Consider the following 144,179-nt stretch of genomic DNA (forward strand, 5'->3'; position numbering starts at 1 on the left):
TTGATTTCTTTTAACACCCATCTCCCGTATACCTTTCAGTACACGAGATACGGATGTCACATCACTTTTTAAAAAAAAATTCATTTGAAAACCCGTAAAATTTTTTTTTAACTTTAACAACCACAAAGTATGGTATTCATATAAGAAAAATACTAAAACTATCACTTTAAATACATTACAGAATATTTACTTTAGTTCCATTATATGCCAACTAAGTTTTCAAAATGAATAAGATTGTCCCAATGTTACAGACGAGTCAACCTTTAATTGATGAAAGTTGTTACTGCTGCACTTCTTACTCAGCAAAACCTTGATTGTTCCCTACGCGTGAAATCAACACAATTTATAAATAAGTATTTTATGACTATTGAATGACGAATTAAATTTCATAATCCATAAGGACCAAATAATCCTTTCTTAGTTAAACCATAATTCTTTCATACAATTATCGAAATTATTCTTAGTAGGCCCAGCATACCGATCCTTCTGTATATTTTCCCCATTATTCTTTATTTTCCCTATGTATATTAAATGGGAAAAATAATATACATGTATTGTACCAAAGTTCCAATTGATCATGTATCTTTTATAATCATCCTGGGTGGCATCTTAAATACTATTAATACACCTTTTTGTATTTTCATTTGGGCTATCCTTTCATGCCCATTATGCACTATTTACGTTTTCCTTTCTGACATCCATTCATACCAACTATGCATTGTGGTACATTTTATATATATGTCATCCTTTCATACCACTTATGCACCGTTTATATCAAAATGCATTATAAATCCTTTAATATTTTACCCAAAGGCATTTAGCCATTCATCTAACTTGCATGATTGACACCTTTCTGTCAAATGCATAGCTAGGCCATTAATCTTTTACTCAAAGGTATTTAATCTTTCATGTAACTAACATTATTGACATCTTTTTGCCAAATGCACAGCTAGGTCATTAGTCTTTTACTTAAAGGTATTTAACCTTTCATTTAACTGGCATTATTGACACCTTTCTGCCAAATGCACAGCTAGGCCATTAATCTTTTACTCAAAGGTATTTAACCTTTCATCTATTTGGTATTATTGACACCTTTCTTCCAAATGCACAACTAGGCCATTAATCTTTTACTCAAAGGTATTTAACCTTTCATGTAACTAGCATCATTGAAACATTTCTCCCAAATGCACAGCTAAGCCATTAATCTTTTACTCAAAGGTATTTAACCTTTCATCTAACTGGCATTATTGACACTTTTCTGCCAAATGAACAGCTAGGCCACTAATCTTTTACTCAAATGTATTTAACCTTTCATCTAACTGATATTATTAACACCTTTCTTAAGCTTACATATCACTTAATGTTACAAGAGCAACCCAAAATTTAAAGGAAGAACTAACTAATTGAAGCTTACCTTATACTATAGAAGAGAGTAGTACCCACGTGAAGAAGAAGAAGAACAAGAGTGGAAAATGGCTTACTTTCCTCTTTTCCCCTTTTAAAATCCCTAATAGGGAATATATTTAAAAATTTATTTTCCCGCTTAAAAGACCAAACTGCCCTCTTAATTTATCTATTGTTACAAATTAATCTAAACACTATTCCAAATCATTTCTTCATCTTTTACCACTTATTCAAATAAATATTAAATTTTTGAATCTTTTCATTAAAGTTCCTGACATGATATTTGGGGTATTATAATTCTCCCCCTTAAGAAAAATTCATCCTCGAATTTAAAGACTTTATGATTTTACCACCACAATTCAGCTAGAGGAATTGTTTGGTTACAAGGTTTCTAGATTTCTCGAATCCAGATCTGCATAAGACTTTTATCAACCAAATGTGATCTTAACAAATTATATTGTGTACCTTTCATCATATAATCAATTTCTTTCATTAACTTAGGGCCAACTAGATTTTGATTTAATAAAAACATTGGCTTCATCTTTGATTCAGCTTACAGTGCCCTTTTCATTCAATACTAATTGCATATACATAGCTCATAAAATTGCCAAAGGTTTCTAACCAAGTACCTTTGCAACAACCTTGGCCTTTCCTGGAAGATAATCAATGATCACATCCTAATCCTTTACCGTATTCAATATGTATAACCACTGGTGTCTCTATTATAATCATCTTTAGCATTTCAAAACTCTATTGACCTCTTTTCCATTCTACAAAAGACATATCTTTCTTTAATAACTTGGTTAGCAGCAAAACTAACATCAAAAAGTTTTTCACTAACCTTCGATAGTAACCAGTAAGTCCTCAAAGAAATCCAAACTTCAGGATCATTCTTTGGGAGTTTCCAATTACTACAGCATGAGTTTCCTTAGGATCTATTCTTATATCGTATGCTAAAATAACCTGGCTAAACAAAACCATCTCTGCTAACCATAATTTCACATTGGTATAGTTTGGCATACAAGTTCTTCTCTCGAATAGTCTTATTTAACTGCCAAAATCTATGCATAACAGCATAGGTGTATCTTTCTTTTCACTAATCACACAAATACTTACCAAGATGAAATACTTGGGCTGATAAAACTTTGATCAATTAACTCTTATAATTGAGCCCCTAATTCTCTTGACTCAATTAAATCATTTGATACTAAATCATAGAAATATGTTCAATACCTTAATAACCATCAACCTTGAATTAAACCTCTCGATCTGGAGATACTCAGTAAATTTACCTAAAAGACATCTATAAATTCCCAATTTTATGAAATTATCAAACAATTATACTTTAATTATTTGAGTATCTATCATATTAGCTATAAAAGCTATATATATCTTTCTAAACTAATCGTCTCTAGAGACAAACAACCTATACCCAATATGATATTAACTCATCAATTGGTAATTCCATCAGATTCACCAGAAACATAGCCCCTGGAATCTTTATTAAAATGCTTACTACCTGTCTAATCACAATTGTACCATGACCCACTAGGGTTTACCATTATCATTTCACTAAAGATTGGTTCTAAAGTTATTCATTAGCTCTAACCAACTTTGTACTAATGTATGAGTGTGTAGAACCAAAGTCAACTAATAAAATTACAGGCTCATCAAAAGATGAAAAGTACCTGTTATGATCTCCGGTTCATCCCTATATATTCTGGAGACTCCCCGAGTCTCTTGTAGCTGCATAGATTCAGCTTGTCCCCTTGATATTGCCCTTCATCTACTTCTATTAGAGGCTTCCTCAGATCTTTCAGTTTGCGCCAAATGGTCCCCAATTTTCTTTGAATAGTTTCGGGCAAAGTGATTAGTCTCACCACATTGGAAGCAAGCTCCACTGATAATTCTACACACTCCCCGGTGCACTCCACCACATGTCTGACATACATTTCATTCTCCCATTTCTCTACCCGAGCTAGCAATAACCGACTGGGACTGTTTTGTTTTCTGTGAAGCTACAACAGAACCCTCTCTGTCTGTATATCTAGAACTTGAGCCCTTGTCTCTCTTAACATAATGGGGAGTTGAAGGTGTTCCAACCTTTTTCCCCAACTACAAACTCTGTTTCGTTGCTAATGTCTCCGTTTGAGCTTTCTCGATAGTTTTTCCTTGGTTAATAAGTTCTGGTAAGTTAGGCAAACTCAAAACCAACATCATTTCTTTTAATTTTGGCCTCAATCTCTCAATAAATCAATCACTCTAGGTCTTATCATTTGGGACCACCTCCATAAAAAAATGGCTCAACTTATCATACTCAGCCTCGTACTCATGTATTGCTCGATCACCTTGTTTCAAATTTAGGAACTTTAACAGCATTGCCCGTTTGAACTGTTCACCCACATACTTGTTTTTAAATTCTTCCAGGAAGAATTGTCAGGTTACTTGCTCCGGTGGTGCATACATCGTACTATTTGACCACCAAACTCGAGCTAAACATCTATGTAAAGATACAACTCCATCCAACTTTTCCCGATCCAAACAGTGAAGACTTTTGAGCATTATTATAACATCATTTAACCATAAGTCGGTCTCCATAGAACTTTCACCCTCTTCTCCCCGAAACTCTAGAGCTCCCAAACTCTTCAGCTTTTTTGGGATCAACATTCTCGGTGCTGGAGGAGCAGGGGGAGGCGGAGGAGGTTAAAAACGGGTCAATATAGCATCGAGAGCTTGTATAAAAGCTCCAAACTCTAATACCAGCATCCCTTTATGTGCAAGCACACTAGCATTTTTAGATGGGAATGGATGTTCACTATTAGTCTCGTAACTTTCACTACCAGTCCCTTCTCTCATCTCTTATTCCCCCGCTCTAAGCGAGTTCAAGGATTCTAACATCTATTAGAACATGCATAGTAATAACATTACAGTCAGTAAGGAGTGTCATCAATTACACTCTAATGACACCATATTAGTAACCTTAACAATCTTAATAGCATGTAATCTCTTTTTCTCATTTCAATTGAACTCAGTTTCGACCATGAATCGACTAAACTTATAGCTCTGATACCAATAAATATAACACCCATCTCCCATAAATCTTTCTGTACACGAGATACGGATATCACGTCACTTTTTAAAACATTTTGTCATTTAAAACCCCATAAAATTTTGTTTTAACTTTAACAACCACAAAGTATGATATTCATAGAAGCAAAATACTAAAACAATCACTTTAAATACATTACAAAATATTTACTTTAGTTTTATTACATGCCAACTATGTTTTCAAAATGAATAAGATTGTCCCAATGTTACTGACGACTCAACCTTTAATTGATGAAAGTTGTTATTGTTGCACTCCTTACTCGGCAAAACCTTGATTGTTCCCTACGCGTGAAATCAACACATGTTAAGTATTTACTTAGTGAGACATAATACTATAAAGATATCATAATTTATACATATGTATTTTATGACTATTTAATGACGAATTAAATTCCATAATCCATAAGGACCAGATAAGCATTTCTCAGTTAAACCATAATTATTTCATACAATTATCAAAATTATTCCTAGTAGGCCCGACATATCCATCCTTCTGTATATTTTCCCCATTATTCTTTATTTGCCCTGTGTACATTAAATGGGAAAAATACTATACCTGTATTGCACCAAAGTGAAAATTTATCATATATCTTTTATAATCATCCTGGGTGGCACCTTAAATATTGTTAATACACCTTTTTGTATTTTCATTTGGGGCATCCTTTCATGACCATTATGCACTGTTTACGTTTTCCTTTCTGACATCTATTCATACCAATTATGCATTGTTGTACATTTTATATATATGTCATCCTTTCATACCACTTATGCACCATTTATATCAAAATGCATTATAAATCCTTTAATATTTTACCCAAAGGCATTTAGCCTTTCATCTAACTTGCATGATTGACACCTTTCTGCCAAATGCATAGCTAGGCCATTAATCTTTTACTCAAAGGTATTTAACCTTTCATCTAACTGGCATTATTGGCACCTTTCTGCCAAATGCATAGCTGGGACATTAATCTTTTCTTTGAAAGGTACTTAACATTTCATCTAACTGGCATTATTGACACCTTTTTGCCAAATGCACAGCTAGGCCATTAATCTTTTACTCAAAGGTATTTATCCTTTCACCTAACTGGCATTATTGACACGTTTCTAGCAAATACACATCTAGGCCATTAATCGTTTACTCAAAGGTATTTAACCTTTCATCTAATTTGCATTATTGACACCTTTCTGCCAAATGCACAGCTAGGACATTAATCTTTTACTCAAAGGTATTTAACCTTTCATCTAACTGGCACTATTGACACATTTTTGCCAAATGCACAACTAGGCCATTAATCTTTTACTCAAAGGTATTTAACTTTTCATCTAACTGGCATTATTGACACATTTTTGCCAAATGCATAACTAGGCCATTAATCTTTTACTCAAAGGTATTTAACTTTTCATCTAACTGGCATTATTGATACATTTCTACCAAATGCACAACTAGGGCATTAATCTTGTACTCAAAGGTAATTAACCTTTCATCTAACTGGCATTATTGACATATTTCTTAAACTTACATATCACTTAATGTTACAAGAGCAACCCAAAATTTAAAGAAAGAACTAACTAATTGAAGTTTACCTTATACTATAGAGGAGAGCACTACCCACATGAAGAAGAAGATGAAGACGAGTGGAAAATGGCTTACTTTCTTCTTTTCCTCCTTTTAAAATCCCTAATAGAGAATATATTAAAAATTCATTTTCCCTCTTAAAACACCAAAGTGTCCTCTTAATTTATCTATTGTTACAAATTAGTCTAAACATTGTTCCAAATCATTTAGTCATCTTTTACCACTTTTTCAAGTAAATCTTAAATTTTCAAATCTTTTCAATAAAGTCCCTGACCTGATATTTGGTGTATTACATTTCTCCTATCATTTCATGGTGAATTACTCCTTAAAGCGATTGATTTTAAAGAATTCAAAAAGTTTTGAGATATTAGTGGTAGAGAAAGAGAGTAAGCTTGTTCCCTACTGGGATTTTGGTAGTAAATATTATGAGTTATTGCTATAAGGTTGTTAAGCCTTTTTAACGGATGAGGTGGACACTAAAACTTTCATAGTTAAGTTGGAAGATATTCCAACTGTTCGAGGGTATCTAAATGTGTATTTACAAAAGTTACATGGATTACCTCTAGATTGAGATGTAGAATGTAAAATAAATATGCTTCTCGGTATTACCATTTTTTTATATAGTCGTATCGAATGGCTTCGATTAAGCTTAGAGAATTAAAGGCATAGTTAGTAAAATTGTTAAGACAGGGTATTTATAGGACTAAGCATGTCATCTGGGATGCACCAGCGTTATTATGAAAAATAAAGACAAGTTTATGCAATTATGCATGGATTATCGTCTGTTACATTAGGTAAAAAAGAAGAACAAGTATCCTGTTCCGATGATTGATAATATTTTGATCGGTTAAAAGGGTGCATTGTTATCTCCTAAGTTGGATCTTCCTAAGATAGTTTTTAGAATTCGATATGAACACTATGAGTTATGATAATGTAATTTGGTTTAACGAATATTCCTGCGACACTTATGGATTGGATAAACCAAGTATTTTAGTTATACTTGGATTAATTAGTTGTAGTATTCATTGATGTTATTTTTATATGTTGTATGTTGTAAGACTAGGGAAGAATACGATGTATGTTTTTTTATAGCTCTCCCAACTATTCGGGAGAAAAATTCCATGCTAAGTTGACCAAGTGTAAATGATGGTTGTCTTAGGTTGTATTCATTGTCCATGTGGAATCAACTAAGGGGATAAGAATAAATATCAAGGAAGCACGAGATATCATCGAATAATAAATTCCAAAGAATGTTTTGGAATTTCAAAGTTTCTTGGAATTTGTTGGTTACTATCAAAGGTTCATAAAGAACTTTTCTATGATTATATTCCCTTTTACCAAGTTATTAAGGAAAGACATGTTATTCATTTGGACTTTTAAGTGCCAAGAAAAATTCAAGATATTTAAAAGAATACTAACATAAGCTCAAAGATTGGTATAATTAGAATCTGAAAAAATATTATGTGAATTATAGTAAAGCGTCTCATAATGGTTTGGGATGTGTGTTCGTACAAGAGGAAAAGTTTTAGTTCATGCTTAAAAGCAACTATAGAATCATGAAATAAATTATCTGACTCATGATCTCGAGTTGGCAATAGTTGTGTTTACTTTGTTGATATAACATCACTATCTACATGGTGAGTGACACTATATATATACGAATCTCAAAAGTCAAAAGTATGTGTTGGCTTGAACGAGTGAAAAGAAAGGAAATGGATTGAATTCCTTACAGATTGACGACGTACATATCAACTGTAAATAGGAAAGGCTAATGTGGTGGCTGATACGATAAAGTATAAAGACATTTCTATTCTGAGAGTTTTGAATGCGTGATTGTCTTTAAAGAAAAATAGTGTTTTGATTGTATAATTAAATTTAAAGCCTATGTTTCTAGATCGAATAAAGGGTCATCAGAGAAAAGATGAAAATTGTCGTGCTTGTCAAAGATAGAACAAGCAGAAAAAGGTGAAACTAAAGAATTTAAGGTTAAGTCTGATGAATGTTTATATTATAGAGGAAAGAGTTTTGACGCATGTATGAAAAAAAGTTACCATCGAGCTTGTTTCTAAATGGCTGACATATCAGTGAGTTAAAGTAAAGCATCAAGTGCCTTCTGAATTATTGTAAATAATTTTTATCCCTTAGTGGGAATAGTAACGAGTTACAATGGACCTTGTAATGGGAAAATATCATTTAATATAATCTTAAGATAGTTATTGATCGACAAAAGTCTTGTGCAAACTTGAAAAGAAAAGAGATTGAATACCATGAAGGTGATAAAGAAGTATTTCTTAAATTATCACCTTGGAAAAAAAGTATTATAGTTTAGACGCAAAGGGAAGTTGAGACCGAGATTTATTGGACCTTATAATATAATTAAAAAAAAGAAAAGAAAGTTGGATCAATGACTTACTAGCTAAAATTTCCTTCGGTAATGGACAAGATCCATAATGTTTTTCATGTGTCGATGCTCAGGAAGCATCAATCAGATCATTGGCGTATTATCATCCCACAAGAAATAGAGATTCTGTAAGATTTGAATTATGAAAAAGAACCAGTACTTATTATAATTCGACAGAGAAATCAAAGGTCGAGAAAGCTAATAAAAAAAAGAATAGGGTAAGAAAAAGCAATATCCTTATTTATTTACATCAAGTACGTAATGAAAATTAGAGGATAAATTTTCTTAAGGGGGATATTGTAATATCCTAAAATTTTGGTTAGTGACCAAAATGTAAATTTTGAATGTTTGGTGGTCAAAGTAGACAATTAGTAAAATATTAAGGACCTAAGAGATAATTTTCCCAAAAAGAATTTTTATTCCATGAATGGATAGTTTACTCTTGAGAGTGGGGTTTTATTGAAATCAGATTCTTGATCTGAAAATTGTGTTATAAATTAGAAAATGATAAAGTACGGTAAAAATTCTGTAGATCGGATAGAATAGAAATTTTGAGAAATTTTAAAGGATGATAAATTAAGCTTAGAAATATTATTTCCACATTTTAAAATTATGAAAAATAATATGGATCATTTGATTTGAAGATTTATTTACATGTTTAATTTGAATCATTGGATCAAAGTTGCAAGATTGCAATTTTTGGAAAATTACTTGGTAAAATTGGAAAAGGATAAAACATTTTGTTCATATTTGACTTTGGAAAGATGATAAGGTTTTGTGGCTTGGTATTATTGTAAATATCAAGTTCCATTAATGGCAAAATGGACATTTCTCATTAAATGAATTTTTTATTAATTTAAGCTTAAATAAAGGTTAAATTAACATGAAATTCATTAGAAATTTCATGAAAACTTAGTCATTTTCAGCCAACATTTCGTGCTTCCCATTAACAAGGTAAGAGAATTTTTATTTTTCATTTTTGAGCAATTTCTTTTAGATTTTGGATCATGTCGTGAAATAAAAATTTGTTCTATTCAAAAAATGTTAACATTTGGTACCATTATTGTTTACTAATTTGGTTTGTGTTCAAATATTTCAAATTCTAGGGTTTATGGAATTGACGAAGGATTTTGATGTTATTGAGGTTGTAGAATCATTTCCAGGAATAATTGATGATTAAAATCACTTGTACATGATCATATGAACATATAAAGTTTCGGACAAAACCTAGCCTTAGCGAAATGATGTGTTTTGATGAAATTAAGTTAAGGCTTTGATTGTAGAGATTGTATAAGGTTGAATCGAAGTTGATTTCATGCTTGAATCGAATCAAAATCGAGCAAAATCATGAAAACCCTAGTGTTGGAACTTTGAAGTATTCGTCCTTGGCTTAAATGGAAGATAAAAATTTTGGAAAAATTATTCAAGGACTGAAAATGATGTAAGAAGTATTCTACAAGCCTTAGAAAATTTTAGGGACTATTTTGTAATTTTTTAAAAGTTGGGGGACCAAAATGACAATTTTAGAAAAGTTATGGATTGTTATGTAATTGTTCAATATTTGATGTACTATTCTGTAAATTAATGTTTGAATGTTGAAATTGAATTTAGGATGTGAAATTGGATTATCTTGGAAAACTTGTAAAAGTTTAGGTTTAAATCACAAATATGAAAAGGTTGGGAGCTTAAGTGAAAATGTTATGTGAAGTTGGGATAAAATTGAACTTGAATGGTCAATTGAAAGTATCAAGGTCAAAATTTATGTTGTGACAGGGAAATTATATCGAATAATAGTCGAACAAATTGTTAGGAATTTATTTTCCAAAGTAAGTCTATGTTTGTAAGATTCTAAGATTTGGTTTGAATTTGTATATTTTTTGTAATGATGCTTATTTAGATTTTGTGCTTGAAATCAAGATCAAGCAATATCAAAGCTAATGAAAATCTTAAGGATGGAATGTGAAATCCTAAGGGATGTTTGCAAGCTAAGGACACCAGGTGAGTGCATATTCAATTTGTACTTCTGTTATCGAACAATCATTGGCTTGCGATGAGCCAGTGACGGAGTTACTATGGTAATAAGTGACTCCTAAAATGTTATGTGATTTGTGACACATGCATATATGTTCATTTGGTGAGCTAATAGAATTAGTAAACAAGTTGAAAATGCAAATTGGGGAAACCTGCTTAGAATTTTTTTCTATATTGTAAGTTTAGAAAATTACCATAAATTCTAAAATATATTATTAGAGAATGATTTTTATACCTTTGGAGTAGCATACAAGTCTAATTTTGTTTAGAACAAACATAAATGGATTTCGAAGTGTATACCAAAATATATGAATTTTTAACCAATGATATGACAGAAAACGGGCCAACAAATTCTGCTCAAAACAGATTATGTCGGTCAACTTTGAAAATTTACCATAAATTGTACAAATCGAACTAGAAGGATTTCCTTATATGGATAGATTTGTATTTGAGTTATTTTATGTTGGTATAAACAAAATAATTTTTAGTGTGTATATTAATACAAAATAATATTTCTTTAAAGGTAGTACAAACTGCCAGAAATGATATTATGACAAATTTTTGGATTTAACCAAATTAAAAGAAAATGATCAAGTTAAAACTTAGTGAGGATTATATTTTGACTTTTCTATAATTTCAAAGTGAGTACAATTCATAAATAAAATTATACATGGATGTTTTATACATCATTGGGTATGACTTGCGATAAGTCTACCTTGTTTATATTGGCATGATGTTTATTTCATATCTCATATATTTGACATATTCTAAATATGTCAGAGGTTGAATATAAAATGCATTGATCACTGATCGTTACATATGATGTTTATCATGAACATATATGATATTTATCATGAATGATATTTCGAGTATGAACTTTGCCATGGGTGGAAAAAATAGACTATTGAGGGACAAGGTATAGTTGGCATGCCATAGAGTCTAGCAATAGTTGCATATCGATTAAGCACTTTGGTGCATATGTAGGGCACGACCTTATGTGTAATGCACTTCGGTCCATATGGTGAGCTCAACCTTATGTGTAATGCACTTTAGTGCATATGGTGGGTACGACCTTATGTGTAAGCACTACAGTGCATATATTTGACTCAAATACCTAGGGTTCTCAGGGTTTTAATTGGGCTATGGTTTATTGGTTAATAAATGATAAACATGCAAATAAGCTTACGAGGATAAATGGCAAGTATATTGATAAGAAAGTTTATATCCGGATATATGATGTTAAATTATGGTAACATGGTTAGAATGCAAGTAAAGTGATCACATTGCATTGAATATTATTACTCATTTATATTTATATGTTGCATTGCTTTGAATATTTATATGATTACCTCACTAAGTGTATACTTAACGTGTGATGATTTTCACGTGTAGGAAAAAGAAAGAAAAGGAGTAAGGAGTTGAGTTTGGCATCAATCACCAAGGAAATATTTATAGGTAACAATGATGACATCCTACTGCGTTCTAAAATTTCTAGGTGCCATGTATACGAGAATGAAATGTTTGTAATTTATTAATATAGTATGTATTAAATATAATTAGTAGTATGAATAAATATTATGATATTAAACTATGCTTAAAAAATTAATTTGGGTTTTAAATCAAACATGGTGGATAGTCGTATTTATTTTATGAAAGAGAACATAATTGTCTATCACTACTTGAAACAAGTTTTAAATTAGTAACCAGAAATATTATATTATGATTTTTCTCTAAATAATTATTTTATAATAATTGTTCAAGTTATGAAACTAGAGATGTTTGAATGAAACAAAATTTTACTCAGTTTAATTAAAGAAATGTTTTAAATTTCTGATGTGACATTTGTAACTTGTATTGGTTCAATGTGACATATGCAACTCGTATTGGTTCACGTATATGGGTTATGGGTGTTACATACCCGAGGGTAGGCTATTGGCCTACACTTCTCATGTTTGTACAAGTGTGTTCCTACTGGTGTTATAGTATTGTTTTAAAAATATGTCTAAAACCTTTTAAATTTATGATTTTTATTAAATATTCTGATTTCATAACATCTATTTTACCACATACTTTGATATATGATATTTGATTTACTGTATATTTCTAGCATGATCTCTGGTTATCGTATTCTACATCTAATTCTGAAAAATGTAATGTTTTCATGTTTTAAAGAATTAAACCACTATTTTCACTAAGATACATGCATGTTTACTATCATTGGGGGTATGATTGAAGGAAGTATTTCAATCTAAGTCTATGACTTGTAAGACCTTACCGTATGTTTATTTGTTTTCTTCACATGGTAAATCCTTACTGTAGGCCCTTATGCTATCAGTATAAGGTCCTTACCAGGTGTACATGTGGGTATATAGTTCATGTGAATCTACATGTTTTGGTGTTTGGATAGGGGTAATGTACATGTTTTCAAAACCTATTTTATATTTCATTTTTACCGAATATTTTATCTTTACGTTTTATACACCACAAGGAGCACACTGGGCTTTTTAGCTCATTCCTTCATTGTAATACCCCGAAATTTGAGTCAGTAGTTTGGGTCAACCCGAGATCTTTAAGTCAAGCCAATTAGACATCCCAAGGTAGTTGGACCAAGTTATATAGGTATTAGGCTTAAGTAAGGCCCAAGAGTTAAGCGTAAAGTGATGGTTTTAAGTATAGGTAAAAAGGAGAGGGACCAAAAATGTAGTTTGCCCATAATTGGTTTTAAGGGTTATAAACCCCATTATTTAGCTAGATTTCACAGGAACATTCCACCAAAAATATCTCTTATTTTTCCTATTCTATTCTCCTTTCTTTTTCATTCCCAATATAAAACAAAAAGATAGAAGTTTCTTGAATCCCAAACCTAGTTTGAAGAAACCAAGGTAAGAATCATATTCCTCATCCCATAAGCTTCATTTCAAGCCCTTAATCGTTCATTTTGCGTAAGCTTTTAGAAAATGAGTTTTTGGGAGTTGAGAAAAATCAAGTGTTTTAATCTTGTTTTTGGATAGATTTGAGTTGTAGGATTTGTATTTAAGCTTAATCTAACCTCTAGTTGAGTATTAATCTGTTTCTTTGCTTGGTTTAGTTAAAGAGGTGAAAAAGAGTCTCAAAGAAAATGATGAAGGTAAGGCAAATCCTAGTTGATTCAATAGGAGTTTTGCATCCAAAAAGGCCAGGTACACACTTATAGCTTTCTCATACCAAATATATATCATGTAAAGTTAAGTTTAAAGCATTTTTAGCAATTTCCATGGTAGATTGTTCTTTTGATGTTATAAGCATATTAATAAGCCTATATTATGACCCTTTTTGATCAAATAAAACTTTAAGCATATTTGGGGACCTTACTAAGGTCTTTGGGATTGAGAAATAGAGTTTTTCGTACTTGTTTTATGACTTCTGCAGGTAGAGTATCGATACTATAAGGATAATATCAATACTTTTTATTCGTTTTGGGCAAATTTGTGAGTTTCTGGGCAAGAGTATCGATACTCTTTCAAGAGTATTGAAACTTTGAGTCATAGTTTCGAAACTCTCAGAAACCTTCGAAACTGGGAAGAACATAATGTTTAAAAGTATTGGTACTTATATAAAGTATCAAAAAAATTTCAGAAGTATCGATACCCTTGGGCTAGTATCGATACTTTCAGTTTGTTTTGGGGAAAATGTTCCTTTTTTAGGGAATTAGACTCGAGGAACCCCAACACTTCCTTTTATCATCAAATAAGACTACAAGTGATAATGATAAGAAAGTTTAATTCAAACATAGAAATAGGAATAGAGTAAGATCAAATAATACTAGCCTTTTTTGAATGCTTGAAAAACGACCAGGACACCCGAGTTCGGATATATCCATAGGGAGTATGCAAGGCACTAAGCTAACTAGTTAGGGCGCAAGTTCCGACAGTGAATGAGTAGGCTAGTCGAGAGTCTAGTGTCTGATGCAGAGATTCCAGGGGCCACATTCTCGATAGGTAGAGGAGTGTATGAGCTCTGAGATGCATAACCCTCAACCACACCATGATGACTACCATAGATTAAAGAGTGAGTATACAAGTATACTTACTAAAGCAATACAGAAAAGACTAGCAGCCAGATAGCAGTAGACTTGATAGCTTGAGCATTTTAGTGATGAACTTTTAGTTGTTAGTGTGGTGTTGAGCTAGTTAGCTCAGCCTTCGGATGATTCCTGGGCATGTTAGTAGATCCAGCAGTTGAGAAGCTTTAGAGAGACCGGGTTCCAAATCCAGTGCAGAGCAGAGTACGTCACAAGTTTCTTAAATGGCATGTATATTCATGAATTCAGTTGTATTGAGTTGTAAAGTCAGTTAAGAGTTAGTATGTAGGTATCTATATATTTTAAGAGCTCTCCGTTATAACAAGTTTTTATTATATTATTTTATGGTGGGTTTTATTAAAATGGTTTCCTTAATGTAAGAGAAGTGGAACAGAATAAGTTGGTTAGCCACTTTGGTGGTTCTGTGTGGCATCCTACATCGGTCGACTGTGTGTCATATTAGTCTAGGGTGTTACATTTAATGGTATTAGAGTAGAGGTTTAGGCATTTCTAGGACCCGCGGGTTAGTGTCCATAAAGAGTTTATGAGTATACATGCCCTAAAGAGTTATGTTGTACTTCTGCATCTGTAATAGTATAGAGCCTGCCATAGTAGAGAGGGTAGACATGAGTTTAGAGTTTTCCTAGAAGATATTTTAGCGATGAGAGTTCCAAGAGTTTTGATGGGTTAAGCTTAGAAAGAAAGATAAGAATAAGATAGTAAAGTTTAATGAGAAGTCAAAAGTTTAATGTTTATATCGGCCATTAGGGCACAGAAGGTTTTCTCTAGTGTAGGTTTCATAGAGAAACAATAAGGTCGAGAAACCATTTGGTTAGTGTAGATGAGTATTAGATTAGAGTTGCGCAGCAGAAGCATAGAAGTTGATTTTAGTATAAGTTTTGGCAAGTGCCATCAGGTGTCAAAGTTCTCTTTTCCCAGTAGATAACGAGGTTAGTAAAGAAATTTTGGCGTTAACAGTGAGTTATGGAGTGTTTTAAGGACTCTTCTATCCGTTATGACCTAGTTCAAGAGAGAGAGTTTCAGTCGATGCTTTTAAAATAGGAGTTTAAGTGTTCAGCCCTCAGAGTTAGATGTTCTAGTGGTCAAGACCTATCATAGATGCCCAGTAGAGTTTCAAAGTAAAACGTTTCTCTAGGAAAATTTCGATGATGAAATTTCTTGTAGGAGGGGGAGTTGTAATACCCCAAAACCCAAGTCAGTAGTTTGGGTCAACCCGATACCTTTAATTCAAGCCAATTAGACTTCCCAAGGTAGTTGGACCAAGTTATATATGTATTGGGCTTAAGTAAGGCCCAAGAGTTAAGGGTAAGTTATGGTTTTAAGTAGAGGTAAAAAGGAGAGGGAACAAAAATGTAGTTTACCCATAATTGGTTTTAAAGGTTATAAACCCCATTATTTAGCTAGATTTCATGGGAACCTTCCACCAAAAATATCTCCCATCTTTCCTCTCCTCTTTTTCTTTCTTCTTCCATCCCAAGAGAAAACAAAAAGATATAAGTTTCTTGAATCCCAAACCTAGTTTGAAGAAACCAATGTAAGAATCATATTCCTCATCCCTTAAGCTTCCTTTCAAGCCCTTAATCTTTAGTTTTGGGTAAGATTTTAGAAAATGGATTTTTGGAAGTTGAGAGAAGTCAAGTGTTTTAAGCTTGTTTTTGGATAGATTTGAGTTGTAGGATTTTTATTTAAGCTTAATCTAGCCTCTAGTTGAGTACTAATCCATTTCCTTGCTTGGTTTAGTTAAAAATGTTAAAAAGATTTTCAAAGCAAATGATGAAGGTAAGGTAAATCCAAGTTGATTCAAGAGGAATTTAGCAACCAAGAAGGCCATGTAACACGCTCATAGCTTTCTCATACCAAGTGTATATCATGGAAAGTTAAGATATATTAGAAAGTTAAGTTTAAAGCATGTTTAGCAATTTCCATGGTAGATTGTTCTTTTGATGTTATAAGCATGTTAATAAGCTTCTATTATGACCATGTTGCTCAATTAAAAGTTTAAGCATGTTTGGTGACCTCACTAAGGTCTTTGGGATTGAGAAATAGAGTTTTTCATAATTGTTTTATGACTTCTGCAGGTAGAGTATCGAAACCATAAGGATAGTATTGATACTTGTTCTTTATTTTAGGCAAATTTACTAGTTTCTAGGCAAGAGTATCGAAACTTTGGGTCATAGTTTCGAAACTCCCATAAATTTTCGATATTGTGCAAAACAGAATGTTTGAAATATCGATACTTATATAAAGTATCAAAATATTTGTAGGAGTGTCAATACTATTGGGATAGTATCAATAATTTCAGTCTGTTTTGGGCAAAAAAGTCAGATTTTAAGAGAATTAGACTCGAGGTACCCCAACACTTCTTTTATCATCAAATAAGACTACAAGTGAGAAAGATAAGCAAGTTTAATTCAAATGTAGAAACAAGAATAGAGTAAGATCAAATAATACGATCTTTGTTTGAATGATTAGGAAACGGCCAAGACACCCGAGTTCCTTTAGAAAAGATAGCAGATTCGAAATTATATATTCAACTCGAATATATCCTTAGAGAGTACGCAAGGCATTTTAAGCTGACTAGTTTGGGAGCAAGGTCCAATACTCAAGGAATGGGCTAGTCGAGAGTGTGGTGTCCGATGCAGAGATTCTAGGGGCCATATTCTCGGTAGACTAGAGGGTTGTGCGAGCTCCAAGATGTAGAACCCTCTGTCGCACCATAATTCCTACCATAGATTAGATAGTGTATACAAGTATACTCAATAAAGCAGTACAAAACATACCAATAGACCATATAGCAGTAGACTTGATAGCTTGAACATTTCAGTGATAAACTTTTAGTATATTGTAGTTGTTAGTGAGGCGTTGAGCTAGTTAACTCAGCCTTCAGATGTTTTTGTGGGCAAATTAGTAGATCCAGTAGCTGATAAGCTTTAGAGAGACTGAGGTCCAAATCCATTGCAGAAAAAAGTACATCACAAGTTTCTAAAATGGCATATATATTCATAAATCCATTTGTATTGAGTTGTAAAGTCAGTTAAGAGTTAGTATGTAGGTATCTATATATTTTGAGAGTTTTTCGTTGTAACAAGTTTTTATTATATCATTTTATGGTTGGTTTTGTTAAAATAATTGCCTTAAAGTCATAGAAGTATAAGAGAATAAGTTGATTAACCACTTCGGTGGTTCCGTGTGGCATCCTACATCGATCGACTGTGTGTCCTACTGGTCTAGGGTGTTACATTAATTTTCAACTTTTCAGATATTATCCGACAGTAGACTAGCAGACTTGGCATCAAAAGGATCGATCATTCTCCATTTTTGTACTACTGTACATTTTCTTATGCCTATCTATGTTATATTTTGGTGACACGTGTTTTACTACTGCTTATGTATTTGTATTACCAATATTTTGTTCTGAACATTTTTCATACTAACCTCTGATTATATATATAGTTTCACCCTATGTATTTATGTATTTCATCGTTATTCGTATTTTATTCACTGAAATGAATTTTAAGTGTATTTTGAATACGGAAATGATTTTTGTATACGACATATGATCGTCTAGATTCGGTCAAAACTTCCAGGTCGGGTCTAGGGGTTACTATTTTCTTCTCTTCTATTTTGGTCACTAAACTCTAAAAATTTTAACTTTCGTAAATCCTGAAGACTTTAGGGACTAAGGTTGTAGTTAACCCATTTTATTTTAAGGGTAAACTACATAAATGATCACTTTTGTTTCGGAGATAAATTAGTAATCATAGATAAAATATCAATTTACCCTTTTTTCCATATGTTTTCTTCACCAAAACCTATATTCTCTGTCGCAGTGGTTCCACTACTTCTTATGCTTCATCTCTAAACCATTGCTTCAACAATTAATAGTTGATAGTTTCAAGTCAAGATTTTTCATCTCTAAACCATCGCCAATTGAGTCGTCACCGGTATCGATGAGATCCAAGTTAGTGTTATTGGCAACAGAGCATTGAAAATAACTAGAAATGTCGACATATATAGGAAATGAATCCTGTAAAATCTTCACAAGAGATAAGTAAAACACCCTTGGAACAATGTGAGCTTCACAATGGCTAATAATACACTTATGACCACGTGATCGAGAACTTGAGCACATTGGTTTCGGGTCGATTTCAAAATTGGTAACATTCCTAGAACATGATCCATTACCCCTTGAATCCAAAGTGATCAGATAATACAAAAGCCATAAAAACACCATTAGTTCGAATATGAAGTTCACCAATCCAGTTGCACCTGAAACGATGAGGATTAACATGAAAAACAATATATTTACATTGGCTGCCAACACCGTTAAACAACTTGAAAGAAGCCTCTTCGTTGAATCCAAGCTTTGAAGCATAAACTCTTTGATTTTGGCTAACAAATCGTTATTAACCATCAAAGACCTGAGTTTCCTATATATGCCATTGATGTCTCTATAAATGGATTTCCAGTCTCTTATTTTCACTTTTGATTGAATGCTATGAAGGGTCTCGTACACATGTCTTTTGCAATAGACTTTTTCATTATTAATGGCGGAAATTGTTAATGTAAGCACGAAATACATCTTGAAACCATCGACAATCTCTATCACGAGTGAGAAAATGCGACAGCGACTCTGTTGAAGTTAGCTTGCTACGGAGGCGAGAATGAGAGGAAAAAAGTTAGAGAAATGGGGTAAAATGGGTTAACTACGACTTTAGTCCCTGAAGTCTCTAAGATTTTCATTACTGAAGACTTTTAGAGTTTTATAATCAAAATAGAAGAGAAGAAAATAGTTGAGTGATGAATGGTGTAATTTACTAGGTTTATAATAGTTGGAATTATCGGAGCCATTGGTCATTGACGGAAACAGTTGGTCAAAAGATCACATTGGGTTCTTTTTTCAAGTTGGATAGTCACATTGATCCAAAAAATAAGATGAGGCCACATTGGCTTTTTTTGGAAAGTCCATTGACCTCATGTTCCTTTTTGCCATCTTTTTATTATATATATTTACACACACAAAATTATCTTGCATGATTACAAGATTGTATATGTTCAAAAAAATTTAGTCTATTAATTACATGCAAACACAACCATTCAAACTCAAATCAACAACATTTTTTTATCATTAAAATCACTCAATAACTTCTATACTATACAAATTTGGATGAATTAATATTCTACTTTTAGAAAAATATATATTCAATCCAAAGGAAATCTTTTTATACCATCCTTTAAATGATTTGACATATTTTTAATTAAAAATTATATTAAATCTGCTAAATTGGATCAATATTAAAATTTTAAATTAAATATTGATAAAATCAAATTTTATTAAGATTGTATGAAGCTTAATCCGCTTTTATCTTCGGGGACTAACACATAGTTTTAAGTGAATTTTTTATCATTAAAATACTCAATAACTTATATAGTATACAAATTTTGATGACTTAATATTCTACTTTTATAAAATTATATTTTCAATCCAAAGGAAATCTTTTTATATTATCCTTTAAATGATTTGACATATTTTTAATTAAAAATTATATTAAATCTGATATATTAGATCAATATTAAAATTTTATTAAGATTGTATGAAGTTTAATCCACTTTTATCTTTAGGGACAAACACATAGTTTTATATTAAGGGATAAATTTCTAAATTTTGAAAAGGTGACGAAGTTATAAAATTCTAGAAGAACGAAAATATATTGTCAATAAAAAATATAAAATTTATGATAATTTAAACTTTTCCAAAAGACCACTATCCTCAACTATCTCCCTTCTATCCATCTCTACTTATCTCCTTGGATATAAGGGTCTATTTTTTTTTTGTATAACCACTGGTATCCGATCTATTAATCGACTAATCTGGATCGGATATTATAGAGGCAATGGTAACCCTCACAACTCAGTTTGTTCTATTTGGTATGGCCAAAATTCGAACCCCTAATTTTGCTTAACGGATCTAGGGTCTCGTCCCATAAAACCAACTAGTTGTTGGTATATAATGGTCTATTTAATAAGGGTAAAAAAAACTTAAGAATTTGATTTTTTATTTTTCCGTGTTTAATAAGTGTAAAATATGTGAGTCAACGTACTTTGTTTTTAAGTCAAACTTTTGCCTTAATATACTTGGTAGTTACCATCTCATTTTTGGTAAACATTAATTTTATCATCTTCTTCAGTCCTAAACTGCTCCAGTTTCTTCAACTTTGAGCTGTCAATCTTTCTGATATCGCTTATGACATTAATATAGACGTCTTCCAATGTGAGCATATTATCTGTTTATTTTTTTGTAACAATTTTTCTTCTTTTCTAGTTCACTCATACTCTGCAAAGTTTTAAAATTTATTTTGTTTTCTTACATTTTCGTACTCTCCGATTGAAAATTTTTGTATAAGGAAAATGAAAAAATAATAATAAAAAACTGGAATGCCTACTTACCAAGATGTGGCTTGAAATCAACAAATGTACACGAAAGGAATGGTGTCTACAGAAACACACGGGCGCAGGTAGGCCTGGGCCTACCTAGGCCTTGGTCTATGCTCAATAGAATTTATTTTATATTTTTATTATATTTAATTTTAAATTTTAATTTTATTAAATCAAAATTAAGTTAATAAGAGTCCTATTTTATTTCAAGTTTAACTAAAATTTTACCTCTTTAAAATCTTAAATAAAGAGTTGTTTGCTTCTAATTTATATGATATGATGCTATCTTTGTCTTATTTTTTTATTTTTAGTATGTACTTTTTAAATTTAAAGAATTCTTTTAAAATCACGAAAGTAGTCGAATATTTTTACTTGACATTTTGAGTTTTTTTATCTTATTCTACAGTTTTTTTTAATTTTTTTTGGTTTATTTATATTTTGTTCTTTAACTACTTATGAACTTGTGATTTTATTAGTTGTTTGTTTAACAATTTTTTAATATTAACTACAAGATTATAATAAAAATTTAAAAGATACTTCTAGTATCCTATTTTATTCAATTAAAATTATTTAGTATATTTTATCTCGGTCGTAAATGAAATATTATATTTTAAAATATGTATTTCTTACATAAATTTTAAAGTTTTTTTTAGAACTTTTAGTTATACTAGTTTTAATTATTATTAAAATTTTAAATTGAAAGATTAATATGTAATTGGCCCAGTCAATAATATTTTTTTGGATTTGTCACGTAAGATTCAGTTGAGAGAATTGATGATTCCATATTTAAGAAAATAAGCTTCGCTTGATACCCACCATGAATGGGAAGAAGCCGAAGAGGTATTTTTCAAAGGGGTTTCAGCTATGTCAAGCGAACTGGCCAACCTAACTAGATCGTCAGAAGAAAGAGTTTACTATATGATTTTAGAACAGACAAATTTGGTTAATCAACAAAAGGGGAAAAGAGCTTTGACTTTGGAGATGGAAAAACTGATTGATTCGCTAATTGAGATCTCTTGAACGAAGCTTACGATCGTTGTAATGATGTTTGTGCTGAGTATACTAAGAGTTTCTGTTTGCGTACTTTGCTTCCGCTTCTATTTTGCCCACTTTTTCCAGTTTCAACTTGGGATTTACTTGTTTTTGATTGTCAAGTTGATGATTACAATTTTATTATTATATAATTTTTATAAGTTCATACATATTTGACCCTTGTTTTATTTATTTAGTGATTCCCTTCTTCTTTTTGAAATATATATAAACCTTTGTTTTACCCCTAGGAATTTGATTGTTTGATTACCGAGAAAAGGGTGAGAGAACTGAAATGAAAATTCATATTTATCAACCTCTGTAACACCTTAGAAATAATTTTAATATGAAACAAGAGAGTTGGAGAGTCGTGCAGTTTTTCAGTATGTATGGTGGTTGGCTTTCCAAGTACATTACTTATTATCCTAAAGATACGAGACCAAAATACAAATGCTACGATTCGATGTAATTTCCATGTTGTTGTTATCCTAAAGAGATGCAGTTTTCAACGTTTGATCAAACAAAGAATAATCTTAAACAAAAAAGATAACTTTAAGTAGTAATTATCAAACACTCTGTAACACTCAACCTAAGATACGAGAACAAAATACAAATGCTACGATTCGATGTAATTTCCATGTTCATGTTATCCTAAAGAGATGCAGTTTTCAACGTTTGATCAAACAAAGAATAATCTTAAACAAAAACGATAACTTTAAGGTGTTTTTATATGTTGGTCGACTCATTGATTCGAGTCACCTGCATCGCTTCTGTCTTTCAAGTTCAACATTTAGAAAGATAGTGTAGTAACATTCAGGTGTTTTTATATGTCTAATCTGGTTGATACATGCAGCCACCCTCAAGTAAGCCCAGGGTCTAAGTCTTAGCTTTTGGACTTATCTTATTCTCTGACTGTAGCCTCATTTGCATTGAAAAGAAAACCATTTGTGTCCTATATTATTTTGTCTCTTCCTTGTTCTTCAAGCATTTTTGTCTGACACTCTTCAAACATTTGCATGAGTATATGACCCTCAAAGTACATGAAAAACACATGTTGGAGACATATAGTTAAATAATATTGTTGTTTAAGATCGTGTATTACTAGTTATATTTTAGTTTGTCGATCAAGTTTACACATTATAATATTATATTTAAATTTTATCTGATATAATTTTATAGCAATCAATTAACTTAAAAATTATAATAATAAAATAATAAAATTTAGTTTTATAAAAGATAGAATCTAAAAATTTATTTTCAAGAAAATTTATCAAATATTGAAAAAAATATTTACATAACATGATTCAAACATAGAAAAATAATTTTCAAATTTTATTTTTTAAAAATATGATTTACTTTTTATAATTCATTTTTTAAAAATATTTTCAACCTATCAAACATACACTAAGCGAAAGCGTAGCACTAAAAGACAAAGTAGAAATAGAGGTCTGCAACTTGGGAAAGAAGGAAAAATAAATAAAATAAAATAATAAGTATGGAATTAAGAAGGTGGGAAGAAATTAAATGAGGGCAAATCCTACATATTATGAATTCAGTGACAATGATGTTTTCTAGTCATATTCATGTTCCATCTCTTTTTTCCTAATCGTTTTATTGCTAAGGACGGCGGTGACTACTTGATGAATGTATTTGTATCATTAATTTCAAGACCATTTAATTTTAGAACTTTTATATTTGACGAAACGATTTGCCACATCTTATTAGAAAAGGGACTTGTAATATTAATGTATAAAGTAGGTTAGTTCATTATTCCACTCCAACCACAACTCACTGTTCAACTCATTAACTACTGTTAGTTTTGATCTTCTCTTACGTATTTGAAAATTAAGGGTTAACTATCTGATTGATCACTCAACTTTAAAGGTGTTAATGTTTTGGTCACCCAAAGTAAAATCCTTTCAACTTAGTCATTATCATTAAAAAAAATTATCATTTTAATCTCCCAAGCATTTCCAAAAAGATGTTAACATTTTGATCACCCAACTTTTGAACACTAACATTTTGTTCATTCAAATAAATGTTTTTGATATTTTAACTATTCAACTATAAAATATCTTAATAAACATTGACATGGCAGAAATCAAATTACTTTAGTGGATAAAGGAAATTTGTTATTCCTAAAGGTTCGAAACTACTTTACTGCAGAGTATTTAAAGTGTTCATTGTCAAATAATTGAAAGTTTTTAGAACAAATATTGTCACTTGTAAACACACTAGATTAATAAATTAAAAAAAAGACCGTCCGTTACTCATCATTATTACTTTATAACCCTCAAAAGACTAAAAGGGTTCAAGTTTTTTATACCCTCAACATTTGGGCCAGAATTGAGTTTGGAAAATATCTTGGTTTTCTTATGTATGCTCAACAATTGTATGAAATATTCATATTTTCATTGTATTATTGACAAGGCAAAGACTAAACTTAGAGGATGAAAGGCTTCACTCCTCTCGTCTTCAGGTAGTATAGCCCTTATCCACTCTACCATGGCCTCATTTCCAAATTACCATATACAATATCGGCTTCTACCTGTAGGCACAAAGAACAACTCACCTTTATCAACGAGCTCTAAGTTTATGGAAGGAAAGGGGAACTAACACCTTTTTCTTTGTGCTACCATATGAATAATTTGATAGTTTTTGCAGTATTCCCTTTAAAATAATATTGCCAATATCATTATCAAACTTGATGCGTTTGTTGTTATCAGCCTTTTTTTAATTAAAAAATGAGCCAAAGTGATTACATTAGGCATGTCCCAGACAGAAATATGGGAACTCGCATAAGAAGAGCAGCAACAGATGGAGTTACGGAGTCCTGCATAGTCAGCAAGTCAGAGCTATAGCCTTCGACCTTCGCCAAAGAATCTGCTATTATCTCACGAACAAGGGAGAGATGGGAAGATTCTTTATATACCCTTCCTAAGGGATGTTCCCTCTGAGAGTGGGATTCAATGCCCTTATCTCGTCTTCACTCCCATTCACGACTGCATGACTGTCCTAGAACGATTAACCCACTACAAGATTCAGCAAAGATTAGGGAAGACAATTCGATGTGTGCATGCTCTGGCGGAGTGATTTAGTTTATCCTTTTGATATGGATACTACAATTTTTGTAATATTCTTGTTAAATGTAACCATCATTCGAGCTGATGCTGATGGAGAAATTCTGCATCGCAACACTTACGATGGTTGATGCTTACTTTTTCTCTTTTGTTGATAAAAATAGAGAAATGCATTAAATGTAAAAAAAAGATAGAATTACGTTAGAGGTCACTAAACCACGTTTAAATGATAATTTTGGTCATTGAATTTAATACATTGTTATAAAATAAAGATTAAATTCAACAAATTATTATAAAGTATTATTAAATTAATCAATTTTTTTACAAAATGATCATTAAATTTATTAATTTTTTACAACAATTATAAAGTTATAATGATTATTTTATTATAATTGAATACGTTTAATAATTAATTTATAAATTTTAAAAGTTTGGTGATAAAACAATTATTTGAATATATTACATTGAGTGTATTTTTCTTTAAAATATTACTTGGGTAAATTACATGTTTAGTACTTAAATTATTAGTTTGGTCTGTTTTAGTACCTAATCTTTTAATTTTCTCAAAAACATACCAAAAGTTTAGTTTTTGTTTCATTTTAGTATATGCTGTAAAAAACTTTAGTTTTTGTTTCATTTTAGTACCCCTATCAAAATTTAATGTTAAGTTTTGAAAAATTGAAAGTTAAGGTACTAAAATAAGTTAAAATTGATAGTTTAGGTGCTAAACGCGTTAAATTTTTAACAGATGGTACTAAAATGAAATGAAAACTAAATGTTAGGCATGATTTTTAAAAAAAATTAAAATTTAGATACTAAAATGAATCAAAATTTATAATTAGATATTGAATGCGTAGTTCACCCAAATTACTTTTATGGTTGGTCAAAGTAGGTCGACTGGGAGTGCGAGGCAAGAAATACGATGCTGTCAACCTACACATTCACTCACATGAAACGACGATCAACGAGGCTGACGACTATAGGAAAGGTCATCTGCCCGCCATGGACTGTGACGGAAGCCATGACACAAACATAATAATCATTCATTGGTAGCATTCCTCTAGTGTTAAAGGGATGCGTCACCTACAAAATGACAACCTCACCTGCTTAGGGTCGGATACACACGACATCCCCGCGTGCCATTTCTCCTATAAAACCTCTGCTCTTACTTCTCTACCAACACAATGTTAAAAGTAACTTTCAAAGTTTGGCAACCAACTTTGAAAAATGTTTTTCAAAGTTTGGTAAATGTTTCTTTGAAAAATGTTTTTCAAAGTTTGGTAGATGTTTGTTGAAAATAGGAATGGGTAAATTCATTTTAGTCATTGCACTTTAGGTTATTTTCAAAGATTAGTCCCTAAGTTCAACTATAAATACCCTAGCTCATTTAGCTTCAAAATCATCCCAAAAATCATTTCTTTCTCCCAATACTAGAGAGTTTTCTTGTGACTAGTGAGTGTTTTGTAAACACCTGTAAATTTTCTCTCTTAGTAAAAGATCTGCAGCAGTCCGGAGACGTAAGCAAATTGGCTAAACTCCGTTATCAATTTCGGGTATTATTTTTCCGCTTTTATTTCGCATTCTCACTAATCTGGTTATAGGGAAATTACTCGTACTCTGTTTAATTCCCAACAACTGGTAATCAAAACTTTTGGTGGTGAATTTTGTCAATTTTTACGAGGTTACTATTCATTACTATTCATGTGAATAGTGAATTTCGTGAATAGTGAATTTCGTGAATAGTAAAAATTTTGTCGGCGATACGAGTTTATCGACGGAGGTGTTATAATACACAGTGGTTCGCACAAATTGTCAGAAACGATCTGAAGAAGCCAGATTCGAGTGGGAGCGATGGCTGCAAACGAAGGGAATGTGAAAATTGAAAAGTTCGATGGTGCAGACTTTGGCTTTTGAAAGATGCAGATTGAAGATTTTATGTACCAGAAAAATCTATATCAACCTCTCTTAGGAAAACAACCAGAGGGCTTGAAGAATGAAGACTGGGCTCTTCTCGACAGACAAGCCCTCGGAGTTATCCGACTGACGTTGTCCCGAAATGTTGCTTTCAACATAGAAAAGGAAAAGACCACGACGGGTCTTATGGCGGCTCTCTCCAGTATGTATGAGAAGCCATTGACCTCAAACAAAGTTCATTTGATGAGGCGATTATTCAATTTGCGGATGGCGGAAAGGGCATCAGTGGCTCAACACCTAAATGAACTCAACACAATCACAACGCAGTTGAGTTCAGTGGAAATTGAATTTGATGATGAAGTTCGAGCTTTAATTCTCTTATCATCTCTACCAGATAGTTGGAATGTCACTGTTACAGCAATCAGCAACTCGTCGGGAAACAGTAAATTAAAATTCGATGATGTTATAGATCTGGTATTGAGTGAAGAAATTCGACGGAGAGAATCGGGTGAAGCATCAAGCTCCTCAGCCTCGCACACGGAGTCTAGAGGGAGAACTTCATAAAGGAATCCAAATCATGGTAGATCTAAATCCAGAAGGGGAAAATCAAGAATAGGAAATAAAGATTTTACCTGTTATAATTGCGGCAAGAAGAGTCACTTCAAAAGAGATTGCCGAGCACCGAAGAAAAATATCGGCGCACAGGAATCTACCAACATGACGGAGGAGACATGCCATGATTCTAAGCGTCAACAGTCCGATTGAATCATGGATCTTGGATTCAGGGGCATATTTCCACTCCACCCCATGCCAAGAAATCATGGAGAACTATGTCAGTGGTGATTTAGGGAAGATTCATCTAGCTGATGATGAAACCTTGAAGATCTTCGGAAGAGGAGACATCCGACTAAAGCTGCCAAACCAGACCACCTGAACGCTGAAGGGAGTAAGACATATTCCTGGCCTCAAAAGAAATTTGATTTCTGTAGGACAACTTGATGGAGAAGGATATAGCACAACCTTTTCAGGCTATAAATGGAAGATTACCAAAAGAGTACTCGTCATTGCTCGTGGTAAGAAGATGGGTACTCTCTATGTAACATCAAATTTAGAGAATATCATTGCTACAGCAGATGCTGATGGAAAATCAAACCTATGGCACCAAAGGCTTGGTCATATGAGCGAGAAAGGGATGAAGACACTTTTTTCAAAAGGGAAGTTGTCGGATCTAAAGACTGTAGATGTCGGACTATACGAGGATTACATCTTTGGAAAACAAAAGAAAGTCAGTTTAGCAAAGATTGACAAGACACCCAAGGCAGAAAAGTTAGAGTTGGTCCATACTGATATATGGGGACCATCTCTAGTTCCATCTCTTGCAGGCTCACTATATTATGTCACCTTCATCGATGATTTTACAAGTAAGGTGTGGGTTTTTTTCTGAAGAAGAAATCATAAGTCTTTGATACCTTTAGAAAATGGAAGGCCGTGGTGGAAAATGAGACTGGTTTGAAAGTCAAGTGGCTAAGGTCTGACAATGGAGGAGAGTACAGAAACAACAAATTTAGAGAATTTTATGCAAGCAATGGGATCAAGATGAAGACAACAGTTCCCATGACACCACAACAAAATGGTTTAGCAGAGCGCATGAATAGAACTCTGAATAACGTGCCAGAAGCATGAGGATACATGTCGGATTGCCCAAATTTATATGGGCTGAAGCTATCAACACTGCAACTTACCTGATCAACCGTGGGCCTTCAGTTCCTTTGGTTGGAAGAGTACCAGAGGAAGTTTGGAGCAAGAAAGAAATAAACTTTTCACACTTAAGAGTGTTTGGTTATGTTTCTTATGTACACATATATTCTGCTGAAAGAAGTAAACTTGATACCAAGTCCAACAAATGTGCCTTTGTTGGTTATGGCAGTGATGAGTTCGGTTACCGGTTTTGGGACTATGAAAATCGGAAGATCATCAGAAGCATAGACGTCATTTTCAATGAGAATGTGATGTACAAAGACAGGTCAACCATAGAATCAAGTAGCTCCAATACCGAAGCTGAAACAAAGGAATTTGCTGATTTCAAGGAGATTTCTGGAAATGATGTTCAGATCAATCCTGAAGCAGTTCAAGAAGAACCACATACACCATAACTGAGATGCTCCTCCAGAATTCCTAAACCAACCCAACGGTATTCGCCTTCTTTGCACTACTTGTTGCTGACTGACAATGGTGAACAAGAGTGATATGATGAAGCAATGCAGGTGGAGGATTCAGTCAAGTGGGAGTCTTCAATGAAATATGAGATGGACTCACTTATATCAAATCAGACATAGGAATTAGCTGAATTACCACCAGGCAAGAGACCGCTCCATAACAAGTGGATTTACAGGATCAAAGAAGAGCACGATGGGAGCAAACGCTATAAAGCAAGATTGGTTGTCAAAAGTTTTCAACAAAAAGAAGGTATTGACTACAATGAAATTTTCTCTCTAGTCGTGAAGCTGTCTATAATCAGACTGTTATTAAAAATTGTAGTTGCAGAGAATTTACATCTTGAGCAGTTAGATGTAAAGACAAGAAAAACCTGGCATGCATGTTGAAGAAGAGCTTGTATGGTTTAAAACAAGCTCCTAGACAATGGTACAAGAAGTTCGATAGCTTCATGGGTAGCAGTGGTTTTACCAGATACCAAGCAGATCATTGTTGCTACATCAAGAGGTTCGACAATAGCTTCATTATTTTATTGTTGTACGTTGATGACATGCTCGTTTCAGGCTCAAACATGCAAGAGATTATACACTTGAAGAAAAAATTGTCGAAGCAGTTTGCTATGAAGGATCTGGGCACTGCAAAGCAGATTCTTGGGATGAGGATCAAGAGAGACAAAAAGTCGGGGACTTTGATGTTATCACATGCTGAGTACATCAACAAAGTACTTTCCAGGTTCAACATGCAAGATGTTAAACCAGTAAGTACACCTTTAGGTGTTCATTTTAGACTCTCCAAAGAACATTGACCAAAGACGGAGGAAGAATGTGCACACATGGTGAAGGTGTCGTATGCCTCAATAATTGGAAGTCTAATGTATGCCATGGTTTGTACCAGACCATATATTGCTCAAGCAGTGGGAGCTATTAGCAGGTACATGAATAATCCGGGCAAGGTACACTGGGAAGCAGTCAAATGGATCCTCAGATATCTGCGGGGTACTACAAACAAAGCACTTTGTTTCAAAGGTGGAGATACGATACTGACAGGCTATGTAGATGCTGACTTAGCCGGAAATATTGACATCAGAAGGAGCACTACAGGGTATGTCTATACTCTAGGAGGAACTGTAGTGAGTTGGGTTTCTCAACTACAGAAGATAGTTGCTCTCTCCACAACTAAAGCAGAATATGTCACTGTACAGAAGCCAACAAGGAGATGGTTTGGCTCCAAAGTTTCTTGGAAGAGTTAGGCAAGAAACAAGAAAACAATGTCTTGTATTACGACAGTCAAAGTGCTATCCATCTAGCAAAGAATCCGTCTTTTCATTCCAGGACGAAGCACATACAATTGAGATATCATTTTATCCGATCTCTTCTGAAAGATGGGATTTTGAAACTTGAAAATATTAGTGGAGCTCAAAATCCGGCAGACATGTTGACAAAGACGGTGACTACGAACAAACTGAAGTTGTGTTCAGCTTCAGTTGGCATGCTAGAATAACAAGACCAAAAATATTGCTGCATTAATCGAGGTGTGAAGACAGATTAAAATCAGTCTTCAAGTGGGAGATTGTTAAAAGTTAGTTTCAAAGTTTGGCAACCAACTTTGAAAAATGTTTTTCAAAGTTTGGTAGATGTTTGTTGAAAATAGGAATGGGTAAATTCACTTTAGTAATTGCACTTTAGGGTATTTTCAAAGATTAGTCCCTAAGTTTCAACAATAAATACCCTAGCTCATTTAGCTTCAAAATCATCCCAAAAATCATTTCTTTCTCCTAATACTAGAGAGTTTTCTTGTGAGTAGTGAGTGTTTCGTAAACACCTGTAAATTTTCTCTCTTAGTAAAAGATTTGCAACAGTCCGGAGACGTAAGCAAATTGGTTGAACTTCGTTATCAATTTCGGGTATTATTTTTCTGCTTTTATTTCTCATTCTCACTAATCTAGTTATAGGGAAATTACTCATACTCTGTTTAATTCCCAACACACAACGCACCCAAAGTCCCATATACTATCAGTTAAGTTAGGGTTAGAGAATGAATAGAGAATTTGAGTTGCCCCTGGGTTTCAGGTTCCATCCCACGGATGACGAGCTGGTCAACCACTATTTGTGTAGGAAATGTTCATCTTTGCCTATTTTTGTGCCTGTCATTGCCGAGATTGATCTCTACAGATTCGATCCATGGCAGCTTCCAGGTTAGTGTATGTGTTTGATTCCCATTTTATTCCAATTTTCATGGAATGTGATTAATTAATTTGATATCTATTTGGTGTAGATATGGCGTTGTACGGTGAAAAAGAGTGGTATTTCTTTTCTCCAAGGGACCGAAAATACCCCAATGGATGTCGACTGAAAAGGGCGATGGGAAGCGGGTATTGGAAGGCGACTGGAGCTGATAAGCCCATCGGAAAACCCAGGGCGGTCGGCATAAAAAAGAACTCGTTTTCTACGTCAGTAAAGCTCCACGCGGTGTCAAAACCAATTGGATCATGCACGAATATCAGCTGGCCAATGTTGATAGGTCGGCCGGCAAGAACAACAACAACTTGAGGGAAAGTCCATATCTTATTACTTTTTTCAAAATTGTCAACTTTGACATCTTCTAATTGGTGGGTCTATGTGTTTTTTTCTCACAGCTTGATGATTGGGTGCTATGTCAAATATACAACAAAAAGGGGAGCATATAGAAGCATTTGGCGTCCAGTTACCCAGAGATGGAAGATGAGAAACCGGACATTAGAAACGTGGAACAACCACCTTGGTCGATGTCCGTGACGAATGATCTCATGGTGTTGCCTGAAATCAGGTGGAATGGGGTTGATTTTGAGTTGGATTTCATTCACGACGAGCCATTTGAGTATCAGATGACCCAGCTGTCACCGTTGCACGACTTGTATACGTACCTACCCAATTCTTTTTAGGATAAACTAGTATTTAATCACATAACTATCATTTTGGTTTCGTTTTGATCATTCAACTATTGTTTGTTTTTTCTAAATTAAACCTAATGTTACGTTTAGATCACCTATAATTAAAAATAAACAAAACTATTAACGTGATAATCTTTCATTTTTTAAATGATAACGTGATATTATCATATAATGACACATCAACATAACCATTCATTTTTTTAACGGTAGATAATCAAAACAAAATTAAAATATAATTTTAGGTATGATCTTTTAAAAAAATAATAGTTGGTGACCAAAACAAAATCAAAATGATAAGACTGACTAAATATGTAATTTACCCTTTCTTTAAGTCACGTACACCGAAAATCCTCTTATTAGGTTCACGCACATGCAAAATGACAACCTCTATGTCCTAGGAGATTCTTCTAAGATATTTGTAGAAGATATTTTTTAATTGGAATTGGGTTATCATCAACATTTAAAAACTCTCGAGGGTGATTCATTAGAATTGAACTGTTTCCAGCAAGAAGATACGTATACTTTCCATCGATACAGATATCAGACGGTCAATTAAATTGGATTAATATGAATTTTTAAAAAGTCTATTCATTTTACAATATGATCCTTCACATCTCAATACATTATAAAATAATAATTAAATTTAAAATTTATCAAAATAACAGATTATATAGAGAATAACAAAACATACTAATGCCATCTTTAATTGTGATACCATATTTAATTATCATCTCGCATGACATCTACTACTCTCTCATAAATGTAAACATGCAGAAGATGTTTTTAATTTCATGCCAACCTACCAACCGACACTATATATATAACATTCTCATTGAACGGATATGTCAACTACTATTTAACATCCGTACACATCATAATGTTTCAAGTTAACCAAATCCACATCAAATAACACTTTCAGATAAGAGAAAACACATTTGACATGTTGATCAAATTTTTCATATTTATTCTCTCATATTTTCTTAAGTCATTGGTTCTAGACCCATTAAAAGCTCTTCTCTTCCTTCTAGAATCTATATTCCCTCTCCTTTAAATATGTATAAGATTAAATATAAATTTTTTGAAAAAAATAAATAATAGTTTCAAACAATTATTAAAGGACTATTTGCAAACCCGGACATGATGACTAGAAAAATAACGTATAAAGCACACTAACTAAACTCTAAGGTATAGAATTAGAAAACGAGACTTGTAGAATCTTCACTCGTTCATCTTCCATTTCTCTTTAGAACTCCTTCCTTTGAACGCTTGTTTAAGAGCTTCAAAACAATAGTATAAACAAAAAATGAAAAATCATGAAGTATTAAGAGTTCACATTCAAGCTTTGCCAAACATAACTCTAACTAAAAAGATTAAAAGACTATTTTACCTTTCTTTTTAAATGTCTCTAGTTCACCCTTGGGCATGCAGGCTCAATAAAACTTGAAACAATAACAAATCTGGATTTTTCCTTTAATCTTCTTACTATTCCAATGAGGAACAAAAGCATAGAGAAGATTACAGATCTTATATAATTTTCTTTTTGGTGGAAGAGAATGTAGTTGATAACTGATACTTGGGCAACTTATTACCACTTGATTGGTACATAAATTGGTGTGTTTTGTAACATGACTGTTTTTATTTGTCACAAATCCAGCAGATACCAGTCTGGCAGTGATGGTTTCACTCATTTCTTATTATTAATATACAATTAAGGACTTTGACTGCTTCAAAATCCTAGCCTTGGCCCTTCCCATAAAATTATTGCTTCCTTAGAGGCGAATACTCAAGATTAAAAGAGTTCAAATACTGGTTCCACAATATAATTCTGGCATGATCCATGATATACTAGATAAATTTACAAAACTACTTCAAACTAAGCTGCACTCCTAGTGAGGATGGAATAGAAATGCCAAATAAATCATTTCACGTAAAAGTTTGCAACCTTACATTATTCCAAATTCTTTTGTGATAATTAGCCTCTAACCATACTAGCAATATCAAACAATTTTCATCTGTTGTACAAAAACACACAATTTTATTACCTGTCGATACTTATTTGATCAGAAAAGTAAACAATTTGAAAACTGCAACACAATCAAGTGACTGTTAAAATGTTGTAAAATTAAATTGATTCACTTTTAAATTTTAATAATTCAAACTCTTATGTACTTGAACCAAGATAATCCAACTCATTCCATCCATTCACTTCCCTAAATAATAAAATTATTTTCTAACGTATCTTTAAGAAAATTATTTGTGACAAAAATGTATTAGAGATCTCTATACTTTTTTTAAAAAAACTAATTTGGCCCTCATATTATTTTTTCTCAATGTGACCCTCCAACTTAGAAAATAAACTTAATGTGGCTCTTTGACCAACATTTTTCATCGCTGACCGTTATTGTGCTAATGTGGTAGCTCATTGTACTGATGTGGCGATCCACGATGGTTGATAACATGGCAGATGACATGAAAAATGGGATAAATTAGTAACTCAAACATGACAGATGGACTTCCACTTCACGACCATGGACCACCATGTCAACACTGTGAACTATCATGCCAGTATCGTAACGGTCAATGACAGAAAAACGTCACTCAAAAGGCCACATTGAGTTTATTTTATGAGTTGGAATGCCACACTGAGAGAAAATAATACGAAGGGTCACACTGATTTTTTTTCTTCAAAAATACAAGGACCTCTGATGCCTTTTTGTCATTATTTTCACTAAAGCGTATACAACACCATATGGTGCACTACATTAAGATTTTTTAGTGACCATTTAATTATGAAAATAAGGAATTTCGTCACAAAAAAACGTTATTTATGACAAAAATTATTTTTGTCACTTTTGAAAATTGTCACTTTTGAAAAGAGTAATTGCAATTTATTTTTATTTGGTCACTCTTTAGATAATAATTGTGACAACTTTAAAGTTCATCACAAGTAATTCGTCACTAATAATTTTTTATTGTGACCAAAGCAAGTTGTCATTTAACAATTAGTCACTAATAGAATGATCGAATTGACACAACCTTATTTTTTGATGGGAAAACTATAATAGTGACAATATATTACATAGTCACTATTATTATTCATAATTGTGACGAAAATATTTTGTCACTAGTCTTAGTTGGTGATTTGTGATGATAATTGTTTTTGTTACTAGTCTTATTTGGTGATTTGTGACGATAATTATTTGTCACCATTAAAGTGAATAGTTGTATCCTACTTCTATTTGATCACCAATAAATTTTTTGAATTGGCATCAACGTTTTAACAGGAACTGATATAGTGTTATAATATATTAAGTGGTCACTATTATTATTCATAATTGTGATAATAACATTTTTTCACTAGTAAGTTTACCATTTTATAATGATATACCTGTGACAGTCTTACATTACATCACAAGTATCACTACAAGAGTAAATATTTTTATTTGCAAATTGATAGTGACTATTAGTAATTTTGTCACAAATATTAAACTTTTGGTGTTAAAAATTTTGACATTATTAATAAAAAATAAATATGATGTATTTTTAATTTCGTCACTATTATATAATAACTATGATGAATATATTTTTTCTCACAATTAAATTCTCACTATAAGTATATAATTGTGACACAAATTTCATCATCACAAAAATGTTGACACAAATTTCATCATCACAAAAATTTTGACACTATGAAAATACGCAAATTGGTGCCAATTATTTCCGTGACGAGAAATGGTATTACAGTGACAACATGTAAGTGATCACCATTATTTGATATTTGTTACAATAAAGTTGTTTGTCACTTAAAATTTTACTTTTTTGTGATAAATATTGACATTAGTAATAATTAAAATATTTATTAAGATAAACTAGTTTGTCAAAAGGTAAAATTTTGTTATTAGTCTCTATATTTTGTACCAATTGTTGTTTTAGTTATTATGTTCATTTTAAATTTTCAATTTCAATAGCCATATAAATTGTCAACGATTATATGTCTAATAAATGACTAATAAAATTATCTTAACCTTTTAAATATATTGTTTTATATTATTATGAATTTTTATTTTTATTAACGAAATAAATGACTAACGATGCTATAAGTTTTGATAGTGCCATTTAATATTCAATTATGATTATTTTGAATAAAAAATGAGTAGTTTTATATATAATTTATTATCTTTATTGAGATATATACGAATTTTGTAAACACCAATTAATTATTAATACTTTATTTTTAAATTTAGGACTCACCACAAAGGGTTAATACATTGTCAACTTTTTTATTTTACTTTATTTTTTAAATGAGTAATGGGTATTATTTTATATTTAAATCTTAATATTTATATGATTATATTTTTAAAAATAAACCTAATTTTTTTATATTTATCATTCACGAACATATTTCATACGAGATATTATAAAAAAATTATTAAATAATAATAATAATAATAATAATAATAATAATAATAATTGAGATTATATATATTAAATCAAAATAAATAAAATTAATTCTAACAATAGTTTAACATAATAATTAATATTTTTTGTTAACAACAAATATTTCTTTCTTAGAATAGTGGTTAGGCGTTGCACTCTTTCTATGAAGATCCCAGGTTCGATCATTTTATAAACATGCATTGTATTAATTTATAAGAAAATAACATGTGAAACCAACAAACAGTTGGTCCAATTGGTCTAGCGGGATGAGACGTTAGATCTCTTAAGTAAATTAGGTTGGGAGGGTCGCCCTTTCCTACGTAGTACCTGGTCTGAATTAGCGATTAATAAATTGAATATTGATGGTTATACAAAAAATAAATATACGGAGATGTCGCAACATCTATTGTTAACAAATAACTAACTGATGATAATTGCAATGCAAGTTCCTAAAGAAAATGAATACAACTAAAAATATAATATCTACTATAATTGATTTCATAATGAATTTTTTAATTAATTAATTAATTTAGTTATGTAGTAGTGATAAAATATTTGTCACCAATAATGATAATATTAGTGTCTAGATTTTTGTCACTATTACTAATATTTCCGTGTAAAAAAGCGTAGTCACGAAAAGTACAAGTAATTGTGACAAAATTCATTAAAGTTGTCACTAATATAATAGTGACATAGTTATTGCTAATAGTATCGAACATTTGGTCACTAAAAAAAACACTTAGTGTGACAATATTGGTGGTCACAAAATATACTTTCAGTGTCCAACACATTTATTACAATTTCTATTGACAGTAATATTGAACATTTGGTCACTATAACAATACTTAGTGTGACAATATTTATGGCCACACAATATATTTTTAATGTCAAACAAATTCATCACAATTTACATTGATAATTGTGATAAATAAATGGTCACAAAAAATAATTGTGACAAATTTTAGAATAATTGGCATTGATATAATAGTGACAAAGTTATTAACAACAGAAGTGACAATTTAAAAATGTTGTCACTATATGTATTTTATCTAAATTTAATGTCTTTAGAGATCATCTGTATCTATATATATATATGAAATGAGCCTAATATAGGTTAGGTTGGTGGGTGATTCATTGAAGAGTTAGTAAAATGTTGTGGAAAGCCCAGCATTTGTAACTGTAACACCAGGCCTGAACCTTAGTTCAGTACGTAGCTTAGCTACTGCAGAAATGGCGACGGAGAATGATATGTTGCGGTACAATTCAATCAACAAACCTTCTTAATCCAACTACTAAACGCCTAGAGCCAATCCAGTTTTATATTAAAGATTTGAACCTTTAAAAGTTTCAAGACATCGAGTTTGTAAAACTTTTAAAGTAGAAAACATATTATTAATAAAAATATTTAACTATTAATTATTTTAGATTAAGTTTTATAAAAATTCATTATGAAGATGATCTTTTTAATTCAGTTTGTTGAACTATATTTTATAATATTTTGATATAACAAATTAAAGAAAAATGTTTTTGGACTTGATTGAATTTATTCAAAGTTTACAAAAATAATTTAAAGTCCAATAAACTAGAATTTGAGCAAAAATAGTTTTTCACTACGTAGTACCAATATTGTTCTTATAGTATCGATACTATATGAATAATACCGAAATTGTTCATGTGGTATCGATACCAAGGGTAAGAGAAATATCGAAACTCTATAGGTAGTATTGATACTACCAGTATTTTCCAAATAGCTCAAATTCCAGAATGCAAAATAGGTACAAATACCTAAATGGGTATTGGTATTACTTTACATAGTAGTATCGATACCATGGTCACAGTATCGATACCGTCAGGCCCAACGGTTAGTAACGACTAGTTTTATTTGAAATTAACAAAGGAAGTACTGATACCCATTAAAGGAGTGTCGATACTCCCTGTCCCGGGCAGTTTACTTTTGCAGAGAAAACATCTCCAAACGGCTATATATCATCCCCAACTGCTAGAAACAACCAAAAACACATTCCAACTTATAAATACAAGTTCAAGACACTTGAAGAAGATTGGAACACCTATCCAAGCAATCAAACACAAGAGAAAAGCTTTTTCACTCTTTATTTTCTTTCTTTTGTAAATAGTTGTGTTTTGTGAGATTTAATTTGTAAACACCTACCTTGTAGAGGTTTTATTGTTTACTTCTTTTATCCTTTTGAAAAGGGGTATTGGTTCTAGTTTAGTCAAGTGAAAAAGATAGGGAGTGTAAAGGTTATCTCTTGATCATGTAAAAAGAAAGAACAAATTAGTGAATTTGTTGGAAAATCCTTAGTGAGAAGCTAAGGTAGTGGATGTAGACTTTGCTTGAGAAAGTCGAACCACTATAAATCCTTGTGCAACAATTTTCTATCCCTTTAAATCTCATTACTCCCTAAAATTATCAAAAACCCAATTCACCCCCTCTTGGCAATATTTTCGGATGTTCAATTAAGCTTCTTCTAAATCTTAACAATTGGTATCACAACTTGACTCATTAGAAGGTTTAACAACCTTAAGACAATCCTTGAAGAAGTTCAACCAATTCCCGACGCAACCGAGAAGATGGATTCAACCTCTGGCTCTTACTACATTGAGACTCTCAACCGGTCAACAAGCTACCTTATTTTAATGGAGAAAATTATGCCTATTGGAATAATAGGATGATGCTCTTCATTCAAGCTAATGATCTAGGAGCTTGGAACTCAATCATGAAGGGATACTTTATTCCACCCGGTGATATGGATGAGTGGAGTGATGGAGAGAAAAAGAAGTTCCAACTCAATTCAAAGGCTATGCATATTCTATTTTGTGCATTAGGCCCGGATGAATATGGAAGAGTCTCATTTTATTCTAATGCCAAGGAGATTTGGGACAAGCTCCAAGTCACTCATGAAGGAACCAGTAAAGTGAGAGAAACCAAAATCAGTCTTCTCAACTATAGCTATGAGAATTTCAAGATGAAACCGGATGAAGACATTAAAGCTATGACATATAGATTTTCCATGATCGTCAATGGTCTTAAGGGATTTGGAGAAGTGATCCCAAATGAGAAGCTTGTGAGGAAGACGATCTACTCTCTTCCAAAGTATTTGCAATAGAAGAAGACGATGATCATTGAAGCTAAGAACCTAAAGACTCTCACTATTGATAAGCTTATTGGTTGTATTCTCACTCATGAGTTGATGGTGAAGGAATAAGAATAAGATAAAGAAAAGAAAAACAAGAAAAAGGTGGTAGGCATTGCCTTCAAATCCACTAATGAGAGCAATCAAGACTTAAGTGAAGAGGTGGATGAAGATGATGATGAAGAATAAGAGATGGCCAAGCTCTTCAAAAGATTTAAGAGATTCATGGCTTCTAAGGAAGTGAAACATGAATCAAGCAAAAACAAGGGTCCCCCGGTATGCTTCGAATGTCAAAGAACATGACATGTCAAGTATGATTGTCCCCTACTAAAGAAGAAGGGATCAAGTAAGAAAAAGGCATTTTTGGCGGCTTGGAGTGATGAAGATGACTCCAATGATGAGGATGAAGTAGCCAACCTATGCCTCATGGCCATCGAAGAAGATTCAAAGGTATCTTCTAACTCAAATAAATTAAATTCATATTCTTTTGATGAGTTACAAGATGCTTATAATGAGTTGTATTTGGAATTTGAGACCATGAATTCCAAATATAAGAAATTAAATTCAAAATTTAAAGTTGAAAATGATTTGATTTTGAAAGCCAAAGTTGATTTTGAAAATCAAAATGAAACTTTGAAAAATGATTTAGAGATTTCAAAAATCAAAATCATTGATTTAGAAAAAAAATTGATTTGAAAGTTAAGCTTGAAAGTTTAACAAAAGAAAAATAATTAATTTCTAGTAACAACTCATTATGTTTAAAAATTGTAAAATGTTCACATTATCATTTTCATGGTCATTTGGAACATACTTGTTCTTTAAAGAAAGGAAAACGTTTTAAAATTAAACATGTATGAGTTCCAAAAGGAACAAGGGGCATTGAAACCAACGTTCAAGTATCCAAAGCAATTTGGATACCAAAATCTACTTAAATGTCTCTTATAGTTGTGTGGGAGTAATGGTGACGAGAGTGAAGATATTCAAATGCTCTAGCCACACTTGAAAAGGAATGGGTAACCTCTAAGAGTAATGCTTTTGTTTTGATTAATTGGTTGTCTATTTGTTTTAAGCATGCATGAGTTTTGATCTTAAGTGATTATACATTGTTTTTCATCTTATGTATGTTGAAAAGTGTATTATAATGGACATTTTAAAGCTTTAATAATTTTTCATAATTTTTAGTTCACCATAATGAAATTATGTTCAAAATTAATTTTAAATGTAAATGATATCTCTCTGACAATTGATATCAATTTTTTTAAATGCTTTGTTTTTACAAATTTTAAATATTTAACCTTAATTTAAATGATTATGCATGTGATTCATTGCAAATGATATCTCTCTAACAATTGATATCAACTTTTCAAATGCATAACATTTTTGGAAAACTTTATGCATATGCACTTAATTTCAACAATTAGTATTGCATAAAGTATGACTTAGATATATTGAATTTCATGTGCTACTAACATGTTTGTTCATCGTTGTTGAAATTCGTTTTTTTAATGTCAAGCTTTTAAAGTCAAATTTTTTGTTTGGAATGCATTTATTGAGGGGGAGCGTTTGATTTTTAAAATTATTTTATGATAAAATTTACCACTTACTCTCCATTGTTATTTTTTAACCTTAAAGTTGAATTATTTTTGATATAACAAAAGGGGGGAGAAATTAGGTTTGAAAAATTCAGTTTCAAGAATAAAAAGGGGGCAGTTTTAATGTTTTTCCAAAATATGTCTATTTTTCATTAAATGTTTTTATTAAGGGGGAGTTTTGCTAAAAACAATTTTCAAATGTTTTGTTATATCAAAAAAGGGGAAGATTGTTGAATCATGTTTTATAAAATTTTAATATAACAAATTAAGGTAAAATATTTTTGGACTTGATTAAATTTATTCAAAGTTTAAAAAAATAATTCAAAGTCTAATAAACTAGAATTTGAGCAAAAACAGTTCACGTATGTATATTGTTCTTACAGTATAGATACTATATGAACAATACTGATACTGTTCATGTGGTATCGATAGAAAGGGTAAGAGAAGTATCGATACTCTATATGTAGTATCGATACTACCGATATTATCCAAATAGCTCAAATTACATAATGCAAAATAAGTACCGATACCCAAAGGGGTATCAATACTACTTTACATAGTAGTATCAATATCATGGTCACAATATCGATACCGTCAGGCCCAACGGCTAGTTTTATGTAAAATTAATAAAGGAAGTATCGATACCCATTAAAGGAGTATTGATACTCCCTGTCCTAGGCAATTTACTTTTTGTTGAAAACACTTTGATATTTTGATATACCAAACAAAATTGTTAATTAAATTTTTTTACAAATTTTAAGATTATATTCGATTCAATCATTCGAATATATATAATTGTTCTTTAAAGTTAAAACGTCAATTTTTACTCTTCACTCTATTGAAAATTGAGTCCTATACTGGAAATATTTTTGAAATAATTTTTACTAAGGGTTTCGAACTTTATTCGAGTCAAAAGCAATTTTTAAGCATAGTAGTACTGATACCCTTGTGACAGTATCGATAACGACTCTATTCATTCACACAATAACTCAAACTGTTGGAATTGATTGAGGGAGTATATAAACAAGAATCCAAGTCATTTGTGAAGATAAGAGACCAAAGAGAAAGCCATAAACAACAAATTTGAGCCAAATCAAGTCAACATTCTTCAATATTCATTTTACTTTCAAAGAACACTTCTTGTACTAATTTGTATTCATTTCTCAAGTGTTCTTATTTGTTATTAAATTGCTCAAACACATTCGTTGTGAGGTTTTTTTAAGTTTGCAATTTGTAATTTTCTCTTTGAGATAATGTCAAGAATTTGGGGTATAATTATTGAGGGAGTTGTAAGGTTACACCTTATCCTCAAAGGTAGATACAAATTAGTGAATTTATGGAAAACCTTAGTATGAATATCTAAGGTAGTGGATGTAGACTTTGGTTGATAAAGTCGAACCACTCTAAATTCTTGTGTTTATTTGTTTAATTTTTCCTCTTAAGCTTCCACCAATTTTTTATTGCCAATTCACCCCTTTTTGGCTATTTCATCCTTTCGACTGACTCAACAATTGATATCAGATCTAGAATCATTGGAAGATTTAACCACCTCTTAAGAAGATCCTAAAGGAGTTCAAGCATCATCAAAGTCATCCATGGCATCTACATCAAATTTCGAGATTGTTTATGACTCTCAACCCTTCAACAAGCCTCCATACTTCAATGGAGCCAACTATGCCTATTAGAAGAATATGATGAAACTCTTTATTCAAGCAAGTGATTTGGTAGCATAGAGCATCATGATGAAAGCTTACTCTACTCCAGTTAGAGATATAGAGATGTGGAGTGAAAAAGAGAAGAGATTGTTCCAGCTTAACGCAAAGGCAATGCACATTTTATTTTTTGCACTTGGGCCCAATGAATATGGGAGAGTATCATCTTGTTCTAATACCAAGGAGATATAGGATAAACTTGAAGTTACTCATGAAGGAACAAATGAGGTAAGATAAACTAAAATTAGTCTTCTCAATCATAACTACGAAAACTTCAAGATGAGACAAGATGAAGACATAAAATCCATGACCGATCGATTTTCGATTATTATCAATGGTCTCAAAGGCTTTGGAGAAGATATTCCAAGTGAGAAGCTAGTTAGAAAGATGATATATAGCCTTCCCAAGTCATGGCAATTCAAGAAGACCGCTATAGTTGAAGCAAAGAATCTAAAGACTCTTACCTTGGATGAGTTCATTGGATCCTTGCTTACTCATGAAATTATGGTAAAGAAAGAAGAATATCAAGAAAAGAAAGATGAAGAAAAAAAGGAAATGGATAAGAAGAAAAAGATTGATGTTGCTCTCAAATCCACCAAAGATAAGAGTGACTCAAATGGTAAAGATGATGATGAAAAAATGGCAATGTTTGCCAAAATATTCAAAAGATTCATGAATTCCAGCAAAGGAAGAAGATTCCAAAGTAAATAAGGCTTTAAGAATGAATCCAAGGAGAATGACCCCATAATTTGCTATGAGTGCAAAAAGTCGGGGCATGTTAAATTTGGTTGCCCATAATTAAAGAAGAAGTAATCCTCCAAGAAGAAGCACAAGGTAAATGTAGCTACATGGAGTGATGATAAGTCATCCAATGAAGAGGAGAAAGATGTAGCAAACTTATGTCTCATGGCCACCGAGGGAGAATCTAAGGTAACCTCTAACTCATCTACATTAAATTAATATTCTTTTGATGAGTTACAAGAGGCTTATGGTGAGTTGGCCTCGGAATTTGATATCATGATTTCAAAATATAATAAGAAAAATATTTCAAAATTGAAAAAAAATGAAAATGATCTCTTATCCAAGACGAATAATGAACTTGAAAGTAAGGTCAAGGATATGCAAGGAAAACTAGAGAAGTTTGAAAAGAAAAATCATGACTTGCACAACCTACTTTCAAAGGTTCATAATGATCATAAAAAAAAACTTGATGATCTTAAAGTTTCTTTTAACAAAGTTGGAACAAATCGTTTTATAAAAGGACAAAATTCTAAATCTATGTTAGAAATAGCTTTAGACCATACAATCATAGAGGTCCCCAAAGAACATCAAATGGGAAAGTTGTTAGAAATATATGGGTCCCTAAAGGACTCATTACTACTGAAGACAAGGATATCCTAGAAAAATATATACCTATGGGGAATAGATTATTGGGAACTAATGCCTATGGACCCAAAAGAATTTGGGCACCAAAAATCAAAATTTAATCTTTGTTTGTAGGTGGATGAGAATTGCTACAAGGCACAAAACAAAAGCTCAAACTCATGGTACCTTGATAGTGGATGCTCCAGACACATGACCAGTGATAAAAGCCGGTTCTTGGAGCTTAATGCTAAAAGTGGAGGAGTAGTAACCTTTGGTGACAACTCAAAAGGTCACATTGAAGGAATAGTTAATTATGTGACAATGGATACAATGTCTTATTCGAGTCTAATGGTTGCAAAATTATTGACATTGCATCTAATATGATTATGCTTGTTGTTCATAGAATAGGAAATATTTACATGATGCATCTAGATAATATTGACATGTCTATTGTATGTTTAGTTTCTAAAGATGAGCATGATTATTGGTCGTGGCGTAGGAAACTTGGACATACTAGCATGAGTGTTTTACTAAAACTTGTTCAAAGCAATCTTGCAAGAGGCTTGACAAAGTTAAAATTTAATTTTGATAAAATTTGTGATATATGTGCTAAAGGTAAACACAAAAAAACTTCCTTTAAACCTATTAATGATGTATCATCTTGTAGAGCATTAAAATTGATCCATATAGATCTTTTTGGGCATATTAGAACTACTAGCTTGGGTGGGAAACAATATGCATTTGTATTGGTTGATGATTACTATAGATTTACTTGGGTTCTTTTCTTAAATACAAAAGATGAAGCTCTAGAAAATTTCATCTCTTTCTCTAAAATAATCAAACATGAAAACGGTTACTCTATTTCAAGTGTTAGGAGTGACCATTGAACCGAATTTGAAAATCTTGGGTTTGGGTATTTTTGTAATTCAAATGGAATTAGCCATAATTTTTCAGCCCCTATAACCCCTCAACAAAATGGAGTTGTTGAGAGGAAAAATAGAACTTTATAAGAAATGGCTAGGACCATGCTTTGTGAAAATAATTTGTCAAAATATTTTTGGGCGGAAGCCACAAATACCGTTTGTTATGTGATTAATAGAGTAATGATTATGCCTATTTTAAAGAAAACTCCATATGAACTTTTCAAAAATAAAAAGCCTAACATTAATTATTTTCATCCTTTTGGATGCAAGTGTTTTGTTTTAAATAATAGAAAAGATAATCTTGGAAAATTTGATGCAAAAAGTGATGAAGAGATTTTTCTTGGTTACTCTTTAAAGTCTAAAGCTTATCGATTCTTTAATAAAAGAACTTTAGTGGTAGAAGAGTCAATACATGTTTTTTTTATGATAATCCCCTTTCGAGGAAGGATTCTTGTGTTGATGATGATGTATATGTATCTTAAATCTAAATAAATTTGGTGAATCATCATCGAAAGAAGTGAAGAATGAGGAAATTCAAGATTTTTTCAAGAATCTAACTCTAGAGGAAAGGGAAGTCACATACCCAATGGAGTACAACTATGCCAAGGATGGTGAGAGTTTGGGTGATCCATCCAAAAGGGTAACCACTAGATCTTCTCTTAAAAATATTTGTAATTATGCCGCATTTATCTCATGCATAGAGCCTAAGAATATCAAAGAAGCATTAAATGATGAACATTAGATTATGACTATGCAAGATGAGTTAAATCAATTTGAGAGAAGTCAAGTATAGACATTAGTAATAAGTCTACTATAGGTACTAATTGGGTATTTAGGAATAAATTAGATGAAAGTGGTAATATAGTGAGAAACAAGGCTAGACTTGTTGCTCAAGCGTACACTCAAGAAGAGGGAATAAATTTTGATGAAACTTATGCTCTCGTAGCTAGGATGGAGGCTATTAGAATGTTATTAGGAATTGCATGTTATGATAGATATACTTTATTTTAGATGGATGTTAAACGTGCATTTTTAAATGGTTTTATAAAAGAAGAAGTTTATGTGGAATAACCTACTAGTTTTGAGGATTCAAAATTTCCTAATCATGTTTTTAAATTGACAAAAGCTTTGTATGGTTTAAAACAAGCTCCTAGAGCTTGGTATGAAATATTGTCAAATTTTCTTATTGAAAAAGGTTTTTCAAAAGGGAAGGTTGACACTACATTGTTTATAAAATGTAAAGGTAAAGATTTATCAGTAGTTCAAATTTATGCCAATGATATAAGTTTTGGTTCTACTAATTATTTTCTTTGCCAATAATTTGCTAAGCTAATGCAAAGTGAATTTGAGATGAGCATGATGGGGGAGCTTTCATTTTTCTTGGGACTCCAAATCAAGCAAAGAAAAGATGACATCTTCATCAATCAAGCAAAATACATCAAATATATGCTCAAGAAGTTTTGATTGGAAAATGTGAAACCACAAGCCACTCATATGAGCTCATATACAAATCTTGATAAAGATGAAGAAGATAAGTGTGTAGATGTTAAGTTTTATAGGTCTATGATTGGATCTTTGCTTTATAATACCACAAGTATACCAGACATTATGTTTAGTGTTTGCTTATGTGCTAGATTTTAATCATGTCCTACGAAGTCTCACTTACAAACCATTAAGAGAATATTTAAATACCTTAATGACACTCCTAACATAGGACTTTGGTATCCTAGAGACTCTAGCTTTAGCTTGCATGCCTTCTCAGATGCGAATTATGGAGGTTGTAAATTAGATAGGAAAAGCACCTCCGGTACTTGTCAATTCCTAGGAAATATGTTAATTTCTTGGTTTTCAAATAAGCAAAATAGTGTAGCACTATCTACCACCGAAGCGAAATATATTTCATATGGTAGTTGTTGTTCACTAGTTTTATGGATGAAAAAACAACTTTTAAACTATGAAATTGATGTAGATACCATTTCTATCAAGTGTGACAATACTAGTTCTATATGTCTCACTAAAAATTGCATCCAACATTCTATAACTAAGCACATAGAAATTAGACATCATTTCATCAGAGATCATGTCTCAAAAGAATATATAGTTCTAATATGTAGATACTTTGCATCAAGTAGCTGATATTTTTACAAAACCCTTAGACAAAGAAAGATTTTGGGCACTTAGGAGAGAATTAGGTCTAACTAACCTACCTTGATTTTGTGTTTAAAATAACTTTTGCACTTTTATGTTTAAAGAAAAATGCATTTAAAATGACCTCTTTAATGCATTCTATGCTATTAGTTAGGGGGCGTTTATGATTTTTCATGAAAATTAACAATATGTTTAAATTATGCTTAAGTGTACATTTGTTTTCTTGAACATACTTACTTTTCCCAATTAGAGTTGCCTAAACCACTATTTATGCTTTGAAATTTGCATCCTATTTATTTTTGTTGCAATTTTTGAACCATTCTGTGCACTTAATACTGGTACTGTTCATCAAGTACCGATATTGTTCTTGCTCAGTATCGATATTGTTCTTGCTTAGTATCGATATTGTTCATCCAGTACCGATACTGTTCTTGCAGCCTTGATAGGGTATAGATACTCGGTATCGATACCATCTAATTTTTGCTTTGAAGTATCGATACTCCCATTGGAGAACCAATACTACCCATCGGGGTCAACTTATAAAACCCTAAATTATCATATTTTTCTTCCACAATCTCTAAAACACTCAGTTACACCTCCCAAAACCCTTTCTTAAAATTGCCCCATTCTATCATTTTGGAGTCGGATTTACGTTGTTTTTCAACTTTCCAACCTGCTAGCGTCATCAAAATCATGAATTCATCATCAAGTTCCATCTTAATCCTAATATTTCAAGGTAATATTTTAGACCTTAATTTTTTCTTTTTGAGTTTAGGGCGAGTTTTAGTTAGTTTTTGCTTAAATTAGTGAATGGGCTTTACTTATGTTGTATTTCTATACTGGAATCTATAATTTTTAACACAAATTTTCAAATTTGAAATATCACAAAATAAAAAATAATAATTAATTTAGTTCTAGAATACCTTAAATTGTGGACTCATATTGAGTTTTGGGATTAATTGATTGCATACATATGTATTGTTTTTCTTTGCAGGTTTTATCTTTATTCTGATTCTCTTTAACATGTCTCACAAACATCCTAGATCATCTTCCTCTCGTGCAAATCTACATCCTAACCCTCCACCAAATCCTCCCAATCCAACTGAAATGACCATCGTGAATTCATGTTTTAGTGAACCGAATCATCGAAATCTCTATTCACGATATCTAAACCATTTTGAGTCTTATGCTATTAGGGGTGAGCGTCTTCCTTCTATTTCAGAAATAAATGAAATGAGTTTTAAATACCTACCCCTTCTCAAAGCTTGGAAATTTGACAACACATTCAAAGTCAAACTCGTTGCCTATCACTAACTAGTCCGCATTTTCTATTATAATGCGATTTGCATCCAAAAAGAAGCTCGTACTCAGACTGAAAGTATTCTTTCCTATCTCTTGGGTGAATATATTACCATTGATTCTGACTCTATTGCCCATTTTTTTGTCTCAAAAACATCGGGATTGATAATGAGTGAGACACCGTCCCTTTTTCCTTAAAAGTAGGAAAGAGCGCAAGTATCCTTGACTTTCATGAGAGGTTTCTTCACTTGATGATCTCTTGGTGGTTTCGACCATCTGGAGAAGTATTCCTCTTTCCGAAGTATCGAAATATGGTGGATCCAGTGTTTTCAAAACAATAAAAGAATTAATCTAGCTCAAATCATCTTCGGTGAACTAGTGGACACCGTGAACCGTATTTTTTCTAAGAGGGTTAAGTCTTTGGTTTATGGTTATCTTCTTAGTAATTTCTTTATAAAAGTCAGTCTTAAAGTCGAACTCGATGTTGTTATCCCCTTGGGTACCCCAATCGATCTTACCTCTATTCGCAAGTTATGATGGACTAAAGTTAGAACAAATTGGGAAAGGTCACATAAAAAGACCCCCAGTGCTAGTTCTTCTCAAGCAGCTCCGGCTCTGGCTCCTCCTCAGGCCGATGATGTTTTACAAGATGTTGATGATCCCGTAAATCGCGTACCTGACGAGCCTCCTAGCGCTAGTAGTGTGATGCCTCCCTATTTTCAATCCCTGGTGGAGACATTAGATCTGAGGTTTGAATCTATGGAGTCCCACATTACTCCATTGGGGACTCAAGTGTCCGAGTTGCAAGCAATTCATTTGGCTTTCCAACGTGACACCCTAACTCGATTTGACACCATAACGAATAGGCTCGATGCTCTTTCTCAAGACTTTTCCTCTTTTCGTACACCCTGTTTGGATCCTGATCCTCAATCGAATGCTTAATGATGATTTTGCTTTGCTAGTTGTTCTTCTGTTAGTGTTACAAAAGTCATACTTTGAACTTTCAATTTCCTTTGAATTTCTTCGCATTTGATATTTTGGATTTGGTAATCCTTTATGTTTTGTATGATCGGATTTATATTTATCATATTTTGCATATTTTTATTGCCATGTTACCTCTAATTATGTTTATGACCATACCCACTATTTTTTGGATATTATTTATGTTGACTGGCTTATTTTGGCACATTTGTCTTCACAACTATATTCTATATCTTATTTATTCTTTATTGAATCTTTTTTATTTAACAAAAAGGGGGAGAAATGTTAAAGTAAAGGGGAGTATTTAAATTTTTTTTAAAGTAAATCCTATTTTTTAAATGTTTTGTTATATCAAAAAGGGGATATTGTTGAAAACACTGTGATATTTTGATATACCAAACAAAATTGTTAATTAGTTTTTTTACAAATTTTAAGATTATATTTGATTCAACTATTCGGATATATATAATTATTCTTTAAAGTTAAAACGTCAATTTTTACACCTCACTCTATTGAAAATTTGACTCCTATACTAGAAATATTTTTGAAATAATTTTTACTAAGGGTTTCAAACTTTAATCGAGTCAAAAAAGAATTTTAAGCATAGTAGTACCGATACGAGTATAACAATACCGATAATGTTCAAGAAGTATCGATACAAATATCGATATTGAAACCCAAAACAATGAAATAATACCGATACTGCTTAGGTAGTACCGATACTATCAAAACATAATGCTAAAATCGTACCGATACCATATACGGTATCGATACTACTTAGTGTAGTAGTACTTATACTCTTAGTTATGGTATTGATACTACTCCTTTTGGTTTTGAGTCTGTGAAATTCTAGTATACTAAAATGGTACCGATACTATGTATAGTATTGATACTACTGAATATTGTAGTACCGATACCCTTATGACAATATCGATAACAACGTTTCCCAACGGTCGAAATTTTTGTATTTAATGCATGGAGTATCTATGCAAGCATTTATTGTGGGAATCTTCCCCCAACGACTCTATTCACTCCCATAACAACTCAAACGGCTGAAATTGATTGATGGCATATATAAACAAGATCCCAAGTTATTTATGAAGATAAGAGACAAAAGAGAAAGCCATAAACAACAAATTTGAGCCAAATCAAGTCAACATTCTTCAATATTCTTTTTTCTTTCAAAGAACACTTCTTGTACTAATTTGTATTCATTTCTCAAGTGTTCTTATTTGTTATTAAATTGCTCAAACACATTCGTTGTGAGGTTTTTATAAGTTTGCAATTTGTAATTTTCTCTTTGAGATAGTGTCAAGAATTTGGGGTATAATTATTGAGGGAGTTGTAAGGTTACACCTTATCCTCAAAGGTAGATACAAAATTAGTGAATTTATGGAAACCCTTAGTATGAATATCTAAGGTAGTGGATGTAGACTTTGGTTGATAAAGTCGAACCACTCTAAATTTGAATACCCTAAACATCGGGTCACTTACTATATTGAAAGGATTTAAAATTTAGAGGATTAAATTTAATAAAATGTAAAAATACAAGAAATGAATTGGGAAAATTGTGTTTAAGAACTATTAGTAAAATGGAAGAATGAAAGGGCATTTTGGTCCTTTAGGGGAAATGGATTTAAAATTTTATTTATTAGGGATATTTAATAAGAGAAAAATGGGAAAAGTTGAAAAAACTAAGTTATATTCTTTTTCTTTTTCTCTTTCTTCTCGTCCCATGCTCTCCCGCTTAGCCAAAGGTAAGATTTCTTCAAGTTGGTTTTTTCTTTAGTTTATAGGCTGGTTTTGAAACCTTAAGTGATATAGAGGCTTAAGGAAAGTTCAAGGATGAATAAAACTAAGTAAATTTAATTTAAGAAAATGGGTTTTTGAGTGGTATGATGAAATATGAATTTTTATTGAGGTTTTTGACTTGTCAAAAAAGTAAATGATAGATTAGAAGCCTTGGATGAGATTAAAAACATGTATGAAAAAGTATAGTGATTATTGGGTTGGAGTGTTCTTTGAAGATTCTAGATGTTATAGGAAGATTAATGAAGGAAAGTTAGTTGGGTTTGGTAAGTATGAGTTTAATGGTATTGTTGGAGGTAAAATTAAGAGAATGAAATGAAATTTGGGTAAAAATTGAAATGGAAAATGGAAAATCTGGGTAAGGGTATCGGTACTCGAAAAACAATACTGATATTATAGGTTTAAATTTGAGGAAATAGGATTAACAATATCGATTCTGATGCAATTAGTATAGATACTGCTGTGGGTATTGATACTAAGAGAAAAGTATTGATAGTATTGATTCCAGAATGCAGAAATGGTATTGATACTAAAGGGAGTATCAGTACCATAGTATAGAAGTATCGATACCATAGTAGGGTACCGATACTATTGAGCTTGGAATTTTTAGATAGGATGAAAAAATAATAGTACTTTTGAGTATTATTAAAAATATAAATGTTAGAAAGTATACTAACATTTGTATGGTATGTGTAAATAATGGATGCTTGTATAGATCGTAACCAAGCTCCATAATCAAACAAGAAAAAGGGCAGGATAAAGTTGTCGAATAGTCAGACATCATTTCGACATACGAGTGAGGCATATCAGGTGAGTGCATTTATTGTACTTATATTAAATGAGGGAGACTTACGACAATTCAATCTCAAATGTTTTAATAAAGCATGTTTTACAATACTTTGATATGTTTTCATAATATTTATGGAATGATATTATGAATAAGTTTTAGAGTATAAAATGCTCTAAAATGAATAGATGAACGTTGATGTTGTTAAATGGTTATCGATATTGCAGAAATAAATGTTTAAATATGTGAATTTGACTTAAAAGCCCATTGTATGTGCATTGAGAGTCATAGTTGCATTTCGACATACTTCGCGTATGATGGTATCGATCGATTTTGTTTAATACATAGCGGTGCATTTTCATATCAGTACTATGTGTACTTTTGACACTATATGTGAAATCATGATATTCATAATGAGTTTGTGAATTACCATTTCGATATACAATTATGTATATAAGTTATTGATCGATTTTGTTTAATGCATAACGGTGCATTTTTGGCACTAAATGTATAACTCATGGTATTCATAATGTGTTTATGAATGTCCATTTCAACATTTTGTGTGCAATCCAAGGAATTCATAATAAATTTGTGAATTTCCATTTCGGCACTTCAGTGCAATGCATGTACCTTGTATTCTCATTTAACATACATTGGGCAAAGTAAAGGATAATTGGAAAAATACTGATAGATAGGTATGATGGGAATACTAAAATGGTTTCAATGACTATGTGAAGGAAAACTTAGGTTACTAGAATAGTTTGTTTCATACAAATTATACGATTTAGTTTGGATTTTGATAGTCATGATGTGCTTGTGTATGAATTTCACTTCATTAATATTTTTATGCCTCACTAAGTAAATACTTAACATGTGTTGATTTCACATGTAAGTATTAGCATAGACTAGCAGAGTAAGGAGTGCAGTAGAGATCATTTATCCAAGGTTGACTCATAAGTAACAGTAGGACAATTATGTCTACTTTTGATGAATTAGATGGCATGTATTGGACTTATAAAAATGCTCTGGAATGTATTTTTCTTATGGTTATTGAAATATGATATAACCTTAAGATTATTTTATCTACTGAAAGTTAACAAGCTTTTATTTTTTTATTTACACTAAAATGTTTTATTAATGGAACAAAATTTTATGGGTTTACAAATAAAGAAATTTTTTAAAAGTCATGTGACACCTGTGACTTGTGTGTGGAAACGTATATGGGAAATGGGTGTTATATTTATTGGTATCATAGCTACATGTGTAACTGATTCTCGTCCGAAACCGAGTTTAGTTGACGTTAAAATGGGTTTACATGCCAATAAGATTTTCAAGGTTACTAATATTGTGTTATTAGAGTGTGCTTGATGTCACTCCTTGCTAACTTGAGTGTTATTATTATGTATGTCTTATTAGATGTCAGAATCTTGAAACTTGCTAAGAGCGGCTGAATAAGAAATTAGAGAAGGATCGACTAGCGAAAGCTATGAGGCTAATAGTGAACATCTGATCCCATTCGAGAACGCTAGCGCACCGATACAACAGGGTAAATGATGTTATGGTAATGCTTGAAAGTCTTCACTACTCGGATTCTAAAAAACTGGGTGGAGTTGTACCTTTACTTAGAGGATAACTCGAGTGTGGTGGTCAAATACTATGATTATGGACTACCGAAGCAAGTAACCTGGCAATTCTTTCAGGAGGAATTCAAGAACAAGTATATTGGTGAGTAGGTTAGGCAGAATGTAACCCCCTCAGATTGATGCAGATAGTCCGATCCGATCTGGGGCGTCACATTAGGGCCACCGGAGCGACCTACCGTAAAAATAGCGGAAAATTTAAAACTTTTCTTAAAACATGTAAACTCATAAAATCTTTTATGAGTACAAAATAAAAGTTATCAGTGTTCGAAATAAAACAGATTTTCAGACTCGTATATAAAACAAAATACAATTATATGCCCCCTTATTGTTGTCGATAGCTGTACCGGTACAATTCTTTTAACCTGCAATGGTGAGTAATAGAGTGAGCTTCAGAAAGCTCAGTAATATAGAACTATCAGATGATGCTGCAAGACATGCCGATAAATAGAAAGCCGTATAATTTCCTTATTGATTCAGACGTATACAAATTTTTAGTATAATCTGGGGTTTCATTGGTAGTTCATCGAATAGAAGCCATGAATATCTCAATTCATAGGAAGTATTCATAGTATCACGTTTTCAGGAGATCGAATAGAATTTCTAGTGTGTTCCAACAATACAATAAAATCATAATAGGTACACTAATCAAATGATAGTTCAGTCAATCTCATAAATAATACCGTAGTGGAGCTTTTTAAACTAGTAGTTTAAAACCATCATATAAAGAGTTAACCTAAGGGAACATATTAGGGCCTGAGAGCCTACCCAAGAAAGTTTCAGGGCCATGGGGCCTACCTAAGAATACATCTTAGGGCCGCAGGGCCTACCCGAGAATGATCTCAGGGCCGTAGAGCCTACCTAAGATTTACATTAGGTCTATAAATATTTTCCAGCTTGATCAGAGCTGTACTTTACAAATCAGTATCTCCAAGATACAATTCCATAAGCCATCACCATTAAGTTGATGCATCCATAAAACAATAACCATAGATTTTAGTATACCACATGTTAAAACAATAAAAACAATTTATTAATATATAGGGAACACACTAGAGAATCCAAGTATTTTTCAGAGGCATTTTATAGTTATCAGTATGGATAACATGAAACTTGTGCAATTTGATCGGATTCCAGGAACAAGGTCCTATTGAAGGGAGTCAATCACTAACCGATCAAATTAGACATTTAAGGTTGATACTTTAGAATTCCGCTATGATTCATGTGCATCAAGAAAGTGTTCAGGGACCTTTATACAGAATAATTATAGATTCAAATTTACTGAGAGTGATTTCATTACCCAAACAATCAGGGGTATTCAGGAATATACTTTGAATTCATAGGATTTCAGCCCAATTGATCCACATGGGATATGACCGAAGTGATTTGAGATGAAAATATATAATCGAAGATTCAAGACATTTACAATTTATGTTGATCGATCGGATTATCAAACAACTCGAGTTACACAACTCCCAGACTAATGCATGTCGACAAGTCCATTCAATGCTCTTCCAGGGTATTCGTTCTTTAATACTAATAATTCTTGTCCATCAATCACCTTTAGAATTATCACCGAATAGATCTTAAGGAGACGAACAGATATTTTATTGGTCTTTATTTCATTTCTATGTTTCAACTATATCAGGAAATATTGGTGTACTGAATTTATGGTTTATAACCCATAAGAATAATATATCATGTAAGTTCATTTGAGTTTCCAGACTTATCCCAATCTCTTACTTAATCCTTAGTCATTGAGGTTACTTAGTTGATTTAGTAATCAAGTATATACAGGTTATTTCAAGGTTTTCCAGAGTAATTTAGATGTTTCTGAATTTTATATACATATCATACTTCCTTTCAGTTCAATTTAATCATACAATAAAGTCATTCATGTATTCGTGGTAGATTTGTCTCACAAATATCCACTTCTTAGTACCGAAGGCGCTCTAAAGTTGAGCTGAGCCAAGTACTTCCAGAATTATCATCGATCCAAACTTGAGAAGAAAAACACGCATTCAAGTGATATTTATGCCATTCAGGTATCGACATAGCATTAGGGTTGATATACTCACTTAAATTATGTTCCATTACTTTTAAGGGTAGTACAACACCCATGTTTATTTGGATTCCTTAATTAATCCAATACATTTACTTAGTCTAGTCCATAAGGGCATTTTGGTGCATAATGTTTTTCATTCATTTCAAAGCTTGAGGATAACCATTTATTATTGGGCTTGGAGATATTCTTGAGTCATTTCCATTACAGGGGTAATTTGGTTATTTTACAGATCCATCATATTTTAATCATTTCCTTCCGTCTGAACTTATTATTTAATTCAAACTTATCATGTATTCCATTCCATTCGAACAATTCTGACAGAAGAGCACCCTCGATAAATTTATTCTTCAGTTATTTACTCATAACACAGTGATTTCAGGTTAAAAGTCCTTCCATATATTATTGACAATTATCAATAATTTTCCATACAAAGGTTGGATTCCAACAATTAAATCAGTAATTTATCGGTTTAAATACAAATTCTCAGGTTACTATCTCATTCAGCGTCAACTTGGACTATTTTTACCTCTCAAGGGCATTTTCATAATTTCATAACCAGATAATTTCGGTATTGTCTCTTAACGAAAATAATTATAATTTCGAGATCCTATGGTTAATTGCTTTCTCGAACATTCATTGATCTTGAAATGATTCCTTAACAGACTTCTAGTATCTTGCACAAACCCTCTTGGGGTTAAAAATCAGTTATTCAAATTTTCTAATCAAAACTAGCATTTTTATGCTCATATGTAGTTTCATCAGATCAATATGTATTTTTAGAGTTATTAATCAATTTTCAAGGACAATTCTTGTCATTTTACTACATAAGGGCATTTTCATAATTTTACCAAACCGAAGTATTCTCATAATTTCTCATCCAAGTACCTTTAACATTTAACCTTTGATGATATAAATTATAAGTCATATCTAGGGCTGATTCCTTTATCACTAATCATAGAAATTGTAATTTAATTCTAACAATCCCTCAATTTCTTATACTAGTCATCTGAGCCATATTTAGTTACCGAATTTTTACAACATTCATATCGATTGTATGAATCAATTAACTACCCAGATGAGACTAAACATGTTCATTCACGCATTTACCAATACCAATATGTTCCATAAAGCATAAAAAGGTAGTAATGTATTACCTCGATTTCCATGCCATATTGATCGACCATATAAATTCCATTTCAATGCCCTCGATCTTTAATTCAAGTTCCAATAATTCCTCAAATACATATCAATAGAAATTGCATAAAAAACGGAGCTTAATTTCGACAAAACGAATCGAAATGGGTGATTAATCAGTGAAAAATAGCTTATCGGGTTCGAATTTGGCGAAACGGACCTAAAAAATAGACTCAAGATGTTAAAAACCCCAAAATATGCCTTTATAAAAAATAGTCAACTATGCTACCATAAACTCCTTATTCTCTAATTCGAGCTTATTAACTTTGATTTCAAGCTTCCAGTCTTCTCATAAACTCGAACAATCTCTATTACGAAATCGAATCCAAATAATTTCCCTTGCCATAATAATAATTTATTAAAATCTAAATAATAATTTAGTGGCCCAATTTAATATTTAGCTACCAAGGTTAGGGACAAAATTAATCTTATTGAAACTATTAATACATAAACATAACTACATGAAAACTAGAAAACAAGGTTAAGTTCTTACCATTCCTTGAGGACTACCTTGATGATTTCCCCCTTTTTCCCATTTCATATTTTCTTCTCCAATAAATACTCGTTAATCTATTTGCAGGGGTTTAACTGTCAATAACTGGGTCGAGGCGCGATGAGGAGTAGATTTCAATTGCACCGGCGATGGAAGTCATGACTGTCCAGCTGGTGACGAATCGGTGAAAAAAATGAAAAAGACGGCTTGAATTCCGATGAACTTTTGAGACCTCTTCCACGGCTAAAGATAACACTTTATGATGAGAGTAAGGTTGGGTTTGGGTCGTGAAACGATGATGATCTCGCTGATAGAGACGGTACACGCCCCAACTGACCGGAGATGAACTTACCGGTGAAAAATGAGGGTGAAGTTCATGGCTTTTGGGTACTGTTTTTGTTCCCCTCATGGCTTTGTTTATAAAATAAATTTTAATAATATAGTCTTAAATAGTACCCAAGACTAGTTGACAAAGGCATGGCTCCATTATTGCAGGACACAGGTTCAATCCTACCATACACTTATTTTATTTTCATTATTATCACTAAAAGGAAGGGACAATCTCATGCTTGGGTCTTAGAAGTTTCAAGAATTTAAAAAATTACCAAAAAATTTTGAGAATCATACAATTTTCTCTCTAAACAAATATTTACCCAAACTTTAGGGTGTGTCATGGAAGGTGCTACTGAAGTTCCTTAATTTGAAACAAGGTGATCGAGCAGTACGTGAGTACAACAAGCTGGGCCGTTTTGCTACTATGGTAGTTCCCAATGACAAAGCTCGACGTGATTGGTTCATCGAGGGTTTGAGGCCAAATTTGAAAGAGATGATGTTGGCTTTAAACTTGCCTAGCCTGCAAGATGTTATAAACCAAGCTAAGGCTATTAAAAGAGCTCTAGAGGAGACTCTAGCAGCAGAGCAGAGTATGCAGACGTGAAAAAGAGTTAGAATGTCTTGAACTTCCTATTATGCTAAGAGAGGCAAGGGCTCGAGTTCCTGATATACTGATAGAGATGGTTCTGCTGCAGCTTCACAGAAAACAAAACAATCACAGACTTTTTTTGTTAGCTCAGGTAAATCATTTGAAGAGAAAACTACTCCATGTTAGACATGTGGAAAATTTCACCGTGGAGTATGTAGATTTCTCAGTGGAGCTTGTTTCCAGTGTGGTGAAACTGGTCACTATGCCCGAAATTGTCCTAAGAAATCTGGGATAATTCAGCACAATATGAGAGATCAGTGGCTGCTTATAATAGAAGTAGAGGAAGGGGTAGATCCAGAGGACAATCTGAGTCATTGCTGTGACAAGAGACTCGAGGAGTACCTAGAATTTACAATATTAAGACTAATGAAGATCAGGATGACCCGGAGATCTTAATAGGTACATTCCATCTTTTTGATGAACCTGTATTTGTTTTGGTTGACCCTGGTTCTACACACTCGTACACTAGTACAAAGTTCGTTAGAGCTAGAGGAATTCCTTTAGAACTAATTTTTAGTGAGCTGATAACGGTAAACCCTATGGGTCACAGTGCGAGAGTAACGCGTGTATGTAGAAAATGCCCGATAAAGATTCAAGGGGTTGTGTTCCCAGAAAACTTGATGGAGTTGCCTTTCGATGAGTTTGAAATCATTTTGGGAATGGATTGGTTATCTACATTTCATGGATGGGTTGCTTGTCGTAAGAAGTGATTATTTTTTAAGGATGCGGAAGGCTCAGAAATCATATTGATTGGCAAAATAGAGAAATTACCATCCAATGTGATATCAGTCATGAATGCAAAGAAAATGATGTCAAAAAGGTATATATATTTTTCATAGCTAAAATGGTAGACACTCGAATTTTAGAAGCGAGACTAGTTGATGTTCCAACAGTTAGGGAGTTTTCAGGTGTTTTTCCGAAAGAGTTACCAGGATTACCTCCAGATCGTGAGGTGGAATTCTAGATTGAGGCTTATATGGGTACCGAACCGTTTTTGTGACTCCATATCGAATGGCTCCAACGGAGTTAAGAGAATTAAAATCCCAATTGTAAGAGCTACTCGATAAGGGATTTGTTAGACCTAGTGTTTACCCTTGGGGAGAACATATGCTTTTTGTGAAAAAAAATGATGGGTCTATGTGATTATGCATCAACTACCGTCAATTAAATAAAGTAACGATAAAGAATAAGTATCCTCTTTCGAGGATTGATGATCTATTCGATAAATTGAAAGGTGCAACAGTGTTCTCTAAGTTAGACCTGAGGTCGGGATACCACCAATTAAAGATTAAAGAGGATAATATTTCAAAAACAACTTTTCAGACTCGGTATGGACATTACAAATTTATGGTAATGCCATTCGATTTGACTATTCTCCTGCATCATTTATGGACTTGATGAACCGAGTATTCCAACCTCACTTGGATCAATTCTTGGTGGTATTTATCGATGATATTTTGGTGTATTCCAAGTTAAGAAAGGAGCATAATGTTCATCTTCGTGTTGTTCTTCAGACACTTCGAGAGAAGAAGTTGTTTGCCAAATTATCCAAGTGTGAATTTTGGTTAGCTGAGATTACTTTCGTTGGCCATGTAGTCTCCGCATAAGGCATCAGAGTAGATCCAAAAAAAGATTCAAGTTATAGTGGATTGGCAACCCCAAAGAGTGTTCTTAAAGTTTGAAGTTTCTAGGGGCTTGTTGGTTATTATAGATGATTTGTGAAGAACTTCTCAATGTTAGCTTCACCGCTAACTAAGTTGTTACGAAAAGATGTGCCTTTTTATGGTTGGAGAAATGCCAAGAAAGTTTTGAAATACTAAAGAGGATTTTAATAGAGGCACTAGTGCTTGTACAACCTGTGTCGGGTAAAGACTATGTAGTCTTGGGTTGGAGTGTTCTTTGAAGATTTTATATGTTATAAGAAGATTAATGAAGGAAAGTTAGTTGGGTTTAGTAAGGACGAGTTTAATGGTATTATTGGAGGTAAAAGTAAGAGAATGAAATGAAATTTGGGTAAAAATCGAAATGAAAAATGAAAAATCTGGATAAGGGTATCTGTAGTTGAAGAACAGTACCGATACTATAGTTTTAAATTTGAGGAAATAGGATGAACAGTATCGATACTGATGCAAATAGTATCGATATTGTTGTGGGTATCGCTACTAAGTGGAAAGTATCGATACTATGGATTCCAGAATACAAAAATGGTATCGATACTGAAGGGAGTATTGGTACCATAATATGGAAGTATCAATACCATAGTAGATGCACCGATACTATTGAGCCTAGAATTTTAAGATAGGATGAATTTCAATCGAAATTGAAAATAATAGTACTTTTGAGTATTATTAAAAGTATAAATGTTAGAAAGTATACTAACATTCGTATGGTACGTGTAAATAATGGATGCTTGTGTAGATCGTAACCAAGCTCCAGAGTCAAGCAAGAAAAAGGGCAAGGATAAAGTTGCCGAATAGTCAGACATCATTACAACATACGAGTCAGACATATCAGGTGAGTTCATTTATTGTACTTCTATGAAATGAGGGAGACTTGCGACGAGTCAACCTCAAATATTTTGATAAAGCATGTTTTACAACACTTTGATATGTTTTCATAATGTTTATGGGAATGATATTATGAATAAGTTTTATAGCATGAACTGCTCTAAAATGAATAGATGAACGTTGATGTTGTTCAATGGTTATCGATATTGCAGAAATAAATGTTTAAATATGTGAATTTGACTTAAAATCCCATTGTATGTGCATTGAGAGTCGTAGGTGCATTTTGACATACTTCGTGTATGATGGTATCAATCGATTTTGTTTAATGCATAACAATGCATTTTCGTATCAGTACTATGTGTACTTTTGGCAATACATGTGCAATCATGGTATTCATAATGAGTTTGTGAATTCCCATTTCGATATACAATTATGTATATAAGTTATCTATCGATTTTGTTTAAAGCATAACGGTGCATTTTCGACACTAAAAGTGCAACTCATGGTATTCATAATGTGTTTATGAATGACCATTTCGGTATTATGTGTGCAATCCATGGAATTCATAATAAGTTTGTGAATTTCCATTTCGACACTACGGTGTAATGCATGTACCTTGTGTATGAATTTCACTTCATTAATATTTTTATGCCTTACTAAGTAAATACATAGTGTGTTTTGATTTCACGCGTAGGTATTAGCAAAGAATAGCTAAGTAAGGAGTGCAGTAGAGATCATCAATCCAAGGTTGACTCATCAGTAATAGTAGGACAATTATGTCTACTTTTGATGAATTAGATGGCATGTATTGGACTTATAAAAATGCTCTGGAATGTATTTGTCTTACGGTTATTGTAATATGTTATAACCTTAAGATTATTTTATCTACTGAAAGTTAACAAGCTTTTTTTTACACTAAAATGTTTTACTAATGGGACAAAATTTTATGGTTTACAAATAAAAAAATGTTTTAAAAGTCATGTGACACCTGTGACTTGTGTACGACAACGTATACGGGAAATGGGTGTTACAAAATTCTTGTGTTCATTTTTTTAATTTTTCCTCTTAAGCTTCCACCAATTTTTTATTGCCAATTCACCCCCTCTTGGTTATTTCATCTTTTCGATTGACTCAACACAATTACGGAGAAAACATCCCCAAACGGCTAGAAATCATCCTCAACTTCTAAAAACGACCACAAACACATTCCAACTTATAAATACAAGTTCAAGACACTTGAAGAAGGTTGGAACACCTATCCAAACAATCAAACATAAGAGAAATTTTTTTCCACTCTTTATTTTATTTCTCTTGTAAATAGTTGTGTTTTGTGAGCATTAATTTGTAAACACTATACTCTGTAGAGGTTTTATTATTTACTTCTTTTATCCTTTTGAAAATGGGTTTTGGTTCTAGTTCAGCCAAGTGAAAAGCTAGGTAATGTAAATGTTATCTCTTGATCATGTAAAAAGAAAGAACAAATTAGTGAATTTGTTAAAAAATTCTTAGCGAGTAGCTAAGGTAGTGGATGTAGACTTTGGTTGAGAAAGTCGAACTACTATAAATCCTTATGCAACAATTTTCTATCCCTTTAAATCTCCTTTACTCCCTAAAATTCTCAAAAAGCCCATTCAGCCCCTCTTGACAATATTTTTGGTTGTTCAATTAAGCTTCTTCTAAATGTTTACTAGCAAATATTAGAATTTAAATTCCTATTTTCATTCTACTTAAATCAAATTGTTAGTAAATAACATTATTACAAAATTAATAAAAAATAATGTCAAAACAAAATTAAAATATATATATTTTAAAAAACTTAACCAAAGGGGACATCAAGAGTTGTTAGTCAAAGTATCCGAACCGGATCATGCTGTTGTTTAAGTTAAAGACTTCAAAATAAAGAATATAATGAAGGAATTGATCCCCCTATTTATCACATATGAATTGCAAATCTCAAAAAGAAAAAGAAAACAAAAGCAAAGCAAAGCAAAACAAAGATGCTCCCTCTCCCACTAAAGTTGGTACGACAAGCCCTTACCCATCACCCATTCCTCCTCTCCCAAAACACCCACCACCGTTGCCGTCGCCTCTATCGCCATCATCACCATTACAACGGCCATGATATCGAAGATGAAGAGGACGAAGACGAAAATGATTATCATGAAGACGATGTCTGCAATTCAAAATCCAGCTTTTACAATTTTCATTGCCATTCCTCAAAGCCGCCGAAACCCAAATCCGAAACCAAAACCAAAACCCCATTGCTTCTTTTTCTCCCTACGAGAGAAATCATCGGCGACACATACAGTTTAGCCAACATAGCCAGAGAAATGGGCATGGATTTGCACCCTACGCCTTCCCTTTCTCACATCATTTTCTCTTTCTCTTCTTCATCTCCCTCTCCTTCTTCCTCTTCCTCTTCCTCTGCTTCTTCCTCCGCCTTGTCTCTCTCTTCTTCCTTCTCCATGCCTTTACCCACCGGTGCAGTTTTGATTTCCTTCCCTACACTCTCTTCCTCTTCCCTCTCCCATCTTCGATCCTTCGTTTCCCTCTCTAAAGGCCTTTTCAAGCTGGTATTTCTCACTACCGATGACTCGGATTGCGATGCGAAACTCGATGATGCGCGTAACTGGGATTACTAGTCCGTTTCTCTGTTTTCGAAGCGGACAGGCGATCGGATCGATTCCATTCAGTCGTTTCAAGGGCTTTAGCTGGAATGGGATGGACCCTTTTCAGTACGAGGAAAAACCCATCTCTGGATTCTCTTAGCACCGCTTCCAAATCTGTTTAATTGTTCAGGAAAGTGGATTCGGGTCGGGTTCGTGGAGGGAGAGGCAATGGGGAACGCATGATAAGAGAGCTGAGATTGCCTTCGTTGGATTTCAGGAATGCTCCTTTGAAGATCCATCTCTGGATTCTCTTAGCACCGCTTCCAAATCTGTTTACTTGTTCAGGAAAGTGGATTCGGGTCGGGTTCGTGGAGGGAGAGGCAATGGGGAACGCAGGATAAGAGAGCTGAGATTGCCTTCGTTGGATTTCAGGAATGCTCCTTTGAAACTTTTGCAGTATGTTGTTCTCCTTCCTTCCTTCCGTCCGTCCGTCCGTACGTACGTAGAATTTATTGTTACATGTTTGCAATGTGCTATTTAAATTGAATGACTTTTATAGGTAAAATTTATTTCTTGAGAAGTATTTCAATGAATGTTTTATTGAGGATACATTCTACGGAAAACTGATACTAAAGAGTGATGAAAATAGCTAAATTCTTGTGCTGAAATGTTGATGGGAAATTTTATCTTTTTGAACAGAAATATTGACTGGAATAGTTGGCATGCATACTACTTGTAAGATACACATAATAAGATGCCATTTACAGTTGTAAATGAAGCATATGCTTGAAAGTTTTTTAAAAAATAAGCAGTAATAACAGCTTTATTTTGAGATGAGCTTGTTTGCTTATAGCTTGTAACCTAGTTAGGCATAATTTAGAGACTGGTGTTTTTTGAAGTTTGTAGGTGAAGTTGTCCTTTACTGTCACTACAAACTTGCATGATAAATTTTAAGTGTGTGCTATATCTAATGCAGCAAATCGAATGATAAGCATGAAAAGGAATAACAGCCTATGGAGGAAAATTTTCATGAAATTGCTGTATATATGGAAACGGAAACACTTGATTACCCCTTAGTACATCAATGAGTTGAGAAATACTTGTGTGCTTGGAACTTTAGCAAGGCAAACCATGCAGATTTAGGCTGGAAATATCTTATTTGTATTCCTAAGCCGGTGTCTGCAGGTATAGTTCTTGCATCATGTGAGGAAATGCATATTAGTTTCCTTGTATATATATGGAAACGGAAACACTTAATTATCCCTTAGTACATCAATGAGTTGAGAGATACTTGTGTGCTTGGAACTTTAGCAAGGCAAACCATGCAGATTTAGGCTGGAAGTATCTTATTTATATGCCTAAGCCGGTGTCTGCTGGTATAGTTCTTGCATCATGCGAGGAAATGCCATATTAGTTTCCTTGTGGACTTGGGAGGAAATATTGGATTTATTTCTTTTTATAGGGACCCTTTCTTTCCTATGCCATATTAGTTTCCCTGTTCTTATTTCCACGAAGGGAGTACGAGTTTCCTATGCAGCTTTAGACTATCTTGTGATCGTGGCAGATCCACTAAGGCACGAGGGCGGACAAATGTCAACCTTCAAATTCAAATTTTCTCATAGTGAAACTCTATTTGTTTCTATCAGTACAAAAAATTTATGTGATTAATGTGTACTCATGTATGAAAATATTTCTCAATTCGCCATTGCCTGAAATAGAAATCATCGGATACAACACAAGTAATGCACTTGTTTGCTTGTTGTACGTATTACATTTTGTCTTTGCTGTAATACTTAATTCTCAATTTCCCTATCGACTCTACTTTAAGGTCATACTCTTGGTGATGCGTATCTATAAAGCCTTGGAACATTGATTTTCAGAAATGAAACCAGAAAGTATGAAGGTCAAAATGTCAAAACCGACCCCACAAAAAAATGCACATTCCCTTAAAGGGTCAATTATCGCAACATGATTGTACGCATAAATGTTACCCCCGTCAACATCTCATATCTCAAATATCAACACTATCAATTGGCTGCCATTTATGAAGTATTCAATAAAGCCCCCATATTTTTCCACTTCCACTACTATTATGTAGGACAAGCGGTAAAAAAAGAATACAGAAAATTTATATGTATGCATCACGCATCATATATCAACAAATCATGTTGTATGAGCACTATGCGTTCTTGAGGCCCATATACCAAACACAAGAAACCAGAACACAAACAAGATTGCCCAGTAGCGTGTGGGCCCATACTTGATCCTTGTCAGCACAATCTGCAATTACCACCAATTTCATACAAAACATAATCTCAACTGAAATTATATCATACTGAATCAAACAAACCATATGACTTAAATTCAGAATGCAACTGAAATACTTAACCCGAAATTGATATATTACTTTGGTTTACAATAGCCTGAAAGGATGAAAATTGTTTACTGAACAACATATATGGAACTATAGGTGCATAAAAAACATGGCATTCCCATTCTGAAGATATAGCAAGAGTACAGTAAAGTTTATCAAGATAGTTGTTATTAGTTTGTCAAGGAACAAAAACATAAACAAAATATCATATATCAACAAAATCCAAATATATTCAACATTTACTCAAATCAAATGCAGATGAGTTTAGAAAACAACGACTACAGATATGGGATCCAAGTTACTTACAAAGCGAAAGAAGACCACAACTGTTAAAGCACATATGCCTCCCAAGAGAATATGAAGACCACTCCTAGCCGTTTTCTACAAAACAAAGAGTGGCACATAACCGTTATAATCCCTGATGACTAAATGCATCACAAGTTAACTGCAACTGAATAAACCTAATAAATACGTAACATATATATTTAACTAGATAATGTCTTCTTGAAGTTTTTATGGACAAAAATGCATGATGCAGAAGCTATTACTATTATGTATTTTATTATTTCAGTCTTTTATTTATTAATTACTAGACACATAGATATAGAGCTACTGTTATAAGTTATCTCTAGGGTTCAAATCTAGGGATAGAATTTAAACTTTATTAGTAACCCTAGTATAAATAAGTTGGAAAATATATTTACAACCTACTTCACTATATAACTAGGATTATAAGTTTTCTCTAGTGTTGAACTATGAAAGTTAGAACTTATTGGTAACCCTAGTATTAAAAAGTTGTAAACTAGATTTACAACCAACTTCATTATATTCTCTTCATTACTAGAGTTTAGAAACCAAAGGTCTTTATAACATATCGTTTTCCTAGAATACCAACTTCTTACTCTTTTTTCAGCCTAGTTCTCTCTATTTGCTGCTGTTTTCTCTCTAATCCACAACAATACGTGACCACCAGGAGAATAATGATGCTGCACAAATGCACATGTAATTGAGAAAAATTATTGTTCCATTCAATCAATGGATAAGGAAAGGATGATTAAAATAAAATTGTTTTCCTCATTCAAGATTTTGGTCACCAAGAAAACATATGGGTCTCTACATACAATTAGGTTGATCCCGAAAATTCCTCTCATGAACTCAAAAACTCACAATTCACAACACTTTCAGACTCGAGTCAAGTTGAAAAAGGATAACTGACTTACTGCTAACCAACACCCAAAAGTTTCAAGGTCCAACAGTTAATGGCTCCTTTTACAAAAAATGTGGCAAACTTTTTCAGATAATGTGATGAGGAATTTTTTTTCCATCTAGGGTCTCAATGGAATTATTTTCTGATCTAGGATGGTTGCTACAGTACCCGCTGTAAGATGCCCGGACCACACAATATCTTCAGGAAGACGCCCAGACGATAGGGCATCTTTGGCAAGGCTGTAGCATTACAAACTTTCAAGTACGCATGCAGTTAGGGTGAAGACACCGTGTCATCAATATTTATTGGGAGGGGGAGGATCATAGATAAACATTTTTTTTGAAACCATGTTTAATAGGCCAAATTCTTACCTAAGGATGAGCAAAACTCGACTCGACTCAAAAACCCGATGTTTTCGACTCAACTCGAATTGACTTAGAGTTGTAATGTCATAAACTCGACCAAACACGAAAATTTTTTAAGTTCAAATCAAGTTATAAATACAACTTGAATAACTCGAAATTTTTAGTAATTAGCAAGTTTGAGTTGAATCTCTCGACGCTACATGATATATGTATATCATATATGAAAAAAATATGAATAAATATATATGTATTGTATGTGGTTATAGAAAACCGTTTAAATTGAAATCAAATAGTATTATAATATTATAAATATTTAAGATTAAATTTAAATAGAAACTCAAATAAATTGACTCGAATCGAATTTTATAAACTCGATTTGATTCAAAAAAAATTAAGTCAAATTCGAGTTATAAAATAGGATTCGTCAACTAGAATAACTCGAAATTTTTTGACTCGACTCAACTTGATCGAACTTTCACCACTATTCTTACCTGGTTCACATGGTTTTACTTGAAGAAAATGAGATAAAGAACCAATGAATACCACAATTAATATTTCCAGATTGCAACCTATGCATTCAGCCTAATTCGAATAAAAAAATAAATTTTTCTAAGAAATCTGATTAGTTGCAAATTACTTTTGAAGATATAAAGGAGCTTAATGATGTGTATCAGACCCAACACTCTCATTGTGGCAGATATGATTCTCACTAGAACAGGGGGATAATACAGAAAACATAATACAGACAACAATATGCAGTGCGACAGAAAGATACAGTAGGCATACATGTATGGAAAATGTTCATAAAGAACTCAGTATGGGAAGAGATTGATTAATTATTCGATAGAGATCTTTCCTCTATTACAGGAAAGAACTTTTTCATTCTAATTAGGCATTTTCCATCAATTAATTAGTATGATCATCTTTTCTCACAATTGGAAAAATATTTAAGTTTCTGTAAATCTTCATGCACAAGCATATGATTAAAAGTTTTCATTTATTAAATTTCTTTGTTGGCAGGAAAAACAAAACGAACTCCTTAGCTTGTTAGATGAGCATTTATCAGAAAATACCTTTCCAACGCGAGGAGCAATGAGCCATGCAAGCGTAACAGTAAGTAGACCTGTAGCAAGCAGAATTCCGGTACCTTCCACAGCCCACTGGGTTGCAGGATTTTCAGTGGGAGCTACTTCAGTGACAATATTTGAGGGCTGTTCAGACACAACCTGTGAAAGTGCAGAAGAACTATTGTTGTTGTTATTACTATGCGGACTGAACCACAACGAAATCTCACTTTGTCGTTGCCTCCGAATAGCAGCAACAGCATCAGGGTCTACACCTGAATTTGTGTGAATTTGGGCAGGATTAGGATCTCCACTAGAAGTCCTTTCTCTCAACGCTTCATAATCTTTCAAAGAAACCACAATTTTCTTAAAATCAGAAGTCCTGATATTTTTTGCAGGATTTCCACAGATCTCACAAACAGTAGATCCATGACTAACAAACCATTTGAGAGCACAAGCATAATGCACTAGAGCAAGATCATTTTTACAAGAACAACCAAGTTCAATTAATGCATCTTGATGATGACATGAGCCTATTTCTAAATCAGTGCTACATATGAAAACCTCTCCTTCAGGGCTTATGAACTCAACAAACCCGGATTCTCTCCTATGACTCTTAGCATGAGACTCATCACCTTCAACATCCTTTTGAACTCCTTCAATAACTGGCTTATCTTCACCCTTGGTTTTAACTGCTACTGCTAAGGGAGGAGAGATCCCAAAAATGCCAAAGCAGCATCCCCTCTTTTGTCAGATTCTGAACACTGGAAAACGCGACAAGAAGGCAAACCAGCCTCTTTGTCTAGACAATATCGCGAGTAGGCTCCTGAATCATCAATGTCAGCATTTAAGCAGCTATCATTGCTGACACCTCCATTAGCTGCTAGTGGCAAGTTTTCTTTACCCATCATGAATCCAATATAATTAAATAAGATCAGTTCAACTAAAGCAGAATATTATTTCTTAGATGCAGAATCTTAATATTCCAAGAAGCCAATCACCCCATTGCAAATTGCTAACGAGCTGAAATGCAGCAACACTATCTTTACACAAATGGACAGCTCACATCCACTTCCACTCCTTTGAAAAAAGGTGTTTTATTGTTTCAGCACGATCCAGGGCCTTAATGAACGATAGAAACAAAAGAACAATTGCTGCAATCAGGAAAGTTGATAAAATCACCTATAAAACACAAGATTTTGTTTCAAAAATAGTAAAACATCGTACCTTTTTTAACAAATATAAAAACATAAAAGGGCACACAAGAGAGAAGGAACCCTAAAAAGTAAAAAACATATCCCTGGCCAAACATGAGAAATACATAAGAACAATTGTAACTAAGAATGGGAGGCAGTAAATAGATTATCTTCTTCACCATCTGAAAGGATTTAAAACAATCAATATAATAACATAAATTTTCAAATAAAATCAATTAAAAACACATGATTTCCACACAACTTGAATAAACACTCAAATGGTCGAATCTTAATTATTTTTAAAATATTGAGTGGGTAGTAAGAAAGAAGAAAAATATATAAATAGTTAAAGGCATAGGAAAGGAACACCAATAATTAAAAATGTGGGAAGTCAATAGAGTCAAACTCAAAACTGCAATTCAACTAATTAATATGCAGCTATTAAAAAAATGAAAAGAATCAAAAGCAAAGCAATAGAATCACAAACTTAACAGGCAGCTCAAACTCTGTAGAGAAAACTGGTTAGTAATAAATGAAATAACAAACAGACGAACCAAAGAAAACCCATAAATCCTACATAAAAAAAATAGAGAAAACAAGAGAAGTATTAAAAAAAACCCAAACCTATTGGAAATTGGGATGGATCGGGGAAATTGTTCGCAAGAACGAAAAAGGGGGAGGGGATAGTAGATATACGGTGGTAATGTGGGGCTGCCGGCTCGGCTCCGATGGTTCTTTAGTTGTATTACTCCGATGTTTCGTAGGTTTCACATTTGATCTACTTTTTTGGTTTTGGACTGTAACTTTGCTTGCAGAGAGTCGACTCCTTGGAGGATTTCGAGTGTCTTCCTCTCCGTTTACTTTGGAATTATTTTGAGTTGTATGTGACATCAGTTTGTTTCGAATAACTTCAACTATAAAAATGTTATTTTTTTTATTAATATAAGATGTTTATAAATAATAGTATTTCTCTAAAAAAAAATTTAACCATTTGATAATTAATTTTTAAATAATTTATACAAATTTTTATGTTCAAATCTAAAATCTTTAAAAATAGTAATTATTGCTTTATTTTTTTGGATAATTAAAAATTATTGAAATATTGAGTTTGAAAGGATATATCATTACTTTAATCATGCCACGTAATTTAGTTCATACGTTTTTTCCTTTTTAAATATCGAGATTTCAAAAAATATATTTTTCAAAAATTATGTAAGTTTTTATGAAATATATAGATATTTTTATGTTTAGTTACTTTAGCAATTTTTTTTCAATATCTATTGAATATAGTTTAATTATGAAAGTTTTTAAGAACTATAGATACTTGGATAAAATATACAAACGGACCATTATAAAATGTTTTATTATGTTTTATGATTTTTAAAAGTTATAAAATGATCACCTGACTATAAAATATTTAGACTTATGTTTTTTTTTCCTCAACTTTAACTGAAAATGACTTCTTATGAACATAGACAAGAAAATTGTTTCAACCAAGTAATAACAATTGAATTCAAGACTACACTCCCAAAGCCATGTGTTTTTTTTTATTAAATTATGGTGACTACAAAATAATATATGTTCTAAATACAAAACCTTTATAAATAAGATCCATTCCTTTAACTACTTAAGTAATTTGGTTCATGCACTCCAAAAGCCGTGTTTTACTAGAATAATCATACGATTTGCCTTATTACCACTCATTGTTAACCACTCTAATTTTAACATATACTTACAATGCAAGGTGTAAAGCTCCTCCTATGGTTGGAGTTTTGGTTAAAATATTTTTTACACCTCTCATGGCTGGAGTCCTGATGCTATGTAAATGCTATAACAAAGTGCAAGCATACACTATCGTATAAAATAATAAAATGATAATAATAAAGTTACCAGTGTTGATTCCCAACAGGAGCAACACTTGTTAAAAAAGAGTCTATATGCGAGGAAGAGATTGATTTGACGATTAACAAACAAATAGCAAAATAAAAATATCAAGATGATGAAAGTATGGGAATACTGCAACAAACAATGAAGAAATAAAACCAATGAACCTAAGATGATGTCATCTTGAGCTGCTAACCAAATGATAATGCTGCAGTAATATATTCATAAGTTATACAAAAATTAATTTACAACCTATTAAATTTATAATTCTCATTAAAAATTTGATAAGTTCATAATCGAGCATAACATAGGCATCCTATATCTCTATATTGATATGTTACTCTCGTAATTACCTATGCTGTAACAAAACTAGCATGACATCTTAATTAATTTCATCTCTAAACATAATTAAAAATTACATGCTTAAGATGCCATTATCTCTAATCAACATCATATTAAAACCATAACTCATAAATATAGTTCAAGCAACAAAAACCATCATATAAGAATTTAATCGAACACTTAATGTTCGATACCCAAAAATAGTAATAAACATTCAACATTCACAATAAAGTTTTTCCTCTCTCAAGTTCGAAAGATGAAAGTAAAGCTAAACCCCAATCGGTCACAGTTGCTGTTGCACTCCCCGACGAGTGGATTAGGATACCATCGTGGCTAAAAGTTGTGGAGAAAGATGTAGGAGATGAAGAAATTGGTTATTAAATGATGATGGGATTACTCCTATTTATAGGTTGAGGGAATGGACCTTCAACCAATGGTTTTTCGCCATAATTCAGGTGATTCTAGAGCCTTGACAACTACCCTCTTTTAATTGTACCTTCTAGAAGGTTCTCCATTATTCACTTGATTAGTCATCATATGCTACAAAATCGCTCAGCAATCCAACACAATATCACCTACAGCTTCAAATAATGCCTCCAGTATCAGCGTACCCAATTCCAACATAAAACATAAAAATTAAACCAACAATGACCAACTTTTTCATTACGCAAATGATAGAAAATATATAAAAAAATGATGCCAAAAATGTTCCTAACAATACTTAAGTTCAATCTCAACCTAGGTAAAAGATACTAAAAAGATAACTCTTTTGGAGAGTTATCACACCCCAAACCTAAGTGTTTGCTTGTCCTCAAGAAACTATTACACTACAACTAAAAGCAATGCTACAGGAAAATATCAGGAAACCTTTCAGAAAATTTCTCTCATTTTATTTTTTAGCCATCAGATAAGGCTACAACAAAGCATGCTGCATATATGTTTTTAAAATATCGAAGAATACAATTTCAACTTAGTAGTCTCAAAAATCATAGTGTGTAATTTAGGTGTATTCAATCAGTTCTTAGCTAAGTTAGAAAAGCTTGCACCTACTTAGTTAATAGTTTTCAATGCTAAAAAAATTTGCCTTTGTCTATATTGGAGCTATTACCAGCATTTCCAACTTATTTCCTAGGACTAAGTTGAAGCTATTACCAGTATCTCTAACTTATTTCCTAATTTTTATAAGCAAGATTAAATGTAGCATCTAATAAAATATATGAGATTTATAGTTTAAAATTTTCTAACTTCTGTAAGTATTGAGAGCATACACTTATAGTGTTTAAAAGTTCTATGAATCCTAATTCCACTAATTCTCTACAACATTCTTCTACCATTTCACAGCATTAAGATTTTCATCATCAGACATCATTAAAAATTTCCTAAAAGAATATCTTTCATTGGTTTCCTAACACTAATTCTAAAGCATTATTAATCTCATTCCTATATGTTGTAACAATTTATGCAAGAAAAACATGCAAACAAAACTAACATGTAATCCTAAACACAACACATACAAAATTTAAAATCAACAATCTAAATAACACACCCCTAAACTTAAAGGTTGCATTGTCTTTAATGTATGCTAAAAAGAAAAGTAAAAAGTACAATGATATAGGGAGAACAAAACACCCCTAAGTTGGCTTGTGTGGACTCTTCCTCGGGCTGACATTGTTGGGATAGACTCTTTTGGCAGTAACTTTGGCTTTTGAAGAATTATTCCTCTTTTGGCTCTTCGATATTGTCGTGGCCTTGGCTGAAGTAACATAAAGAATGTGAGTAGTAGTTGTTGTTGTAGCATCATTCAGTTTAGGAGCAGGGGCTTTAATTTGAGGGTCCTTATAATTCTTGGCGTCACTAACGAGATTAGTGGACGAGCTCTTTGGCAGATTGGCTTCAACTAGGGCTACGACTTAAGTAATAACTTTCCTAAGTATTTGAGTGACATCATGGTCTTGCTGCTTTGGTGTTGTGGCATCTTTCACTATCACTTCAGCATTTAGGTCCAACAATTCTTGAGTGGCTTCACCTTCCTCACTTGTCTTATCTTGGTGGCTAATTTCCTCATCGCCAATTTTCTCCTCATTGACGTCCTCAAAGTCGGCAGTAATGATATCGGTAGATGCCATCGAATCAAGCATGCTTTCTACCTCTTTCCCTTTCTTCTCGTCGGAATCACTATCTTCTTCCTCGTCCTTCGTTTCTACATCTTTATCATCAACATGGTCTTTATTCTCATTCTCAGAGTTTGCAGAGCAGGCTACAACATCTGACATTGGTGATGGAGCTATGTCATTTAGCACAAGCATTGGGACGACAGGAAACGATACATCTATCTTCTTGAATTGCTTGCTGATAATTTGTTAAATGACTGCATCGTAATCCTTGGTGTATTGCTAATATTTCACCTGGGCATTGTGCATTTGAGACTAGTTTTACAATGCATGACTCAGCATCGACTGGGTGTTTTCGTGTTTTACTGACATTGATACCATGGCTTGCTGTAGTTCCAACAAAACATGATTTGATGGGGGCTTTTCTTCCTTGGCAGCATCAACAACAGGTTCACTAAATGTCTCTTCTTCATGTTGCTTTCAATTTGGCCCTTAATCGAACTTGGTCGAATTGGAGATCGGTTGGCATAAACTTGGTCAGAAGTCAATAGTGGCACTTGTGCTTGTTTGCACAATGAGGTGATTAGGGAAGGAAAGAGCAAGTAACCAAAGGTTTTCTGGGTGCATCTAAAAATTTCAATGGAGATGATTTTACCAACATCTATATGTCCTCTAGCCAATATCGAATGAAGCAGTAGAATTCTATCTTTAATAATATAAGAGTAATGCATGGTAGGCATCAATCGGGTTCGGATAAAAGTAAACCATACCCTTGTTGCTTTGTTGAGATGCAACCACTTTATTGTGTCTACTTTCATGGGTGATATATCCCATGATTTTCCTGGAATACAGACATTAATGCCGACTTGGGTCAGCTGGGCAGTGGTCAAGGTTTCAACAATTGCTAAATGATCGCATGCATCATCATGTACACCCAGCAATGAGTTTATCGACTTAGCTCACCAATGAACCATCTTCTCTCAAGCATACACCAAAGGTTTCTCTTCATCCGTTAGGTTGCTATAAAACTCTCATATGCGCTCTTGAGCAATGTCTCCTGGATACTCACAAAACTTTTCCAATTGGAGAGTGGAAATGGTATCTATGATGTAATCCACTTGCTGTAAATTGAGGAAAGATCGAACCCTGTTCAAAATATAAATCTCGATCAGAGAGTTCTTCCTTATATCGGTGCTGATGTTTGGGTTCGAAAAATCTCATAGGACCCTCGTGGAAATCACCATCGGTTATGGCTTACGTGGTAGTACTGTAGGTGGCCGACGAGAACTCTTGGTCATGTTTTTCTTTTTCAGCGCCATGTAAGTAGCTTGAAAGAGTGAAGAGAAATACAAAAAAAAAAAAAATGAAGAATTAAAATGGGAGCTTCAAGGTTTTGGGAGAAAATGGCCAAGGAAAATTTTTAATTGGGGTAAAAATGCATAAAGGTTGCGTGTGAAAAGAGAGGTAATAAATGATAGAAGAAAAAAAATTAAATGGGAGGAAATGATAAGGATAATAGTTTTTGAATGTAGGGTTTTAATTAGATGTGATAGACGATTATGATTGAAGGGGTGACAAAGTGAGGTACAACTCACATATTTTTATTTCCCAAAATTTTACCCTAGCCAGTTGTTAGATGCTGCAACAATGTACAAACTAATTAACACCCTATATTGAACTGAATGTTGAGCAGCATACGCTAAAGAAAAACAGTGAAGTTGAATGTCAATCTACAACAAAGACTTGCGCATAAAACAAACAAAATAAAAAATTAATGAAAGGAAAAAAACTAACTAATATCAAAATTGACTTATTAAATGCTATAAGGAATTAAAGATTAGGAGGTTCTCTTAGTGTGATGGAAGAAATATGTAGGCTTTGTTGTTGGCAATAAGGCTTTAAACGCTTCCCATTAACTTTGAATGTACTTCCATCTGCTAAGTTCATAATTAGCATAGCAGTGTGAGGAAAAACTTCAACCACTTCAAATGGATTAGACTATCTCGATTTTAGCTTCCCAGGAAATATCTTTAGGTGAGAGTTGAATAACAAGACATGCTATCCAACATTGAATTACTTTGGAAAGATGTGTTTGTCATGCCTTCTTTTACTCTTGTCCTTGTAAATTCTTGCACTCTCATAAGCATTGTTTCCCAGTTCCTCTAACTCATTGATGTCCAACATCCATTTTTCACCAGTTCTATCCAAATTGAAATTTAATTGCTTCAGCGCCCATATGTCTTTATGCTCCAGCTCTACGGGTAAATGGTAAGCTTTGCCATACACCATACGATAAGGAGACATGCATAGTTGTGTTTTATATGTTGTCTTATAAACCCATAATGCATCCTCAAAATGTAGGGATCAATCCTTTTGAGAATGATTGACAACTTTTTGAGAACTTTCTTGATCTCACGGTTAGAGAATTCAGCTTGGCCATTAGTCTGTGAATGATATGCTGTAGCAATATTATGCTTTTCCCCATATCGATTCAATGCTCTAGCAACTTGATTACCAATGAAATTGGATCCTTCATCATTTATGAAAGCATGCAGTATTCCAAAAGTGAAAATGTTTTTGTGAAGAAACTTTAGAACCGCCTTAGCAATGCTGGTGGGCAATGCTACAGCTTCCACCCATTTAAAAACGTAGTCCACAACTACCAAGATAAAAAGGTTTCCATATGATGAAGGATATAGTCCCATGAAATCTAGCACCCATACATTAAATAACTCAATCTTTAAAATATGTTGCATTGGCATTCCGTTGTGACGAGAAATGCTATATGTTCACTGGCAGCGATCACATTGCTTAACATAGTCATTAACATCCTTGAACATAGAATGCCAAAAATAACCACATTACAAGACCTTTGTTGTAGTTCTCATGCCACCAAAATGACCTCTATAAGGAGCATTGTGACAATGGTGAAGAATATTGTTTTGTTCGCTTCGGGGTCACATCTTCTCAAAATTTGATCATTGCATTGCTTGAAAAGGTATGTTTCTTCCCAATGGTATGCTCTAACATCTCTCAAAAATTTCTTTCGACCTTGGTAATTGAGATCAAGTGAAATCATTCTGATCACCAAATAGTTGATAAAATCCACGTACCAAGGCAATGATGTGGCAACGAATAGTAGCTTATCGAGGAAAGTGTTCAAAATCACCAATACATTTCCATATTCACTACCATATTCCAATCTAGATAAATGATCAACCACTTGATTTTTAAACCCTTTCTTGTCTCGAATTTCTATATCAAACTCTTGAAGTATAAGCACCCATCGAATCAATCTTGGTTTAGTTTCATTTTTAGCAAATAAATGCTTACGAGCCGAGTGATAGGTGTAAATGATTACCTTGGTGCACACTAGGTAAGTAAAAAACTTATTAAAGGACAACAAGTAGTTCTTTTTTTTCATTGTGGTGTAATTTACATGGGCATCATTCAACGTCTTGCTGGCATAATGTATGCCATGAAACACTTTTTTTCTTTCGTTGGCCAGCAATGCTCTAGTAGCAAAGTCAATAGCAACACACATTAGTTCAAAGGGTAAGCTTCAATATGGTGCTACTATGATGGGCACACTAACTAACTTCAACTTATTTTTTTCAAAGGACTTCATTACTTTATCATCAACCATAATTTTTTGATTTTGCTCTAGCAATAAGCATAAAGGCCTACCGATTTTTGAAAAGTCCTTGATGAATCTTTGATAAAAACCAATATATCCTAAGAAACTCCTAACAACTTTCACATTGAAATGAGGTGGCATCTTCTCAATAACCTCTACTTTGGATTTGTCAACTTCAATGTTACAACTGAAGATGTGGTGCCCCATCACTATAACTTTAGTCATCATAAAGTGGCATTTTTTCCAATTTAAAACCAAATTGGTTTCTTTACATCATTTTAACATAAGAACCAAATGAGTGAGGCATTGATCAAAATCTTACCCAGAAATAGAAAAATAATCCATAAATACCTCCAAGTAGTCTTCAATCATGTCGGAGAATTACTCAAACAAAATGACATTCTTCAGAAAGAAAAAGTACCATAGGGCAGGTGAAAGCTGTAATACCCCAAACATCGGGTCAGTGACTAAAATGTAAGGATTTAAAAGTTGGTAGTTTAATTTGAATAAATTGAAAAGTACAAGGACTGATTTTGAAAATTGTGATTAAGACTTATTTTTAAGAATGAAAGAATGGAAGGGCATTATGGTCTTTTAGAAGGGCATTATGGTCTTTTAGCAGGAAATGAATTTAATATTCATTTTTTATAGATATTTATTAAGTGATGAATATGGGAAAAATAATGGAACTTTGGTTCTCTATTCTTCTTCTTCTTATTCTCTTCCTCGTAACTCCATTGCTAAGGTAAGATATGTTTCAAATTGGTTATTCTTTTCATTTTTGGGTTGGTGTTAAAGCCTTGAGTGATATAGAAGCTTAAGGATGAATAAAACTAAGAGATTAGTGAATTGTTAGTGAATTAGTAAAATGGGTTTTTAGTGAATTGATGAAATTTGGTCAGTAAATGGATTTTAAAAGCATATGTAACTTGTCAAATATGTAAATAAGAAATTTGGAGCCTTAGAAGTGATTGAAAACATGTTTGAATATTTGATGTGATTTCTAGTTTTAAGTGTTATTTGGAGAATTTGGATGTTATAAGGAGATTTATGAATGTAAGTTAGTTGGGATAAGTGATAATGAGTTTGATGGCATGCATGGTTGGAGATAAGAGTAAGAGATTTAGGCGAAATTTAGGTAAGAATTGAAGTGAAATGAGTAAAATATGGGTCAGGGTATCAGTACTGGAAGAACAGTACCGATACTATAAGGTTAAATTGAAGGAAAGAGTATGAATACGATTAACATTATCGATATTGATTGAAGTAGTATCGATATTGATGTGGAGGTATCGATACCAAGAGGAAGGTATCAATACTTTAATTTAAAATTGGATTTCCAGAATGCAAAAATGGTATCGATATTGAAGTGGGTATTGATACCACATGAGAGAATTATCGATATTGTAGGAGGGGTACCGATACTATTCAGTCTGAAATTTTAAGTGGATGGTTTATTTTGTTTATGTAAATGCGAATTTATTAATATTTGATGTATACTATTGGAAATTACTGGTTGAGGGCTGAAATTGAAGTTAGAATGTGAAATTAAGCCATTTTGGAATGTTGGTAAAGTTTAAGTACAAATGGTGAACATTTAGAAAGTTAATGGCTTAAGTGGTAATTTTGGTATTGTTGAGATTTTGGGCTGTAAGTTTAATGCAGGAAAATTTTTGGGCTTATGTGGGATATAATTTAAGAATTTATGACAAGGGCCCTTTATGAATAAAAAGGAAAAATTAGTATGAATTTGAAAAGAATTAGAAAATAATAGTACTTCTGAGTATTATTATTTTGTATAGATGTTAGAAAGTATACTAACATTGTATTTTATATTGTATGTGTAATTATGGTTGCTTGTCTATATCGTAATCAAATTCTTTAGACAAGCAAACAAAAAGGCAATAATAAAGTTACAGAATAGTCAGACTACATTAAGGCATAATATTGAGGCATACCAGGTGAGTGCATTTATTATGTACTTATATGATATGAGGATGACTTGCGATGAGTCAACCTTGAATGTTTTGATAAAAGTATGTTTTATCGTATTTTAAAATATTTTCATAAAGTTTATTAAAATTATTTTACAAATAATTCTAGAGTATGAACTACTCTAAAATAGGTAGATGACCTTTTATATTATTTTAACAACTAACGATGTTTTAGAATAAATGTTTCATCTGCAAATTTGATTTAAAGACATATTGTATGTGCATTGAGAGTCGTAGGTGCATTTCGACATACTTTGTGTATGATGGTTATCGATCGATTTTTTTAATGCATATTTTGTATTTTTGTATCAGTACTATGTGTACTTTTGACACTATGTGTGCATTCATGGTCTTCATAATGCGTTTGTGAATTATCATTTCATTACCTTAGTATAGTGTTCCTGACACTACAGAACATATGCTTTCGTTTAGCCCTTATGTGCAACTATTGTACCTTGCATTTTCATTTTCATTCAACATACATTGGGCAAATAAATGGATACTTTGGAAAAATACTGATTGATAGGTATGCTGGGCATACTAAATATTGTTTCGTAGGTTATGTGAAAGAAATTTGGTTTACCAAGTCAGTTTTATGCATTACTATATTTTATATGATTAAATTCGTATTTTAATATTTTATGATATGCTTATGTTTGGTTATGCTTCTTTTATATTATTATGCCTCACTAAGTGAATACTTAGCGTGTGATGGTTTCACGTGTAGGTAATAGCATATGAGCGGAGAAAGGAGTGCAGGTGATATCATAAATCAAAGGTTGCCTCATCAGTAACTGTATGACATTTATGTTTTCTTTTGATATTACTAGATGACATGTAATAGATTTATGATGATAATCTGTAATGTATTGGACTTATGATGTTGTAGTATTTAATATGTTAGAACTTTAAGATTTTTTTACATATTAATAGTTAATGAACGTTTTTATTATTACATTAAAATATTATATTTATAGAAACAAAATTTTAATGGTTTTCAAATATGGAAATGTTTTAAAAGTCATTTGACATCTGTGACATCGTGTATGAGAACATATACGAGAAATGAGTGTTACATTTATTAGTATCAGAGCTACAGGTTTAACTAATTCTTAGCCGAAACTAGGTGTATTTTACTTTAAAAAGGGTTTACATGCCACTAAGATGTCAAAGTTACTGATATGGTGTCGATAGGATATTATTGATGTCACTCCTTACTAACTTTAATTGTTATTATTATGTATGTCGTATAAGATATCGGAATCTGAAAATTCATGGAGAGAAACTGAACAAGAAGTTCAAGAAGGGTCGGGTAGTGAGAGCAATGAAGCTAATAGTGAGCATCCGATCCAGTCTGAAAACAGTAGCGCACCGATACATCAGGGTATGCCAATGCCAGAGTATGGAGCTTTTATGCAAGCTATCGATGAAATCTTAGCTCGATTTCAACCTCCTCTACCTCCCCTATTCCTCCAGCACTACAGATGTTAATCCCAAAAGAGCTGAAAAGTTTGGGAGCACTTGAGTACAGGGGAGAAGAGGATGAAGGTACTATAGATGCTGACTTATGGTTAAACAACATTAAGGTGATGCTTGAAAATCTTTAATGCTAAGATTCTGAGAAGCTGTATCTTTATTTCAAGGATCAACTCGAGTGTGGTGGACAAACACTACAATGTATGCACCACTTGGACAAGTGACCTGACAGTTTTATCAGAGTGAATTTTAGAACAATTACATCGATGAATCGTTTATGCGGGCAATGCTGCTGAAGTTTCTTAATCTGAAACAAGGTGATCGAGCAATACATGAGTATGAGGATGAGTATAACAAGCTATGTAACACCCATAACCCGTACAATTATATCTATACATATTATAGATGTCACCCGAATTTCTAAAAACATTTTCCAATTCAAAAGCGATTTAAAATTTATTTTCTTAAAATGGTGACTGATATTATTAAAATATCATATCATATGAATTATGTTTCGTTATAAAAAATTTAATTCAAAAGATTATTATTTTTTATGAATAGTACTGTGAACAGTGAACAATGAGGGTATCGATAAACTGTAGTAGGATATCGGTACCCCTGTAGCGTTCTGGAAATTTTTAACGTCAGTACTGTTCATCACTATTTACTGCTATAGTAACTTCAGCAAAATATATATATAAAAAACTCATAAAAACTTAACCTTTCATCACTATAAAATTTCCATTTTGTTTTCAAATTTGTTCAACAAAATAAATAAAACATTAATAAGTACATGCCACTAACAAAGTCAACATTACATCATAGGATGTCTTACTGATATTGAAATATACTTCCCGATGGTTGATGTCACATTGAAATCTTTATTCCACTACTGACTTTTTACCTACGCATTAAAATCATCACACGCTATGTATATACTTAGTGAAGCAATTTAAAACAATAAACAATGCAATACAATTAATGCATGAATATCAATGTCAAAATCAAATGACATAAAATCATGTTACCAACATATCCAATATTTTACCATGATGCAAATAATATAACTGAGTATAAAACTTTTTACCAATATACTTGCCATTTATTCCATAAGCTCGTAAGTTAATTTCATGCTTACCATTTATTAACCAATAATCTATAAACCATAGACAATAGCCCATTATAAAACCCTGAGGACCCTGGGTATTCGAGTAAAATACCTGCACCGTAGGGATAAACCTGCACCGTAGGGATAAACCTGCACTAAGCTTACGCCATAGTGCTAATTCGAATAATACACATAAGGTCGTGCCCACCACCTACACTAAGCTTGCGGAATAGTGCTAATCTGGACTTGATACATAAGGTCGCATCCACCTTTCCTGCACTTAGTGCCCTTACACACTATAGTGCTATTATAAACCTGCAACTGCTATACTCTATGGCATGCCAACTATACCCTGTCCCTCATTGACTTACTTGGCCATATAGTCTATTTTATTCAATCTATTCATGGAAAAGTATATTATTAATATTTAACATTCGGCAGTTCATACCCGAAATAACATTCATGGTAAAATATCACATTTCCCATAATCAATGCATTATAATTTCATACTGTGACGTACCAATGTCACGTCAATTTATAAAAATATGATATAATATCATGCTGATATAAACAAGGTCGACTTATCACAAGTCTTACTGATGATGTATAAAACATCCATGTATAATTTCATGCATGTATTGCACTCACCTTGACACTTTATTTCTTTCAAAATATATGTGCCTCACTATTGTCCACAATAAACCCTTTTCTATTTGACTTATTTCGATCACAAATCAATCACGAGCTGTATATATCACAAATTCATAACGATACATATGTTAGTATTGTACTAACATAAACTTATCCCCTAATAACTCCATAATATACTTGAAACTATTCACCACCAAATACTTTAACACTTATTATTTTTTTAATTTTAGCACCAAATTTTCCAACTTATATAAAATGGTCTTTCACCATTTTACCACTTAAAATTTCAATACAAAAATTCCCAAACAAAAATTTCCAGCATAGTACATCCATTATATAACACTTACACAATAACCTATCAATTTTCCAAAAATGCTAAATTGATCCCTAACTTTTCAAAATTTACAAAACGGTCCCCAAATTTTTCTAAGGCTTGTAAAATAATTCATTCATCATTTCCATCCCTTATATAATTTTTCCATAATTTTTCTCACTCAAACAATCCATGGTCAAAACTTAAAGAACAAGTTCTAGAAAGATTAAACATGTTCCAATCATCATACATGCTTGAATATGAATCAACTACCTCACTAATATCAATATCATCATTAATTTCATGATCCCTTATATGAACACAAACTTTAGAATTTGGGATCTTTGAACACTAACAAGATTATCATGCAATATTGATACCAAATGATAGCGTTTTTTACGTATAACAATTTTTTATTTACGGCATAATCAAAATCCAAAGGAAAATACTTAAAAATTGAATTGAAACTTTCTCTCACCTTTGGAGAAACCCACGGCAGCTTGGAGAAGAAGATAAGAAAGTTAGATGAAATGTTGGGTGCATTTCATATTAGTTTACATTTAATTATAGTACAAATGAATAAAATATTCATTTAATTGAGATAAGACCAAAACACCCTTAATGAATCTTCCTATTCACCATAAAACTAAACCACCTCATCCTTATCATCTTTCAAAGTCAAAGATGAATTAATTTGACTTTGATTTACGAAATTCCCCATGAATTTTCAAAAATTGTGTTTTAGTCACTAAATTCAACTATTTCGGTTAAATATGAAAAATTGCACATTTCCAAACCAAATTTCTCTGATCTAAATTATTAAAATAATATTTCCAACCATTTTATAAAAAGCCTTCAAATTTTTGTAAAATTCCAATTCAAGCTGAATTACCGATTTCTTACCGGACTTTAACCCTTTCTAATTTTTATTTACTAAAATTTCAAATCCAAAAATATGATTTCTATAAAACCCCATTCTCAAGAGTAAACTATCTATTTATGGAATAGAATTCTTTTTAAGAAATTTATCACTTAATTCCCTAAATTTTTCCAAGTTTATACTTTGACCATCAAACTTTCAAAAGTTACATTTTGGTCACTAACTAAAATTTGGGGTATTACAAGCTAAGTCGTTTTGCTACTGAAGTAGTTCCCAATGATATGGATCGACGTGATTGGTTCATCGAGGGATTGAGGCCTAAGTTGAAAGAGATGATGTTGGCTATAAACTTGCCTACCCTACAAGAAGTCATAAACCGAGCTAATGCCATCGAAAGAGCTCAAGAGAAGACTTTAGCAGCGGAGGAGGGTATGCAGACGGGAAAAAGAGTTGTAACATCTTCAACTTCTTATCATGCTAAGAGAGGCAAGGGTTCGAGATCCCGATACAATAATAGAGATGGTTCCGTTGCAGTTTCACAGAAGAATAAACAATCACAGTCTTTTGCTGCTAGCTTGGGTAGAGCATACGGAGAATAAACAACTCCATGTCAGACGTGTGGTAAATTTCACCGTGGAGCATGTAGATTGCTCAGTGGCACTTGTTTCCACTGTGGTCAGACTGGTCACTATGCTCGATATTATCCTAAGAGATATGGGGATAAATCAGTACAAACTGAGACATCAACAGCAACATATCATAGAGGTTTTAATATTAGTACAAAGCTGATTAGAGATATGGGGAGTACTCATAATTTATAATATTAAGACTAATGAAGATCAGGATAACCTAGATATTTTAACAGGTACATTCCATCTTTTTGATGAACTTGTATTTGTTTTACGCACTCTTATATTAGTACAAAGTTGATTAGAGCTAGAGGAATTCCATTAGAACCAATCTTTAGTGAGATGATAGCGGTAAACCCTATGGGTCATAGTGCAAGGGTAACTCGGATATGTAGAAAATGCCCGATAAAGATTCAAGGGGTTGTGTTCTCAACAAACTTGATGGAATTACCTTTCGACATGTTTAAAATTATTTTAGGCATGGGTCGGTTGTCTCCATATCATGGATGGGTTGATTATCACAAGAAGCTATTATTTTTAAAGGATGTGGAAGGCTCATAAATCATAGTAATCGGTGAAAATGCGAAAGCACCATCCAATATGATATCAGCAATGACTGCAAAGAAAATGATGTTGAAAAGTGTATAGCTTTTCTAGCTAATGTGATAGACACTCAAATAATGAAAGTGAGATTAGATGATATTCAAGTAGTTTGGAAGTTTCTAGATGTTTTTCTGAAAGAATTATCGGGTTTACCTCCAGACCGTGAGGTGAAATTCAAGATTGAAGTTTACCCGGGTATTGAATCTATTTCTATGTCCCCAGATCAAATGGCCCCAATTGAGTTAAGAGAATTAAAGGTCCAATTACAAGAATTATTCGATAGGGGATTCATCAGACCCAATGTTTCACCTTGGGGAGAACATGTACTTTTTGTGAAAAAGAATGACGGGTCTATGCGATTATGCATAGATTATAGATAATTAAATAAGGTAACAATAAAGAATAAATATCCTCTTCCGAGAATTTATGATATGTTTGATCAACTAAAAGGTGCAACAATGTTCTCTAAGATAGACCTTCAATCATGATACAACCAATTAAAGATTAAAGAGGAGGATATTCCAAAGACAACTTTTTAGACTCGGTATGGACATTATGAATTTTTGTTGACTCCCTTCAGTTTGACTAATGCTCCTGCAACATTTATGGATTTGATGAACAAAGAATTTCAACCATACCTAGATTAGTTTGTGGTGGTATTTATTGATGATATTTTGGTGTATTCAAAGTCAAGAGAGGAGCATGATGTTTTTCTTTGGATTGTTCTTCAAAATCTTCGAGAGAAGAAGTTGTATGCCAAACTGTCCAAATGTGAATTCTAGTTAGCAGAGGTTCCTTTTCTTTGCCATATAGTCTCCACAGAAGGCGTAAGAGTAGATCCCAAAAAGATTCAAGCTATATTGGATTGGAAACCCCCAAAGAATATTTCTGAGCTTCAGAGTTTTTTGGGACTTACTGGTTATTATCAAAGGTTTGTGAAGAACGTTTCGATATTAGCTTCACCGCTAACTAAATTGTTATGGAAAGATATGCCTTTTTTTTGGACAAAAAAAGGCCAAGAGAGTTTTGAAATGCTAAAGAGGATTTTAACAGAGGCACTAGTGCATGGACAACCTAAGTCGGGTAAAGACTATATGGTTTTTAGTGCTGCATCTCATAACAGATTGGGACGTGTGCTTATGTAAGAAGGGAAAGTTGTGGCCTATGCCTCGAGGCAGCTGAATACTCACGAGAAGAATTACCCGACCCATGACTTAGAATTGGCAGTAGTCATGTTTACTTTAAAGATTTGGAGTCATTATCTGTATAGTGAGCGGTGCTATATTTATACAAATCACAAAAGTCTAAAGTACTTGTTGACTAAAAAAGAACTGAACTTGAGGCAGAGAAGATGGATCGAGCATTTAAAAGATTATGATTTGATCATCGATTATCATCCAGGGAAGGCTAATGTGGTAGCTGATGCACTTAACCGAAAGACTTTTACAGCTTTACGAGCTTTGGATGAACGTTTATCATTAAAGAAAGATGGCTCCTTGATTGCTGAGATTAAGTTAAAGCTGATGCTATTGGATCGGATAAAAGAGCTGCAAGGAAAAGATGGAAAATGTTTGACAATAATTGCACTAGTAGAAAAAGACGGGACTAAAGATTTCGAAATCAGGACTGATGGATATTTATATTATCGTGGAATACTTTGCAATCCAGATAATTAAGAACTGAAGAATGATATTCTCTCTGAGGCACATTATAGTCCATTTACTATGCATCCAGGCAGGAATAATATGTATTAGGATATAAAGAGTCGTTATTGGTGGCCTGACATGAAAAGAGCTATTACAGAGTTTGTTGCAAAATGCCTAACATGTCAGCAAGTAAAAGCTGAGCATCAAGTGCCTTCTGAATTGTTAAAACCGATATATATTCCTGAGTGGAAGTGGGAATGAGTTACTATGGATTTTTTTACAGGGCTACCTTTGACACCCAGTAAAAGGACTCAATATGGGTAATTGTGGATAGATTGACCAATACAATTAACTTTATTCCAGTTCGGATATATTACTCGATGGATAAATATACAGAGTTGTATATAAAAGAGATAGTTCGGCTGCATGGAGTGTTTATTTTGATAGAATTTGACCGAGATCCAAGGTTTACTTCAATATTATTGAATTCTTTGCATGAGGCAAGATGACTCCATATGAAGCCTTGTATGGGAGGAAGTGTCAAACACCATTAAATTGGTTTGAGCTAAAAGATCGAGATCTAGTTGACCCTGATTTAATGAACGAAATGGAAGATAAAAAGAAAATTATCCTTGATAATCTTAAGATAGCTTCCGATCGAAAAAATTCTTATGCTGATCTAAAGAGAAAATAGATTAAATATTAAGTATGAGATAAGGTATTTATGAAAGCATCACTTTGGAAAAAAATATTGAGGTTTAGGCGCAAATAAAAGTTGAGTCCGAGATTTATTGGATCTTATGAGATTTTAAAAAGAGTCAGACCAATAGCTTATTAGTTAGCTTTGCTTCCCGAAATAGACAATATCCATAATGTGTAGATGCTCAGGAAGTGTCGATCAGATCCTTCGCATATTATCACACAAAAGGAAATAGAGATCCTACCATATTTGACTTACAAAGAAGAACTAGTACGAATCATGCCTTGAGAAATCAAAGAACAACATAGCAAGATGATTCCTCTAGTTAAAGTGCTTTGGCAAAATCATAAACTCGAGGACGCTACTTAGGAAAGAGATGAGGACATGAGGAAGTAATATCCACACCTCTTCACATCAGTTACATTTTAAAATTCGAGGATGAATTTTCTTAAGGGATAATTATAATACCCCAAATATCAAGTCAGTGACTAAAATTTAAGGATTTAAAAGTTGGTGGTTTAATTTGAATAAATTGAAAAGTACAAGGAATGATTTTGGAAATTGTGATTAAGACTTATTTTTAAGAATGAAATAATGGAGGGGCATTATGGTCTTTTAGCAGGAAATAAATTTAATATTCATTTTTAGAGATATTTATTAAGTGATGAATAGGAGAAAAAGAGAAGGCTGGAACTTTGGTTCTCTATTCTTCTTCTTCTTCTTCTTCTTCTTCTTCTTCTTCTTCTTCTTATCTTCCCCGTAACTCCATTGTTAAGGTAAGATATGTTTCAAGTTGGTTATTCCTTTCATTTTTGGGTTGGTTTTGAAGCCTTGAGTGATATAGAAGCTTAAGGAAAGGTTAAGGATGAATAAAACTAAGATATTAGTGAATTGTTAATGAATTAGTAAAATGGGGTTTTTAGTGAATTGGTGAAATTTGGTCAGTAATTGGATTTTAAAAGCATATTTGACTTGTCAAAGATGTAAATAAGAAATTTGGAGCCTTAGAAGTGATTGAAAACATGTTTGAATATTTGGTGTGATTTATAGTTTTAAGTGTTCTTTGGAGAATTTAGATGTTATAAGGAGATCTATGAATGTAAGTTAGCTAGGATAAGTGATAATGAGTTTGATGGCATGGTTGGAGATAAGAGTAAGAGATTTAGGTGAAATTTGGGTAAAAACCGAAGTGAAATAAGTAAAGTCTAGGTAAAGATACCAGTATTGGAAGAACAGTACCAATACTATAAGGTTAAATTGAAAGAAATATTATGAATACGATGAACAATATCGATACTGATTGAAGTAGTATCGATACTGATGTGGAGGTATCGATATCAAGAGGAAGGTATCGATACAGTAATTGAAAATTGGATTTCCATAATGTAAAAATGGTATCGATGCTGAAGTGGGTATCGATACGATAGGAGAGAAGTATCGATACTGTAGGAGGCGTACCGATACTATTCAGTCTGAAAGTTTAAGTGGATGGTTTATTTTTTTTATATAAATGCGAATTTATTAATATTTGATGTATACTACTAGAAATTAATGGCTGAGGGCTGAAATTGAAGTTAAAATGTGAAATTAAGCCATTTTGGAAAGTTGGTAAAGTTTAAGTACAAATGGTGAACATTTAGAAAGTTAATGGCTTAAGTGGTAATTTTGGTATTGCTGAGATTTTGGGTTGTAAGTTTAATGCTGGAAAATTTTTGGGCTTATGGGGGCTTTAATTTAAGAATTTATGACAATGGCCCTTTATGAATAAAAAGGAAAAATTAGGATGAATTTGAAAAGAATTTGAAAAGAATTTGAAAAGAATTTGAAAATAATAATACTTTTGAGTATTATTATTTTGTATAAATATTAGAAAGTGTACTAACATTGTATTTTATATTGTATGTGTGATTATGGATGCTTGTGTAGATCGTAATCAAATTCCTCAAACAAGCAAACAAAAAGGCAAGGATAAAGTTACATAATAGTCGGACTACATTAAAGTATAATATTGAGGTATACCAAGTGAGTGCATTTATTATGTACTTATATGATATGAGGATGCCTGCGATGAGTCAACCTCGAATGTTTTGATAAAAGTATGTTTTACTATATTTTAAAATATTTTTATAAAGTTTATGAAAATGATTTTACGAATAATTTTAGAGTATGAATTGTTCTAAAATAAATGGATGAACTTTTATATTATTTTAACAACTAACGATGTTTCAGAATAAATGTTTAATCTGCGAATTTAATTTAAAGGTCTATTGTATGTGCATTGAGAATCGTAGGTGCATTTCTACATACTTTGTGTATGATGGTTATCGATCGATTTTTTAATGCATATGTTGCATTTTTGTATCAGTACTATGTGTACTTTTGGCACTATGTGTGCATTTATGGTATTCATAATGAGTTTGTGAATTACCATTTCGTTACCTTAGTATAGTGTTGTTGTAACTATAGAACCTATGCTTTCGTTTATCACTTATGTGCAACTCATGTACCTTGCATTCTCATTCAACATATATTGGGCAAATAAATGGATACTTTGGAAGAATACTGATTGATAGGTATATTGGGCATACTAAATATTGTTTCGCAGGTTATGTGAAATAAATTTGGTTTAGCAAGTCAGTTTTATGTATTACTATTATTTTTTTGATTAAATTCATATTACTAGATGTCTCATCAGTAAGGAGTAAGAAGTGCAACTGACATTATAAATCAAAGGATGCCTCATCAGTAGCTGTATGACATTTATGTCTACTTTTGATATTACTAGATGTCATGTAATAGATTTACGATGTTGCTCTGGAATGTTTTGGACTTATGATGTTGTAGTATTAAATATGTTAGAACTTTAAGATTTTTTTACATAATAATAGTTAATAAATGTTTTTATTATTACATTAAAATATTTATTTATAGAAACAAAATTTTACTAGTTTTCAAATACGAAAATGTTTTAAAAGTCATGTGACTTCTGTGACTTGTGTACGGGAATGTATACGGGAAATGAGTGTTACATAAGAAATTTTCTCCTGTTCTTCATGTGCTATAGCAATTTGGTTGTATCCATTACACCAGTCTAGGAAAAAGTAGGAAGCTGTACCGACAAGACGATCCAATATTTGATCTATAAATGGTAATGAGATGTGATCATTACTTGTTACCTTGTTGAGCTTTCTATAATCCATGGAGATTCTTCAACCAGTAGTTGTCCTTGTCGGCACTAACTCATTCTTATCATTTTCCACCACAATAATTCTTTCTTTCTTTGGAACACACTTGATAGGGCTGACTCAATTTCTATTTGAAATAAGGTATATAATGCCAACATCCAACAATTTTATGATGTCCTTTCTAACCACTTTTTTCATGATTGGATTTAGCTTTTTTTTATGCTCAATCAAACTACTATTAGGGTCTTCTAGTAGAATTTTATGCATACAGAATGCTAGATTGACACCTTTAATATCGACAATACTCCAAGCAATGGCACTCTTGTGCTGCTTTAGAACAACAATCAACTTATCTTTATGTTTTGCTTAAAGTTGTGCTACCATAATGACTAATATAGCATCCTTATCTCCAAGGTAGGTATACTTCAAATGCTTAGGAAAAGTCTTCAAATCGAGCATGGATGACTCTTCAATGGATGGTTTAGGAGCTTGAATGGATCAGTCAGGGAATTCAAGAGACTTAAAGTTTTGCATGTAATTTCTATAACATTATACTTCCTCGTCTCTATTTAACTCCTCAATTGTTGCTATAGTGTTGGTAGAATCATGGATGTTGTGGCATTCATTCCAATGCTCCTGCGTAAATACATCAAAAAAATTAATAGAAAAAACATTCAACTATATTATCAATATATGAAACATTATTCAAAACATTAAAAGTAATGTATTCATTATTCAAAACATTAAAAGTAATGTATTCATCATTCAAGTGCATAGTAAGTTCCCCTTTTTTCCTTATCAATCAAAGCTCAACCTGTAGCAAGAAATGGGCAACCAAGTATGATACGAACATCTTTGTCGGCTTTGCAATCCAAAATGATGAAATCAATAGGAATGATGAACTTGTCTACTCGAACCAACATATTATTCATAATTGCACAAGGATGCACGGTGGAACGATCATCAAGTTGTAAAGTAACAGCGGTATGCCTTACTTCTCCACTTCTAAATTCCTAAAATTTGACAATGGCATTAGATTAACGTTAGCACCCAAATTACATAAATCTTTACCTACAAATTGATAACCAATAATACAAGGAATAGTGAAACCCCTTGGGTCTTTAAGTTTAGGTGGTAATCGACTTGTAGCCATAGTACTATATCCTTCGGTAAGAGCAACAATCTCGAACCCTCCAAGCTTTCTCTTCTTGGAAAGAACTTCCTTCATGAACTTGATGTAGTTGGGATTTGCACTAACGCCTCAATCAATGAAATGTTGATTTTTAGTTGTTGAAGAACATCAATAAAGGCTCTATATTATTCACCCTCTTTTGTCTTCTTGAAGTATTTAGAAAATGGTGGAGGCATCTTTGGTTGTGGTTGCTGTGGAATAGGGGCTGGAGAAACATCGAGTAGTGTAGGCATTGCTACCAACAATGGTTTAGGATTACTACACATTCCCACTTTTCTCACTATGGCATTCTCAATGGGCATCCCAGGATCAAAATCTGTGTTTTTTCCCTTATCATCCTTGCCCCCTTCATCACTCTTCTTTGGCTCTTCAACATGCTTCCCAATATGGATTCAATTTTGAGTGGTAATAGCCTTGCAATGCTCTTTCCTTTGCTTCTTGGTATTTTTCAGTATCACTAATAAGCGTCCCTTGCAATCGATTACTTAAAGCATTCACCATTTGGCCCACTTAACTCTCTAGAGCCCTCAATGAAGATGATAGGCTTGACATGTATTATTTCAGTAATGCTTTGAGTGATGATAGATTGGAAGGCTATGTTGAATATTTTCCTTTATAGTTTTGCCTTTGTTGATACTGTATAGTCAAGTAATGTACTTAAGGTTGTGGCATCCCTTGCTAGTTGTACTGATATGGTTGTTGGTAATGTTGTTGTTGAGGATTGACAACATTCTTGCTCATCCAAGACAAATTGGGATGGTTCCAAAAGTTGGCATTGTAAGTGTTGCCATAGGAATCATCATTCCTATTGTAATTTATCTCATAGAAGATGGGCTGGGGTTTTGAGGGCACTCTTCAAAATTGTGACTATCTCCACAATAAACTCAAGAAAGACTAGTTGTAGCTTTTACCTTATAAATTCCCCCTGGTTTTACCATATTCGTCAATGTTGAAATTTTAGAGTCCACAGAGTTGAACTCGTCAGTTTCCACTGCTGCAGCATTACGTCTGCTGAACATGTTTCTCGTATTTTGGTATTGGTAGTCATCGTTTGATATCCTCTACAGAATATCGTAGGATTCTTTATAGGTCTTTTCTAATAGAGCTCCATTTGCTAAATCATCCACCACCTTACGAGTGTGCATGTTTAACCCATTATAGAATATTTCCATTTGAGTATAATGTGGGAATCCGTGCTTTAGGCATTTTTGCATCAAGTCCTTAAATCTTTTCCACACCTCGTACAAGATTTCATCTTCTAGTTGCTTGAATGAAGTAAGGTCATTTTGGAGTTTGGCATTCATGTTCAGAGGATTGAATCGCAGGGGAAAAGTTTTTTCTCGCTCCTTCCAAGATGCTATAGCAACAGATGACAATGATGTCAACCATGCCTAGCTTTGTCGCGTAGTGAATAAGGGAACAACTTCAGCTTTAATACTTCTTCAGGAAGTACTTGTTGAAGAAATGAGTCACAAACTTACATGAATGCTCGAGGATCTTCAGTAAATGACTAATCATATTTCCCCATAGACTGTAACATCTAAAACGTCACCAGTTTCAACTCAAAATTGGTAGCATGAATTTTTGGTTGCACAATACCAAGATGTAATTCATCAAGCATGGGCACCACATGCTCCTTAATAGGCCGGTTGTGATCATCCATATTGTAGAATTATTGATGCCCATCTCTATTTCCAACTGAAAATTCATCATCACCTCCATGTTGTAGCGAAGGTAGAGTATCGTTACCCTCAACATTCTATTTCCTTGATGTATAGTAGATTATCTATGACTGTGGTGGAATGTTTTATTCTATCTCCATATGGAAATGCTCTAACTCATTATCACTTTGAGGCATATACTAAACAAACTGTTAAAGATAAGTACCTAAAAAGAAAAGAAACAAATAAGTAAATAGTAAAATAACTCTAATGTAAAATCGATGCTCACATGTAACAACGCCAAAAACTTGATTCTATGTAAATGCTATAGCAAATTGCAAGTATACATTATCATATCAAGTAATAAAATGGTAACAATAAAGTTACGAGTGTCGAATACCACAGGGAGCAAAACTTGTTACAAAAGTGTCTATATACAAGAAAGAGATTGATTTGGTGATTAACAAACAAATAACAAAATAAGAATATCAAGATTGTTAGGATTATGAAAAGACTCAATTGAGCAACCGAAAAAGTGCAAATTAATTGATATAATTGAATTTAGGGAGTAAGTAAAACAAAAAGATATGACAATTTGGCAAAAAGATTTAAAGTGGTTCAACTTATCAACCAAGTCTACATCCACTACCTTAGCTCATCACTAAGGATTTTCTAACTATTTCACTAATTTGTTCTTTATATTTCAAGGACAAAGAGATAATCTTTACAACTCCTTATCTTTTCAATTGGCTAAAATAGAACAAAAAACCCTTTACAAGGAAAAAGAATGTAAACAAGAAAAACCTCTAAAAGGAAGGTTGTTTACAAATTAAAAGCTTACAAGAACAAAATATTTACAAGAGAATTGGAATAAATAGTGAAAATCATTTCTCTTGTGTTGTATTACTTGGATAGGTGTTCTAACCCTTCTTCAAGTGTCCTCAACTTGTATTTATGTGTTGGAATGTTGTTGTGGCCATTTCTAGTCATTGGAGGTGGTTTGAAGCCGTTGGAGATCAATTTTCGTGCAAAATAAAGCTACCCAGACCAAGGGGTATTGGTACTCCTAAAGGGAGTATCAATACTAACTTTATTATATTTAAATCAACTAGCCATTACTAGCCGTTGGGGCCTGATGGTATCGATATGATGCCTATGGTATCGGTACTACTATATAAAGTAGTACCGGTACCCCTTTGGGTATCAGTACCATTTTTGCATTCTGGAATTTGAGTAAAGCTGGTAGTATCGGTACTACCTAGTGATAATGGATATTTCCCTTACCTTTGGTATTTATACCATATCAACATTATCGATATTATTCATGATGTATCGATACTGTAAGAATAGTATCGATACTACTTGTACAGAAAAATGTGTTGATTATGGGAACACCCAAAATTTCACCATCTTTGACATAGTTGTACTCCATTGGGCATGAGAACTCCCTTTGCACTAGATTTTGATTATTGAGGTCATCTTGAGTTTTCTCATCCTATACTTCTTTCAATGATGATTCACAAACTTCATTTGGATTTAATATACCTACATTATCATCAACACAATAATCCTTCCTCGGAAGGGGATTATCATCGAAAACAACATGTATGGACTCTTATACCACTAGAGTTCTTTTGTTAAAGACTCGTTAAGATTTAGAATTTGAAGAATAACCAAGAAAAATTCTTTCATCACTTTTTGCATTAAATTTGCCCAAATTATCTTTTCCATTATTTAAAACAAAACGCTTGCATCCAAAATGATGAAAATAAATAATGTTAGGCTTTTTATTTTTGAAAATTTATATAGAGTTTTCTTTAAAAACAAGCCTAATGATTACTCTATTAATCACATAACAAGTGATATTTATGGCTTTCACCCAAAAATACTTTAACAAATTGTTTTCACAAAGCATGGTCCTAGCAATTTCTTCTAAAGTTCTATTTTTCCTCTCAGCAACTCCATTTTGTTGAGGGGTTCTAGGGGCCGAAAATTTATGGCTAATTTTATTAGAGTTACAAAACTTTTCAAAACCAAGATTTTGAAATTCAATTCCGTGATCACTCCTAACATTAGAAATTGAGTAACCTCTTCATTTTGATTTATTTTAGAGAAAGTGATAAAATTTTCTAAAGCTTTATATTTTGTACTTATGAAAAGTCCCAAGTAAATCTAGAATAATCATCTACCAAAGCAAATGCATATTGTTTTCCACCCAAATCAATAGTTCTAATAGGTTCAAAAAGATCTATATAAATCAATTGCAATACTTTACTAGATGATGCATCATTAATAAGTTTAAAAGAAGTGATTTTCGTGTTTACCTTTAGCACATGCATCACAAATCTTATCAAGATAAAATTTTATCTTAGACAAACCTTTTACTAGATTGCTTTTAACAAGTTTTTGTAAAACACTCATCCTAGCATGTCCAATTTTCCTATGCCACAACCAACAATCATGCTCATCTTTAGCAACCAAACATACATCACAAATGTCAGTATTATCTAAATGCACCATGTAAATATTTCCTATTCTATGACCAACAAGAAAAATCATATTATATGCAATGTCAACAATTTTGCAAGTATTATACTCAAAAAACATTTCCAATAATAATGAAAGAGTTATTACCAATAGAATCAATTCCTTTTATAAGTGTTTAATATTGCATATATTTGTTGTTATTTACTCCTTATTTTCGATTCAATATTACTGATTTATATTTAGCTTGGGTTTTTGTTAGATTAATTAGCCTAAAACTAACAGATTTTATTGGTCCAGTCAACATCTTCTAGAAGACGAGCGAAATTTTTTTGAATATTTAATTTGGAATTTACTTGGGATGACAAGGTTATCTAGAAGATAAAGTAGAAAATCAACCAGAACTACAAGAATTAAATATTTATTTTTATCTTTTGTGATAAACCTTGTAGATTTAGGATTTTTAGTCTGATTATATTATTATTATTTTATTTTGGAATTATTTATTTTATTTTTATCTTGGGTTATAAATACCCCTTAGGTTCAACTGTTAAAATACATATTGGAATTTATATTCCTTTGGTTATTTATTAAAGTTTTTCTTTTCTTTCATTATTTTCTTTCATTATTTTCTTTCCACAATGCTAAGTATGTTCCTAGCCATGTTTAGCTAAATTTCCACTTAGCCAAAGGTTTTTGCGAAACTCAATCCTAACTGTGAGAAATGAGTCTTTATTTGAAGATTGTTTTGCTTGAAGTTTGGAAGTCGGATCGTTTGGTTGTAATTCGGCCTCCTGTGAATAAACTTAGTGATGGTTCGCTAAGAGAAATCAAGATCGAGTTCGATTCTAGGTGAAATACTATACATTTAGTCAGATTTTTCTATAACCTAAAGATGTTTTGGATCTAACAGTAATAGACTTGGTTAGACTAACAAGGATCAGATTTCATAGATAGACTTGGAAATTTCAATTAACCATAGAGAAGAGTTAGCTACAGGGGTTGGACCCTGTTGACTATAACTAGTGTACATCACGGAAGAAAATTTTTATTTCGATGATCGATTGAAATCGAGGCTAAGCAAAACCTAAGGCTATATCATCTTTATTTAATTCTTCTACTTTATTTACTTTATTTATTTTCTCATTATTTTTTATTATTTATTTACTTTCATTAATTTTAAAATCCCCCTCTTTTATTTTTTATAGTTGATTCAATATGAGAAACACCATTATTAAACTTCCTTAGTTCCTGTGGATCGATCCTACTTCTCTATACTACTTTTTTTATTTGAGAATAAATAATTATTTTTATTTGGAAAATTCAACGTTTTTCATCATTCAATTTGATTTTTTTGAGTTTTCACCAATGGTTACTAGTCCTCCACTTTTAGCTTTAACCTCCAAGAAGCCAACTCTTATCACTGGTCATGTGTCTTTAGCATCCACTATCAAGATACCATGAGTTTGAAATTTTTCTTTGTGCCTTGTAGCAATGCTCCTCTACCTACAAACACAAATCAAGTTTTGATATTTGGTACCCAAATTCTTTTGGGTCCATTAGCATTAGTTTCCAATAATCTTGTTCCCTTTGGTATCCATTTTTCAAGGATGTCCTTATCATTAGTAGTAATGAATCCTTTGGGGACCCGTATGCTTCTAATAGCTTTTTATATGAGGTTTTTTGTGGAATAATTAAAGCTATTTTTAATATAGTTAATTTTTGAATGTTCAACTTTTTCAAATCTTTTTGTCCCAACATGGTTAAAAAAAGTTTTAAGACCATTAAGATTATTTTGATGATCATCATGAACTTTGAAAGTACATTATGCAAATTTTGATTTTTCTTTTCAAACTCTTCAAGTTTGACTTGCATATCTTGACTTGACTTTCAAGTTTAAGATTAGTCTTAGAGAGGATAACATTTTCATATTTCAATTTTGAAATATTTTTCTTATGCTTAGAAATCATGTTATCAAATTCTAAGGCTAATCCATCGTAAGCTTCTTGCAGTCCATCAAAAGAATACTCATTTGAAATAGATGAAATAGAGGTTACCTTATAATCATCCTCTATGGCCATGAGATACAAGTTGACTACTTCTTCCTCCTCTTTATTGGAGGACTCATCATCACTCCATGTAGCTACATGTTCCTTGTGTTTCTTCTTGGAGGATTTCTTGTTCTTTAATTATGGGCATTCAAATTTGACAAGCATGGACTTTTTGCACTCATAACAAATAATATGATCCTTCTCCTTGGATTCATTCTTGAAGCCCGCTTTTCTTCAGAATCTCATTCCCTTGTTGGACCTCATGAATCACTTGAATCTTGTGGTAAACATTGACATTTCATTATTTTCATGATCTTTATTTGAGCTACTCTCTTCTTGTATAGACTTGAGAGTAACACTAATCTTCTTTTTCTTTTTCATTTCCCTTTTCTTTATCTTTATCTTTTTCTTCTTATTCCATTACCATCATAAGACCCAATGAGCTCGTCAAGACTGAGAGTCTTGATATTTTTTGCTTCAATTATTGTGGTCTTCTTGAACTGCCATGATTTAGGTATACTATATGTCATCTTCCTCACTAATTTTTCATTTGGGATGACTTCACCAAAGCCTTTGATACCATTGACAATAACCAAAAATCTATCGATCATGACTTTAATATCCTCATCATGTCTCATCTTGAATTTTTTCATAATTATGATTGAGAACATCAACCTTAGTTTCTATTACCTCATTGGTTCCTTCATGAGTGACTTCAAGTTTGTTCCTTGGTATTGGAACAAGATAATACTCTCTCATATTCATCGGAGCCAAGTACACAAAATAGAATGTGCATTTCCTTTGCATTGAGTTGGAAAATTTTCCTTTCTTCTTCACTCCACTCCTCTATTTCTCTAGTTGAAGAAGAATGTCCTTTCATCATGTTGCTCCATGCTCCTAAATAATTTGCTTGAATAAAGAGCTTCATGATATTCTTCCAATGGGCATAATTGGCTCTATTGAAGTATGAAGGCTTATTAATAGGTTGGGAATCGCTAAAAATATCGAAAGTTGATATAAAGGCCATGGATGACTATAATAATGACTTAACTCTTCTAGGACCTTCTCAAGAGGTGGTAGAACATTCCAATAATTTCAGATCTAATACCAATTGTTAAGTCAATCGATCAAGGAAAAAGGCCAAGAGGGGTTGAATTGGCAATAAATATTTGTTGGTAGCTTTATCAAGAAATAAGAAAATTACATAAGGATTTTAGAGTGGTTCAACTTCTTTAATAAAGTCTACATCCATTACTTTAGTTTCCTAACTAAGGATTTCAACAAATCCACTAATTTGTTCTAAACTTTTAGGATAATATGTAACCTTACACAACACTATAACTTATACCCCAAAATCTAAAGTGTTCAACCCTTCTCAAGAAGTAATTACAAATGAGAAAACTTTGAATATCCTCACAAAGATATTTTTCACAAATTGGAGCTCTTACACACAGCCAAGAACATTAGAATAAAATTAACAACAAATGGAAGTGTTCAATGAAAGAAAGACACAATGAAATCCAATTTTGGCTCTATTTGCTTTTTTTATTGTTGAAATAGCTTTCTTTTCTTCACTTGGTTGTTTAAAGACACCTTTTATGTTCTCTCATTGATTTCTAGCTGTTTGAGGTTGTTGAAGGGAGTTTAAAGCTATTTGAAGCATTAAATTAGTGCATCGAAGGCTATCTGCACAGGATGTTTTGAAACTACGGTGAAAGTTTCAAAACTCTATGAAAGAGGAAACAAAATTTTGACCATTAGTACCTAAAGTTTCGAAACTATAAGGTAAGTTTTGAAAATCTTATAAACTTTTCGAAACTCTTGTGAAGTTTCGAAACTCTTAAGTCCATTATTTTAGCAAGTTTCAAAACTCTTATTCAAGTTTCGAAACACTTGGTCAAAGCATGTTTAAAATGATGTTTTTTGACATTTTGGGAAAGATATAACTTTGAAAATTGTTCTAAATTGTTTGGATGATATTTTTGACATAATTTGAACTTAAAAGACTAAGATTGGACAAACTTTATTAACATAAAGTTAATTTTACAAAAACATATATTATATATAAATGTATATTATGTTATATAAAAATCATTTAAGTTTTTCATAGTCAATCGATCAAGGAAAGAGGTTAATAATTACATACAATAGTCAAAACAGATCTATCAACCATTAGAATATGAGAAACAAACTAAACTGCTTGAAAATCTTGAAAAAAATCAAAGATTGCCTATTATATGATCACTTACTCTGGAATCCACAATCCACACAGTAGATATGTTTTTGTTAGACATACAGGTAAAAGGAGCTCAATCTTCAAGAGGTAAATTCAAGTACGCGGATACTGAATTTACTTGACTAAACAACTATCTTAATTCCTCCATTTTTTTCTTGCTAAAAGAGTTGCCCTACGAGTCGTTAGATTATGCAAATTAACTTGAGAGTCACGCTTGAGGGCTTGTTTAAAAGGCTTTCAATTTGATTGTTTGCTATGTAATTTCTAGTAGCTGCCACACACATGCCCTAGTTTTTTACAGTGATCACACAAGGGTTATCCCTTCTTTGGTCTGGAATTATTTTGAAAATGGGTAACCAATGCCAACCCTTCAGCAGCAACTAGATCGGGATTCATAAGAGTATGTCAACTTTCCTCTTTGTAAACCTTCAAGAAAAATATCACAGATCAACGAAAGAGGTTTCAGACTCAAAACTCTCCTACTTACTTCATCAAGTTTGCTGAACCTATTTTGATATAAAAAAATTAAGGGAAAAATGTTTTTGGACTAAATTGAATTTATTCAAAGTTTTCAAAAATAATTCAAAGTCCATAAAACTTAAATTTGAACAAAAACAATTTTCTAGGCAAGAAGTATCAATACTATTTTTATATTATCGATACCACATGAACAATATTGATATTATTCTTGTAGTGTCGATACTGAAGGTAAGGGAAGTATCGATACTTTTATGATAGTACTGATACTACCTATTGATTTTAAATGTGTTCAAATTATAGTATGCAAAATTGGTATCGATGCTCAAAGCAGTATCGATACTACTGTTTGATATTCCCTGTCTAATGCTCAAAAAACGACTAGATTTTATTAGTATAGTATCGATACTCAAAGCCCGAGTATCAATACTCTCTGGTTTGGGCATTTTTTTTGTAGCTTTTAAGTCCCCAAAAGCACTAAAACATCCTCAACAACTAAAAATAGCTAGAAACTCATTCCAACATATAAAAATAAGTTGATGACACTTGAATAAGGTTACACAACATCTATCCAAGCATTGATCATCAATATAAAATCTTTCGTTCTTTATTCTTTGTTTTTTCTTGTAAATAGTGTGTTTTAGTGAGCTTAATTGTGTAAACACCTTCCTTTGAGGAGCTTCTTGTTTATATTATTTTTATCCTTTTGTAAAAGGGGTTTGGTTCTAGTTTATCCATTAAAAACTAAGGAGTTATAAAAGGTTACTATTGAGCCTAGAAAAATAAAGATTAAATTAGTGAATTTGATAGATATCCTTAGTGTGGAGCTAAGGTAGTGGATGTAAACTTTATTAAGGAAGTTGAACAACGATAAATCGTTGTGCAATTTTTCCTATCCTTTCTCTCCATACTCCCAAAATTTTTATTTGGTTAATTCATTCCCTCTTGCACTTTTCGGTTGATCGATATAGCATCATAAATCCTAACAAAATTCTTTATTGAGACCAGTTACAATTTGAAAAATACACCGTTTCTCCACAAGTTGTTTAAACAACCCAGAATCATCGCCACACCTACAATCATGTGACTAGTAAGGAATAATTGAACGAATTGAGACCAAGCAATATAATTGTTGCCATTCAAATAGTGGTACGTAATTGATGCTGGTGATGCATCGATTAGGGTAGAACCAAGGGTATGGATGAGAGGCCTAGAGATAGCCTCAGAAGAAGACAATGACATCATAGGAGGCTATGTAAAATTGGATTTGTAACCTAAACTGATATCATGTGGAAACTAAAAAAAGGTTTTCTAGAAAAGTGAATTTTTAATCACGAAAAACTACTTGGCTTTTTCACAGGTAATAGGTAAGCTTTATATGGTAGTAAGGTGTCAATGTTTCACTTAAACTATTCTATCTTCTACATAATCAATTAGGACTTAAAATTAAATTATACTACCAATATATAAAAACAACCCTTATCCTCTTATCGTATAACTTACATACTCAAATCGATATTTTTTCTTAATGGTATCTTAGTTTGTACCGACGACAATGTAGTGGCATAAGGTTAGACCTTGCACCATCTCATGTGATGTGTTATGCACCTCAAATCCTATGGTGCTATAATTTTTGAAAAGACTAATTTGGATGAGCTTAGAGTTGGGACAAGTGAGATAAATCCTTACTATGGGTAAGGATTTTCTCCCCCCCCCCCCATTTCTAGTACAATGATATCATATGTTATAATTAATTTTTCCATTGAATCCATAAAAACAACCTTATCATTATCAAAGATAAAGATTATATTAGATTAGATTGTCCAATCTAATCTAATTTAATCAAATCAATCCAATTTTAGCTTATATAAATATTATCTTGTGTAAAGCTTAACTTTACTTATATTTAGGTTTCCTTGTAATCATATATATACTCATCACTTGTAAATGTTACAATTATCAAATATGCAACTCCTTTACATAGTAATTGGAGCCTAATAGAATTTTTCTACATGATCATTTTTTGTTCTCCTTCAAACCAAAATATCCTCTCATGGCTTCATCTTCTACCAATAATATCGTGCATCTCAATGCACCAACCAATTTTCCAATCAAACTCACGTCTGCCAACTTTCCTTTTTGGAGTCGACAAGTAGAGGTCACTCTCATTATTTTTCGGCTCATTGGTTATAATGATGATTCAAAACCTTCCCCATATCAGTTTACCGATGTTGTAAAAAAATTACTAATCCTAAATATATGACATGATATCATCAAGATCAAATCCTTATCAATGCTCTTCTTGGCAGTTATGATTATCTAGTTTAACCTCTTATTTCATCTGTTGTCGCCAATAAAATGGCATAGAATACTTTAGTTGAAAGTTATGTTCATGCATCTTCTTGTCATATTCTTGCTCTTAAATCTAAACTAGCTTGCAATCTACGTGGTTCAATATCTATATCTAACTAGATGAAAGACATGCAAGATATTGCCTCTGATCTTGCCTTGGCAAACTATCATGTTTTTGATACAGATATATTGATTTATATCAATTATGTGATGACTATCATCCAATGGTTGTTGCTCTTCGCCTGTGTAACACACCGATCATAATTCTTGAGTTGTCTAAGATATCAACTAACCATGAACATCTTCTCCAAGAATCTGAGCAAGCTACACTTCTTGCCACGGTAAATTATGCATATCGAGGTAATCATACTCATGGTTATTTGATCAACCGTTCTTGAGAGAATGATTTAAGTCATTTCATATGACAAAATATTATGTTTAAGTTTTGTAATTTATCATGAAATATTATTTGGGATTGTCGTAAGTTTGTTCAATTCCTTCATAAAAATTAGTTTTATCAGCAATCAATGGCTAACGCACCAGCTGTCAATGTTGTTGCTACTCGTTCATTATCTGAATCTACTCCTTGAATGTTTGATAGTGATGCTTCACATCATACCTCCATGACTACTAAAACTCTCTAGGATCTTTCCACTTATAATGATTCTAATATAGTTCAACTGAGTAATGGTAATTCTCTACCTATATCTCAATTGGTCGATGCACGGTTCGTACCACTATTAAGTCTCAGTCTCTCACAGTTGTCTTATTTGTTCCTGAGTTACATATAAATTTGGTGTCAGTTTCTCAATTATGTCAAACTAATCATGTATTTGTTGAATTATTTGGCTCACATTTTATTGTTAAAGATCAACCCACAAGAACTACTCTTCTTCGGGGTAATAAAATTGGTGTTGTTTACTATACTCCAATATATTTTTCCTCAATTCAATTCAATTCAATTCAATCAGTTGATTGTACATGCATCAGTTACATCATAAGTTTGACCATTCGTTTGATAAAGTCTTATCCTCAATATTATGCATCTGTAATATACCTTATGACTCCATAAACTTGAAAGAATATCATTGTTCTTCATGTCTTATCAACAAAAGTCATAAATTGTCATTTGGTCAAAATGATATGGCAAGATCTCACCCTTTTGAACTACTATATTCTAATTTTTTAAGCACTTAACATATGTCATATGATGGTTTTTCATATTTTTGTGGTGTTTGTTGATCACTTCACCATGTATAGTTGGTTATACCTAATGAAGAATAAATCTAATGTTGCAACAAATTTTCCTTAGTTTAAAAGTCTTGTTGAAAACTTTTTCAACCAGGCTGTTGTGCCCCTATTCTCTAATAATGAAGGTGAGTTTGTTAAGCTCTTACTCATTCCGAATTTAGAAGACATTTCACACTTCACGTCACCGTCTTATACTCCTAATCACAACGGGACTGTTGAATGGAGACATCGTTACATAATGCAAATTGGTCTTTCTCTACGTCACTTTGCATCTCTTGCAATAGAGTATTGGCTTCATGCTTTTCAGCGGCTGGTTATCTCATCAATTGGATGACAACATTGATATTGGATAATAAGTCTCCATACTCCCTACTTTATTAACAATCAATGAACTATGATAAGCTTCAATCATCTGTGTGCTTATGCTTTCCTTGGCTATGATCATACACTAATCATAAACTTGAACCACATTTTTTTATATGTGTTTTCCTTGGATACTTTATGAAGAAGTCTTCTTATAAATGCTTGAATCCAGACACTAACAAAATTTATATCTCTCATCATGTTTGATTTGGTCCTCACATCGTTCTGTTTGTTGTACAAAATGTAATCATTATGACATAACATTCCTCTTTGGAATTATTCCATGTTGCCTCGGTATCCTCTCATACAACTCTCTTGATTGATATGATGCGACAAAATAATGAATCAACTACAATTCCAACACTCTTGCCTAACATACCACAACAACCAAATAATGTACATGATGTGTATGATGATGTACACCTGATGCACCAGCACCCTTGGTTGATATGCCAAAGCATAATGATGTACATGATGCTACAACAGATATCTTGCCATCGCAAAATACTCTTCAACCACGCACTTGTCGGCTAAATTCAAGGTGTTGTGGTCCTTCATTTGTTAAGACCACTACATGTCATCCTTTGTCTTCCATATTGGAGGCCAAAACTGTTGCTCATGCTCTTAAAAATCCATTCTGGAGGTAAGTTGTGGAAGATGAGCTTACTACCTTGATGTGTAATCATATATGGGATCTTTTTCCTAAGCAATCTATTGTAGGGTGAAAATGAATGTTCAGCGTAAAATACACCCAGATGACTCTATTGATCGATACAAAGCCAGATTACTAGTAAAGGGAAATTCTTAAGAGGTTGGTCGATACTATTTTAAGACTTTTAGTCTTGTTATGAAACCTGCTATGGTACGTATTATCTTTACTCTTGCACTTCATCATGTGTGGCCCATCAAGCAACTTGATATCAATAATGCATTCTTAATTGACACTTTACATGAGGAATTCTATCTAGAACAACCTAAAAGATATGTTAATCCTACAAAAACCTTTTCATGTTTTTCGGTTACATAAGGCCTTGTTTGGACTGCAAAATTTATCAAGGGAATAGTACATTGAGCTTTCCCAATTTCTTCTTCAGTTTGGCTTTCAGAAATGTCAGGATGATGCATCGCTTTTCATTTACAATACAAAGAGATTTATTTTTTATCTTCTAGTATAAGTGAAAGATATTATGCTTACTAGTAATAGTATTGACTTCATTTCTCATTTCACTAGCTTATTATCAACGAAGTTTGCTTCAAAGGATATGAGGCTGCTCAACCATTTTCTTAGCATTGAGGTCATTTCTACTCCAACTGGTTTGTTTTTATCTTAGGTGCAATATATTTCAAACACCTTGGCATAATTCCATGTTAACAATGGCAAGAAAATTGCAACACCTATGTCTTCTTCCGACAAGATACCTCCGCTTAGTCATTAAGTTATTGACGATTACTTAGTTTTCTTCAATATCTCACAATTACTTGTCTAAATATTACTTTTTTTGTTAATCATCTATTGCAATACATGCATGTCCTATACTTGTACATTGGACAATAGCTAAACATATCTTGTGTTATATAAAATGTACAATATGTTATGGCATTCTTTTTCGCAAACATCTTCACTCCATCCTTACTGCCTTTGTTGATGCCGACTAAGGTGGATCATCTACAGATGACAAATTCACTACTAGGTATGCTATTTATCTTAGTTTTAATCTCATCTAATGGAAGTTCGTTCGTCAGAAAATGGTCACTTGCTCTTCCACAGAAGCTGAATATCGTGTTGTGACAAATGCAACTGTAGAATTACTTTGGGTTCAACATCTACTTCAAGAAATTGATGTGGCATTAAACAAATCATCATCTCTCTTTTGTGACAATCTCAATGCTACGTATGTTTGAAAATATTCAGTCTTTAATTCTCATATAAAGCATCTTGCACTTTTTTTATTTCTTTGTTTGCGACTTAGTTGATGCAAGTTCACTATTAGTTCAACACATTCCATCTAAATCTCAAATTGCGGACACTCTTGTAAAACCACTTGGAGGAAATCTCTTCCATCATTTTCGGTTCAAGATTGACGTCTATGGCTTCCTTATCTTGCGAAGCGTATCAAAGATAAAGATTAGATTATCCAATATAATCTAGTCTAATCCAATCGATCCAATTTTATCTTGTATAAACCTTACCTCTTGTAAAGCTTTGACTTTCCTTGTAATTTTCTTTGTAATCCTATATATACTTTTCACTGGTAAATAAGACTGTAGACGCCTGTTGTTTTCCAGGTTTTATTATTATTATTATTATTATTATTTTATGTTAATTACATTTTTTGTAGAACCGAAACTTAAGGCCAAATTACATATTCAAAATACAAGCACCCAAAGGCCCAAATGAAAAAGAAATCAACCCATTACAAAAACCTAGAGAGAATCCAGCAGCCCACCAAGATCCATCCCGGATGACCCTATTCAAGCCCAACCAACAGACCCAAACCCACTAGGGTTTTCACCCTAATGCTTCAGTCGACCCCAATCTCCACCATTGGATCTGGACCTAACCAACGGTCCAGATGGCTCAAATCTTATGGTTCTTGAACCCTAAATATATCAACAGCCACCACTACCAGTAATGATCGACCACCCAATCAGTGCGCGAATCCCACCGTTCATCTCCCTACGCACGTGTGCTGCCATCGAATGACACCATGACATCATCGTTCAAGCAGATATCACCATCCAACAATCAATTACACTAAATCAATCAAAAAAAAGAAAGTAAATCAGTCTAAAATCCCATAAAAATAAGAACAAATCTAAATAAAATCTTGAGGGAAATCAAGGTTGTCAATCAAGCTAAAATAGGGCACTCAAATCCTATTTTATAAGTAGTAGTAGAAGTCTTCAGAAGGCCATCACATACAAATAGATAAAAATGGAGAAAGCAACCAGAAAAGGGGGATTTGGGGAGAGAAAAAGACAACGAAGGGAAAAAGAGAAAAAGAAAGCATTCGAAAAGGGAACAAAAAAGAAAAAGAGACATCAGAGGGATGGGAACCTTTCGAAGAAGAAACACAGAACAAAAAATAAAAAATACAGAAAAATGAAGAGAAGAAAACGATAGAGGAAAGAAAATGAGAGGGAGAAGAGAAGACTAACCTACCTCGAAGCTCACTAATCGTCTTGAGGGTCGTTGGAACCAAGGAGGCTAAGGAGATCTCCTTAGATCTACAACTTTTGAGGCATTTTTGTTCTAAACGGAGCCTGGATCATTATTCATAGTGTGAGAAGGTTTTATTTGGTGGCCTTATCTCTCCTTCCCGTCGCCAATAGATGGTGGTTGGCATTGATACGCGACGGATACACAGCAGCCGATGATGAACTTCTCTCTTTTCTCTCTAAGTAAAAAGATAAAGAGAGAAAAGAAATAGAGGGTATTAGGGTTTTGAACCCTTAAAGAGGCTTTATAGCCCAAACAGAACTACACCATTTTTTTCTCTCCCAACCCGCATCTTTTGGACTTTTAGGGATAATAGATCGTTTAGTCCCCTCATTTTGTAAGCCTTACTTTTCAGCTGCGAATGAAAAATTAATTCTTCATATTTCGATCCACTTATTAGTGTTTCAATTCATTTTTGTCCCTATCTAGTTATTATGCATCTTTGCTAATCTTTCTGATTTTGTCTTATATTTTTGTTATATTTTATTTTAGTCCCTATTTGTTCTTTGTTATAGCTTTGATAGTTTTTAAGACTTTGGGCTATTTATTTTGCTTTATTTCAATTTTGGTCTTTTATGTTTGTTGGTGGTTTGAACTGTTTAATGTATGTTTTAGGTTTTAGATATTCCCTTATGTTTATTTTAGTCACTATCTTTAGTATAGTATTTAGGATCTGGTAGTATTATTACATATTCAGTCCTAGTTATTTTTCGTTATTTTAATTTAATCTTTTTGTCATTTAATTTCATATTAGTTTTATTATTTTTATTTAAACCATACTTTATTTATTTTTATATATGTTATTAAATGTTTTGTTGTTATGTTATATAGTTACTTAATATCAATATTGTATGATTGTAAGATGTTCACCTTCATTTATTTCATTTTATATTAATTGTTTTAATTGGATTTATGGAATGATTGTTTTCCAGAACCATGCATATTTCATGTAAATGATATTGATATTTTAGTATTGCTCAAATATTTTCAAGAACTTTATTTGTAGAACGGTCGTGGAAAGCACCACTTGATCGAAGTGGTGTAATCCAATACGACGTTCAAACAGAATATGAACTTGAAAGCACTGGTCTCTTTTATTGATTTATTAAAATCATAGTTTTATTATTCTTTATTATGTTTTATGTTATTTTAATGTTTATTTTACTTTCTTGTGATTATATTTAATGTTGGTATTAAAGATGAATGTTTTGGGAAAATGAGTTATATTTTGCCTTGTGTAAAATTTTGATATTGATATAAATTTATATGTTTATAATTCAAAAATAGAATATTCTTTACAAATAAGAAATAAGTGAGAAAGCTTTCCCGATTGAGGATTGTGAATCTCAAGATTTCTTATCAAGTTAAAGAATTTTATTTAATTAATCAATTCAGAGCAAATTAATTAAACTTTAATAAATGGATCATACTTTAAATATTGATGTGAATTCATAATTTCAGTTATTTACGACAACGTATAAGCGACTAGATACCAATTTTGGGCGTTGCGGGGTGCTTATCCTTCTCCATGCATAACCGACTCTCAGATAAGTCGAGTTTTTGGTAAACACAGACCAATTTTTGTCTTAAAAATGATTTTTACTTAAAATTATTTTAAAAGATATTTTTAGGTATTCGACCTACCTAGCCCAAAGGTCGATGACGACTCCTATTCAATTTAATTCAAATTAATTCCAAATCATCAATTTTTCAAATATGGTCATAATTGTTTTTTTAAACTTAATTGTTTTAGAAAAAAATGATTTTGACAGCTTGCGACTCTGCTGGGGACTTTTTTTAGAGTCAGGCTGTAAGTTGCTTACACATTATCGTTGTGGTGGAAATTATGGGTTTGAGTCTATAGTTAGCTTATGATCCATTTATTGAAGTTTTTAATTTCATTATTTTTAATTGTGATACTAATATTTTAATCTTTGTTTTCAGTAGTGTTCAAGTTTCAATTGAGAGTTTTCTTTTTTCCTTTAGAGTCAAAGGTTTGTATGTTCCTCCTCACACACATCACGGGCATTTGCATAACATGAGCTCTAGACACGAGTTTTGTTCCAAGTAAGTCGAGGTGAATGCTTTACTCTCATAATAATTTATTCTTCGTATGAGTTTTAGCAAATAACCCTGGGATACATGCATTATATCTTCGTATGAATTTATTCCTCGTATGGGTATAAAGAAGTGAATCCCCTCGAATTGAACTCGTCCCATTCGAAACCTGTTATGGATGAGGATCGAGGGTTTGGTAGCCCAAGGGGGCACCAACATCAAGGACAATTCGAGTACCATTTTCTCATAGAGTCGAAACCATGCATATAGTGAACCGTAGAACGGTCACCCTAGGTATAGTCATACCGAACCTCTGTCAATCAGTAGGTACCCAAAATAAGTGTATACAAAGGAGGAGCATTTATGAACCTTTACCTTTTGCTTTAAATTTTATTGAATAAAAGCATACGAATTAGATACCATGCGGTTAGGATCAATTTCTTGAAAATAAATCATTTTGGGTAGAAAGCATGTTTGGGAAGATACCATGATAGGGTAGGTGTTATATTTATCTTTAAATAGCATCTTTCAACTCTATTGATTATGTTACCTGTACTAACTAGTTTCTTTTCTTTTTGTGGCATTTTCACATTTTTTGCATTGCATTTCACCAACATGATACAATGTGAAAGTGTTGATCAGCAAGGGAATATTTAAGTGAAAATTTTAATAAGGAAAGATAAAAGTTTTCATTCAAGTAGTCGCGTACATAGACATACGCTAAAGGATAAAAGAAGTTAAGAGATTAAAAGAAAGAAACAAGCTTGAAGATCATGAAACATTCGATACTGGAAAGATGATCCATTGATCCAAAGAGTAATCCAACATTAGAGTCTTATCTATGATCGTTCCATCGTTAACCACCAAGGAATGACGCACTAACTTTAGTACCGCAGAGGCATTAACTGAGTTAGGTTACAGTGCATTTGAGGGGCATCATTTTCAAAGATGAATCAGTGACCCACATCAGACTCAACATCTAAGCGACAACATGTATGTAAAATGGACTATCTTATAATGTGAAGGCTTTTATCTCTGATGAAAATTGTTCTACGATATTCATCGTTGGGACCAACATTTTTGCCTTAGCAGTTTCATCTTTACATTCTGCATGGCATTCATTTAGGCATTTTTACATGCATTAATCATGGATACATGGATTTATCTCATGAAGGACTCTGAGGATATGTTTCTAACTATGCAACTTCGTTCACAAAGTACTGAGAATGGAATCAAAATTTGAGAAACTGAAGAAAGAACTAGAAGAGAATTTGCAAAGGATGCAAACAGATTGGGAAGCCAAAATGGAGCAAGCACAAAGGCCATTGTGGATCGCATCTTGCAAAACCAAGATGACATAGTTGACCAAATCATTGCAAAACTGTATGGGCTCAACCAAGAAAGAAGCAAAGAGAACATTTCCTCAACCAAAAAAAACCTCTAAATATGTGATGGAACATGTTAATCCACAACTACTCATTTCACATGAAAAGATTCCAAACCACCAATTAGGCTTCTCTGCCACTAAAAATCATGCTATTGTGTTATATCCTCGGGAAAATTCTACTGATCACAACATTTCAAATCATGATGAGATTAAAAGATCCAAGAATGAGATCCCTGAGAACTTAAAAAAGTGGTGCAGAGAGACATTCAAGGGAATGAGATGACAAAGCTCTCATAATGAAATTGATACAAGAGAACTAGTCTTAGTTCCTTACTTGGTGCTCACACTTAAATTCAAAATGCTCAATTTTAAGAAGTACAATGGAACCAATTGCCCTACTGCCCATCTCACGATGTTTTTTTTCGAATGATGACTGGATATACCAACAATGATCAGATGTTCATCCATTACTTTCAAGACAGTTTGACTAGACTGCTTCTAAGTGGTATAATCAATTGAGTTGTACTCAAATAAGCTCTTGGAAGGATTTGGCTCGTGCCTTTTTGGGTCAATACAAACACATGACTAATATGGCACCTGATCGAACAACGTTGCAAAATATGGAGATGAATTGATGAGAGCCTCTAACAATATGTACAACGATGGAGGGATGTTGCATCTCAAGTGCATCTACCAATGATTAAAATGGAGTTCATTACTTTATTCATTGATACATTAAAACCTCCATATATTAACCACATGATAGGAGCTGCTACTAAGAGTTTCTCTGACATCATCATGTGTGGGGAAATAATTGAAAGAGCTATCAAGAATGGCAGGATAAGAGGCACTAACAGTAATGACATTGAGGAAGGAGTTGAGATTAACATAGTGGGATCTTATCTAGCTAATCAAGGGACCAAACCTCATAAGGTGTTCTATGAAAAGACTTGCATCAATCTAATTCCAATGACATATGAGGAATTGCTCCCAATGCTTTGAGAAGAACCTTGTGACTATAGTTCAATCCAAACTAGGAGAGGCCTCATATCCTAAAGTCCATGATGTTAACGCCCTATGTAGCTACCATATTGGGAGCTCAGGGCACACCACTAGGAATTTTGGGGCGTTTAAGCACTAGGTCCAAGATTTGATTGATTCAGGGGTATGAACATTCGATGTGGAATGGGGCATTCTGATTTTGAGTAGGTTATGGTATCCATCAGGAATTTTGTTGCACTCTCATCAAAAGCATGCCATATTGATACATGCACCACACGCCCTAATGCTAAGGATGATGAATTTACTATACCACTTAGCCCTATCACACGAGGGTGAACCAAACTTCTTAAAGACAAGCTTCAAATTGTAGTTCAAGCATTCATCCGTAAGGGTCTAATAACAACAAATTTTCAACAACTTTTTGAAGGGGATCCAGTTGTTATCCGGTTAACATGTCTTCTGGAGATATAACCTTCTGTCACTTATATTTCCAACGGTTCTTGAATCGCATCAATATGATATCGGTAACTCAAGATATGGCCATTTTACTGAAGACGGTGCATGCAGGAAATCCTATACAGGATTAATAAGTGATTTTGTAAATATTACGAATTTTCAATATTTATATTGATTGTTTGTAATATAATTTAATATAGGATGATGAATTATCTTTTAGGATCATATTTATTATTTTATTAGGAATTAAGGTTGGGTTAAAACAATATATTTAGTTATTATTATTTTATTAGGAATTAGAGTTAAGACATGTTTAGCTTATTATAATTTTATTCTTTAGTTATTTAGGACCTTTAGAACTTAGCTCCTATATAAAGGAGGCTTCATTCAACTTTGTAAATCAGATTTCTTTGATTAATAATACAACGAGAGTTCATTTTTGCAAGTGTTGGTTGCCTTGTGCCTTCGAAGCTTATTCTCCTTGAGTTCTTTCAAGTTCTTGTGACGGAGATTAATCTTCACACTCCAATTTGCCTTTTCATTGTGACAAGGAGGATTGGTTAGAGCCATATTATCATGTTTACCTTTTCATTGTGAATAGGAGGGCTCGATAGGACATTATCCATAGATTTTCCACATAACCATCCACGCCATTAATCATCTTTACCGTTCACTTTCATAAGGGAGATCTCTTGATTTCTTAGTTATTTTACTTTATTTTCGATTCCTTTATCTTTTGTTTATCTTGTTTTAATCTTGTTTCTTACCTTATTTCCAGCACCTAAAAGAAACCCTAAAGAACCCTAGCTATTGCCGCCACCTTCCCTATTCATTGATTATTGTTCTTCATCGAGTCTAGAGCTTTCTAGGTTTGATTCTTCAACAAGAGCAACGTTCATTATCCCGCCACCGCTTCCCTATCAATTGGTATTAGATTTGGGCCGACTTTTAGAAAGAAGCAAGCAATCTTGCTTGTTCTTGGACACAAAACCGTTAAGGTACCCCAATGGAGCTAGTTCACAAAAGATTTATCGTTTTAGGTTCTTTTATTTAATTTTAATTTAGATTCAAATCCTTCTTGTTAGTTTGCTATTTTTTTCTAAAAAAAAAAGGTAAAAAAAATACAAAAAAATAAAAAATTTCAAAAAGATTGTAAAAGAAGGTATTTAGGGTTGATTTTATCCAGATATCATAGTAATCCTAGGATTAATCTCCAGTCCAAAATTTACCCCAATCAGAGTTCATTAGAGCCTTCAAATACATCATTGAAGTTTTATCGACAATTCGATCTAGAATATTGTCGAATTTCTTGAAAATTATACGGGAGAAATTTCGTGGTGAAATTTCCATATTGAAACTTCATATATTGAAGATCATTCACACAAAAAATCAGAATTTTTGGAGATCAAGAACACCTTCGAAGAAAGCGATCAAGAAAAAATAGATTGTTTGAGGACTCACCATTCAACAGAGTCTACTAGATACTACTGAAGTTTTAACGCGTTGAAAGACATTCAATAATTTTTCCAATATTTTTGGACACCGGTAAACCCCTCAAAAATGTTTCTCAAGTTGATCCAGCGTTTTCCAGGTTTCTGGGTTGGTTCTTTTTTTCTTTGACTCTTAGTGCTTTAGGTTCTTTTGTTTTTTCTTTTTATTGTTCTTTTGAATTATCTAACACATTATCTTTCTTGTGTTAGTAGGACTAAAGAGTTTGCATACTTCTTCCTTCTTTGCATTCTCATTCTCTTGGAGTCTAACCCTTGTTTGGCCTCTTAGAGTTTTTAGGTTTTTCTTATCGCCTTTGCTAGTAATCAAACTCCGATACGAACCGTGGAAGACTAGTTGGTAAAGTGAGTTTTAAAGAGTACAAGATCAGCTTACTTGCCTCTCGTTGTGTTACTTTCTTGGAGTGACTTGTGAGATTTCTTGCTTTGTTGAATTTACTTTCTTTTATTTTTATTTTACTTTAAAATCTTCTTTTGAGTGTTATAATTGCAGGATGTGTGAAAATAACAATGAGACACTTACGACTATCTTATCCGCACTTGAACGACTCACAACTCAATTTGATCAACTTAACAATGCCTTGAGAGAACGACAAGAACTACAACTGGATCTACCAAACTAGAATCCAAGGCCAAACAATGCTGAACTTTTAGCCCCCAGGCGAGCACAACCATGTTTTCAAGCACCCGAACTCTTTGCAAAACCAAAGTTCACGATCCCGTCTTTTAAAGGAGACTACGATCCAGACAAGTACATCGATTGGGAAGGAAAAGTTGATCTCATGTTCACATATCATGACTTCCCCCAAACTGAACAAGTTCCCCTCATCATATTGGAATTTGAAGGATATGCTCACACTTGGTGGATGCAAACAAGAAAAAAGATCGACAACTTCCAAATTCAACTGATCACTTCTTGGACCGAACTCAACACGTCGTGAGGAACCGATTCCTACCGACACATTATACACGAGAAGTTAAACAACGACTACACCGAATTCAACAAGGTAGAAGTTCAGTTGAAGATTACTACAAGGAGATACAATCCTTACTCAATATGGATAACATAACCGAAGAGGAAGAGGACACCATGTCAAGATTTATCGTCGACTTAAAACTTGAATACGAAAACCTTGAAGATACACTAAAGAAAGCAATGACAATCAAAGCACAAATCCAAAGGAGATTCCGATTCAAAGAACATTACCAAGGTACTTCATTCTCTTACCAAGGTAATCCTTCAAATCCTTCCTCATCTTCTACTCCATATTCTCAAAAAAAGTCGAGAGATGACAAACCCGACAAGGAAAAACGACCAGCAAAGAATGAGACACTTTCAACCCCTAAAGACAATACCCGAGCAAGAGATATCAAGTGTTTTAAATGCTTAATAAGAGGCCATATCAGCCGTAATTGTCCAAACACGAGGACCCTAACCATACTAGGTGATGGATCTTACAATTCTGACTCTGATGACGACATTCGAACACATGCCGAAACCAAAGAAGATAGTGATGACTATGGAAGCGATGAGTACAATGGCACAATCTTGGTGATCTGTCATACCTTGAACATCCAGGCATCCAAAGAATCTGACATACAACGTTCCAACATCTTTCACACACGCTGCCTAATCAAGGAACAACCATTCTCCATTATCATTGATAATGGTAGTTGTGTCAATGTCATTAGCTCCAACGTTGTTGAATCACTCAAACTTCCTTGCCAAAGACATCTGAAACCTTATTGCTTACAATGGCTTAATGATAGTGCCGAGATGAAGGTGTTTAAACAATATCTCGTTAATATCAAGATGGGAAAGTATTGTGAGGACGTATGGTGTGATATAATTCTGATGCAAGCATCTCACATCCTCCTAGGACGTCCTTGGCAATAGGACAATGACATCATATATTATGGCTGAAAGAACACTTACACAATTCCAATAAAAGGTAAACCGTTCTGACTTAACCCTCTACCCCCCAAATATATTCTCATAGATCAACAACGAATTCTCAAGGAGACAAGGAACTTGAAACAAAAGGTAAAAGAGGTCACAACCGATAAAAGCCAAACAAATGACCCACAGGTGGTGAGTGACCCTAAATGTGAAAATAAAAGAGTGTCTCAAAACATTTATGCGAGTGCAAAATACATGAGAGCGACTCTTTTTCAAAATAGGCCGTGCATTCTAGTCCATTTTAAGGACTCCGTTTTATCAACTATCACTAACATAACAGATTTTCCTAGTGTATTTTCTTGTCTATTACAGGAGTTTCAAGATGTCTTAAGCAACCCACTGGATGGTTTACCACTTACAAGAGGAATCGAACATCAAATTGACTTCATCCCTGGATCAACCATACGAAACCGCCCCGCTTACCGATGCAATCCTGAGGAAATAAAGGAATTGGAATGACAAATAGATTCATTATTACAAAAAGGACACATCCGTGAGAGTCTTAGTCCTTGTGTGGTTCCCGTCATCCTAGTTCCAAAGAAAGATGGCACATTCCGAATGTGTGTAGATTGTTGACCTATCAATTGGATAATAATCAAGTATAGGCATCATATTCCACACCTAGATGATATATAGGATGAAGTACATGGTGAAAGTATCTTCACCAAAATTGACTTGAAGAGTGGTTACTATCAAATTCGAATGAAAGAAGGTGACGAATGGAAAATAGCATTCAAGACAAAGTTCGGCTTGTATGAATGGCTTGTTATGCCTTTTGGACTCACAAACGCTCCAAGCACCTTCATGAGATTAATGAATCATGTTCTTAAGGAGTTTATAGGTAAATTTTTTATCATTTACTTTGATGACATTCTTATATACTCATCTTCTCTTGACTCTCATGTGATTCACATTCAAATGGTTCTCAAAGTTCTTCGACGAGAACATTTATATGCTAACATAGATAAGTGTTTGTTTTGCAATGATTAGCTTATGTTTTTAGGCTTTATTTTTAGTGTACAGGGTATCCATGTAGATAAAGAGAAGGTCAAGGCAATTCAAGAAGGGACCACACCTACTTCCATCACCGAGGTAAGATCTTTTCATGGTTTGGCAAGTTTCTACCGTCGCTTTGTCAAAGATTTCTCAACCATTGCTGCACCATTAACCAAGATCATCAAAAAGTTAGTTGAATTTCAATGGGGACCACTACAACAAAAAGCTTTTGAACTTCTTAAAGATAAGTTATGTTATGCACTATTCTTCGTTTTCCCAATTTTTCTAACACCTTTAAGCTAGAATGTGATGTTTCAGGCATAGGCATTGGTGCCATCCTCATGCAAGAAAGACAACCTATCACTTACTTTAGTGAAAAGTTAAAAGGTTCTCAATTAAACTACTCTACCTACGACAAGGAACTTCTTGCACTCGTCCGAGAACTCGAAGTGTGGCAACACTTGGGATTGGTTCAATTCGCTTGAAGAATCAGGATGGATCAATCAGAACCTTAACAGGTGTCCATTATGTACCAGATTTAATGAGAAATCTCATCTCTGTGGGAACCTTAGAGTCAAAAGGTTTAGAAGTGAGGGAAAAAGATAGCATTATGAGAATTATCTATGGTGCACTAGTGATAATGAAGGGAATCCGGAAAAGAAACAATGTGTATTACTTTCTTGGTAGTACAATTGTTGGGACAACAGCAGTGGCAGCTTTTACTGATGAACAGGAGTCAGAAGAAACCGGGTTATGGCATATGCGCTTGGGGCATGTTGGTGAAAAATCCTTGAAATTACTGATAGATCAAGAATTATTGAAGGGTGCTTGGGATTGCAAATTAGCTTTTTGTGAGCATTGCATCAAAGGGAAGAAGACGATGGTGAAATTTGGAACAGCAATCCATGATAATAAAGGTATTTTGGATTATGTTCATTCAGATGTATGGGGGCCTTCCAAGACAACTTCATTGGGAGGAACATACTATTATGTCACCTTTGTTGATGATTTTCCCAGAGAGTTTGGGTGTATATAATGAAGACAAAGGATGAGGTGCTAGGATTTTTCCTTAAATGAAAAAAGATGGTGGAGACTCAAATAGGTAGAAAAATCAAACGTCCCCGTACAGACAATAGTGGAGAGTACAAAAATGATCCATTTCTGAAAGTCTTAGAAGAAGAAGGTATTGTCAGGCATTTCACAGTCAGAAGTACACCACAACAGAATGGGGTGGCAGAGCGTATGAACTGAACATTAGTGGAGAAGGTTCGGTGTATGTTGTCTAATGCTGGGTTAGGCAAAGAATTTTGGGCTGAGGCTTTGGTCTATGCTTGTCACCTTGTCAACCGCTTACCATCGACTGCTATTGGTGGTAAAACACCATTAGAGAAATGGTTTGGAGTACCTGCTACAGATTATGATTCCTTACATGTGTTTGGTTCCACTTTATATTACCATGTTAAGGAGTCAAAGTTGGATCCAATAGCAAAGAAGGCGATCTTTATAGGGATCACCTCTGGTGTGAAAGGCTATCGACTTTGATGTCCAGAAACAAAGAAAATAATTTTTAGCAGGGATGTTACCTTTGATGAATCTACCATGTTGAGAAAGGTGACTTTAGAAAAATTGGAGTAGACAGATGGAACTCCCAAACAGGTGGAGTTTGAAGGAAGCAGAATTGACCCAGCCAGTAAAGAAACTGATGTTGACTCTCCTATAGTAGAAGAAGAGTCAGATGAAGAAGAGGTTCAGACCGAAGAACCTCCACAGCAACATGAATCAATTACACTCAGAAAGAGAAAGATGACCATTAGACAACCTGCTCGTTACGCTGATATGGTCTCTTTTGCATCACCAATTGCAATTGATGACGTTCCTGTCACTTTTAATGAAGTAGTACAAAGTTCAGAACATAAAAAGTGGAGGATCGCCATGAATGAAGAAATGCAATCCCTTCAAAAGAATCAGCCGTGGAAACTAGCTAGTCTTTCGAATGGAAAGAAGGCAATTGGGTGCAAGTGGGTATATGCAAAGAAAGTTGGATTTCCTGACAAGAATAACATCCGCTACAAAGCAAGATTGGTGGCTAAAGGCTACACTCAAATAGAGGGAGTTGATTATAATGAAGTATTTTCTCCAGTTGTAAAACATTCTTCCATCAGAATTTTTTTTGCTTTGGTAGCACAGTTGGATTTGGAACTAGTTCAGATGGATGTAAAAACTGCATTTTTACATGGAGACTTGGATGAGGAAATCTACATAACTCAGCCAGATGGATTCAAAGTTGCTGAAAAAGAAGAGATGGTGTGCAAATTAGAAAAATCGCTATACGGATTGAAGCAATCTCCAAGGCAGAAGTACAAGCGATTTGACAAGTTTATGATAGGGCAGAAGTACACAAGAAGCAAATATGATCATTGTGTGTATTTACGCAAGCTACAAGACGGATCATATATATATCTTCTTCTTTATGTTGATGATATGCTGATAGCTTCCAGGAGTCAGACAGAAATTACGAAACTAAAGACTCAATTGAACAAGGAGTTTGAGATGAAGGATCTTGGTGAAGCAAAGAAAATTCTAGGCATGGAGATATCAAGGGATAAGAAATTGGGGAGGCTTTGTTTGTCTCAAAAAGAATATCTGAGGAAGGTACTAAAACATTTTGGCATGAATGAGAAGTTAAACCCAGTTAGTACACCTCTTGCTCCACATTTCAAGCTCGGTGCATCCATGTCACCTAAGAATGATGCAGAACGGGAATACATGTCAAAGGTTTCATATGCAAGTGTTGTTGGTAGCCTAATGTATGCAATGGTGTGTACGAGACCCGATATTTCATAGGCAATTGGGGTTGTGAGCAGGTATATGCATGATCCTGGAAATGAGCATTGGTAAGCTGTGAAATGGATTCTGCGGTATATTCTGAACACCGTAAATGTTGGTTTGGTCTTTCAGCAGGACAAACAAGATGGTCAGTGTGTAGTTGGGTATTATGATTCAGACTATGTAGGTGATTTGGACAAGCGTCGATCAACTACTGGTTATGTGTTTACATTTATAAAAGCACCAGTCAGTTGGAAGTCCACCTTACAGTCAACAGTGGCTTTGTCTACTACAGAGGTAGAGTATATGGCAGTTACAGAGGCTGTGAATGAGGCAATTTGGCTTCAAGGGTTGTTTGGTGAATTAGGAATAGAACAAAAGCACATCAAAGTGTACTGTGACAGTCAGAGTGCTATTCATTTAGCAAAGAACCAAGTTTACCATGCAAGGACGAAGCACATCGATATTCGATATCACTTTGTACGAGAGATTCTAGAAGAAGGTGGAGTGATAATCCATAAGATTCGGACCACTGAGAATCCTGCTGATATGTTGACAAAAGTGGTAACTGCGGTCAAGTTTAAACATTGTTTAGACTTGGTCAATATTGTTACAAATTGAAAGATGAATTTGCAGACACTACTAAAGATTGGATTTTTTGATGAGAGACGTGTGTGGAATTTGCCAAGGTGGAGATTTGTTGGTTTTTGGCAAATATCCCACATTGGTTTTGTATAAGGAGGAGGGGAAATTTTTTTGTTATAAATAGAGCCCTCCTCCTCCTTAGTTTAGTATCCCACAAATATAAGCCTTCTTCACTATTAAAGGCTATTTGTACTCTTTCTCTCTTTGTAATATTTCCTCTATTAGTGAAATATTATTTTAGTAGTGTTCGAGGAGGTAGGCATAATTTTGGCCTAACCTCGTTAAATTTTGGTGTTCTCTTTATATCTATTTAATAGCTATTGTCGGGTATAGTTGTTGTTAATTATTTTCCTATTAAAATTACTTGTCTTGGTAGTTCTGTCTAAGGAAAGTGGATTTTAAGAGGGACCATTGTGACCCCTTCTCTTTCCTAGGAATCTACCTTGGGGTGATTTTTAGTATAATCGTTTTCACACTAGTCACCTAGATAATAGTTTTCAAGGTGAATTTGTTATTATTGGTGGAAATTAACCCAAATTCCACAACACTCTAGTCAGAGTCCTTAAACAATGTGGAAAGAGCAACTTGGCTGGAGGTTTCAGGAGTTCCTGTCCATCTCTGGAACAATGTTACCTTGAAAAGGATTGCTGAGTTATGGGGAAATTTTGGAGCACTTGAGAAGAATATAAGTCACCAGAAGGATTGCAAGAAGGTTACGATGTTAGTGACAACAACCAAGCTTTGAGAATAGAAAAGGTAGTGTAAATCATTGTGGAAAACATGTGCTATGAAGTTAGAGTGGTGGAATTAGGATTTTCTGATAATTCACTGGATTATAAGGGAGTGATTAAGCAAGGGTGTCTTGAGGAAGATAAAAGGGAAAAAGGTAAGGAAAGTGGATCAACATCATCGTCGACGCAAATTGATATTTCATCACTGGAGCAATCATCAGAAATTGATGAATGCAGGAAATAGAGTGTAAGACACCAATATTTTATTAAGGACTAAATTGGTAAATAAAATTATTTTTAGGACTAGTTAGACATTTTCTATGTGTTGTGGGATTGAATTTGAAGTATGAGATGAGGAATTAATTCATAGAATTTAATTTGTAGGAGATTAGTGACTAAGTTGATATAAAGGAATTACACATTTCAAAGGTGAAAACAAGAAAAGATTAATTATCCCCAAATATTAGAAGATATTTTTACTTGGGTGGTTATGGACCATTAGATTCGATGGAGTTTTCCATCTTTAATTTAGACCATTAGATCTAAATAAAATGTGTGGTTGTTATTTTATTAGGAAATATGTTTATATGTGTAAATAAAAGATATAGAAAAAGATGAAAAGAGCTATCATCTTCTTCCATAAGATTCAACGGAGAGACAAGCTACAGTCTCAACTTTTTCTTTATTTTCTCCATTTTTAGTTAGAATTGAGGTTAGCTTGTGAGAGACAAAAGTGTTGATCTCCTCATTTCCTTCAAGATGAGTAGAAGAATGAGGATTTTGAATGGTTTTGTTCAAACCTTAATTTTTTTTCATTGAATTTTTTTAGTGAGATAGTTTAAGGGTTTGAGAGATTTTGATAAAAATGAAGAGCGATGAGTGAAGAAACCAAGCTATAGGAGAAGTAATTCTTGAAGGTAAGAGACCAAGATACTTGTGTTCATGAAAAAAGGTTCAAAAGCTCGGATAAAGTTGGAAAGCCGAATTTAGGATATTAAGGTGAGTACCCCTCAAACTCTGGATTGTTTCATGATTTTCATAATCTTGATGCCTTGCTTGTCGTAACTGGTAACTAGATTTAAAGTTCAAGTATTAATTCATATGAGCCTTATTTTGATAATACATAGATAAAGTAGAACCATTGTGAGCATGCTTAGTTTACCTTATGACGTGTTTCATGAACATATAAGTGTTAATTTGACTGGTGTAAGTCTATGATAAGTACCACCGCTAGAACTATGTGTTAAATTTGACTGGTGTAAATCTGTGATGAGATTAATGTTGGAATTATGTGTTAAATTTGACTGTAAGCCTATGTTATGTACCATTCATGGAATTAAGAGTTAATTTCACTAATGCAAGCCTAAGATGAGTTTAGTGTTGGAATTATGTGATAAATTTCACTTGTGTAAGTTTGTTTAAATTCAGTGCTGGAATTATGTGTTACTCTTATTGGTGTAAATATGTGTTATGAAATTTGCTATGTAAATATTTTGCATCTCTTAATTGGTTATATGTCTACAATAACACATGATAAATGAGTAATAATACTCTTTTAAGAATAAAAGTGATTAAAGAGCCCTTCATGTTGAAAGACTAAAATACCCTCAAGTGTTAAATGGATCAATTAGCAAAAGTCTTGAGATGCCTTAAAGGAGAGAGAATTACATTATTAACTATATGATCAAAAGAATATAAGGCTTTAAGTCTTAAATTACATGAAATAATCTTATAAAAGTGAAAAAAGCCCTTAGAGGTGTAGTAAATTTCTTTTGGACTTTATAAAGGAATAAAATAGATATTTTGTAATGCATAAATGATTGTCATGTTGCATGACTTGGTGCATGATGATAGGAAGGCTTAAGACAAGTCGTCCCGATCTTTATTACGATGATATATGATGACAGGGAGGATTGAGGTAAGCTATCCTGATTATTTCTATTGATGGTTGATTATACCAAAACAAGTGCATTTCATGCATTCAGATATTGTTATTGCCTAAGTAAACTGGTTAGAGGTCATTGGTACAATGGATTCCTAGGGTGGAGCAACTGCGTCTTGGTCTCTGAAAAGCGTTCACCTTAGCGGAGCAACTTTGTGTCGGTATTGACACTTTGGTGTGTTTGGACCTATTGGTTCGTAGCACTTTGGTGCTTTTGGACCTTCTGATTCATCTACTATAGCGAAACGATTCTGCATCAGTATGAAAATTTGACCCGCATATCCTAGATAAACCCCTATTAAAGTGTACTTCTTGTGTCCTTAGTAAATTTCATGACATGCGCTTGTTATTGATGATTATATGCATGATATACATATGTTTGCTACTCATGATTATATTCATGATATACATGCGATTGCTACTGGTCCTTGCTATTGATGATTATATTCATGATATACATGTGCTTGCTACTGGCACTTGCTATTGATGATTATATGCATATTATACATGGGCTTGCTACTGATGATTATATGCATGATACATATGGGCTTGTTACTGATGATTATATGCATGAAATACATACGCTTGATATTTATGATTATATGCATGATATACATGCGCTTTCTATTAATGATTATATGCATGATATACATGAGCTTGCTACTGATGATCAATTTTGATGATAGGATTAAATATGTTAATTTGGATAAGGTAATTTTTAGATAAATAGTTAATGATGATAGACTATTATGATGTCAAGCACTTTAATGAATTGAGGAATATCCTATATTGGATAATTAGAGTGCCTACTACATAATGAACTTAGAGTTACTAGGATCATGAACATGATAGAAGGTGTGAGGTAATTTGATGAGAAAAGATATGATATCCTCTAGACCTTGGGTACGTATAATGAACCTAACTGATAATGATAAGATTGTGGGCATGAATTCAAGGTGCCATATTATTCACGAAATGGGCATGAATTCAAGGGTAGCTGGTATAATTTCAAGGGCACTAAACCCTAGGAATTCCACACTATAAATATCACACTTTGCCCACCATTTTATAAATCCCACTCTCACCTACCCTAAAAGGCTTTAGAAAATGAGACTGCAACAACTTGTCCACCGTTCCCTTCTCATTTTTCCTTGATGTCCTCCATATCCGAGCTTCACCGAAGTAGCGGCTAGGCCCTTGAGAGAGGCTAGTGCGCTGAAGCATTCCTGGTGGTGGTCTGATATCATGGCAACAACTTTGTTTTTGGGAGTTTTCTTCTCTTTATTCTTTATTTCTTATTTTATAAGGTCTTCTACTTAATGAATATTTTTGGATGATTTCAGTCACACCATGAATTGTTTTAATTGGTGTTGGAAATCTTTATCTTATGTTTAATTGATGATTAAGGTTATTTATGTTTATTATTATTTTGTTCACTGTTTTAATCTTATGCCTTAGCACTGTAAGAGCTTTTGAGAGATTGTCTGATGCCTTGGCATAATATTCCGAGTATTTCTAAGAGTTGTTGAAAGATAGCCATTTCTCTTGGAGTTGATACCTAATATCGAGAGAGTTAAATTAGATCAATGTGAACAAGGGAATTAATCCAGGATGGTGAGGTTTTAATCCACCTCAGAGCTAAGAAGAGGGTTTCAAGTGACTAAAAGGGATAGTACTTAATCGATAAGCTAGGGTCACTGTTTACGCTGAGAGGTATTTTCATGGCAATAGTTGTATCAGATTCCTTACTAAAGATAGCTTAGGATCACTTTAGTAAATCCTGTCGGGCAACATAGGCATAGCATACTTTGTCCATCCTAAGCATAGAATAATTTTTTGCCATATCAACTTTTATTAACTTACTCTTGCAATTAATTTTTGCCTTAGCAATTTTTATTTGTTTACTCTTGCATAATTTTCTTGCCACGAAAAAAATTATCTACCCACTTCACACAATTCTTGCCTCAGCAAACTTTTTCCATCTGTTCATACCTTTTTTCATAGCTCTTTTCTCATTTGTTTATATCATTAGATTTAGGCGCTTAGGATTAGCTAGTGACACATATTCTTAGTTATAGCTATCTTTAAAGAATTTCCCCAATCCCTATAGAGACGATACTCACTCACTATTGTATTGCTTGCATCGACTGTGTATACTTACATAGATTTATGTGCCACAATACACATTTACACGCGATCAAGTTTTTGATGTCGTTATTACGGATTAACGACTACAAGAATTTTTAAAGTTTTGTCATAATAATTTTTTCTTACCAGTTTCTCATTTTAGATTTACTTGTTTGTTTTCTTTATTTCTTTTGCAGAATTTATCATTGCATGGCTAGAAGAAATGTAGGAGAACCACTATTACCCGTTGAACCTGAAACTGAGCAATTTTTTTAGATATGGGCGACGTGCGCAGCATGCCCACATGTATCGATTACCAGATCAGGCTGGTGACCCAGTGGATGACTAGGCATATCCAAATGCCATGGAAAATAATCTTCCCAGAAATGCTACAAGACCATGAGCTATACGAGATCACTTAACCCCTATCCTTACTGATCTCAATCCTGGATTCGTGGCACCGAAAATTCTGGTAGCCTATTTTGAGCTCAAACCGAAGATTTTCAACATGCTAAATTCCATCGGTCAATTTGATGGATCACCTAATGAAGATGCTAGGACACATGTCCATGTTTTCCTTGAAGTGTGTGATTCGTTTAGGCAACAAGGAGTGCATGAAGATGTGTTGAAGCTAAAATTGTTCCCCTACTCTTTGTGTGACCGAGCAAGAGCTTGTCTTAGTGGAGTCACATCCGACTCGATAGAGTCTTAGGATGACTTGTGCAAAAAAAATTTACTAAGGTATAATCCACCTGACATGCACACTCAACTTTACAATGACATTGCAAATTTTTGCCAGGGCGATAAAGAATCTATGTATGAGAGTTGGGATTGATACAAGAGTTTTCTTCGCAAATGCACCAACCAAGGATTCCATGACTAAGCGCAAGTCATGATGTTCTATAATAGAGTCAACGCACACACTCACATGATGTTGGACGCCTCGACAAATGGTACTTTGCTTGATAAGTTACCCGATGAAGCCTTTGATATCCTTGATAAGATAGTTAACATTGATTATTAATTCCCGTCTACAAAGCTTGGAATTGGAAGGAAGGTATCTGGGGCATTTGAACTTGACACCAAGGATTCAGTGTCTACTCAATTTTCTGTCATTACAAATATGTTGAAAAATATGCAATTTTCCAATAAGGTAAATGAAGTCAAAGAAACCAGCTCGGTGTGTATTTTTTGTCGTGGCAACCATCATGAGAGTGAATGCCCTGACAATCAATAGTCTACCAATTTCATGGGAATTTCAATATAAGCACCAAACACCCCTATTATAACACCTACAATCCAAGATCAGCACCCTAATTTTTCTTGGGGTAATCGAGCGACTCACAGCAACCATGCTGACAACTTAAATAGGCCACAACAAAATATTTCTGAACCTTCAAATTTTCAGCATTAACAGATGTCGTGGTAAAATATTAACAAAGGTTCATTATCTTCCTCAAATTCTAACACCCTTGAAGATTCTCTACAATAATTTATGGCTTCGACAAAAGATTTCATGGCTTCAACTAAGGCCTTGATGCACGAACATTCGTCAACAATTAAAAGTCATGCCACACTTTTGCAAAATCAAATAGTTTTATTGTAAAGACATAGCTCATCTTTATGAGAATTGGAGAACCAAGTGGGCCAAATTGCCACAACATTACATGCTCACCCACAAGGAAGCCTATCTAGTGATATTTAAGTAAGAAATTTCTTGCCACGATGTTGTACAAAAAGAATATGAAGGTCAAGTTAAACTTACTGAACAAGAAGAATTGTCTATGGAGAAGAAGAAGGACAAGGGTTCAATCAGTCATCCTACTGATGAGAAAAATTTAATACCAAGGCAAAAGTTTCACCTCCACCTACAGCAGCTGAAGTCAGACCCCCACCACCATTCCCTCAACAGTTGAAAAAGTACAACGATGAGATAAAATTTAAAAAGTTTGTTGATGTCCTTGATAAGTTGTATATCAACGTCCCACTACTCGAGGCCATTCCTATGCCAAATTTTTGAAATAAATAGTCACGAAAAATAGAAAGGTGGAAAGAATGGAAAATTTTGCCACAACAAAAGAATATTGTTCTGCATTGAGCAAACTTCCGCCGAAGCAAAAAGATCATGGCATCTTTTTTATACCTTGTTCCATCGGTGAAAACTATGTTACAAGAGCCCTATGTGACTTGGGATCAAGTGTGAATTTGATGCCCAAGTCCATATTTTTTAAGCTTGGAATGGGTAAAGCTCGACCAACCACTGTGATCTTATAACTGGCTGACCGATTACACGTTCGTCCCGAGGGTATGATTGAAGATGTCATCGTGAAAGTGGACAAGTTTGTCTTTCCAGTAGACTTCCTCATTATAGATTATGAGGTCGATGACACTATACATATTATTTTGGGTGTCCCTTCCTAATCATGAGGTGCATCTTAATAGATTGCGAGAAGAGAGAGTTCATGATGAGGGTGGTCGATCATAGTGTCACAATCAATGTCTTAAATACTCTAAAATATATTGATGATTCTAAAGAATGCCAATGCATTGAAGACATGGATTCAATGGAGGAAATCGAAATAGACATTTTTTGCCATGGAAAATTTTTACACCTGGCAGAGTATGACAATTTTTACCAATTCAACATTTTTCAACTGAAGGAGTCTGAAAATTTTGGCCATGGTAATATTTTATAGCCTGATGAGTATGACAAGTTTTGCCAAATCAAGTTTTTTCAGAAGGAGGCGAACAACAAAATTTGCCATGACAAATTTTTTTGACTGACGTAAATGAAAGACTTATTTAAGATGAAACAAGTGCGGAGATCAAAAAATATTCATCAGATGTGGACCATTATAGCTTGCTTCAATATAGACAAAGTATGAGATTCGAACCCCATGAGTTTGACAAATTCATTCCTCCAAAACCTTCATTGTATCTTGAACCTACCTTGGAACTTAAACCCTTGCCATCACATTTAAAATATGCTTATCTATGTAGTCACAATAATTTACTGGTTATTATATCTGCCAGTGTAACCCCCGAGAAAGATTGTATTTTGTTGAATGTTTTGTCGCAACATAAAAAAGCTCTCAGGTGGACTATGGCAGACTTGGAGGGAATCAACCCTACCATATGCATGCACAAGATCCAATTAGAAGATTGCCACGAAAATTCTGTGAAACCCCAAATAAGACTTAACCTGATAATAAATAAAGTGGTGATGAAGGAAATCATCAAATGGCTAAATGCTGAAATGATCTATCCCATGTCTGATAGCTCTTGGGTTAGCCTGGTTTAATGCGTACCAAAAAAAAGTGACGTAATTGTGTTGAACAATGAGGACGATGAACTCTTATCAATAAGGACCGTCATGGGTTGGAGGATTTTCATAGACTAATGAAAGCTCAACAAGGTGATGAAGAATGACCATTTCCCCTCTCATTCATCGATCAAATGCTCGATCATTTGGAGAGAAAGGCATTTTATTATTTTCTCGACGGATATTCTGGGTATAATCAGATTACCATAGCACCAGAAGATCAGGAGAAGAACATTTTCACCTGACCATATGGCACATATGCCTTTAGGAGGATGTCATTCGAACTATGTAATGGCTTAACAACTTTTTCAAAGGTATTTAATATTAATAATATATTCAGACATGCTGGAGGACTTTTTTGGAAATATTAATGAATGACTTTCTCGTCTCGAGTGATGACTTTGATAGATGCATTGGTAATTAATCTAAAATGTTGAAGTGATACGAGGAGGCCAACCTTGTGCTTAACTAGGAGAAGTGTCACTTCATGGTGACAGAGGGAATTGTGTTGGGCCACAAAATTTCTCATCGTGGCATCGAAGTTGACAAGGACAAGGTGGAAGTAATTTAGAAGTTTCCTCCACCCACCACTGTGAAGGGCATAAGGAGTTTCTTGAGACATGCGAGATTCTATAGGCGTTTCATCAAATATTTTTCAAAGATTTATGGGCCTCTTTGTCTTTTGTTGCAGTAAAATCAGTCGTTTGTGTTCAATGACAATTGCTTCAGTGCATTCAAAGAGCTAAAAGAAAAACTTGGCACGATACCAATTGTTTTTCCATCTGACTGGGATGCCCTTTTTGAGTTGATGTGCGATGCGAGTGACTATGAAATAGAAGCGGTGCTAGGGTAAAGAAAAGGTAAAATCTTTCATTTCATTTATACTGCTAGCCATATCCTAAATAATGCAAAACTTTACTATACCACCACCAAAAAAAGAATTGCTTACCGTGGTATTCATTTTTGATAAGTTTATGGCATACCTTATAGGCATTAAGGTCATTGTGCACGTCGATCACTCATCCATTAAATACTTAGTGAATCAAAAGGATGACAAGCCTAGGCTTGTTAGATGATAGTCTTGTTGTAAGAATTTGATTTAGTGGTGAAGGATAGGAAGGGTACCGAGAACCAAGTAGGAGATTACTTATCTACGCTAGAGAACAAAAACATTTGCCATAATATGAAAGCAATTCAGGAGGAATTCCCAAACGAGAAAACATTATTTGCCAAGACAACGTTGTGGTATGCTGACATAATTAATTTTCTTGTTAGTGGTATTATGCCTCCAGATTTATCTTGTCAAGGTAGAAACAAGTTCAGGATGAACCGTTCTTATTCAAGTAATGTGACGATCAAATAATCCAGAGGTGTGTCCCTGAAGAAGAGAATGATATTCTATTTTATTTCCATACATTCCCGTGTGGAGGGCACTTTGGTGGGGCTAGGATTGCTGTAAAGGTCCTACAATCCAAGTTTTACTGGCTCACCATGTTCAAACATGCGTATGACTTCTATAAGTCATGTGATCGTTGCCAACGCACTGGGAATATATCGAAGAGAGATAAGATGCCATGGAAAAATGTTTTGGAAGTTGAACACTTCAATGTATGGGGGGCCGATTTTATGAGACCATTCTCATCATCCTTTGGATATTTATACATACTTTTGGTTGTGGACTACGTGTACAAATGAGTTGAGGTCATGGAAACACGTAGAAATGACTCCAAGACTGTACTAAAATTCTTACACAAAAATATTTTCACACGTTTTAGAGCACCAAGAGCAATTATCAGTGATGAGAGCACCCACATTGACAACAAATTAATTGCCAAGGCATTGCAAAGATATGAGGTACACCACAAAATTGCCACGACATACCATCCCAGACCAATGGGCAGGATGAAGTCTCCAACTGTGAACCCAAAGAGAAAAGATCGGTCATCGAAGCTAGACGAGGCACTGTGGGCTTACTGCACATCTTTCGAGACTCCATTAGGGATGTCTCTATTCAAGCTGGTTTATGGCAAGGCATGTCACTTACCTATGGAACTAGAATACAAGGCATTTTAGGTTATCAAGAAACTTAACATGGATGCACAAGTTACTGAGGAAAGGAGGTTGATGGAACTTAATGAAATAGAGGACTTTATAGCTCAGGCTTATGAGAATGCTCGCCTCTACAAAGAAAAACAAAGAAGTGCCATGACAGAAAAATTTTGCCTCGGTAATTTTTTCCTGTCCAACAAGTGCTTCTCTAACTCAAGACTGAAGTTGTTTCTGGGTAAGCTAGAGTCAATATGGTCAGGGCCTTTCCTAGTGCATCAAGTGCATAGTCACGGCGCAATAGAATTAAGAACTTAGATGATGGGAGAACATTTAAAGTAAATGGACAAAGGCTAAAGGCCTACAAAGGAGCACCCATCCTGCGTGACAAGCCATCACTAATGCTACATGATGCTTGAGAGTTTGCTCATATTCTTTGAAAATTTTTGCCTTTGTAAAATATTTTTGCTTTTTGTATAAAAATAAATTAACTTCCTTTAATTTGCATTTTTTTATTTGCAATTATTAGCTTTATTTTATTCTCTAACTTTGTCCCTTAGTTTTCTCTTGATAGGTGACATCCTAGGGAGAGGTCTCATGCATTGGAGAAGGAAAAACCCTAAACTATTGGGTTTTGACAGCAAGTTTGGAGGGGATATTTTATTTTATTTTATCAAATCCCCTAATTTATTACCCCTTACCCCACTTTTTACTTTTCATTTATTAACCCTAAAAAACCACCCCACTTACCCACCTATTTCTCAAAAAAACCACCCGATTTTAATTTTTCTCTCTTTTCTGTTTCCTCTTCCTCTCTTCTCTTTCACTTTTCTTTTCCCTTCCTTTTTCCCCCAAAAAATCATAACTACCGCAACAAAGCTTCAAACTTTCTTGACTTTCTGTTCAACTTCTGCTGCCGCGACAACATGGTTTACTTGAGATCTAACCCCAGTGCATCAGCCTCTTCTGTCAAGGCCAAAAACTTCCATCATTTTCAGAATGGAGAGGACAAGAAGAGATTTCAAGCATTGCAATAATGACAAGTTTACTTAGATTATGATTTTGTGTTTTCCAACGATGATAAGGAGCCATTCGGGCCTGAGGTGATGGATATTATTAAGAAACACATATGGGAAAAGTTTGTAATGCATCCAAACACTTTGGCATTGATGATGGTTAAAGAGTTCTACACACATAGGAGATCAGTCCCATCACTCAGTGTACGTTTGAGGCATATTAATCTGATTTATCCCATCAGCCATTAATCGCTACTTCAAGCTCAGGAAGGTTGAGGACAAGCACAAGAAATTCATCATCGAGGTATATTCTAAAAATACAATAGGGTGTTGAAAGACATGTGCTATGGCTGGGCCAAATTTAAAAGAAATTCTTCAAACCGCAAGCGAGTCGATCACCATGCACTCAAGTCTGTCGCCAAGCTATGGAACCATTTCCTAAAGGGTAAGCTGATGTCCATGTTCCATAGTTCAATCGTGTTGTTGAGGCGATTTCTACTCTTTCATTCCATCATTTATGGGTGACTAATCAACGTTGGTGAGATCATCTTCGAGCAAATCCACGAATATTCCAAGAAGGCTAGAGGTAGTTTAATTTTCCCAAATTTAATTACTGCCTTGTATAGGAAAATGAAAGTCCTTGAAGTACCCCTTGAGGAATTCATCAAGCCAAAGGAAGGCATTACAAAGAAGAAAGTACCTGATTTGATGAGCTCTGATGATGATGCCCCGGGTGAAGTATTGGAGGGGGAGCGAAAATAGTTGCAGTGACAAGGATGGGTGTAGTGGTGAATTCTACTCGAGAGACCAAGGAAATGTTGGAGTGTCTGGAGGGCCACACGGAGACCTTCTTTACATATGTCAAGGTGATGGATGCTCAGCTCAACGATTTCTTCAAGGAGATAGTACCAATCTCCAATGAAAATTTGCCACCATTCCCTAATGAGATTTTGCCCAAGCCAAAACCATCAGGACCAGAAGGCGGGCAAACATTTTGTGCCTCAGTAGAAAATGTTCAGCCCAACTCTCCAATCGATCCATCTCCAATTGCTACACACTTTTCCCTGGTTACTGAAAAAAGAGAATATGATAATGATGAGCTCAGTAGCCCAATTTCCTCGGAGCATACTCAAGTGCTTCAGCCAGAATTATTTGAGGAAGAAAATAATCAACCTGAAGATGTTGCCCCCAAACCAGCCACCGAGAAGACGACCAAAATTGCTATCGAGGCAGAAATAAGCCAACCTTTGGATGACCTAGCTGAGAACCCATCAATAGAGGCAATATCACGACAAGTTAATCCTCCCAGGACCAGGCGGTGCCTCAAGCGTTCAGTCGGCCATGCATTTGTTGCTATCCCATCACCGCGTACGCTTGACGATATAGATTCTGACAACCCACCCCCACTCAAGAGGCGCAACACCCGAGCATTCAGCAAAGCTACCCCACCCCAATAAGGTATATCATCACCTTTGCATTTGTATTGCATTTAGATTAGTTTAATTTACTTAGTTTTCATGCATTGAGGATAATGCATCCCTCAAGTTTGGGGGAATACTTAGTCATTTACATTGATAGTGTTAGTAGAAAATATTTGTTATGGCATTAGTTAGGATTAGGTTAGTTACATGGAATAAGTTGATGATGCCAAATGATGATAAAATATTTTTGCCATGGCTAAAACTTAATGTACGTGACTGTTGAGGATGATAGAACTGACCATATAACTTGATTCTTTGTGACTCTTTGAACACGATTGTATGTTTTCCATGCTTGAGGAACTCTGAAATTTTTTATGAGAAAACTTTTGCGCGCCATGGCATAAAATTCTGGTAATGATCTAAACTGTAATATCAATGTTTGAAAGGCTAAGTTAAAATCCTTTATGTGTGAATTGTGTTGAATTATAAATAATACTCGCCATAGCTGTAGATGGGCACTTCTGTGTGACGGCATTACCTGGAAACCCTTGAATAAATGCCAACCTTAGTACATGAGTGAATGAAAGTAGTAACAGGATGACTCTACAGGAACTCTGAAATTTTTTATGAGAAAACTTTTGCGCGCCATGGCATAAAATTCTGGTAATGATCTAAACTGTAATATCAATGTTTGAAAGGCTAAGTTAAAATCCTTTATGTGTGAATTGTGTTGAATTATAAATAAATACCTCGACATAGCTGTAGATGGGCACTTCTCTGTGTGACGGCATTACCTGGAAACCCCTTGAATAAATGCCAACCTTAGTACATGAGTGAATGAAAGTAGTAACAGGATGACTCTACCTGATTAGCTTGGGGATGTAATGTATGCTCACATTCATCTAGAGTGTGGGATAGTAGTTGTGATAGGCTGACTCCCCTTGTACAGTGCTAAAAAAAGTTAAAAATTTGAAAACTAAAATGTTTAAGTGTTGAATAAATAGGAGTAATTTTGTGCTTAACAAATAATTTTATGCCTTGGCAAAACAAAGGAACTTACTTAGGGACTTTATAATTTCATTATGCATAAACTCGATACAATCATGCACATACACTTGCAAAGGATCTTGGCCTAGGAAAAGGTACTTGACTTCTCAATTAGCCTAACATGTTGAAGCCAAACGTTTTACTAAGGGCTGAAATTTTATACTGCTTGACTGTTCAAATTATAACTTTGCCATAACAATTTATTTTATGTTGTTCATTATCCATTGCTTGAGGACAAGCAATAGCTTAAGTTTGGGGTGTGATAGCTTCATAAAAAGACTATATTTTAGGTCTTTTTACTTAAGTTATTGTTTGTCTAAAAGCCATTGTCATCCTATTTTAGTTGTATTTAGGAGATTTCGTGCACGTGGTGGAAGCGTTCTGCCTCGGGTAGTTTTTCTTTATAAAACTGATGTTGTTGATGAAAAGGGTTGTGTGTTGGCTGTAATGATACAAATGATAGGAAATGACCGAGGAGGAAAGTATTTGTCGAGACAAATATTTTACGATGGCCAAAGAAACTGAAGATGATGATTGTGAGGAATTTTTCGCCGTGGCAATTTTTATCTTGCAAATATGAAGCAGCACGAGACAAAATTGCCAACGTCGCGTGCCCAGTTGTCCAATGCACCTCAAGTGAACCTCTTCCCCTGCTAATGATTTGGGACCACTTCCAGCTACCATATTATTCTTGAAATGGTCATGAATTCAAGGGTATTTGGGGGAATTTCAAGGGCACTAAACCTAGAAATTTTCCACTATAAATAGCACACTATTCCTACCATTTGAAAATCCCACTCTGACCTACCCTAAAAATCTTTGGAAAAGGTGTTGCAACAACTTCTCCATCGTTCCCCTCTTGTCATTGCTTGGTGTCCTCCATATCCAGGCTTTTCCAGAGTAGCGACTAAGCCCTTGAGAGAGGTTAGCGGGTTGGAGCAATCATGGTGGTGGTCTGATATCATGGAAATAACTCTGTATTTGGGAGTTTTCTTCTCCTTTCTCTTCATTTCTTATCTTTTAAGGGCTTGTACTTAATGAATATTTTGGATGAATTTAGCCACACCATGAACTATTTTATTTAGTGTTGGAAATGTTTGGATGATGCTTTATTTTATGTTTATTGTTGTTTTGTTCGCTGTTTTAATCTTATGTCTTAGCATTGTAAGAGTTTTTGAGAGATTTCCTGGTGCCTAAGCATAATATTCCTAGTCTTTGTAAGAACTTTTCAGAGATAGTCGATTTTCTAGAGATGATACCTAATATTGAGAGAGTTATATTAGATCTACTGAACAAGGGAACTAATCTGAGATGGTGAGATTCTAATCCACCTTAGAGATAAGGAGAGGGTTTTAAGAGACTAAAAGGGATAACACTTAATCGATAGGCTAGGGTCACTATTTACACTGAGAGGTATTGTCATGGAAATAGTTGTATCAGGTTTATTACTAGAGATGGCTTAGTAACACTTTAGTAAATCATGTCGGGCAACATATGCATACCATACTTAGTGCATCCTAGGCATAGAATAATTTCTCGCCATAGCAAATCCAACCCAAGTGCTCCGTTAGAAGTTTGATTGTTTGAGGTTGTTAGTATATATTCAGAACTCTAACATTTTTCGCCTTGGAAACTTTTATTTACTTTCTCTTGCAATCAATTTTTACCTTAGAAATTTTTATTTGTTTACTCTTGCATATTTTTCTTGCCATGACAAAAATTATTTTCCCATTTCACTGTACACAATTCTTACCTTCGCAAAATTTTTCCATTTGTCCATACCATCTGCCATAGCTCTTTCCTCATTTATTTATATCATTATATTTAGGTGTTTAGGTTAGTTAGTGACACATATTCCTAGCTGTAGCAATCTTTAAAGAATTTCCCCAATCCTTGTGGAGAAGATACTCACTCACTATTTTATTACTTGCATCGATTGTGTATACTTGAATAGATTTATGAAGCACAACACACGCATTTACACGTAATAAGATAACATCTTTAGGGATTAGCATGATCCCGGTTCCACTCTCAAGTGTGATGACACTAACGTTTTCTCGTGGGTTTGCCTCAGTTTGAGATGGTAACTTTTCATGCGTCCTAGGTCTGAGCTAGTTGACTCATTTTCTTATCCAATTCCTGTAGATGAACTTCATTTGGGTTTTGAAATTTCTCTTAAGATAGTGTCAACCGCTCCACGATAGACTCTAGTGAGGGTTTCGATGGTTGGTATTGTTGTTAATGAGGCCTTAGTTGATAATGTTATATGTTTGTATGGTCTATGGGGAGGTCCCAAACAATTTCCAACTAAAATCTTCTTGTAATATCGGACAATAATCTGTGGGATGGTCTGACATTGTGCATATTCCATAAAGTCTAATTGTACTTGTTTTACCTGCAACAAGAGTTTGAACTATATCAACCAGTTTTTTAATTTTATTTTCCAATGAAATTGTACTTATCTTGTGAATCCATCAAGTAGGTTCACTAGAAGAGCCAAATTGTTGAGAGTTAGTGGTCATAGTTGAAAGCAGATTTCTTGTCACATTTGGAGTCATATTAACGAGTGCTCATCCACTAGTCGTGTCAATCATCTTCATATCCAAAGAAAATAATCCTTAGTAAAAGTTTTGAATAAGTGTTTACTCCTCTAATCCATGTTGTGGGTAACTAACGTAGAGTTTCTTGAATGGTTCTTGGTAGTCGTATAATGATTATCTTTTTGAAATACTCCTAAGATATTTCTTCTTAGTTTACTCGCTTTTACAGTAAGGAAGAACTTGTCAAGAGAAAGTCGAGTCACATCAACCCATATATTAACAAAATTAGGAGGTAAATAGAATAACCATTCCTTACCCGAGTCGACTAAGGAGAAAGAAAAAGCACGGAGTTTAATTTCATTCTCAAATATTGCATGTCGTTTCATGCTAGAGAAAACCATGTGAAATCTGGCTAAGTGCTTGTTAGGACTTTCACTCGGTGTTCCATGGAAAGTATGTAGAAGATTAATTAAAACTATTTTGAGTTCGAACGGAGTTTCACCTTGAGGGAAAACGATGCATAATGGTTGTTGTACCACGGGAGTTGCATCTAATTCTCAGATTGATTGTTCAACAATTGGAATCGGTTTTTCGTTTAATTCAAAGTATGTCTCGATGTCAGAAGGTGTTTTGGCACCAAAGGAAGTCTTCGAATTAAGTTCTGGATTTGAATTAAATTGATTTTGTTCTTGTTGTTACTGTTATCTTCTTTCTCATTCTGTGCATGCACGTATTCTTCGGGCTAGTAATTAGATCTTAGGTACCCACTCTATTAGTTTGCCCGAATTTTTCCTAGTCATATATTAAAACAAACTTTAATTAGTAATTTTGCCAAATTCCCCGGCAATGGTGCTAATTTGACAAGCGTCGTAATTGTCACATAAATAAGCCATTTTTCTCACATAAATAAGCTATAAATGCATAATAGGAAGAAGGGGTCGGTCCATAGGGAATCTAAAATTTCTAATTTTGAATTGATTTGATCTTGATTAGGAATAACTAAAAAAAAGAGGTTTTAGAACAATTAAATAAATTAAATAAAATTAAAGTAATGAAAGCAAAAAGAATAAATTATAGAAAAATTAATTATGATGAGAGGTAGCCAGCTTCGTTTCGTCTCAGTTCGTCTCGATCGCAAAAATAGATTTTACTTCAGGTAATTGTCGGTTATAGTCTACAAGGCCCAACCCTTGTAACTTAATCTTTTCTCTAGTGAACTAATTTCCAAAGCCAATCCTTGGATTTCAATCATTCTTTGGATTAACAACGGCTATAGATGTTAACACCAATTCTTTCTTTAGTAATGGAAAAACCAGTTCTCGGATCATGGTGTCACGATGAGAATCAAACCCACTCTTGATTTTCCCTAGCTGACCACCACAAAGGTTTTTCTTAGGGAACTGAATTTGCTACAAGCTAACTCTACTCCCCAATGGTAGATCAAAACGTTGATCAAACCAATGCTCCCTCTTTGGGTTAAAAGTGTTGAGATGTTTAAAGTAATTGTCGATTACCAATCATTGATTCTCAAAAATCAAGAAAGAAATCTACAGGTATGAAGTACTCTTTCAATTCTCACAAAACGAATTGAGTCATTTCTCATCTATCAGCTAAATAAAAGTTTAGCTAAGCATGATGGAAATCATACTTAGCATGTGGAAGAAAAAATAAAATAAAGAAGATGATGAAGAAAAATTAATCTTTAGAAAAATCTCAACTCTAATTAAAGCCAAGAAACAGTACATCTATCAAGCTTCACCATGATGGGTATTCATAGCTTGAGAAAATCTAAAGAAAATAAAATACCAACTTTTAAGAACAGTAAAACACTTAAGTGCTAATTAATAAATAGTTTACAGTCTTAATAAAGTTCTAATTAAAATCCTAACGAGAATCCTAATTAATTACATAATAAAATATCAAACGTTTGAATTTAATTACAACTTTTAGTTCCTAAATAATTGTGGTTCGCCCAGCTTTTCTCCTTTGATCTCGCTGATTGGATTATTTTATTGAAGTTGGCATTAGCTTAATTCCAAAAAATAGAAAACTTTGTTTAATTTTCCTTTTAATTGTTGTTTCCTAAAAAATAGATTAATGCACAGATTTGAACATGAATAACCCAAATTGGCACTATTAAAGAGGTAAAAAAATATTAACAAAATATTAACAAAATAAAACACTCATCAAATTGATATGTTAACTGTTTAAAATCTATAGGTCTCTCTTCCTGAATATAGGTAACTCACCATACTACAAGTCGAGATCTTACGAACACTTACCATCCACAGTCTCTTTGTTACCTACTAAAGGCATGATGACAATTCTCAACTTCCTAAGCTTCGATCCATATGTTTCTGTTGCACAAATATGATTCAATATTTATCCATGCTACTTTATTGATTCCCATTTTCCTTGCAGTTCACACATGCACAAATCACCAGATCGTGCATCTAAGGTAACCACGGTTGAGAATAGATTATTTACTTAGCGAACTAGCTACATCTGTTCCTCCTAGAGAGAACGCAACACAGAGTATAGATCTCTCATAATTTTACCCTAACTTAAGGGTTCTATGACTCTACGTACGTACCAACGACTGCTTACTGCAACTGCGTTATTCAAGCTCAGTAAATGTGTATATAGATCAAACTTTAATATGAACACAAAGATAACAAGGACTAAGTTTGAGGTCAAAAACTCACACTATTATTTAACCACACAAGCAGACTTACAATGTAGTCTGGGGACACACATTATCGTAGGACTTACACCCTACAAGTCTACTAAAAAAGTTACGTTGGATGGGACCTAGACACACTCACGTTAGGATCGTCTATCCATTAACCCCACGTAGTTAGCACCTAGCGTGACTCTTAGAAGTTTTGAGTAACCCATCACATACTATCAACGATCGCAACACCCACTACTCGACGTCCTCAATGCTTTTCTTAGGTATATACACCTCTAAATCCAAACTTAGGATTACTTAAGCCCTACGGAGATCGTCAATGAACCATTAAATCTCAAGGTGGACATACACACTCCCATAACATCAATTTTATCCTTAAATAGCCACTTATATGCTTTCTCATGAAACACACTCGGGTGAATGATTCTACTAATTAACATCTACTTAGAGTTGACCCTCAACTAATGATGCGTAAACATCCTCGTAGTCTCACATCTGACTTGACAGCCCACAAGGAAGCTCCCCTCTAAACTTACAATTGTAAGGTCCAAGAAACTCATGTGTTAACGACTTCAGTTAGGTCGATAACCGAGCAAGACCTAAGCACTCGAAGAATGTCTAAGATAACCTTTTCTATTTCACTAAGGCTTGCTAACTAGGAATTTGGATCCTCGCTAGGATCTCCTACCCGAATACTTTTTCCACTTAGTTCACTTGGATTAAACAAAAAAAAAAAAAAAGCACAGACTCTCGTATACTGATGCAACATTATCAACTGGAACCATTCACACTTTATATCCAAACCACTACCTTAACATCCTTTATATACCTCACGGATCTGACAAACTAGGACGTATGCAACTATATTTGAAACATGTCAATCTAATCTTTCACTTTCCTGTTTGATCATAGTGTTGACACTTCTTGAGAAGACCCTCTGGAACGTTAAAATGCCTTGATACTATAAGGATCCACCTTTAAAAAATATCCTAGAGAGTCTCAAGCATCTCCCTTAATGCCACTTTCTATAATGCTTACACTCAAGATACATTAAAAATCCATCGAAACCATTTACGCTTTTCATAAACCATGAAGATAACAATCTCTTACAAGATCATACTTTTGACCTCTAACTCAATCAGTACGACTGAACTGATGTCATCCTCTCTTGCTCATGAGAGTCTCTAACTCTCTTAGCTAATCAGCTGAGGTAAGTATACAATACTGAAGTCCTCATACTCAGCCTATCGATATCATCTACTAAACTCATCCTTATGTCCTACACTCTTTCCACGACCTTAATCCACCGCTTCAACTTAGAGAATACCTTAGGCGGGTATGCTGCCACTATGCTTGATTACTTATATGAAGCCTTTCAAGGGACCTGCTGCACCTTAAGGACTTAGTTGAAATAAAATTCCAAATCATATTTAGTCAATCAAATAAAACCACTTTATACTTATACAACATGAAATCTCCTTAACCGATTGGGAAAACTGCATCCTCAAGATATCCATATACAAATCACCAATAAACTTGCCTCTAAACTTGCTCAGACACTAACCCGACTTATGCATCTTTGGTTGTAGAGCCATATGTATAATCTTCTACAAATCTGTAACATCACCTTTGAGCAATGCGATGATGCACTCTAGTTTACCCTCAGGGTAAGGTAAAGCTACCTTAAAAATCTTCATGGCCTTTCTCAACCATTGATTGGCCCAAAATCAGATCATCATCACCTAAACTATAGAATTTGAATGTATTATACCTCATTAGTTCCTCATATAAAGACTCTAAAGATGTTATCACACTCATAATAGTTGGTTCAGAAATCTTTGCTCTACGACAACGTCCACTACCCCTCTAAACGAGGTGGTCAAAACCTCTAAAGAATGTCATCTTAACGAATCTCACAAATATTAGAACCTTGCGATCCTCCACCTTAGGTAGGAACTCACCACTAAAAGTACCAGGATGAGAGACACAACTCTCCATCCTACTAACGAGACTACGCTCAAAACCCAAAATCATTACCACTTTCACAACCACGGTTATAAGGAAGAAGCATCATCAGGATTCCAGTCTTATAAGAGTACTCTCAGTACCTAGGGGTGTGTATTCATTGACACCTTACTATAACTAAAAATTGAGTCCTAGGACCGACTCAACCTGACGCTTTGATACCACTAAATATAACACCCTAATCTGATCTGACCTAAAGTCTGGAGGATTTGAATGTCACACGGATCTATCGAATTGGGTAACCATTTTTTTGAAATCAATACTCATAGTCATCATTTAAAGACCATTAATTCTAAACAATAATAAAATCATTTTTATAAATCGTAGCTTTGTGATATAGTTTAAAATAATTAATACAACACAAAGTTTAAAAATTATAATACTTAAGTAATAGTCCTGTGAATACACATGCTCACTATAAGTAATCAACCAATATTCTATGAGAAATGCTAGAAATTCTACTACGATGGTACTCCTCGAACATCTCGATATGCTAACCTACGAATGGAAACATCTGAATATTGAGCTTACAAATCCCAATAGTATAATCACTAATCTAGAGCAGCATATGAATCCCATAAACATAAGGATGCTAGAAGACATGGTCATAAGCGTAGGTACATGCATGATTATAATAAAGTGTTACCTACTTAATGTTCAATAATTCTACCTCTTTAGTGTAAGTCTTATGGTTCCCTTAATCTCTTCTAAGGGCCTCGCCATGATTGAATGTATACTAGGTCTCTAACCTCAGTATCATCTTATAATGCATCATCATGCAATACATAATGATAGTACCTAGTATCAGAAAGACGTTGGATACAATAACACAAGCAATGATAGGTATCATGGTAGAGTCTGAGGGTCACTCAGCATCTCGGGACTCACGCCTCTTGATCCTACCCAATGTACCCTAGATAAGGCCCATGTCACTTAGCATCGGAATGTTCATCTAGAAAGGGGCCTCATTGCTAAGTACCTGGGATGCCTCCAAGGTCACATAGCATCAGTACAATGTTCAACTAGCACTTAAAGTGCTCTCACACTGGCTTTAATGTATCCATATATTTCTTAAACAATTTACATATCATCTCTCAAACACACAAGTAACTCAAGTGTCCTCATCGTTTCCCGAGTAGTAAACAAAGGCATAAGTTTTATGGAATCTTACCTCATAAGTTTATTATGGTTATCAAACATGTAATATTATTATCACGTGGTTATCTCGTCATTATTATCAATTACAACACAAGTAGGTGAGATCTCTCTCATTCATTACTATTTCATTCGTTCTCTATCTTGAAACGTTATGCAAAAGCTTAACATTATTTTATTGTTTTATTCCCTTAAGGTAATTTATAATCATTTCTACCCACTTGGTATATCACAAATAACCTGAAACTTGATTCAGGTATAGTTCATTGACAATGACTCCCTAGTCGTTCTCATCGCACTTTCTATCGGTTCTCCCTTAAATCAATAGGGTAACTTAAACATCTTTGATTATAAGTATCCACGCACTAATCGTCTTCCACTATCACTTTTTCACGTCATTCATCGCCTCACTTGCTAACATATCTTTCATAATGATCCTTCATTCACGATTACTCAATACGTTTTCGATTGAAGAAACTCAAAAATATTACGTTTGGTATGGTTACCTCAGTTGTAACCTATTCCTATGAGTGTTTCTGAGCCTCTTTGGCTATTTACGTCCTTCACGTACTAGGTTCTACCATTTCGAATCATCCTTAGCTCTTATGGGCCTTAACGAAGTCAAATTTAACCATCCAAAGTGGGTAGTATCGATACTCTAATTGGAATATAAATATCTTATGGTCAAGTATCGATACCCCTATGAATATCGATACAAAAAATGG

At 33.5% G+C, this 144,179-nt stretch overlaps 2 protein-coding genes, 1 non-coding gene and 2 pseudogenes across 3 annotated transcripts; 3 read left to right on the forward strand and 2 right to left on the reverse strand.

Moving 5' to 3' along the window:
* The first annotated feature begins 8,673 nt into the window (after positions 1-8,673).
* Positions 8,674-32,205, forward strand: LOC120195485 (annotated as a pseudogene).
* Positions 32,206-63,264: 31,059 nt separating this feature from the next.
* Positions 63,265-64,393, forward strand: LOC120195469 (protein MTL1-like). Its single transcript, XM_039197487.1, has one exon. It carries the CDS (start codon positions 63,289-63,291, stop codon positions 63,931-63,933), a length of 645 nt encoding a protein of 214 aa, XP_039053418.1. The 5' UTR covers positions 63,265-63,288; the 3' UTR covers positions 63,934-64,393.
* A 1,448-nt stretch (positions 64,394-65,841) lies between these two features.
* On the reverse strand, positions 65,842-70,084 carry LOC120195542 (annotated as a pseudogene).
* A 21,730-nt stretch (positions 70,085-91,814) lies between these two features.
* On the reverse strand, positions 91,815-92,493 carry LOC120195521. Its single transcript, XM_039197523.1, has 3 exons — positions 92,341-92,493; positions 92,117-92,278; positions 91,815-91,901 (listed from the first exon to the last, which is right to left on the reverse strand). The coding sequence occupies exons 1-3, from the start codon at positions 92,491-92,493 to the stop codon at positions 91,815-91,817; spliced, it is 402 nt and encodes a 133-aa protein (XP_039053454.1).
* A 1,152-nt stretch (positions 92,494-93,645) lies between these two features.
* LOC120195637 lies at positions 93,646-93,752 on the forward strand. The gene has a single exon (XR_005523089.1). It is a non-coding gene; the product is annotated as a small nucleolar RNA R71 (small nucleolar RNA).
* The last annotated feature ends 50,427 nt before the right edge of the window (positions 93,753-144,179 follow it).

The sequence above is a fragment of the Hibiscus syriacus genome, unplaced genomic scaffold (assembly GCF_006381635.1).
Source record: "Hibiscus syriacus cultivar Baekdansim isolate YM2019G1 unplaced genomic scaffold, ASM638163v2 tig00117016_pilon, whole genome shotgun sequence".
In the NCBI taxonomy this organism is placed as follows: Eukaryota; Viridiplantae; Streptophyta; class Magnoliopsida; order Malvales; family Malvaceae; genus Hibiscus; species Hibiscus syriacus.

What these genes read in the sequence shown, in the direction of transcription:
- LOC120195469 (XM_039197487.1), top strand. Translation starts at nt 63,289, where the DNA reads ATGCTCCCTCTCCCACTAAAGTTGGTACGACAAGCCCTTACCCATCAC.
- LOC120195521 (XM_039197523.1), bottom strand. Translation starts at nt 92,493, where the DNA reads ATGAAGGAAGTTCTTTCCAAGAAGAGAAAGCTTGGAGGGTTCGAGATT. An exon ending in GTATTATTGGTTATCAATTT is followed by an intron (nt 92,279 to 92,340) that starts GTAGGTAAAGAT and finishes GTCAAATTTTAG; the next exon opens with GAATTTAGAAGTGGAGAAGT. An exon ending in ATTGCAAAGCCGACAAAGAT is followed by an intron (nt 91,902 to 92,116) that starts GTTCGTATCATA and finishes GTATTTACGCAG; the next exon opens with GAGCATTGGAATGAATGCCA.